This window comes from Buteo buteo, chromosome 8 (assembly GCF_964188355.1).
Source record: "Buteo buteo chromosome 8, bButBut1.hap1.1, whole genome shotgun sequence".
NCBI classification, from domain to species: Eukaryota; Metazoa; Chordata; class Aves; order Accipitriformes; family Accipitridae; genus Buteo; species Buteo buteo.
The window spans coordinates 12,256,446-12,373,869 of NC_134178.1; the positions used below are offsets into that span (position 1 = coordinate 12,256,446).

Sequence of the window (117,424 nt, forward strand, 5' to 3'; positions counted from 1 at the left end):
GGAATTCCTTCAATCTAGTATTATTTGCAGGCCTATAAAACATAACATAAAGTATGGTCTTTGTTATCATTAGAAAATTGTCTTGCCGTCAGTTCTGAAAATACAATCCTACTGTGTCCTTAGGGTAATCTACCCTGTAAGCATCACTGCTCATGTCATCCAGGATTGGACGCTTAACTAACTTGTAAAAGTTATGGCTGTTATCTTCGAACTGAGGTGACCAGTGCAGGCAATTTTGTTGCTGTGGTGGTCAGGAGGGGTGGCACAGCACAGCGATGTGTAGGCTTAAGTCCAGTACACAAACAGACAGCTTAGTAGCATGAAAAGCCACCCAGCCAAACAAAGTATATGGCAGAGTAAGGGACACCTACAATGCAACCCTTCTTGTGACACTGCTGTTCTTGGGGCCTTACACAGGTCAACTTTTCTGCCCGAGAGTTTCCCTGCCAGTGCAGTAGGAAGCAGCAGTCCCAATGTCTCATGGACTGTATTTTGGGAGACAATATGGATCTTCAGGAGAAACACGTGAAGAAGAATATTGGCTTTTTAAACTAGCTGAAGAGACCTTTCATGGTGACAGAAATGCGCAGAAGGCTGCAGAAGAACATTGCACGGGTGTTGTGGCTGAACAAGGGAGAACGATGTTTTGTAAAATGGAGAATGGACAGGTGTGACTGCCAGAATAAAACATGGTTTCTCTTTGGCTGGTATACCTTCCAGAGTGCCAAACAGGAGGTAAAGAGGGGAATGATCCTTTACTGCCTCCTGTAACGCAAGAGCATGGGGAACACCTGCTGACACTTGGAGGTAGCGTGGTCAAGATGAACAGCAGGTAAGCCTGTGGAAGAAAAATCCATCAAAGGCAAGAAAATACAACACTGGTTCATGAAGTCCTCAAATTGTGCAGGGTTTGTCAGGGAAGCACCCCCTGTGCACTCTTCCCTGTGCGGTGCTGTTGTTCACTGTCAGGTACTGCGCAATACAGACCTTTGCTCTGAGCCACTGTGACTGCAATTAATGTTTTAAAGAATTTTTACTGCATATTCTGTAACCTACCTGTACTGGGAGTTACCTGAAACCACCACAATGTACATCTGGAACAGGCAATTCGATGTCCTTGCTGGCTGCCAGAACCTAGGAGCAGGCAGTGAAAATGTATCACTATCAATGCACCTACCACTTCCCTTTGAGAGAGAAGAGGGACACAGGCATCTGTCTGAAAATAATAACACTTTATTTGAATTTTTTTTTGTTACATTATCATAAATGTTCTCTAGTCTCAGAAAACAAAGCCCTAGTTTGGAAAATAATGCACATACAAATCTCTTCTTTACGGGTATTAAGTATACAGAAATATACAAAGATTTGTCTATTATTGTAATATATCATCAGAATGCCCCACATCCCACATTTTTACTCAGGTCCACTGTACCGGTAAGCGTAAACTACAAAGGTAACAAGCAACCTGGAAAAGACATGGTTTATATAATATATTTATATATAAGTATATATATATATCTACAACAGTGCAAATATATCACAGCGTGCAGGCAGCAATAGTCTCTAGAGAAGCATAATAAAATTGATTCATAGTAATGCAAATGCATTACAGAAACAAGAGACAACAATGACATATTAGATATACAGAATATGCACACTTTAGCACGCTGATTTAAAATGATACCTTGCATTGACTCTTGCTTTAAAAACAAAAGAACAAATGTTAAATAATTCAGTAACAGATTCAAGGGCAGTTTCTGACAATAAGGTCAACTGACTCAGATAAGGTATTCCACAAATCTTTACTGACACAGGTAAAGGCTTGGCTACACTGCAGGACTTGTCTTTTTAGATATATCAATGTAATCTTTTCCTTAAATTTCATTTACTTTTACCGTAATTTAAGTGCATTTTTTCCATATTATTTTGAATTGCTCAACAACTAATTCACATTTGTAAAGGTTGGTACAATTATCACTGAGGCCAGGAAAGCTGGTTTTTGAAGTAATAGAAAGGAGTTTGTATAATGATTACCCTAAATGGGCTACTAAAATAAGCTACAGTGGGGTCAGAAAAAAAGACATCACAGATGCCACTGAAGTAAAACACCCTGTCAACCTTAAAAGTAAAGACTTCCATGTTGCCTTGCAATCTGCTTAAAAAGACATTTTAGATTTTTTTTTCTTCTTGAAAGAGTAAAGCACACCCATAGATCCAGCACATTAGGCATTTGGTAGCTCAAAAAAGTCTAAAAGTCATCCCTCCAACTCTACCTACCTCACACTGATCCCAAGCAGCTCATTTTTACACCCCACGTGGACAGCAACCATGAATATCTAGCAGTAAGAACACAAGCAATCGGTAAGCACGGGCTAGGCTGCACGGAGGACCCCAGAAAGAAAATGGGTCGACAAAATCTTGATGTATCTTGAAGGCATAAACAATGCAGAGAATGCAGGCTGGCAGGCTGAGCCACGGGGATTTCTTGTGCCAAAGGATACATATTTTGACTGGTCACCCTTTCTTTTACTGTGCTGGCAATGGGTCTCAACAGAAATCTAAATCTCTTAAAGGAAGGTCCTACAGTTGACAACTGCATAAAGTTATGGGTCATTGTAAGATTCCAAAGTAATAAAAACACTGAAGCTAGATTTCATTCTCTACAGTACCATTACTCCTTCACAAACTCTACATGAAATGTGTACGGAAAGAGAAATATGCTAACATATGCACAGAATTAAAAGGAAACTTGTTATGCTTGCAGGCTCAACCTGCAACTTTTGGACAGATCCAGAAAGATATCCACAGTTATAAAAAACACTCAGTGGGATATATTACAACAATCTCTTTATGTATTATGAAAACAGGTATTTAAGAACAGGACAGTAGGAGTTGATCCCTGAAAATGCTACTGACCCTGTCCATGAATAGCAGAGCTCATGATTAACTTCAGTGACACTCAGCACTTAATTTATGCACTCACTAGTGCTGTGTGGCAGTGTCACGGGCACAGCAATGATCAGCCTGTCACAAACTGTTACAGAGGACATGACACGGTATAATTTTCTGCCTACTTCTAGTTCCCAACAGCTTTTCAAATTATCGTACTTTATAAATGGCTTTCCATACAGAACTAAAGGAAAGAAATTCCTGAACAATTGCACCCTATCAGGCTGTTCTAGTAGGAAAATGGATCATTTTCTCAAAATAAAAAGAACAACATGTAGGACAGTATCTCTGCAGCTACCACTGAGATCCCCTCTGCAGGAATACAGACCGATTATCTACCACAGTCAAACTGCTCTGGAGGAGCCTACAGCTAGCTACCGCCAAAAACAACCTCAATGTTTTCCAATATTCCTGCTTTTGGCAGGGATCTTTGCTGCCCTGGTGAATGTTAAAGGAAACAACAATCCTAACACTCAGAGTTCAGGGTGAAGTCCAGACTTTTTCTAACTTACAGTAGGGCTACAGAAACAAGGTAACTTCAAACACCACATCTACTTGTTAAGTGTCTATGGTACCCACAATGCAAGATCAGTTTTAACAAGTTTCCATTTTAGCAAGGAACTGCTTGAACTTCCAGCTCCAAAGGTCTAAGCACCAAAGCTTTAAGCTCTGAAGTTGCAACGTACAGGGGCTCGTCTCCTCTAACTTGATGTGTCCAGAGCAGATAGGCAGACTATCTAAGGTACCTTCCTAGGCTCCCTCGATACTCAGTGCAAGAGGTATGTACCTCCCTGAGAGCAAACAATACTTTTTTTGTCACATTACCTAATTCCAAATCTTCTGCCAGTGCCCAAAACACATGCCTAGGAAAGACCACAAAGGAGATGCTAAGTTCAGTGTGAAGAATTGCCTCTGTAGCTGCCTAGCTAGTCCCCATTAACTAGAGAAGGAGCTTGCGAAACCAGAAGAAATGTGTAAACTACAGCTCAGTAAGTCCGGAAAGCTGAATTACACTGCTAACATTTCAATTTATTCACTTCACGGCTGTTGCAAAAACTGGAACCACACTGGCAAAAAGAGGATCCAGTCCTTCTCCAGCTGACATTGCCCTGAACCCTCCTGGGAACACGCATGACTTCAAATGTGGCAACTGCTATAATAAAACTCACTGTATGGGCCAGAATTCAAGTCACTAGGAAGAATACCTACCTCAAGGAATTATGGAAGTTCCTCAGGTCCATTTGTCCTGGAGATGGACATTTCTTTCCTTTTATTACAGAGAAAAGTAGGTGATTAACTTAGACTGGGCCTCTCATTTTTAGACAGCTATGGTTCTGTGAGATAAACCATCTCCAAAACCACTATCCAATTGATGAAAATTAAAAAGAATTTTAATTTCATTGGCCGAATCACAGTATCCATAGTTAAAAGCAGCATGCGTGTAATTTCCTCTTACTCCACACCTGGATCCCAAGAAGTAGGCCAATGCTGTGGTTGTCCACCTGCACCCTGAGCTCTACCCATGCATTCAGAAAGAAGCGCTGCCTCGCTGCTACTCCAGCAACTGATGTCCTTTTCAACCGTGTTCATACTAACTCACAAAGCTTGGCCCAAAACAAACACAGGCCAAGACAACTGTTCTGTTTGGGAAAGCATTCAAGCTTGTGCTTACATCCCACTCAACCCATGACAGCTGATGCACTTCAAAATCCTCCCTGAATGAGGACACACCAGAGCAGAGCCAGAGCCAGACTGGGCCAGAAAATGCTGTGCTCAACCCCTGTGAAGAAGACTCCAAGCCAGCTTCTGCTGCACTAAGATCAAGGAGCATCAGAGCAGATCCCACAGGTATCAAAAACTCCCCACAGAACTAACTTGACCCCAATGAAGGAGCTGATAACCAACCTGCAGAGCCGCGGGGCTCTCCTGCATTATACAGGACAAACACGCATGATCCTCTCTCCCACACAGCTACCAAAAGAGACTGGACCTGAAGCTCGGTGAGCAAAGGCAACGTGGAAGAAGGTGGAGCAGGCTGCAGAAAGGTACACGTGCCGTTTGCACCCTCCTCACACATATTTCTGAGGAGCTCTGTTTGGAAACATCATCATTGCACCTTAAGTTTTCTCTCTGCCCTTTGTTATCGTTCCTGAATATGATCATCACAGAGCAGGAGACAAAAGAATAAAATCATATTCCAATAAAAGTTATCACTGAAAAATAATTAATTAAAATCCCTTCCTGCTTACTTCAGAAAGTAAAAATAAATCCTGACATTCTTCAAATGCAAAGCAGTCCTCGATCGGCATTTCTGGTACAGAAAGAAAAAAAAAATAGAAAGTTCATTTTTCCTAACCAAAACTATGCAGATAACAAAAGCAATTATGCAAAGCAACAGTAAGTATACAGAAAAATATATGCTCATCTCCATGCTTGATTTTCATTCTCCTCTTCCCCACAAAGTATTTTGTGATTCACAAAGATTAATTCAAGATCACTGTAAAGGTGTAATCTCCTAGAGACTAACTCAAAGCAAATGGACTTTGCAGTGTAGTCTCCGATTCTGTTTAGACAGCCAACATCTCAGTCTTCCTGTGCCATACAGCCCTCACCCAGCAAAGCACTTAAGCCTGGACTTTATTTTAAAGACGTTAGTTGTTCCTTTGATTCACATGCGACAATGCAGATGTGAGAAGTTATTAAGATACTTAAGCACTTTGTTGGAAGAGGGCTTCAAAGGATCCCATTAAGAGTCAAAAACCTACATCTAGTCTTGAGTAATAAATAGGACAGGCAGGACCTCCTCTGTGAGGATCACTGGGATGGTACAGGTCAGTGTGTATCACCATTTTTTCCAGAAACAAATGTTTAATGAAAGGTTCATTTCTGTTGACAAGAGACTTTGTCAGAAGAGTAGATCGAAATGCCAGTCACCTGATACATCCAGTATTTGGACTCAAGTGTTCGTTATCTCCCACTTACATAACCAGCTCTCCCTATTATGTGTACATATATTCCTCTCCTTTAATGAAAAAAAGATATCTTGGGCTCCAAATATTAAGAAGTGAACAGGATTTCAGCACCAGCTATTCTTCTGTTACTGCCTTTGATCCATAAAGATTAAATTTTCTCAATTTCTTATGTGAGTAGAATCTGCTTTCCAAATCTTTTATTTAATTGTAAATAATAATGTTTCAAGTTCTTCTTAAAAACTTTCAGGGTTTTTCAGATTATATGCAAGTTTCCACAAAGAAAAACAAGAAAAAAACATCTGAAGCACCTAAAGTCTTAACTGATGCACATAGTAACCAAAGCAACATGTCAAAACAAGTTGAAATAAAACAAGAAGGCCAACAGAACACTAAAGTCTTCCTGCAATCCCAACAGAAATCATACATTCAGTCTTCAAGAGACCTTTAAAAAGCTTTAGCCTCTTATGCAACTTTTAGCCATATTGTGACTCGTTTAAATGGTAATAACGGCATTGACTTCATAATCAATTTATGGCTATATAAATTGAGGATTTGACGTCTTTAGAATCTTGCTGGCCTCGTTATTCTTCCACATGAAGCCTCCAGTGCTTCACAATGTGCTTGCTTAACACTAGAGCACATGCATGCTCAGTCCATTAACCTGGGAATGCATTTTATACTAGCCTGTTAGGATTTATTTCCACATAAATAGAAAAAAAGCCAAGCTGCGACTATGTTAAAAATCTTTGCAGTATATGAAAACATAATTGGGATGGACTTTAAACACTTCTGTCCCACAGTAATGACAAAGGAGATATCATTAGTTAATTTTAGAGCTAAGGAGGGAAAGAATGATTATCTCCTTTATGTGTAGGACTGAGTTTCAAGATAATGAATTTCTTTCCTTACTGGGATACTACAGTCTTAAAGTGTTCCTTAGAATAGTAGCTTTCAGCTGAATGCTGCCAGCAGATGGCTGGGAAAAAGTGTATCTAACAAAAAAAGGAGTGACAAAAAATATTCCAGAGCATGCATTTTCTTAGGAACACCCATGGAGGACCAGACTTTTGGCTACCTCAATACAATGCAAAGTTACAGTACAAGAGGACACATTACAGACTAGAGGTAAAATAAGAAAGTCTACAAACAGAGGAATGGGCACAGATAACAAGACAGTATCCAAGGAACTCATACTGCTAAACTGATGTAGACAGGAGAACACAGCATTGTCATCATGTAAGTTAACAGTGTTGGAATGTCAGCAAAGTTACTTCATTTGGTACACTGCAATGGATTTTCAATGTGGTATTTGGTAAATAGTGTTGGTAAACACAAAACAGGAACCCTGAAGGTATTTAATGCCATGGATGTCACACTCTTTCATACTCAGCTAGCCTACAGCTGGACCAGCAGTGTGCAACAGAAGAGTAATTTGGCAAATGTAGTCCTTTGTCTGCTTGCAAACAGCATTTGAACCGCCTGTAACATTCACAAATATTTTGAGAATCTTGAAATAATCAAGGCACATTGTGCCAAGGGATTTCAGCTTGTGACTCATTTAAAAACTGTTCACAGTTATGAGTATTATTTAGGATAGCCAAAATTCTTAATTTCTCATATGTGACAGCCATAGAGGTCCATACCTGCTTGTGATTATGCCTGGAAAAGCTGCAGAGCTGTATAAAAGCTTTTGGGGAAAAACCAGCAACAACTACGCAAAGAGGTTGTGTAAGGATTTTTTTTTTCTTCTACAGTAAAGATTGACCTTGCTTTCACAGGTCAATCTTATTTTCACGGAAAGTTGAGCTAACCTTCCTAAAACATGTGACTTCACTTAAAGTCTTCCAGAACATGGGCCTAACTCAAGCGTCCTGAGTTTAACAGATACACGCGGTCTATGTCTGTATTGGTAAATTAAGCAGAGCCTGCGCATGGGCCAGGAAAACTGGGAAACAATTGTCTTCACTGCTAAATGGCAGAGCTGCAGCCCAGCACAGCCAGAGCTTTTCCAGACAACGTTTGGGCTGTTTAGAAGTTAGTACAGTACAGGGACCATTTGTATTAGCCCCAGTTGCCTGAGGACTAACAGAGCTGGCCCTGGCACTATTTAGTTTACTAGTATAGTCGTAAGCATGGAGTATTAAAAAACAGTCTGTGAATTGTGACTCCTGATGGCTAGCAGATGTGCAAGGTCTCTCTTCATCTGCTCTACTGTCATAAGCTGCTGAGCTCCTGAACAGTTTGCTGACATTGAGCTGTTTCCAATCTACAATACTTCAGCATCCTGGTAGGAATAATGCATTTATAGAATTTGTGGGTCTGTGACACTAAGGTAAATGCACAGTAATGGCAGAAGGTAGTGGAATTCGCACAAAAGTTCACCAAGGTGTCCAACATGAGTGTGAGCCCCACAGCTTCATTTTGGGTTGAAAATCCAAACCCATGAAAATCAGTGACAAAATTCACATCAACTTGGAACCAGAATTCCCCCTGCCAGGTTTACAAAGGTGAGATACGCAAAATAAACACATGCTTCTTTCAACAGTTTCATTGGTGTTTAGATCAATTAGCTATTATTCCCATGTCATGCATGTAGACTTCAGGATGAGAACAAAACTGCTTGGCATAATTAGGCCTGCAGGATTACAAGGTCATTTTCATATTTTGAGGACAGTTCTACATGTAGCATGTTGCAGATATAATGAACACTGCCGCATGAGGCAGTTACAAGTGTTTTAACACAATCCCCCAAGCTTTGAGCTGTGGATAGCTCTGGCACTCCATCAGGCTTTAACAATCGCTCAGGCTTTAGGGATAGATTCTGCTTTCACATATTATCAAAAATGAGCCTCGGAGTGCTTCAATTTTTTCATTCGCAGGAGGTAGATCAAACAGATAATGAGCAGAGTTAGCATTTTAAATGTCACAAATATTGAGGATTTAAAAGAACGTTTTTTCAATCATTTAGCAACAGCTTGAACATGTCTGACTGCCCGTGCTATCTATTGATGCTTCCGAATATGGACCACAGGTTTAGTGCAGACTCAGAATCTGCCTTTTCCTGCTATCATTACAGTTTTCAGATATGAGACCAGCTCAACAAGTAAAGCACCAGAATTCTAAATTTAGACAGAAACAAAAATAATGACTTGAATCACTTTAGGTTTGTTTTAAAAAAGTATCCATATTAAAAAGATATCTTTACCTTATTAATTAATACATTTACAGACTTTTGGCCAGAAGGGGTAATTCTGTGGAAAAGAATTGCAAAATAATACATAGAAAACTGCAAAGATGAAACTCTGAATTTAAAAAGATGAGAGAATCCTATTTTCTTTGCATTTCCCATTTTCCCCATCTCATTACCTTGTCAACTATAGGTGACATTATACTATTCTGGCTACCAGGACTAGTATCCTAGTGACCTTATCACGAAATTGGTTTTCATAATGAAAGTTCCTGCAGCCACGTTTTTTGTTACAGTTACACTGCCTTGGTATTGATACTCTGTGGTGTAAAATTCCCTTCTATTTCTTCTTCCTAGTTAAAGCTAGAAAGTGTAATGAAAACATGACCCAACCCAACTGGACTGATTGGCTTAACACTATATGTCCACTATCCCATTGTGGTTCTCTATGGGCTAGGTCCTAACAGCATCTAGCTGGGCACTGAAGACCGGCCTGCCACAGTGAGACAATGTCAAGTGCCCTCTACTGCATGTCTAAAGATCTTCCTACTGCATCATTTTAGCCATTTTTCCTTTACCTCTCTGCTCGGATTTTGTATCTGAGAACAAAATAGGCAATTAGGCGCAGAGAGAAGAAGAAAATTCCAAGAACAATGAAGTCCAGGTAAAGTTTGGCATTTTCTACATCCAGTTCTCTCAGAATGGCCTCTGATTTTTGAAAATGGCAAGTGTCATCTTTGTCACAATGCAAATCTTCTCGATCCAGTCCATAGATTGAGAGAATAACTCCTTCGAACCCATATCTGGAAAGAAGAAAGATGGATTACAAGGGAAGTCCTGATGATCTGTTTGGAAGTACTCTACCAGCAATATAATCCCTATGAGAGCTCAGCTGAAACAGCGAGGGGTTCAATATCGTCCTAACACATGTGTCTTGGGGCAAGTTTTATCCCTGTTGCAATCAAGCAAATGACATGTCACTGACATTTTACGTAAGATTGAACAAGGACAGAAATTTTGCCTTTAACTGCTTCCTGTTAGTGTATAGTGCAATATCTCCAAAGAAAAATGTTAAAATAGAAAGCAGTCTAATTTCAGCTCATATCAGAAATTCCCCTTTTAAAAGTGACATCATTAATTCAGTTTTTAAAAAATAAGCAATGGGGATACAATTATGGTTTGAAGTCACAAATATATTAAAACCAGCCTCAATCTAGAACAACTCTTTGCTTCCATGTGCTACAGTTTCACTAACAATGCACAGTTCCCACGTCTCCCCCTGGCACTGGGTGCACTTAGCATTTGACTTTGCAAGCAGATACACCATCAAGGATCCCATGTGTACGATAGCTCCCTCCAGCTTCAGGAGACCCCACATGGGCTAGACAACAGCCTAAGGCCTCATCTTGAATTCTAGCTACTAAATCAGTGGGTGCGGTCTTTTAATCTTTGATAGGTCTCTGTGCAAGATCTCACTTGCCAAATGAGAGGGTATTTTAGCTTGGGATTTCTCAGTAATAGTGCAGCTTGGGCAGGGTGGGGAAAAGAGGGATGGGAAAATTCACCTCACCTAAGTTCAGCTATAAACATCTAAGTGTCTAGTCTAAACTATCCCTCTGTGCTAGCCTCCAGAGGTTTCCTGATGGCAATTATCCCACCTTAAGATAGCTGTCTCAGCCAGCAAGAGACAGACATAGATAGGATATAAGGTACCCATGGTTCTTAAAACACTGGTTTAGATTAGAGATGACACAAAACCCATGTCTCTTGTGGCAGTGCTACTGCAAAACTTAAATCTAGGTATTTATCCAACAAGTCTACGTAGGATACAGCAGTGATTTATATAACATTTTCTTCCAAAATGAGGTGCTGGCATCAATTTCTCAGTTGGGCATGCTGTCCCTATTATTTCAGAAATCCACTATTGCAAAATCCAGGAAGATTTGCATGCTGTGCAATCCCACTGAATTCAAGGGGACTGACATGAACTTGTGGCCGATAATCTGTACTGAATGTTCCTATTTATTTCACATCATATACAACATGAAATGCAGTGAGATAATGTGGTGTACATCATATGTACATTTATACTCTAAAAGAATGTGCTGTGAACTTAGTCTCTTTAGCACTCAAAATAACCAAACAAACAAGAAAAGACAAACAGCATTTCCAGATGGGAAGTTAACGGCCTCCCTAGCAGTACCTGACATAGGAAATGTAGGACATCCACTGGAGGTATGTTGGGATGGTATCAAAGCTGACAAAAAACCCAGAGAACAGAAGCACCGGGATGGCAGTAACTGGGCCCACGAAAGTGGCCACCTGTGAAGAGAATAGACAGTCTCTTGTCAAGACAGAGAAAAAAATATAATTCACTTGCTCTTTTATCTGATGTCCTGACCTCCAGTGAGGAAACCAGCCTTTAGAAGAGCAGACTTTCCTTATGGCAAATCCTCTGTTCTGTGCCAAACCTAAATAGGCAGTGCAAACTTACTCTTTAAGCAGTGGGGAGTGATGCCATTCAAGTCCTTCTTATAATGCTACTCCCCCAAATTATCACAGTTCCAAATACTAGGAAATTATTGATTTTTTTTGGATGAGATTTTTTGTGAGGGGGAGGTTAGAAGCTGCTAGTGGATGAAAAGAGGTACTTCTCCACTTCCTAAACCTTTCTGCTAGTTCATGACACTGCTGTGCTGGGATCTGTCCTTTGAAGGACTTGAACGCACCAAGAAATTTACAGCGCAAGAGGGGCACTGTGATTCCCTTGCTTCTCTGGGTATGAGACCCCTCTTTCTAATTATTATGCTTTCTCACTCACTCCCCACTGAGGACACACAGACCTCCCTCCTCATTAACCCCACATGAACAGTAGCTTCAACTGGTTCTAAAACATTGTGAAGAGGATAAGGAACATCTCCAGCTGGGTAGTTTTGGTGGGGAACAGATCTTGACCTAACTCCAGCCTGTCCTCTCTACATCCCCTCCAGGGCAAAGGTACCTCTGAAGAGAGGAGAAGCACAGGCATCATATAAAAGGGCTATGCTGGTCTCTACAGGGTGGCACAGAGAGGGAATCAAGTCTTCTACTACAGAAATCTTGATAGCATCAATGAATATTAATGTCAATATCAGTTATTATCACAAGCACCACAGAATAGTTCTGCTGTGGAATGGTCACCCCAGCACATCTCCTGCCAGGAAGCAGAATGGAGTTACATGGCCAGCTTCCAGTGTGACAGTCATGCCAACAGCTGCTTCTCTCCCTCCCTCTGCAGAAGTTTAGTTTCTGGGCACGCCTCTTCCTACCTTGCCTTCTGAAACCTTTTTGTCTAAGTATAGAAGAACCCTCTCCTGAGCTACTGATCCTCATGGCCTACCTCCACTTTATAGATGCACAGAAATGTATCAGTCCTGCAGTTTCTAGGACCTGCTCAGCCTGGGATGAATCGCAAGAGACACTCAAGCAGGGGCAGGCACAGCGCCATTCAGATGGGGAAGGAACTTCAAAGCCTCACATCCAGTATGTGTATATGCTGTTTTAAGTTGATGCTAGTGGGAAGTGTCAAGTAGCTATATCAGTCCAAGACAACTTTTTGCCTGTCGTCTCTCAACAAATGTCTTGGGGACACAGCAGCAGTCACAGTAAGCAGTCAGTGTTGGGAGACAGCAGGGTTCCTGTGACACCACAAAACACTATCAGTACCTGAAGGGATGTAGAGGCTGCACCTATGAGAAGACCCAGTGACTGAGCCACCAGGGATGTCATGGTTCCCAAGGCTGCGAAGAGGACAAATCGGAGTGCATCAGATGGCTGTGAAGTCATCCAGTACACAATGCTGCAGTAAGCCACAGGAAACATAATCTGCAAGGAGATACACTTGGAGTTAGTCCATTAAAGCCAAACATTCACCGTTACTCTGAATAAGATAAAAACATAGGGAGTTCTAGTTAATCCACAGCTCTCAGCCTTTCCATTACATGACAGGCATGGCTGAAGAGAGTAAATACATCTGCCACAGACTGTGATATCTATCTTACTACTTGGGCATTAGAAAACAGATCCCACTCACTTACAGCCCTTTTCAATTCCCCTTCTGCAAAAAAGCAAAGACAGTCATCTGTTTATTAAAAAAAATACATGGTCAGGTCTCAGCTTTTGTGAAGGTCTGCTGTTTACTCTTAGGGTGCTTCCGAGAAGCTTCAGCACACATATATGAACAGTTCAACTATTCGGATGGATAAAATACCAGTACTAACCTTCTTGGCAAGTGGACTTGCCACAAACTTAAATGGTTCTTATTTTATTGAAGAGTAGAGCATATACCTGAAAAGGAACATCAGCCATGGTTTTGGCGAGATAGTAGGCTTTCAGGCTGTACCAGTAGTTCAGATGCTCTCTGAGAAATACTCCCATCTCAAGAGGAACTACAGAGAACACAAATTAGTAAGTTAGGTTGTCAGTGTGCAATATTGTTGCACATAATAATATAGTTTATTCATATCTAATTCTGCACTGCTGCAGTCCCATAGTGGGACTGGAACTCTGAGGCCTTCAACAGACCAGCAAGTTTCAATGATTTGTAATGAAATGTAAGAAGCCAGCCCTGAGAGTTGCTCCCTGTTTAGACTATGTACCAGTCTACTCAGATGGTCTGAACCTCCCTTAAAGAAGCTTTTTGAATTAAAAGTGGTGTCAAAACTTAAAGAACATGGTTATTCCTTTTGGTCTAACAGGGAATCCAAAGTAACAGCGCTCCCAGAGGAAGCATGGAACAGTCCATACCGCAGGAGTTTGCTTCTGACACCACATGAATACGCTCATCTTATGTGGGAGTCATGACTCAGAAATCCTAGAGAAATTATTACACCCTCCCCAAGACCAACCACAAGCTCATGACATGGTTGAGATGCACTGGCACAAGGGGAAATTCCAGTTCGGGACTGTAACAGTGAACTGTCTGGGTTGAGAAACACTGGTGTAACTGGGGGGAGAGAGGTGCCACTGGGCAAGTCTACCTTTGCCTCTACACAGCAGTTTAGTGAGTGCAAGATTTATCCCTGCACCTGCCTTACAAGTAAAAGCAAAAGTCAAACATTATCTTATATGAAACAGATACATTACAACACCCTCCCAGCTTACTGCAATCTCCTTGTCCATTGATGTAATAGTAAGACTGATACTCACATGTAAGGACAGTTGGCATGAGCGCAGCAAACATAAGAAACAACATGGAAAAAAAGAGGAAGCCAGAGTTGCTGAGAACTTTCTTAGCTTCATTGCCAATGCCTAAGTAGAGCAAGCCGATGAGCAGTCCAATGCCAATGTGTGAGGTGATACGCAAGTGTGTCAGAACCTACAAACAAGGAAAGAGTATTTCAGTATTGATCAGTATTTCTGATCAAAAAGTCTGGGCTCAAAAACAATGGCTACATGACTGAAATCAGATATATAGATTGCAGAAAAGGAGTACTTATGTCCAGAAGAACTTATACAGAAATGTTAATTTCCTACTGGCAAACTGGGCTTCAGCTATGGAAAACTTACTGTAATGAGCTTCCCAGTGTCAATAAGACACACGGCTATTACAGTACAGAAAATTTCTTCCTGTAAACACAGGCAGAAGCTGCAAATGCTGCAACCTGAAATCTTACTGACAACGTTATGGAGCCATTGGCCCTCATTCATCAGGAGAAGGAAACTTTCTCTATGACTAAAAGATAGATTTCCAAGAGCAGAAGAGAGGCAGAAAAGGTATTTCAGGCTTGTATAGACCAAACTAACTTAATCAGGCATAAAATAGCCTTCTGTGCCTTCTCTGCAATAAAGTATTCCTACAAAAGTGCCGTGGTTTAACCCCAGCTGGTAACTAAGCACCATGCAGCTGCTTGCTCACTCCCCCACACCCAGTCGGATGGGGAGAGAATCAGAAAACAAGTAAAACTCGTGGGTTGAGATAAGAACAGTTTAACAGAACAGAAAGGAAGAAAATAATAATAACAATAATAAAATTACAATAATAATAAAAGGATTAGAATATACAAAACAAGTGATGCACAGTGCAATTGCTCACCACTTGCCAACCAATGCCCTGTTCCCAAGCAGTGATCCCCCCCAGCCAACTCCCCCCAGTTTATATACTGGGCATGACATCACATGGTGTGGAATACCCCTTTGGCCAGTTTGGGTCAGCTGTCCTGGCTGTGTCGCCTCCCAACTTCTTGTGCCCCTCCAGCCTTCTTGCTGGCTGGACATGAGAAGCTGAAAAAATCCTTGACTTAGTCTAAACACTACCCAGCAACAACTGAAAACATCAGTATGTTATCAACATTCTTCTCATACTGAACCCAAAACATAACACTATACCAGCTACTAGAAAGAAAATTAACTCTATCCCAGCCGAAACCAGGACAAAGAGGTATAGAAGAACAAAAGAAATAATAAAATTTGGAACAACAGCAAGCCTTTACAGCTGAGCAGGAAAAAAAATCTTAAAAACAACACTAGTCTTCAGTCTATGCATCAGAAAATAAGTTACAGTTTGCCGTTGGTGGAGATGAGAAGAGGACCATATGACCCATGGTTAGTGCTTGCACACATCTGAGATATGCTCTCCAAGTGTCCCAGAGACATTCTGATCAGCTAGTTGAGCAACATGGAGAATGTGAAGCTGTATTTACACTTTGGATTACAAGGGCCCTCCCACATGAACATGCCAATTTATTTTTGACCAAATCTTTGGTACTAGACCAAATGTGCAATATTCGAGATTGCAGGAAGGCAAAATTCAACATATTAATTGATCCTTGAATGACAAATGCACTACAATGTAAAACAGCAAGGAAGAAGAATAAGCTATGGCAAAGACATGTGCTGGCAAATCAACAAATGGGCATAATATATATGGTCTGGAAATAGGAAGATGCTTCTTAACCACTAGAGTTGCATGGTTCTGTCATATCTTCCCAACCACAGCAGTGGGGAAAACAGCTGATTGCTTTTACTATGGCATTCAATATATTGTTTCCCTTTCTGAAAGGGAAGGAATACTGTGGTTATCCGACAGCAGAGGCCTGGACACAATGGTGCAGTAGGTTTCCTGCAGGCCTGTAGTTCTGTGCAGACATGTCTACACTGGAAACAGTAGTGTCCTAAAGAGATACCTGCCTGGGTGCAGGGCAAAAGCAGTGTAGCTGCAGCACCTGGAGCTCAGTGAGGCTCAGCTTACCCTGTCACAAGGGTAACTTACTCATACTGAGCTCCACATGGCTCAACTGCTTTTGGTTTCCAAACTACCTCATCTGAATCCACCATGTGGCCACCAGTATAGATATATTTATTGTCTGGCTCTCCCCTTTCTTAAGGACAGGTATGTCAAATTAAAATATCAATATGTATTAATGTATATATTGTCTTTTCCCCCCATCATGTAAAGCACTGAAAACCTTCCAACTCGCAGAAAAAGCAGCGGACAACCCCTCCTCAGATTTATCAAATTGCAAATTTGCCACAGAGAAAAGGACTTGGCCAACCAGTACCAATTATACAGTACACGGGTGAGTTCCTTGGACAGGTGTGCATGTAAGGTCTAGTTAAAGAAGCTCATCTCCTTAACTTATGCCTGTTAATGAAAGGACAATCTTACCTAGAGGACATTTCAAAGCATCAATCAGACAATGTAAATAGTCCTATCTCTGAAATTCACGATCAACTCAGCTACTTAGAGATAAGAAAAACTTTCTTGAGTAAAAACTAAAAGCACCATTCCATTTTGTTAATGCAAACTAGGCACCCAAAACATTTAATGAACATACATGAAAACTGCAGAGTTTGGGATTTTGAAGGAGGTTGTTTATTTTTAAGAAAAAAGGTGAAAGATACATTTTTTTCCTTGGGAATGAAGAGTTTCATTATGATGCTTACTTCATCTTGGTATTAAATGTATGAAAACAGAAATGTTGCCTTTTCAGAGAAGGAAAATTTTTATTTACCAATTTTCTGTTTCAAAAATAAAGACCTTAAGTATTAACCTTACATCATACCGAAATTATTACCTCTGCCACCCTGAATTTTCTGGAAAAACTAATTTTGTGACATACCAGTACCACTTCTCACTCACTTTTCAGTAGGTTAAATATCTGTACAAGGGACCTGGCAGCACAGAAGGGATTTAAGCTTTAGGTTTTTAGGCTAGAGGCTTCTGAGTTCCTCCAAGAAAGCTGTTCTTCACAATGAAGATGGTACAGTTAATAGCAAGACTGAAAGATCAGTCACTTTCCTTTGAAATTCTGTGATGATCTTCATGCATGGGAAGCACAGGACCTTTAAGGCATATTACACTACCTCACAATCAACTGAATAGACCTTTTGGCTACAAAAGTTATTACAAAGGCAGTCTTACCGAATCCCTCATGATGGTGAGAAAAGTTCTTTTGAAGAGGATACAGAACTGGGTTAGGCAGCTGGCAGAGAAGCTGTGGCAGCCTTCTGTGGAGGAGGAATCCTGCGGAAACACATAAAAGAATAAACTTCTTTCTTTGCAGTATCTTGCTTAGTTTTCATTCACAAAACCCCACTCTCATCAGCTGAATGTGCCCAGAAACCTCCTCCATTGGCTGAGGATTTAAATTCTTTTCCTCCCCCCCCACTCCAGTCTCAAGCCATGCCCATTAGTTGGGATATACAAAATACCTCTTCAGAAGGCCGGTGCCAGAGGAAGGGATTCAACTCATTCTCACCACCAACATCCCTCTTGTAGTCTGTGTCACATATCCTCTCCCGTACCGCCCTTACTAGCCGGCCGTTCTGGTCTCCATATTCACCAGATGCTACTTCCATAACTACAAAAACAAGAAGGTAAGTTACTGGTTTACGCTACTGACTAGTTACAAGCCTTATTATTAGATCCCTTTGGTTCTGTAGCATTGACAGAAACAGGAGTTTTGTCTAGAACAGGGTCTAAAATGCCACATGCAAATTCATATGTATACACACTTAATTTAAATGTATCTTTCTATAAATCTTCAGAGATTTCTCTTCATCCTGGAAGTTAAATGAACCATTTTAGAAGAAAGGTAGTGAATATGGAATAATCTTGGTAGTAAAAAATTGCAAAAGTCTATTTTTGTGGTTCTTACTGCTTCTTTGGAATTCAGAAACGACAATGAAAAAAACCTTAATGCTATTAGCTGTACAATACCACAGTGGTATTGTTCAAGACACAGAAACAGAATACTGGAGCCACTTTGAAAAGCCACTAAGATTAATTACTATGAAACACTAAACAATATATTTTATCTTTCATTTCCTGGACCTGAACTTCCACCAGAGAGAAATATTCACTAAATTTTACCACTAGATGGCATTCAAATTACTTAGAAAAAATCTGAATAATTTTATTTTGAGTTTTGGTACATGCATATACACACGCACATACGTACATATGCACAGAAGTATAAAACACACCATGGTCCCCATCACCCTGAAGGTCCTAATCAAATGAAAAATAAATTAAATAAACTATTCAAATTGTCCTTACCAAAATCTGCTGGATTGTGGTAGGTTGGGCAATTCAAACCCAGATCTCTCAAGTAAGGGACTAGGTTTAATACCTTCCCACGGTAAATGCATTGTCCTTGACTTAAAACATAGAGCTGGAAAACAAGGCAAAGAGAAGAAAAAGAAAAAAGAAAAATGTGAAATAGTATCAAAATATTTGAACCTGCTACCTGTATAACAGCAATCCATGAACCTAATGACCTCTTCTTGTTCTCGTGGGACAAACACCTTGGGAAGATTTGTGACCTCTTGGAACTACCTTTGCATGGAATTACAACTAATGGAAAATGAAATGCTTAAGGTTTGAATTCTGCAAACATTCCCTCCAGGACTTAAAGCACATTAACACAGAAACAGACTAATTCCAGCCTTAGACACATGCTGAAAATAGGCAAGAAAGTATAGAGCCAAGCCATCTAATTTCCACACATTCTGGATATTTTGGGCTGGGAGACGAGGCTGGTGAATGCAGGAATGGAAGGAGAGGTGGAACAGCACAGCAATGGGAAACAGCTTGATAATTCTTACTTTTAGCTACACTATTGACTTTAAACAAACCTCCTTGCTAGACTGGCAACCTGCAAAAGCTTGTTCGCCTATGGTGCAGTAGATTTTCTCTTAGCTCTCACAGGTCTAATTTAAATCTCCTAACAAGATTGAAGTAAATTTAAATCTAACCTAAACAGGCATGGTCTACATCCTGTTGTTAGGTTGGAGAAAAGGTCTCCAACTGACTTCATTTCAATTATTATTATTTCACATGAATAAACTCTTCTGAATTTACACCTATGTAGCTAGGATGAGAATGTGTACTGGCAACATTGCCGACACTGGCACTAAAGCTCTCTTGCTCTTAAATTACTCTAATTTACTTTACTGACAGCCCTGTGCCCAGGAGCAGTGGTGAGTGAAGACATGAAAATCACAAGTGTGATAATCATGATTTCACAAACATACCAGCCAGATTCTTTTAAAACATTACTTGTAAATAATGGAAATGGGCAGAGAATAAAAAAACATAATCAAAAAGTATATTTTACTCTTATTTATTTAATTACTTTATTTGATTTGGAACCATAGACTAGAATTATTCATGTTTTTACCTAAAGAGTGTAGCCCTAAAAGTATAACCCACCTAAACCACACATAAAGAGAAAGTGTTTGAGAATAATACCTGATCAAACAACTCGAACAGTTTAGCACTGGGCTGGTGAATCGTGCAGATGATCGACCTGCCACCCTGGGCTAAAGCCTTCATCAGAGAGACAACCTGAAAACATGATGCACTATCCAAGCCACTGAATAAAAAGAAAGAAGTTTGTTATCCACAGGTCCATATGCACCACTCAAAACTAGCACACGTATTGTTACTTCGGTCTCTCACTATTATCCTTTTATAAATTTTCTCTGTAGCAGTTTAATTTTATCATATGCCAACCTTATGCTTGTATTTCTCCATTAGTCTTTTAATTAAGTTGGAAGCATGCCTGAGAATGAAAAATAGAGTATTCTCAAAGCTGCCTTAAGGGACTTCTACATTTTAGGACTGCAGATTTAAATGCTCCCAACTTTAATGAATAGATACATATTCATAGCTCTCCCAACTTCCTCCTAGTCTGATCACAGAATTTGATTTTAAATATGCTATATTATTAAAAGTCACACTTCAAAATGCTTATATTCAAGCTATCTTTGCTTGAAAAAAAAAAAACCCTCATGCCACAAACTGAAAATATTTTCCTCTCTCTCTTCCTTCCTGTTTAAGTTTGTGTCTCCCTTAAAAATTATTTATAGTTTCATGGTCCAGCGGTTACAGCAGTGACCCAAGGCAGTAAGTACCCAAATCAAATTACTTCTTGTGGCCTTATTCAGTATTTACAGGCAACACAAAATGAGCCTTTTCCAAGGACTTAGGGGCGAGTAACCTTTCTGCAGCACTGTTCTACCATATAAAGCAATATTTGTCTATCTTTAATTTATGGCCTTGAAGTACCTGGTTGGTTCATCAAAAAACATGACAGGAGGATTGTTCACCAGCTCCAAAGCAATGGCAAGACGCTTTCTCTGGCCTCCAGAAAGACTCCCAGTCCTCGTATTAGCACATGTCAGCAAACCAAGGGCTGTCAGTATTTCCTTTACCTAGAGGAAACAAAGCAATGCATCATTTAAATTTGTTAGCACAAAATAAAAGCCTCTTTACGGATTTTCATGGAGAATGTAAACTAGCTCATGACTTTGTTTCACCATCCATACACTGAAACCTTTTTCCATCTAATGTAGCATTTATTAGATGCAGTGGGGCTTAACAGTCTACCATTTACTATTTTGACTCAAATTCTACTTGTTTGTCCTACATGACCTGTCTCAATAAGGAAGCCTTTCCTGTGAAAATGGAGTGGAAATCAGTTCTTCTATAGCACCGCTTGGGTATGGCACTGATATCAACAGAGCTTTGCAGCATGTTTACACAGTAAAATCAAGAAGCTTTTTCCAACAGAACTTCTAGGCTGTATTTACAAGGGATTGGAGGACTGTATTAACAAAAATTAGTGGTTTCTATAGAGCAATGACCTGCTCTTATCTCGTCTGTACTTGTATTGGGTTTGTGTTGCAAGGTTTTGGTATTGGGGGGCTGCAGGGGTGGCTTCTGTGAGAAGCTGCTGGAAGCTTCCCCTGTGTCCGACAGAGCCAATGCCAGCTCGCTCCAAGATGGACCCGCTGCTGGCCAAGGCTGAGCCCATCAGCGATAGTGGTAGCGCCTCTGGAATAACATACTTAAGGAAAAAAATAAGTTGCTGGGACAGACAGAAACGGCAGCCAGAGAGAGGAGTGAGAACATGTAAGAGAAACAGCCCTGCAGACCCCCAGGTCAGTGAAGAAGGAGGGGGAGGAGATGCTCCAGGCGCCGGAGCAGAGATTCCCCTGTAGCCCGTGGGGAATACCCTGGTGAGGCAGGCTGTGTCCCTGCAGCCCAGGGAGGTCCACGGTGGAGCAGATCTCCACCTGCAGCCTGGGGAGGACCCCACACCGGAGCAGGTGGATGCTCTGAAGGAGGCTGTGACCCTGTGGGAAGCCTGTGCTGGAGCAGGCTCCTGGCAGGACCTGTGGAGAGGGGAGCCCACGGTGGAGCAGGTTTTCTGGCAGGACTTGTGACCCTGCAGGGGACCCACGCTGGAGCAGTCTGTTCCTGAAGGACTGCAGCCCTTGGGAGGGACCCATGCTGGAGCAGTTCATGAAGAACTGCAGCCTGTGGGAAGGACCCACATTGGAGAAGTTCATGGAGGACTATCTGCCATGGGAGGGACCCCACACTGGAGCAGGGGAAGAGTGTGATGAGTCCTGCCCCTGAGGAGGATGAAGCGGCAGAAAATAACGTGGGATGAACTGACCATAACCCCCACTCCCCGTCCCCCTGTGCCACTGGGGGGTGTGGTAGAGAATCCGGGAATGAAGTTGTGTCCAGGAAGAAGGGAGGAGTGGAGGTAAGGTGTTCTGAGATTTGGTTTTATTTCTCATTACCCTACTCTGGTTGACTGGTAATAAATTGAGCTAATTTTCCTCAAGCTGAGTCTGTTTTGCCCGTGACGGTAATTGGTGAGTGATCTCTCCTGTCCTTATCTCGACCCACAAGCCCGTTGTTATATTTTCTCTCTCCTGATCAGCTGAGGCGGGGGGAGTGATAGAACGGCTTTGGTGGGCACCTGGCGTCTAGCCAGGGTGAACCTGACACAGTTCTCCACTGTCTAGTTTTTAAAGTGCAGCCATTGATTTTAAGTGTTTTCATTCTCCTCAGAGCCAATTCAGTTGTCACACATACTCTCAGACGTTTGGGATTTCCTCAAGGCACAGCCTCAGGAAGAGCACAGCTTGTCCAGGGTCTTTGGAGCAAAAGGAGAACAATGCCAGCAGCTATGAATCAGTGATGGTAGATCTGGCCTGGTAGCCCTATATGAGGAAAATAGCTCTTTGGAATCAGTAAAAACATGGATATAAAAATGAATGAATCCAAGCTACATTGCTCATGCAATTAAAAACTCTACCTCCTAAAAGGTACAAAGAAAGCCCAGACATTTAATACTTCACTGAAGTATAGGAAAAAGAGCCTGTCTTTTTTTTTTAAGTAATAGTTGCTTGGATGGAGGGAGTTTTCCAGAAAGGGTGGCTAACATGGTAAAAATTGGTTAGACCAACCAGGGCCTGACCCTTGACTTGTCCTGACTTTAATTTCCCGGAGCTACCTCTCTCAGTGAGAGGGGGTGAAAAAAGAACAAAACCCACTAACCTTCGTTCTCAGAGAGAAGAGCCCAACGTCCTTCCCTTTATCTCTAGGAAGGATGTTACAGGACGTGGGCAGCACAAGCTAGGTCAGCTAGAAACATAAACTATGATTCGCTGGAGGATTTTTCACTTGTCTCTGGTTTAAACAAGCATCTGTAATCTTGCTAACGCAACTGCATAAATTCATAAAATTTATCTATGATAAACATTTACCTTACAATTTACAACAATAAAATGATCTAGTCCAGCACAGGCCAGCAACACTAAACCAAAAATGATGTGTTGAATAAATGCATACAGCACAGGTTTTTCCTCAAAGAGCTGTTTGTAATTACAGTGACAGTGTGAAGCAGTGAATTAACTTGCCCGGCCTAACTTACTAAAGTGTAAATGAATTAAGAGTTTCAAAGTACAAATAAAATTAACAGCTGTTTCTAAGCAAATGTATTTTCCAGTAAAAAAAAATTGTGTTTGGCTCATTAAAAAAAAAAAAAAAAAGGATTTGAGAGAATCAAAGCAATCTTAAGCTACCAAACATATGTTGATTCCTGTAGTTTCCCTCTCTGGAGCTCTTTATGATTTTCAAGGATTCTCTGAGATTAAAGAAATGCCAAATGGTCTAATTTGGAAATAAATACAGACAAAAGACAGCCACAAAAATGGCTGCTCTACCTTTGAAGTTGCCATAGTTTTCACACTTCAGGCAAAGGGTATACTTTTCACCAGGTGGGTCAGAAGCAGTTTCACCTTCTCCTTTATAAACCTCTGCTTAAGAATCACATGCTGGCTACTGTCAGAGGCGCCTTTTATTGGAGTAAGAGACTTCTCTGAAATGATTAAGTCCAACAAGTCAAGTTCAGGCCTCCATCAGATCAAAAAATGAATTAAACTGGCATCTGGGGAAGAGCAGGAAGCCTCTCATGTTACTGAGACAGCAGGCCACAACTTTCTCATGTCCAGGTTCCACTCCCACTCCTGTGTCCCCTCATCTCCTCCTTCCTCCTGCACAACTTCGTTTCAGCTGAGTCCTGCAAGGTGGCTTCTTCCAGCCACCTGCAAGACTTCCTAATTTGCCCAGAGAGGGTCTCATCAGTGCATGGTTTTGGGACCACAAAATGCACCAAAATGAAAATCTCAACTTTCTATTTATGAAAAAAAAACCCCACTGAAAAATCATGGAACGCCCAATTTTACAGGAGTAAGTATAGCAAAAACATTGGGAGCTTCCTATACCAATAGTAACTACCTTTTCATTCCTGGGGCAACTGAGTTGCTAAGCCACTAGAAGACTTGTCCAGAGTAACATACATGTCCCTAACAAAGGCAGAAGGAGCAGCCAGCTTTCTTGGAAGGTAAATCTTAATGTTAGCCATGGGGCCACATCATCACATTAGCACTCAGCATAACCCCCACATAAGAGAGGCTTCCTCCTCGAGGAGGCAGTGTATGAGAGATCATACTGTCTCCTTGTTGGTGCTGTCTTATGCTGGATTGAAACATAGCTTGAGGCCAGCCAAAACGCCTCTAAACACTTTCTGAGCTACCGTTTCACTTTTCACGACTGTCTCAACAACCTGAACCATCTCTGCTTTCACCAGTGCCATGATTTTTTGTTTATGTTTAGCTCCAGGCATTACCCTCCCTAGGCATATATGGTTTTGAAACATGCTGTGCAGCACCAAACTGTTCCTCTCCTACACTTCGGCATGCTCTGGTAACTCTAGCCAAGCACAGACACTTGAGCTCTGAGTGTCCTTAGGAATACACAGGCCCAGACATTTTAAGTGCAGAATAAATGTGTAGAAAGGGCACATTTCCAGCCCTTTAAAGTATAAGTGAGGTAACCAAATTCAGTTGAGAAAGCTGTCTCATGCACAAGCTAACGTGCCAGAAGCCATTTTGTCTGGTCACACACCTCCAAGGTATTTTCTTTAAAAGGACAGCCCTGTGTCAGAACAAATGACAGGGAGGAATCGTGGCAATCAGATGGGTGAGAGGAGCACACTTCCTAGTGCAGGTCCAGCTGGGTTATAGGTCTCCATGGACAAAACACACCAGGACTTCTCTCCCGCTCAGAAAAGTCACATCAGCCGTAGGCAGAAGCAGAACAATGCAGCAAATGTGCAAGAGTAAATCGTGCAACTCATTCCCAGTGTTTTAGAAAAGATACGTGCATGTTTTAGCCTGGTTTCCTACTTGTCCAAACCTCGGTCACCCAACACACCTTCAAAATACATTAGTCTGTATCTTAACTACAACTGCATTAACTTGTCCAGTGCAACGATATGCCCACCAGCACAGCCATAAAGATCAACCCTTTCAAACACGAGCACAGAAATTTCTGCAGCAGTTACAAGAACTGCTGAGTTTTTCATTAGTCCTTGGAAAAATTAAGCCCTACACTCATCATTGCCAGACATGACTGATTAATCTTGCCACACACAAGATGCCTGAGCCCTCAGACATGCCTGTAAGAGAATCTAAGGTGTTAAGGTACATTAAAAGGAATCCTACAAAACCTGTGAACTTATTTCAGTAGATCTTTTACAATTATCTACTCAGTCTCATACTGAAAGCAACTTCCACAGAGACTGTAGTAAACATTGCCTCATAATGATACCTGTCAACTTTGAGGTTATGATTTATTCTATCCTTACAAGTCCAACGCAATTCAATGTTAGATAAAAATGTCTGTTTTACAGAGCTCACTTCATGGACCTCTTTGGCATCCCCCAAAAATCTCAGTTTGATGGACAGTATACATACCATTTCTCTCCTGCCTTCATCTTTCTCTTGAAGTTTCAGATGAGCAGATACCTGGAATGCAATACAATGGAATTTGATTTTGAACTGGTCTGAAGCACAACAACCAGTTACAGTGGATGTCTCAGACACAACATCCCAACATACCATTTAAACAACTTCTTCCAACCCAGTCAGGAAAGTTTAAGTTGAACTATAATGTTCAAATCACAAGCATCACATATGCAAGTTCAGTAGGTAACTGAGTATAATCCGACTTAAGCAATCACTGAAGCATCTGACAAAAAGCATAGTAGGAAGGCCACTCTACAAGTCAAAGCGCTTGAGAGGAAGATGGGAGAGTCATGTTTTTTGCATAGCCACTAACTTCCCAGGCAATGCTAGAATCACAGTTTATTTGTGCTTCATCTGTATCATAAGGATAACCAAACTCTGCCATTCTCCAGGATGTGAACAAATGAGTACAGAAATAAATAATCTTGTGAAAGATGTCATTTGCTGTCTTAAGAGGCAGCTCCACAAAACATTATGATTAACCCTTATTAGAAGCAATTAAACTGTTAAGTAATTATTTTTGTCAGAGCCTTGATTGATTAATTTACACAGCAAGTATCATCTGGGCCCAATTCTACAAAAGTGGTCCTATGGGATTCTGACTACAATGTTCAAGTAAACAAAAGAGAAGAAAAACTTCCTCACAGAGAAGAGCCTTTGCAGAAAACTAGCCACATAAAAACTACAGTGATTTCTTCTGGCCTTAAAATTTGTGAACTGATGCTGGCATACAGTATGAGCAACCTTAGCCTGATTTTGCTAACACCCTCTGAGAAAAACTGGCTCGTTTCTCAAAGTGAGTAAGAGGCACTTCTAGACTGATTGGTCAGGCTGGCAATTAGTAAACTTCTTGATGCTATGAAAAACGGTAAGAAGAATTTACGTTGCCTGAAAGTCTTGGGATTATTCTGTTCCTGTTTTTTCCTGTGAAGAACAGGAAGAGATTTTATACAATGCCTTTATTGAAGAAAAGGCACAGAAGAGTAGGAGTAGAAGTAGCAGAGAGACCATGCTCAAGTCAAAATAGCACTTTGCAGTCAGAACATGGAAGACAGGGAGAGAGACAAGGTTACTCATCCACTACCCAAGAAAAAAGATGGTCCCTACAAAGGCTCATTCTGTGCAGAATTTCAGGTTCCATTCTCTAGGATGTCTAGGGAGTAGAGCCTTAGATCTTCTTCCAAATCATAATGTTGATTACAAATTAAAAATGATAAAACTAAAGAAGCTCAGATAACCCATAGAAGGATAAGCCTGAAATGGAATTCAAGGCACCATCAAAGTCCAAGCACTTCCACTAAGGGGAATCAAACAGAGATAACGGCTTGTGACATTACCAGGAGTAAGAACATGTGCACAATATACAGAGATTTTTTATATTTTCTCCCGAACAATTAGAGCAAGAAACAAAGCTCACCATCATAGCTTCTTGGACAGTCAGATGAGGAAGAAGCATGTCATCTTGCATGATGTAGCAGGAGACTTTGCGAAAAGAGCGCAGGTCACGAGGCTGTCCATTGATGAGAATTTCTCCTTTCATTCCCGTCTCTCTGAAACGAACCAACAAAATAACCAGGGGTGAATCTTGCCTTCAGTTGTGCTGCCAAAGGCCTCAGTATGTGGAATTCTTAGGTAATCACCATCCACCATGGAATAAAATTGATACAGTGGATAAAAATTAATTTCTTTCATGATTATGCTCTTTCGTAAAAGGCTTCATGGAATGTTGCTGAAAATTTCACTCAAAGTTAGTACAAAACGTGTGCTGTCTTATATGAATGTCTGAAAAAACATCAAGCCATTCAAGTGATTTTTTTTAGGTTTCTCTATCCTGTTCCTTGTGCCCTAAAGACAGCAACACACAGACTCTTTGTATTTGGCCATACAACAGGGGATTCGGGAAGATGAACCACAGTCACTTCATACACTGCAGTTTGGTCAAGACATCAACATTATGGAAGTGGCAACTAAAAAGGGTCATTTTTTTCAAGCGGTTATAAAATGTGATTTAAAAAATATCACAAACATAAGACACTGAGTCAGATTAGTTACACAGCTAGAAGGGAGACTTTTTTTGTGTGTTTTCGACTTTAAATTGCTTCCTATTTTTGGATCAGACTTGTTAACAGATAAATCCTAAGTGACCTGAACACGACAAACAGAAAAAATATAGGCAATAAGAATGTAACTCAACATCTGTGAAATACCTGTTTTCTACAAAACTGGGGTAAGATTTCTTCTGCTGTTGTCTCCAAGGAGCCATCAGGCTAGGTGATCTTATCTTACCTGGTATTTTCACTGTTACTGACCTGTATCCTGCCAGAATGTTCATGAGCGTTGACTTCCCAGCTCCTGAAGGACCCATAATTGCAACAAGTTCTCCACTGCTGAACTTCCCTGAAATTCCTTTCAAAAGGGTCTTATAACCTGAAAGAAGAAAGAGAAGTTCACTGAATCCTTCACAATCATGTCTGGGGGCAATGAAAGTTCATTTCCACTAAACAATGATGACAAATAGGCATTAGTGGGTACCTACTGAGAGGTTGATGCTAAGATCAGCACATTGCAATAACTATCAAAAGCCAAACTCTGAGTGGAAGCGGCAGCCTCCTCCTGCTACACAAGTAGTATGGTGGGATTACAGAATCACACACTCTTGATTCACTCTAGGAAAATTTTCAAATAGGGCTAGGAAGCCTTGCTGCCATTTTCTAAGTATCTTCTCAGAGTATTTTACTAGGATGCTGATGCCTCCATTAAAATATCTACTACTCCACAGCTAATGTAACTCCACAGCCTTGGAGCAGACTGCCCTCCAATTGCAGCTTCAATGCCGAAATTGTGCCCTCTCACCAAAACAACTTATTGGAGAGTAATAGCCATGATCTAAAAGGCAAAGCCCTATGCTTTTGTTGATTCCCTGCTAAAAAAAGGTATGACAAGAAACACAGCACAAGGAGACATACAGGGAGACAAACCTGCTTAGTTCTCTTACCATAAGAACTCTAAAGGCTTGTCTAAAAAGGGAGACTGATCACAATAACTCTGTAAAAATATTTCCATGGGAAATATTTATTCCAGATTAAGAACATGCAGGTTTTTTTCTCATTTAGATTAATCCACCTCAAAAGACCATGCCACAATAATAATGTCCTCAGGCAAAGCTGTTCTAGAATAACCACAATACCAACTTCAAATATCTCACCTTGTTCCTGAGTAAATTACCTTTGTCAAGAAATGTTAATTTAAACCCCAAACTCCATGTTACTCTGGGTGTAAGCAAACTGGACTCCAATGAGAATTCTAGATTCAGACTTAGTTGCATCCATCTTGTCTTGCATGATTCTCATTTTAAGGCATAAGGACTGGGTGGGGAGGGTGGAGAGAGCCCTGAGCAGCTTTTAAAGTTTTCAGGATCTCTTTCCCTTTTATTTTTTGCTTGCTTACTTCATTTTAATTACCAGTGCTTTTAGTTAAAAATCTTTATAATTAAAAAATGTTAAGTAAGGTGTCAAAAAAAGATTATCATATGTTGAAAATGTTACTGTCATTAAATTAAAACCAAAACAGAAGAGTGGAAGATCCATTTACATGCAGTGTTGGGATTTGACAATCCATTTTGCCATACTGGTGCATATGCAGGCAGCATTTATATTCCACATATAAACTATTCCAGTCCTGTGATTATCATTAGCATAGGTTGTAGCTGGAATGTTGAAATGCTGTAAAAAAATCACGTTGCCTGCAAGCTCCTAGAAAATGAATGGTGGATTACCTTCTTCTGATTTCTCTTTATTCCTAACTCCATAATTTCTTGTTTTCCTTTCAACCCCCCTTAGCATTCTCTTTAAATTTTCTTCTTTTCTCTAGTGCCAGTTCACACTCTTTCAACGCCACAGAGAGCAAACTTTGCACCAAAACCATTAATGTCATGCTGCCATGGGGTCTCCCAAATCCTCAGCAAATATTCTTCTCTGAGCACTCCCCGGCCCAAGAAGTAAGCAGTAGCCACAAAAACTCTCTCTAGAAATATCTGATCCTGCCATTTTCATGGCAAATGTCCTAGAGAATGTAATTGACCAAGTGAATCAAAACAGTTTTCTCGAGTGCTTTTTTTTAAACAGGCCAGTAATTTTCACTCTAAAATCTTGTCCTGGACCTGAAAGAAACAACTTGTTTGGAAGCTACAAGATATAATAGTACAAAAACAGCAGTGTATTCACACTGGCTGTTTATGGCACAAGACCTAAAAACAAAAGCAAAGACAATCATCTATCAAAAGGAACAGCTATTTCAAAGAGAGAAATCCTTGGCACTCCAACAAGGTCAACAAGTTTGTCCCTCACGCCCATGTCACCATCCAAATCACCATTTGAAGGAAAAGTACAAGGAAGAGAGCAGACCTTTGAAACATGACAATATTTACTAAATGGGATCTATAGAGACAAAGTCCTTCACACTATCCCTTAAGTGTAATGAGAACCAGCTACCTCCCAAGCCTATTAAATTTGTAAGGGACTCCAACGTTACTTTACCACTGACAATTTGCATTACGCACACACCCACCACACACACAAGCTATATGCAGCTCAGAACTCTTTCTCACACTGGTCAAATGCTGGCCAAGTTGGCCTGTCATTAACTTCCACTGGGACAGGATTTCTTTCAGCGGGTCCCACATGTAGTGCATGGGGTAAAATACTCATTGGTGTCTGTCTCTGTTCCCTGTCTGCCCCACAAGGCAGTTCAACATGACAGAACATCACGTGACAACTCCATTGCAACAATTTCTATTGTATTGTTCTGACCCAGATTTCCAGGGTAAAGGGTTCTTGTCAGAGTTTCGTAATAGTCAGCTCATCATGAGTTTCAAGATCAGGACAGTAAATATTGCACAAACTTATAGGGGAGCATAAAGAATGTGTACTGCCATGAATACTGAGGGAGGTACAACCTAAAATACATACTCATGGTCTGAAAACATGCATCAACATACATACCATTATCTAAAACTGAAGGCTCTCCTCTCACTACACTTGACTGTGAGATGTAACATTAGATCCATTGAAGTCACTTTTCCAAACATAATTTCACTAATTATAATCAGTTTAACTTCAATTGCAGTAACTTCTCCCTCATTACCTGCACTTGTTTCTGCCCCTCTGATGGGAGATTTCCATTTTAAGTATTCTGCACACAATGTTAAATCAGAGCGGGACACATCTCTGCAACTCATTTGCAAAACAGTAGAGGAACATGATTTAAGAAGAAATAGAAAAAACTATGCGTTTTAGATCAGGATCCCAATCACTGGCATTTTAAGTTGCTACCAGCTCAAAGCCATCTCTTCTTTTGACTGGAAGCACGTAAGAAGCCTTTCTATTACAAAGGTTAATTTAGCAAGCCCACAAAAAGATTTGACACTGTAGCAGTAGCATGGTGCCCAGTATAATCCTTTACAAGGAATTAAAGTCCCTAAGTAACTACAGTCTTCTCTTTCAGAATATTGAGGCTAATCTTTAACTGAATCAGTTGACCTAAAACTTCTATATGGGCCACATGTCTTTCACAAGAAACAGATTATGCATTTGGAGGGGATTGTATTCTTCTAGTACAGGGACTGTTTCATATCCATCTGCTATATATTAGGAATTTCTGAGCACCTTCAATCCTGGTTTACCTGGCCCACCTCATTTTCCTTACAGAAGTGGCCCTCTCCCTTCCTCCATGCAGCAAGGAGTTTTCGTACCCCAGAGTTCAATGAAAGGCTGAACCTCAAAGCAAACTCACCCCAAGATAGATGCATATTATGGGCCCTTCAGATTGAGCACCACAGCAGCTGTCTCCTTTTGGACTGGACTTACATCAAGGCCAAGCTTGGCATCATGACCTTCAGTTATTTCTCTTAAAACTGTTTTTGATTTCCAATGGAAAACAGCTTGGATCCTTTCAGTTTTCCAATCCTGGAAAATCTCCCCTCCTGGAGTTACTGTGACCTCACCCTTAATACATTTAGAGTTGACGCCCATGGGATTCCAAATACCAGTTTTCAAGAACTACTTAAAATACAAATTTGTCAACAGGACATTAATATACCATCACCAACCAGAACAAGCAGTCAGCAACCTTCTCAGTCCAACCCACTAAAAATAGAATACAAAAAGTAAGAAATCAAAATTGGAACAGAAAATTCAAGTGATGCAAAATTTTTTGGTCTTAATTTCACCTCACATTACATTCCAGAGTTCAACTGCTCCTCCCAAGAATCAAAATTTGTTTCATTTTCCCATGTTAGGATTTCCCACAGAAAGCAAACTCCAGGCACTGTGATACTAGACCAGATTCGCAGCCAGAAACACATGACTGGTCTGAACAGACCTCCATTCAAAAGGCAGACTTCCCTCACTGCCCGGCTGCAGCACAAAGCCCACAGCAGCCCCTTGTTTAATGAGCTGATAGAGGGTGACCTTTTGTCTTCGGTGAAGATGCTAGGGGAGCTCTTGTTGCTCAAGGCACCAAAACTTTTGCTAATGGATTCAGCAAGGGAGAAACCTGTTGATGGTTTTATCTGCTTCCTCATGGATTTTACAGGGATTTCTGGGGAGATTTGGTTTTACTATTCTCACAAAAATTATGACTGATCTGGAAAGAAGCAAGCCACCCCCTCCTCATACTTAGGGTAGGAGCGCATGCTTCAGAATGTGTCTGAATCAGCACAAAAAAACCCATAACCAAAACTCACCCCTATCCTTACAGTGAATTTCCTCAGGTAAATACCATCTCTAGGTTTTTAACTAAAATGCTTCATTCATTTGCATTTCATTGACGGTAATATACTCATTTGTTACTCAGAGAAATGTCACACAGACTCCTAGAAGTTTCTAGGCATTGTAGCCTAATTCTGCATCCATCAATAGCCACCAAGAGCCTGTCTCAGGTCCCGGGTGAGCACAGCAGGCCTTCCCTGCTTGCTGCAATTAGAGCAGGATTTGCCCTTCCCAATATATCTGAATTGTTTCTCTTTCATCACAAGCTCTTCTGAAGGTAGGAAACAGCTGTTGGTACCCTGCAAGTACCACTGGCCTGAAATTACTCAAAGGTTTTTCAGAAAATTCACTATAGGAAATAGGTAACATAGGAAATTTCAATTCAAAGAGCTCAAGTTTGGCAAAACTATAAATGACTGAAAACCAAGCCACAAAATAAGCAGTGTTCGGCACTTAAACGTCAAAACCAAAGACATCATAACCTGCTCTTCCCACACTCTCTACCTGCAGCCAGGCAGAAGTGCACCATTTCTTTAATTAAAAAAATGTTTACAAGGACTGTATTTCTATGTGGGTTTGGGTGCTTTTTTAGATGGGATGTGACATATTCCTGCTCAGAAACAGCCAGCTGGAAATACAGAAGACATCTCTGAAAGTACTATATTACTAACCTTATTTTAATACCTTCAACAAGCAACATACGTTTTAAACAGCAATTTAAATTTCAATACACAAATTTGTTCTTTTACAGTACCATCAGTAAATTGTTTGTTAAATCATGAAGAGAAACCACAGCAATTTCTTGGCACTGTATACTGACCCTGTTCCATTAACAAAACTCACTGCATTTTCTTATTCTAAAATTTATAGGCTTAACCTTCATCTCATTTCCTCTTGTTTCAATCAAAAAAACTATGCCAAAGTCCAGGGAATTCTCCACCACAAAATCCGAAAAAGTGAAAGTGGAATCAAGACGTCACATCCACACCTTTCCCCTTGAGGCAGGAGTAGGGAGTCCTCCTATTACAGAAAAATGCTCCTAACAAATTCATGACTTTGCTGCTACCCCTGAGATCCCCATACCCACACCTCGATGGCTAAAAACCATTCCCTGGATTACCTACTGCGCAACAACAGAAGTAAGGAAAAAACAGGCTAACCCAGTCACGTATCATATTAAAGGGAAAGTCAGTGACTTATGGGTGAGAGAAAGAGCTTACAGAAATCCATCCAGACATGGAAAACATCCTCATGATATCTGGCAGACATTTCATTTGTAGACTCTTTAGATTTATATCAGAAAACTTAACAGCTGGGGAATGCTGGCAGAAACTCTACAGAGAAGCACAAGATGAGAAACACACACAGAGAGATAACAGCCCAAGGCCAGATTTACACTAGAAACATTTGTAGATGTAATAAAACATTAGCAAGAAAACATATTTATCATTTTTACATCAGCAAAAAGTCTTTTCCATACACCTAGATGTAAATATGCCAACAAAAACTCCTCCTGTCTGATCCTTCTCAGTCTATTATTCACTTTCTGCAACTCAGCCCTTGTTCTCACTCCTGAGAAGAAGCCACTATCGTAACAAAACATCTACATGTTTACTGGTAGAGACTAGCCAATCTGCTTCACCTAACAGATTTTTAACCCTGCAGGCCAGGAGTAAGCAAGGAGTGGCAGCACAGATATGTGAAGTTCCTGGAGAAAGCTACTCCATACTGGCATCCCATGGAGCCTCTCTCGGTCTCCTTGTGCTTTACTTCCTCTGTCCCCGCCCTGCACTGAGTGAGCACCTTCCTAAACCCCAGAAGCAAGCATGCACTTACAGAAGACCAGCAGGTTGGCACTGCAGAGCATTGAAGGGGTAGTGACAGTAAATATCTTGCATTTATTATGCTACTTTTGGAGCACGCAGTCATGACCACATAGTCATGCACATGAAAAGAGGTGCAGGTTCCTCTTCTTTGCCCATAAATAACATAATTGTGCATGTAAATTAGTTTCTGATGAATTACAGTTCCATTTTACAACTCAGCAGTCACACAGCCATCCAGTTTGTGCATGTAAACATGATAGCTGTACATACGTCAGGAGATGTGCGGAGTGACTAGCAGCCATTGCAAGGTCGTGGCACAGTTTGTGGGTCTGTGCTAGTCGGAGCATACAGTTTCAGAAGCACCTTACAGCAAGAGAAGATGACGTTGTTACTGAAGTGGGCAGTGTCCTCCTGCCCTCTCTCCCCAGGACACCTTCCCATCACTTTCCCCTAGCTGGCTTTCAAATGCACCTACACATCCAGTGAGGACAGCAAGCCCATCCACCTGGAAATCGTTCCTGGAAAATTAATAACACAGAGGGTTTGTTTCCACCTGCATGGGCTGCAGGACTGTCACTGCCAGGACAAGACAGCACGGTTCGCTAGCAGAGTGGGGAGGTGGGAGAGCCCCTTCAGCAGCTGGGGACCTTCTAGCAGTTTGAGCCACCCAGGAATCCATCTCTTGAGATACCTTTTCTCTTCCATTCTGAAACACAAATAGGACTTACAGTTAAATGAAATTACCCCTTTTCACAATTCATGCTGGAGCATTCAAACCATTTCATTCCAAACTGGATTGCTTGTTTGCTTTATTTTAGTATAAAACAAAAATTAAATCACTTCCCAATGATAAGATGAAGGTATTTGGGGCTTTTCACAAAAATCAAAGTTAGTTCAAAGGCAGGGTGTTTCAATAAATTGGGATATCATCAGGGAGATGTTTTTCATATATTTCTAATTCTGCTATTAACCGGCCAGGGCACCATGTTCCCCACTCACTACATGAGTACAGAATGCTTTCCTCTCAGTGGTATGGACAGGGTTTGTTAATGTTCCAAGTAAGAGTTTGTAAATTCTCAGCTGAGAGGGATTATCTGTATCTGTTGATAATTATTTAAATAATTTGAATTTTAAAAACCTCTTGATAGGGATTATTTAAATAGACATTTATTTCCCAAGCTCCCCACTGAGTTCAAACAGACTTAAATTAAAGTGAATTACAGGTACCGATACTTGGGAAGAAAAAGAAGCATCTTTTAACTTCCAGAAAATGGGTGGGACATAAACAGCTTTCCTGAAAAACAGAGTGAAAAACTATACTGCTTTAATAATAGTAACTTTCCTGATTGTATATTGGCGTGAACTGTACCTCTATAAAGCCTGGGGGGCAAAGTCACGCTAGAAGTAATAAACATGTTTAAGGTAACTGTCTACCAAATAAAACCTGTATGTAAACTCACAGGTCATCAGTTCATGGCTTCCACCATCATTTGTGTATCACAAATTAATACACCTTTTTATGAATCATTTTTCCACTTTAGCTTTAGAATCCACAAATCCATATACTTCGATTCTATTCACACATCTCTCAGGGACATAGAACAATAGGATTTTCCATTGTCTAAGCTCTGAGCCCTGCTTCAGGACAATTAAGGGAATTTACAATTGTAATGTAGTCTTGTACCTTGCCTCAGAGAAACGACCTTCGTTATGCAAATGTCTATAAAACAGCATGCCAGGCACCAAAACATCAGGACAGAGAGGGCAGAAAAGCTAAGTGAGTGCTTGAAGTAACCAAATCAAATTCCTTTGCCTCAAAGTCCTTTACAACTCAGATATGAGGAATCCATTCATCTCAACCTAAAAATATGTCTTTCATGCTTTAAAAAAAAAAAAAAACCAACCCAAAAAAACATGAAATCCCCCTGGAGAGCAAAGCTCTTTCTTTGCAGTGGACTAAACTGCATTTCTTAATATAGCCCACAACCAGGCCTTCTTAAACATACTGTTCTTGATCCATGGCCAATTTCCAACCTAGTGATCATGGGACGGATTATTCATATCTCAGATGTAAAGCTTAGCCCATGCTCACAGTAAGCTTTGTAGTGTTCAATCTACCTAATTTTATACATCTACAAGTTTGACGGTTAACCTAAATTCATTATTTAGGACCCATAAATTACCAATAGAGAGAAACAGGCACACCTAACAGGTAATTAATTCTACCTATTTTGCATTCCTATTCTGGGAAGGGATAAATAACCTTCTGGAAGTGCATCTTTCTCTTAACTATAGTGGGAGTTCAGAACAATTAGCTTAGACTAGACACTAGATGCTGTGACAAATCTCATCCTTTGCCAACAAAATCATGGCTGATTTCAGCATCAGTCAAAAATAAAATGGGTATCAAAGCATTTTCTGTGTTTTTTTAAATGTCAGTTTGATCGTGGTCCCTCATTTGCTTGCACAATTGCAGTAATTAAGCAGATAAATTAAGCACACTCAAAATCTTCAAGTTGGATTGGTACTGCACATGTTCAGATGTTTCCTATGAACGTATCGAGAAGAGCATCCTGCCCATGTTCAGGATGTACAAATGTACCAGACGTTGTGTTTTCACTTTATCATTAGTATTTAGCACTTACTTCACACTCTGATAACTGGGGACAGCCCAAAACTCCACGAATTTTTGCTTCAATCTACCTAACTAGCGCGAGAACACAGCACTGTATTGGTAGCACTTGGTTCAAACTTAACCAGAACACCTCAAAGCCTGAAAAATCCAAATGTGCTTTGGAAGATTAGATGTTAATCAAAAGCTAAATGTTTGAGAACAAACTTTAAAGCAATTTTTTAATTTTATTTGTGTGAGTGCCTAAGATTTGACTTCTATCAGCGCACTTCCTTTGTGCTAAACATATCAGCTAACTTCCTTCTGTGGCAAGTCAGTAAAACATACAGTAAATTGCAGCCTAAAGAGAGATCATGAGCCCCTTGTGACATGAAATCCCTAGTTACTGTAGGCCATGTTGCATAATAAAAGAGAATGCATTGATGAGAAGATGGCAATCCAGATGAGAAACTGAGTTCTAGCAGAGGGAGAATCTTCAACCAAACTGTATATTATAAAGAATCTGAGAAATCCCTTTTAATTTCCTTGTTCTCTTAGATACCTGGACTAGATATTAAACTTATGCAAGACATTGGATCTGACAGTCCACATTGTGCAGTCAAACAAAAGTAACTGACTAAGTAAAGATTTCACTCTTCTGAAACTTTGAAATGAGAGTTGTGTGCACCATGCTCCTCTATTATGCAGGCTGCTCATCCCATTATTTTAGTATCTGAATACCACTTTTCTTCAGAATAACTAATTAGATATGACAGTCTGTTAGGCTGCAAGCTCTGCAACCCCCTAATTTTGAGTCTGAAGGTTTAACAGATTATGCAACCTCACTCACATTGTCTGGCTGTATCACATCTCCTGGCCAGGCCATGTTTGTCTATAAAAAAGATGGGTTTTACATACACAGAACCTAAACCACCAAGTAACAGGAGACTGAAGTGCTTGCAGGTGGACACAGAATTTACAGACTTTCTGGAAACATGCATTCGTCCAATAGTATGGAGGAGCAGAACAGGAGTCAGTAGCATCGTGGGCACACCTCCTTGCTTCTGCAACTATTGATTACACCTCCCCACCATGCTGTGAGATGAATGGATTTTGTACTAGTCCCCTTTAAGTCTATGCTCTTTAGTAACCTGTCGGTGCAAACTGAGCCAATAACAGGCCCAGGTAACTACTAGACACTCTTCTTATTAAAGGAACAGCTCATATTAGTTGATACTAGTCCCTCTGAACAGCTGCTCTGAGCCTTTCCTTTTATTTACCTTTTCTGTATACCTCCCTTTATCTGGTCCTACAGCAAGGTTACAGCCTTCTACTGAGGTTTACAGGATGATTACGATTATATATGGGTCCTGCCTACTAATTTTAATCAGATATGTCCACGGTAAGATTCGGTTCTTGTCAGTTTCTCTGTTGAATGCTTCTGCCTGACAGAGTTAAAGCTGTTCATCTTCCATACACAGGCACATGAAGCCATATGTCTGCAACTGAGGATAGAGAATCACAATTAAATGGGTCAATGAACGAAAGTAACCTTCAAACATGAATGCAAATAAATCTGTACTTGCAGTAAGACTTGATGGCTTCAGAAGCAGTATTTACATGTTGAAGCATTTGGAGATCTGGGGCATAGATTGTACTTAGCCCACACAGAAAATAGCTACCCTAATTTATCTTCAAACCTTAGGAAACATGAAAGGGAAAAAAAAACCACGTATGAATGATGCACCGCTTCATCCTTCTTCTGAATCTAGTGGAAATGTATTTCCAAAGCAATATCCATAGCCTAATCCTTGTTTGATAATTGCTTTTTGCTGTCTTTTTTTCAATTGCCTTTGTTTCTGTTACTTAGGCACGCAAGAAAGGTCTTTCCTGACAAAAGAAGAGCCAACACAATTTGAAATGAAAGCTGACACATTCCCCCGAATGACAAACTGAAGTCACGAGCCCAATACATGCATTTACAGATGAAAGCTGTTTACGTATGCCAGTCAGGCAAAAAGCAATTTCTCATAATTGCAGAACCTTTATACCTCAAAGTACAAATAGTATTATTCACAGTCTTACAAACAGATAAAAACAGAACCCTTCCCAACATCCCTTCCTTTTTGAAAAAAATCTTCAAGTAGGAGATATTCCAAAATAGCCCAGCAGCTGTTATGAACTGAACTGTCCCATCTGCCTTCATTTCGAAGTGCAGATCCAGCTGGGTCACTCTGCAACAAGGGATAAGAAACTCTTCCTCCCTCTGAGAAGACTACTTTGGGTCTTGTGTGTTGATGTTAAGAGTCACCATATATTTTACTGTTCTTCTCTCCCTTACTCCTCCCAGCCTCTTCCTAACCATGTGCACGCACAGAGCAAGAAAGCAGGAAGGGAAAAAAGCAAAAGTAAAACTCATCTCACTCCTCCTACCTACCTGTGTAAGGGCTTGGGAAGAAGGCCCTGGGGCTTTCCAGAACCACAGCAGAAGCAGCTTAAGTTATGTAGCACCTCCTTCCTTCAAGCACGACCTGATGGCAGTATTTAGTCTGAAGAGCTTGGGGTGTAAAGAAAAGCTTTCCCTAAAACTTCTGTGTACGCCTTTATCACAAACTCTAGGTTAAACTGGAAAGTGATGAAATGCCTCCTGCAAACTGCATAGGAGGAAAAAAACATACCTTTTCCCAGACTATTAGATACCAGAGTTGTTGTTCAAAATGCAGACTTCTGCGACGATTTACATGCTCAAAAGACAGAATTTTGTCTCTAGCCCTTACAGATATGAGGAGCCACATTTCTTGGATTTTGAAAAATGTTTCAGTCCTGGTCACTGCAATTTAAAAGCTGGCGCAGCATTTGACCTTTTAAAAAAATCACATTTCACAAGTCAGCCTCAGTAACTCAAAATATTACATTTGACTCCAAATAAAAAGTAGTTTTCACAGCAGTCTTATTGAACTGCACTAGTGATGACAGTTTATGGCAGGAACTTTCTCTGTAGAACAAGCAATCGCCGAGAACCTCGGCCATCCGACCTTCCAAACAACTCCTGCACATCCTTCTCCTGCCTCCTCCCACTCTCTCAAACCAATTCTGCACTGCAAATTGCAAGAAGCACGTCCACCTCCTCACATTCCCACTGCTCCCATCCCATTCCCTCCCACAAGCAGGCTGAGGAACACTTGGAGCCAGGAGGACCCTTTGAAACACATTCAGAAGCAAATATCAGAGGTGTTTTAAAAAGTAAATTTTAAATTCACGCATTGAGTCTTTAATTCTACTATATACACCCAGGAGCAGACACATGGATAGAAACTTCAGTGATTGGCCTCCAAAACTAGAAAAGTTCAGTGAATGAGAACAGGAGTCACATTCAGAAGAACCACTGAGGCTGAAGAAGCTCCTACAGCAGTGGGACATCCAGGTGGCTGGCCATATGGATGGCCAGAGCATGTGTCCTGGGAGACTTTTATTTTCAGAAATGGCCATACTGATTCTGCCCATTTCTCCTCAACACTCTCAAGACTTTCATGAAATAGAAACAGAGGATAACATATTTACTTTATTCTAGCACTGATCTAGTAACAGATATAACCTATGATCCTGAATGTAAAAATAAAGGAAAACCTGAAGTGTGTGCAGAAATAAACACTGGACTACCTCCAGTTCTTGCATTTCACTTAGAACAACTGTGTTTTTATCTCTCTTCTTGAATATTTACACTAATGAAGTTGCCCAAATTAAAATACTTTTCGTTGTCAGCAAACTAAATATAAAATCCTCTAAACACCACTGAACTAATTATCATCTTCAGTAGCATGTCAGTGCTGAATATGTTACAAACAAAACCCACTGTACAGGGCCTTGCTGCTTCTGGAATAAAAATGAGTTAGAATGAACGCCTTTCAGCAGTCTGATTTCTGCTTTTTTTCGGAATTCGGAACTGGAGAAGTTGGCAGCCTTGTGGGGACATACATCCACTGAACTACCATAAACTACTAAATTTCCATCTGTTTTAAAAAGCTCCAGCTGACCTACATTTTATGTTATGGATTAGCTGAAGCTTACAGAGTAGCACAAACAAAGCTTGACTCTTGCTGCTAACTATATATCCTAAGCAACTAAATGTTTTATCAATAATATGTCCAATGTAAAGATGACAGTTTTCAAGAGGAAAATTCTTTGACATTTCACACACAAAACAGAAATAATCATTTGACAGATGCACTTAGATTGCAGTGTAAATATCATCAAATTGATTAACTTTTATTTCACATACTAAAAAAATTCCAATGTACACATTAAAATTATTTGAAGTTTTAAAAAAAAGACTAATGAACTTTAGTTCATAATTTTACGACATGCTAAAATAAGGCATCAGAATCGTTCCGCATTTTGGAAATCCTGTCTTTTTTAAATTATCTACAAAATGATTAGTAAAGCAAGTTGGGCAACAATAACTCATTTCACAAAAGCATGATTTCCACCTCAAGTTTCTATTTTGTTCTTATTCGGAAGCAGAGAGAAAATTAAACTTTGAGGTTTGGTGGTAGATTTTTGGGGTTTGTTTTTTACAAACCAGTAACAAGTCAGTCCAGAGGCCAGTGGAACACACTGAGATGAGGGTGAACGAAGTCTAGGTCCTTGAGTCCGATCAAGAACTCCAGCTTGGGTCTCTTACATTGTCAAGTGCCCTGGCCATCAGCGCAACTGGGTTTTCTCTCTTCCTAACTAGAAAGTTCTTGACCTAAGAAATCTCCATGAAAATGTAGTCAGAAAATATAGTGAAGAAACAACACGTTTCTACTCTGATGCACTACCATTTTCCAACAAAAAGAGGATTTGATGATTTCCAGAGGGGTTTTCATTACAGGCTCATCAGGAGACCCTCTGTGTTAACAGTCCTTTCACTTACTCTTTTATCTCTTCATTGGTTCATTTCCCAGCAACACCTGTAACTTCTTTTGACTTTTTTGTCCTTCTTTACAATAAGGTTATTCAATTGTTCAATGAAAAGGCAAGGGGTAAGCTATGGACAGACTTAAGCTGGATGTTGACTGATCCAACTAGTCTATTGGGACAGGAAAAATTTGGTAGTGAAAGCAGTTGCTTCCTGACAAATAGGAAGTCCATCAAAAGAAATTAGCTATGTGAGTGGCCTGAAGACTCATATGTATCACTAGTAAGAGAGACTCACATAAAGAGTGTTAGTCTTCTCACATCCTCCTAATTAGGTGTCCCTGTAAACCATATTCCAAAATACATGTTTTCCAAAGTCAAGACAACATGTTTCCACTTTTTCCTGACCACCAACTAAACTAACAATGACATTTCAAAAAAATGCCGGTTGGATACATTACCAAAAAATGAAACTTGACTTGTTTCTTGAGGTTTCTTTATTCTCTTACTGTATGACTTCTACACGACTGGTCTACCTATCCTTAACATACTTCTGTAAGTCATTTATCTATGTTACCTATGAACACACCAGTACACACAGGAAAGAAAAAGGAGTCCTGGCTGTTTAAATGGTTTTCCTCACAAATACTTTAAATGAAATAATGAAGAGACATAGTTAGAAAAATAACCATGTCACCTCAAAACACATGCTTTGATCCTAAAAACCACAGGCACTCTCCAGACTCAGTTCCTGTAAAACAACACAGCACCACTAAAATCAATACAGCAGCACAGGTTTATGCTATTGCAGTAGCTGACACAGTCTAAGGGATCAAGAGCAGGGATTCATGACAATCTAGACACACAGCAATATTGCAAAATTCAAAGACTGGAAGGTAGAAATCTTCCATGTAGGAATACTGATATATCAGGAACTCAAAATCTCAAGATGGTGTTTATTTTAACCAGCTGCAAACATCTACAATGCAAATATTTGCATGTGAGCTATTCTCCTAGGTCTGGCTGGGATAGCGTTAATTTTCTTCAGAGCAGCACCTATGGTGCTGTGTTTTGGATTTGTGTCTAAAACTGTATTGATAACGCACTATCTTTTGGCTATTGCTGGGCAGCACTTGCACGAAGTCAAGGCTTTCTTTTTTTGGAGCACACTGAGTTGCGCAAGAAGCTGGGAGGAGACACAGCCAGGACAGCTGATCAAAGTGATATCCCACACCACACAACATTGTGCTCAGCAATAAAAGCTGGGGGAAAGGGGAAGGAAGGGGGGACATATGAGGTTACAGCATCTGTCTTCCCAAGTGACCCTTCAATGTGCTGAGGCCCTGCTTTTCAGAAAGGGGCTAAACATCTGCCTGCTCACAGGCAGCAGTGATAAACTCCTTATTTCACTTTGCTTGTGTACACAGCTTTGCTTCCCTTATTAAACTGATCTTGATCCACAAGTTTTCAGCTTTTGCTCTTCTGACTCTCTCCCCTATTCCAGGGGGGGACACTGAGAGAGCGGCTGTGTGGGTGCTCAGATGCTGGCTGGGGCCACCCCACTACAGCTATTCCTCCTAGTAAATGTGGAGAGTCATTTGTTCTGCTTATTTTGTATGAAATGATCCATTGACTGTCAGTGAACTCTTTGGTCTATGAAGAGAGCCTAGGCTGTTGTCTAGCTTGGACACAGCCTCTTACACAGTAGAAACCTACAGGGACTCAGATGAATCCAACTGTCAAGCCTGTCTCACTGCTATGAGATGCCAAAGGAAAAACATGGTCTACTATCTATTAGGTATAACCGCTCATGCAATCCATGTTTTTAAAAATATCTGATATACCTAAGTGTAATTTAAAATCTCATTGTAAGATGAGCAGCTTCATTACACACAGTAATAAAGCAATTGCAGTCTGCCGGGCTACAGACAGTCCTTCTACAGACAGTGCATTCAGTGCCACACAGGAGATGCAGAAGTTCAAAGTCTTCATGCAATTTTTTCTAAATGTATGTGACAGAACAAGGGAAAGTCATGAAAGTTGTAGCCTGTGTGCAAATGGAAAAATAAGCACATCTCTAATATTGCTAGTTTTCAGTCCAGTGCTAGCCAAATGCTTTTGATCATTATGTGCAAGTGGTGAATGTACCACCTGTGTCTTTTTTGTCTTTGTACCAACAGGTGAGATTACATTATGCTGATAGGGGCTGCAACAATCCGGGTAATGGCACAAGTACAGAACATTGCTCTGTCAACAAATCACAACATTTTCAAAATATTACCATTTTTAAAAATTTCTGTATGTACATGTTAAAACTGAGTCACCACTCTACTTCCAATGAAGACCTGAGCTTTTAAGCTCTGCTATCTGCCCCCAACAGATGAGTTTCCACTTCTGTATTTGTAGTATTTTTAAGAGTTCTTGTGTATTTTACAGTTGATATTACTGTTAGTGTCGAAACCAGGGCAGTTAGCACAGTAGCTTCCACATGCCCTGGTCAGACTCATGGTCCCATGTTCTTAGTCAACTGACATCAAATATTAAGATCAAGATCTTGGAGCAGGGACAGAATCTGATCTACTCTATCCTTCTCTCCCACACTCCATTTATTTGCTGTTAATAAATTGTTCCAATGCAATGAAAGGGTTTGCTATAGTATGTTTTCCCACGGGAACCCAAAGCACTGCTCCAAGACCCTTATATGCCAGTAAAGCAAAGGTCAAACCAGGATTAGTTTCACACAGAGTGGTAAATTCAAAACTTAATCAAACCCACAGTTTGGCTTTGCCCACAAAAATCCCACCATCTGTTAGGTTAGAAGAATGCTTGGGGAAACTGCACAAGACATGCTCTTCTAGAGCAATATTTGCTGAACCTAAACCAGAAAGTCATTTCAGAACTGATGCAGAATGAAAATCAGAGAATGAGGCATGAGTCCCAACGTATATAAACCCCAAGAATGGGACTATGAACTGTGTAGCAACAGCCCCAGCTGCAGTATCTCCATATATTTAAACTATCTTGGCCATTTTCTGCAGTAAGGCAGAGCAACTACTGGGTGACAAGAGTCCTTGTTCAGGTAAAAGACCTTTTCTGGCAACTGGGAAGAATTCCCCACTCCCTCCTATTCCCTCTCCATCCAGCTTATCTGAATCACAGCTCCAATTCCCTGATAAAGGCTACTTGTGCCTGTAATAAAATAGCATGGGTGATTCAAAACCAGCAGACCCTCTCATCAGGGTCTGACCCACTGAACTGCAGTTGAGCTGTTCTGTCTCTGCCCCGGCAGCCCAGGGGCAGTGAAGACAAGGGTCACCCATGGGGATCGGCCAAGAGTCAGTGATTTGGGGTGCAGAAGCCTCTTTAAAGGCAATGCGTGTAAGGAGAACATGCAACTGCCTTTGGGGAGGTTTACATCTGTTACTTTTTCCATCTTACAAAGCCGCAAAGAAAATGGTGTAGGTGGACGGCTGAAGATTGTTCTTCTCAAAGGCTTCCTCCTGAAATGGGTGCCTACGCTCTAATACTGACTAAGCCACAGGGCTTTGCTTCTGATCTAATTAGATAATGATACTGCGATACAAAAGGAGAGGTTAATCTTGACTGTATCTTCAATCTCCTTTCCTTGTGTACAGTTGTAAACACCCTGGAAGCATTTGGAGTCACTTCTTCCTATGTGTTTTAGTGTCAGCACTTGCACAGAATGACTACAAGTGTGGATAATTAGGGGAGCTGGAGAAGAAGAAACAGGAGAGACAATCTTTTAAAATGCACTGGGTAATTCACACAAATCCTGAGGTGTATTAGTGCCAGGGTGGCTAGCAAAAAAAGACGATGACAACAACGCAGCTGTTGCCACCCCTATCCCACTACCCTCATCCTTGTGAAGAAGCACTCCTGCTCCCACCTCTGAGGTATGTCAGGTGTAAGAGGTACACAGTGTGGATCCTCTCGAGGCTAACCACAACCAGACAATATCCTCACCAGCCCTTTCCCTTCCCCACATCAGAGGTGCTCAGGGAAGGCAAATGCAGCTACAAGGGAACATGGACCTCCACTGTGTGCACAGAGCTGTTTCTGGGAAGTGCCCTCCATCTGCGGATCTTGGGTACTATTTGCCTTCCCCAGTGCAGTCAAAGGACATTTCTAGCCTCCAAGAAAATCAGCCAGAAGAACATCTCTACCATATTCCCATTCTTTGCACCACTCTCTCAGTGGCTTTTGCAAATTGAAGCACATGTTCCCATTAGTTCACATAAAGTGTTGGTATTTTCCTTCTGCACCCCAAGATACACACTCCTTCCAGTTTTCTGTCACCAGCAAACCACTATTGAAACAAACAGAAGTAGCACACATTTATCTGGCATGTAAGCCTACTCTCTTTTACACCCAACAGGAAAGCGAGTTGCAATAATGCTCAGCTAATAAAGAAGGAAATTCAGACAATGATGCTGGCTGGCAGTTATAGACAGGCAAAATTCCCCAAACATGTATGAACTGAACCCACCACTGATACCCACAAGAGCTCCAACCGATTCTTTCTTACAGCTTCTAGAGAAAACAAGAACAAAGCACAAGCAATCTGATTATGAGAAAAATGACCAAGAGCAGAAAATTACTCAATTTATGTAATGCAATAAGTCCCTATTGAAAAGCATCAGCAAAATGCTGTCTTTTCTTTATACCATTCTTTACACCACTGGCATTCGGGTGGATAAACCAGCTTCCATTTTACAGTCATTTTTCCTGCTATTTTAGCTTTTTATGCTGTTAATCCAGTAGCAACAGACTTGAACTACTTCTAAGCAACCGATATTCTTTTGCTTTTCATTTTAAAGAAGATCGGGTTGTTACTGCTTTTCTATAATTGTATCATCTTGTCACTACAAAGGAGGAGGAATACACACCTCCATAAAAATTTTCTCTTCAAAATACTTGTTATAGTGATACACAGCCAGTTTTTGTACATAAATAAATATACCTGAGTGTATATATACACACAGGTATATGAAAACAGAAATAATATGTATGTGTATATATACTCATACTTACACATATCTAAATATATTAAAGATATCTATATATACATTATATTGAACGTATTTATCTATATATATAAAGACAATGCACATACAAGATACTCACAGATTACTAAAAAGAAAATTTAGAAGTCTTGGTAAGAAGCAATACATTACTCTTTGCACTCTGAAGGGGAGACCTCTGATGCTCTGAGACATGCCTATATTGGATGATGTCTGCTGACACACTTCCACCACCATATAAACATGCCTTGCACTCTCATTTGTAATGCTGAGTATCTATCTGGACAGGAGTTGGAATCCAAGTCAGGACAACTTTTCTTAGGTTAAAACTGTGGGTGATGGGAAGGAGTGGGAAAAAGAAGGCCTTTGCTTTATTACCCTGGTAGTCAAAAGTCTAGTTTGGCCCAAACAGCCTACTGGTTGACATTCAACACTGACATTTCACATGAACTGCATTAGCTTCTGTATTTTTTAGAATGCAGTTTTAGCAGTAAACCATACTAATGAGTGAAAAAGTGTCTTTTAGGTATTAGGCCATACTCTTCCTTCAGCAAGCTTTATTCATTTCAGTTAATTTCTATCAGGGATGAATGTGGTCCAAAATGTTCTATCGTAAGACAACACTCCTGGCAGACTGTCAATAACCTGTTCCTCCGGTAAACTACATCCATTATGCCACTGTGGTGATTTCAAGGTTCATTTGGCCCTGTACTTTTAAAGCTATATAGTATGAACATCTGAGATGAGTTGTAGGTTGGCTTGGCTTCCAAGTTAGTTTTATTTATTGCAGAATGTGTCACTTTTTGCCCCAACTCACTTTGCTTGGGGAGTTTATTTTTACTGCCTGTCAATACGAATCAAATGCTGAATGTTAAAATGCCACAGCTGTGCCCTGTATGGAAAGGCCTGCTTTATTTTGATTTATTTGGTTGGTTTTATAATGTGTACATGGCATATTTAGAGTACATGGGATTCAGGAGACTGATGCTAATAGTTCTGTTTGGAGGCTAAAGAGTAAGTATGTTAAGTGTTACTATTCATATTCTGAAGTTTCATCTTTCTTTTGGTGTTCCCAGTTGTCATACTATTACTGGACAAGACACAATCATTCTCTATGAACACCTAGTCTTAAGTAATCCCAGAGTTCATGGACTTGTGACTACTTCAGGTACTTCTCCTTGAGGTGTACATTGTCCTTCTCCTGGACAAGAAATCAAACAGTCAACCTTCTTCATGAATGTCTGTCAAGCTCCTCTGACTGTTTTTCATATAGCAACTCGCACATACAGTCATAACTCAGCCTTTAAGACAGAATAACCTGATTTATTATAATCACAAGTGGCAGCAACTTGATTCCCTATTTGCAGTTACTCACAACTCTCCTGAAACTTTCACATGTGAGGGTAAACACATGCCAGTGTAAGTTCCACTTCAATGATGATTTACATCACAAGGAAACATCCCATGGGCTTAAACAAGTGACTGGCCAGCCACATGATTTCATTTATTTTTAAATAGAAAGCTTAGAAAAAAACAAAGCAGCCAAGAAGGTCTAAAAAATGGTCTTTGCTCAGTTACGTGATAAAAGGCCAGTCACACTGAGCACAGGGACCGAGTCAAGGCTCAGAGGACCAGTCCTACTAACTACCCAGTGCAAATGCAGCCCCTGCAATCGGCCACTCTGAAGATGCTCAAAGGAAAAGGACACGACCACTGTTCCTGGAGAAAAGCCCACCAAGATGTGTCAACAAGGAAACTCTCTCCCTGGAATGCCATGCAAGTGAGAGGGGGCAATGGCCTGCTGGGGAATAGGACTTACCATGTCATGCAAGGGGAACAGAAGTTTGGGATGGCATAAAACCAGCATGGGGTGGCTATGGGAATTACTGAGAGTGAGAAATACTTATCACAGGATGTTTAGGGGAATTACCAAAGGCAGGGAAAGGGATGGATCAGAATGAGGAGGAACAAGTGTAAGAAAATATATGGAAAAGGGGATTAAAGGGGCCAGACGCATGTGAACAGGCAGCTGGCCAGTACACCTGTCTGATCAAGCCCTGTCCCTGATCACTGCAGTCCAACCTGTACTCCTGCTAAACACTATTTCCAACTATCTACTGTGTGAATACACTCTCTACTGTGAGCCAGTGTGCATGAACACTAGCAAATATCACGATGGACTCACCAGCGAGTAGCAGAAGTTTGTGCATCAGCTGCTGGAGTGAGAGGTTGCAGACCTCAGGGCTTGTGGGTCCAGGTACCAACAAACAGAGGAGACCAGATTCTGGGCCAGGGACTGGATTGACAGAGTGTCCAAAACCCATGGGTGGAGAGACCTGGCTTGTGTGCTTGTAAAACCCACAAGGAGCCAGCGAGGAGGAACAGCAGTGAGCCATCAGTGTAGGTGAGGTCTGCACAAGTGCCGTCTGTGTTTAGGTGGGTGCTGTAAAGGCACTTTTGTCCTTGTGCTGGTCTGTATGGCTGGCTGAGTGTACTGCATATATAGATGTGTGCATCTCCCTCTTGGAGATGCCCTGCCTTGTTACTAAATGGACCCATAAATACAGAACTGAGGCTGCTACATACCAATTGGGCTGCAGCAGGAGGAATCCCCTCGGGTCCTGAAGCTCCAACAAATTTGGCTACTGCCAATGGTCTTGTTTTACAGTCACCACAATTAAAAACTCCTGCAAACTTCTTGTGAGGAACTCACAGTTCTGATTACAAAACAGATCTGACCCAACTGGTTTTCAGAAAGGTCTCTGATCCAGCATTTGCACGCTTAATATTTATTTACTGTCAATTTGCTCCTCTGGGGCAAATTCTCCTTCAATTAATTCTCCAAGACTTAGGGTCAAAACCAAAACCCAAGAGAGTAATTTTTCATGGCTGACTGTGCAGAGATTGACCCCTCCACATTTGTCCTTGTCTTTCTGATACTCACATTTCTCTGGTGGCAGCATATGACCTTCACCTCTCTGAGTGGAGAAGGAAAAGGAACTCAGTCCCAGACAGCCATGCACAGGCTTCAGCTTTATGAGCCTCAAATAGTTATTTTAGATGGTCAGGCCTCAATATTCATATTCAATAAGCTGGCTGAAGTTTGTGGCTTTTTGACCCAAAAAAATAACTGCCCTTCCTCTAATAACAAATATTTACCTTCGATCCCCTTAATTGTGTACTCATTTACCAATTCTAGCCCTGTCATGCTGGTGCTATGAGAGTGTTTAATTTCTGAACCACTTGAGGTAATAGCTGGATCATGACTAAAAAAATGATACTAGACATGCTCTGTCAGTGCAACCTCATCCATTTGTCTGCTTCCACAAGCACAAAACAGATGCAACAGGGCAGAACTTAACTCTGTTGCTTAACAAGCATATTAAAACCTTCAGATTTTTTTTTTCTTCAAATTTCATATTAACTAAGTGCATCACTTCATTTGAAATTCCTTTCTTCTCTTGTCTGGCATAAAAGCCTACCCTCCGCAAGAGACAGAGCAGAGGTTTCATTCTCATTTACCCTGGAACCTGACCATTGCATGTTCCACCTTCTCCTCTATCCTGTAGATGTACTGCAATTATAAAAAACATTTGTTATTATTCTAAACATGCAAAGCAGAAAGAAATATGATTCTTACACAAAAGATGTAGGCTGTAGATACTAAATGAGAGGCAGATGGTAAATTATCTTGTAATGCCAAGGTCTCTGCCATTTATTTTTCTTTGGAACAGATACATAACAAAAAATGAACAAACAAACAAGCAGTTAACTCAGTTTAACTATTATGTAATTCCACATACTTCTGATAAGAATTTGGACGGCTTCATCCCTATCCTCTCTGAAGAGAATTAAGTCTTCAGAGTGCATCTGTTTCTCCCCCTGATATCAGCAAAGTCTAAATGAACTGTAAATGAGAACACAAGCTTAACAGCGACAAGGAAGTCCAATCGGGAAACGCAGTTACAAAGGTTCCCACAGGGTGACTCAAGACATACAGCAGCATGCATCTCCAGCCACACCATTTCCTAGACAGAATTATTTTGTCCTCATTCCAGAGACACTTACACAGCACTAGTCCTTCTGTATTTTATACTACCACTTACATTCTGTGTCAAATATTCATTCTAAAATCTTTTCTAAGAGATGAAGTATCCAAAGGCCAAATTAAACTCAAACATCTGCACTAAGGCACATAATTCACAAAGGAGCCATTTTCAAATATCTGAATCATCACCAATGGGATATTTCAACAGGCTTCCTGATAATTATTTCAGGAACAAATGAAATACAAAAGAACATCTACTTGTAGCAAGCTATTGAGATTCAAATAGTTACTGAAAACAACCAGAATTGCTTGGTCCTCTATGTATGTGCTGTGACTCTTTTCCACCATACTTAATATGTTGTTATGGGGATGAATAAATTAAAGAATTGGTTGAAAAGGGCAGTAATTCTTCCATACATCTTTTATTATACCATAACTACTTTCCATGTATTTGAAAGTTTGTGAAAAAGTGAATACATTTGGATGGATTTGGGGATCCTCAGTCTTTCAATTTCCTAATTACCACAGGCTTTGATATCAAGAAGAAGATGCCTCCTACAGTTTGGTCCTGGGCTTGATGAGGAGGACTCTGTCAGTGCTAGGCACTAAAGCTGTGCTTGTAAATTATCCTCATACTAGAGAACTAAATTTTCCACAGTCTAAGTAAGGGCTGGTGGTTTTGCTGTCCTCTGTACCAATGGTGTTAAAAATTGCTAGCTTCTAGGTTCAAAGCCGGCACAGTAGGCAGCTAATCTGAACCACTAACATCTCAGCTTCTTACTGTCCCAATGCCTTTGATAGAGAAAAAAGACAGATCTTGTGCAGAAGTCTCTGATACAAGATTTGGTAATATAAAATGCATGTGATGTCTTTTGGAAGTAATACCTAAAAAAAGAGGGCCATTTTGTCATCTTACATGGATGTCATGTTTCAGCAAGGTCTTTTATTAAAGTTCTTAAATAAATGAATCTGACAAGAAGGTAGATGGCCAGTTCTCAAATAAATGAGAAAGCAGATAAAGCAACAGGAAACAAAAGCGTAGAAGTCAGTGGTCAATCAATGATGAAAGCTTACCCCTGAGTCTCAGGGAATCTTTACTGGGCTATGTGCTGTTCACCTTCCTCCTGCATGGTTTGAAAAAGGATGCAAATAGTGAGGTGACACCAAAAGCCCGCTTAGGTTCAGAGAGCAAGTGAATGATTTTACAAAAGAAAAATCTATCAAGAGCTAGTAAACACAAAGATATTACACCTAGTTCAGGAAACCTGAGCTGCAAGCTGTGAGAACACAAAGAAACACTACTACACACTTGCCTGCACTTGAACTCTTCCCCAAGCATTCAGCTCTACCTGCTGTCAGAGAAGGGACACCGGGCCAGGTGGGCCTTCTCTGACTTCATATAATGGCAAGCTGACCTAAACTCCCAGCTTATTTTTGTCAAAACCTCAGTCTTATGTTAGACATAGATCCTTACACACCTCAAGAGTATGCAAGTCACAGAGGTTCTGGGGATAATGCATGGCATTTTTGGCATTTAGGTTTTGCCTCAGGGACTTTCATCTTGAGACCGAACACTCACCCTTCAGTTTGCAATGCTTTAATTTTAAATCCAAATCAGTTCATTCCCATGTGATAAACTACCATGTAAATTTTGCTGGGATTCTCCTTGCGTATTGTTTGGACTAAGTCTTGAGATGTTCTTTTTAATAGTAAGACCAAACACTGTTTTCTAATAGAGGACAAAAGTAGCCACCAGTTTAACAGGTACAGTTCTAAATTATAATGCAGTTGAGTATTCCTTGTGAGGGTCTGCCACATTTTGAGTAGTATCATGTTCCCTGAACTCTGTCTTCCTAAAGCCAGCCAGTTTACCTACAAGAACAATGCTGCAGGGAAGCGTGAAGTAATTAATTTCTTAGAGAATACAGAGCTGAACTCTGAGATATTAAATCCCCTGACAACAAAAGAGCTGCCTTAGTAATCAGGTAAGTTTAGAGCCCATGGGCTTCCAGAAGGCACTTTCCAAAATGGCATGTAAATACACCAGCAAAAATGGACTCCAACAGCATTTTTACTCTTGAGCCATCTTCTATTCTTGGTTACTTTTGTGATTTCTCTTTCCTTTTACCTTTATGGAGAACCCTGATCAACCATCTGATGTCTGAAACATTAAATTGCAAAATGACTCTTGCTTCATCTTCCTTCAGACTTCAGACTTATCTTCAGACTATGGACCAAATTCTACCTTGAAATGTGAAAAAAGTACACCCATAGGATGGTGCATGCTGTTTCTATCTCCTCAACACCTTGAGCAAGACATGACTGCGTATGGGCAGAGGACAGCAAAGCATTTCATCAAATCCTACTCAGTGTACAGAAAGTTGTAGTGGAGGGCTATCAGGGTGAGTTACAAGCAGCCCCCAAGACATGCTTACTGTGAGATGGAAACAGCGGAGACCATAGCTCAAACTGCTGACAACTCATCATCACCACTGCCATCACCACTTCCCTGGCATATAAACTCTGAAATGTTTTAACTGGTATCTCTCTAAAACTTCCTTTCTCAGCCACAAGTTTTCACAACAGCAACTAATAAAATTTACTGTATTAAAACATTAGCTAGAATGAAAACCAGTCAGGTCATTGTAATGTTTAGTTTTAATAAACAATACAGCAAAGAGAAAGAAGAAAAAGATTTTCTACTCACACAAAGACTCAGTGACCAAAACCCACTGAGTCAAACTCAGACGCATTTCCAAACAAAGCTCCACATAAAAAAAACCCAAACAAACCCACAACAATAACAATGGGTTCCGCATGGAGGAAAATAAGTAATGCTGAAGTAAGGTCATACTCAGCTGGGAAACAGTAGAAGGATCAGACAAAGGGGCTGACCAAGGCTTGTCTCCAATAACCTCTGGTTTATACAACCTATGCAAGAGGACGCTAGGAAGAGTTATATAGCACTTAATAAAACACTGTGAACTATTCCTGTAACAGTGACTACTCAGTATATTTTTACCATCTTGAGACAGCTTAAGTGTTAAAAGAAAAACTGCACAGATTTTATCAAGGTTGAAACATGCATTTAGAAATCCTCTGCTAAAAATCATGTTTCATTTTCATTAATTTTGCTAACATTTTAAGTCACTGAAAAAGAATCCACAAAATATTTGCTTAAACAGCTTTTTACTAGCATTGTAGTTCATTTCAACCAGCTTGTTTATTCTTTCTAACATATGGATCTTAATTTGCATACATCCCGCTCTCCAAGATGAAAACACGCTCTCAGACAAAGCAGGCAAAAAATGGACGAAAACAATACCACCCATCTGTCAGAGAAAGGAAAAAAAAAAAAAACACCAAACCCCAAACACCCAAACCCTCTCTCGCAAAGTGGGTTTCGCTCTTTACTGTTCTGCATCTTTTCCTTCCATCTTAGCAACAGCGCCTGGAGCAGCCAACCAGGGCCCGGGCGGCGGGCGAGAGCATCACCGCCGGGTTACTGCAGTGCATTGCCCGCCAGTAACCGCGCCGGGCGAGACCCAGACCGTGCATGCGGCACCTCTACCGCAGTGCACCTGCTGGGGATGAGGACAGGCTTGGCTTTTTTTTCCTCTTCTCCAGCAAGGATTAGCGAATAATTTAGGGCAAATCCTCCCCTCCTCACCCCCCCCTGCCCTTTTTCATTTGGGTCTTCAGATATCTCCGGAGGGGGGGTGTGTGTGAAATCTTTGAAATGAAGTCACAGAGAGGAAGCAGCAAAAAAAGCCTAGCTAAATAAAAAGGAACAGGTCTGTCCAAGCGCACGTACCAGAACTAATTTGTAACAGGGCACCAAAGCAAATCGGCAAAACCCAGCCTGTTTAAATCTCTGCTGACGACCTGACAGCGCGTTATGTTTCCATCTTACGCAGAGATCAGTATTAACATAATATACAGACCTCCTAGCTGAAATGTAGGTATCTAGCTGTTCTGATGACACTACCACAGACTGTCACGGCCACTTTTCACATTTCATGAATATCAAGCAACCTGTCAAAGACCCCGTGTTTCCCCATCGGACACAACAGAGCCAGCCAGAATAAGCACAGTCCTTCTCTCCTTCCACTCCTACCGTTTGATGTGCTGAATCTCAAAGCTGCGAAGCAACAACATTGTGAGAAAAGACAGCACCTCTCCGGCTGATTGTTTCCACACGGTCTGAGCCATTAGAAGAAACTGAAAATAACAGAAATACCACATTTTCTGCTGAGCATGAATTTCTGTATTGCTACTAAACCACTCCGTAAAAATACCCAGCCACATTTTGACCGGCTGGAGCCCGTTCTCTCAGAGGTTACTAAAGACCAAATCCTACCAGAACTTACACTCAAACGCAGCACAAATGAGTCATTACAGTTCTAAAAATAACAACAGAGAAATTTCCAACTAAAATGCTGCCTAATTAACCATGAATACTGACAAGTATGAGGAAAAAAAAGCAATCCCTGAGTTGTGGAGTTTTGAAAGCCAGTATCTTCCTGGATGCTCTCAAGCTATGTAGGAACAGTATTTCCATTTCCATCCTACATCATAACAAAACCACCTAGAAACAATAGAACAAATGTCCTTTGGTGGGTATATAGAATGCAAGCATCTTTTCAAAGTAAAGCTGAATGAATTTGACCAAGACAGAAGGCTCCGAAGTACTTTTCATGCCCTTTTCATATTTGGGACTGTCCATAATTTTATCCCCAAACCACTCATTCTCTTCAGATTACTTTATGGCGCTTTTAGCAAAAATGGCAGTAACCCAAGGCACTAACTTTTTTCCAAAATCCTCTTGCAAACAGTTTTCAGGCAGTCCTAGTATTAAAACCTATACATCTATAATTTTTCTATAAACTGGTAAAAACAATATGTCTCTGTGGTTTGCATTTCAAACTGCAGTTTAAACAAACAGTTCAGAAGCCAAGGTAAGATCCACTTTCAGATCTCTTTCTCAACCCTCAGATAAATGACTTTGTGACAAGACAGTGAAACTCTGGTTACATTCTGTTCTGAAGCTCTGCAGATCTTGCTTTTCCACATTTAAGGAGCCCACACTGGACCTAATGCAGGACTCCTCTTTCTCTTCCCCTCCAAGCCAGCTGGCTCCTTGTCCTAAATGAAAGGAGAAGGCATTCTTGGACTAAGTGGCCCTATTATTTCTCTGTGTGATGATGTTTCCTTCTTCTGCCTTTGCCAGTTCATCTTAATCTTACAACACAGTGTCTCTACTCCAGGAGTCCTGCAGCTTTCTTAAGCAAATCTTGAACCTTGCTGACCCGCAGGAGACCCCTGGGACATACCTGAAGATAGGCTGGATTCAAAGACTGAGACACATTTTCAGTTCTGGAAGATCCTTAATCTCACGTGATCTGGATCAAGTCACTTATCAATCTCTTTCCTTCAAAACTAAGATTTAAACTAAGTTGATTCTATCAGTTGACTAACTCCCTAAAAGCTTTATAGGGAAACGCCGAAGGCATACGAGACCTTCTGAAACTTTTACCTCAGTAACCTTTTACAAATTCCCATATAGGTGAGAACTCCTGCTGAAGGGAATGGGTCGGATACAGGTGCTTTGATCAAGGACTCACCTGCCAGATTCCTCCCCTGTTAATACCACTGACTTCAAGAGGAATTACACCATGAATCAGGTCCAGAGTCATACCAATCTTTGCTATGAATCTAATAAAACGTCATTAAAATGAGTAGAGCAGCATTTATCATACAAATCTGAGAATGAAAATGCCCTTCCTCATTTTTAAAGAGAAAATGAGATTTAATAGATAAATTAGGCACTTTAAGGCTAAGACGCAAATCAATGAAAAATTCTAATTTGGACTCTACTATGGCTTATTTAGCTTCTTTTCTGTTGACAAGCAATGCAAATTCACATTTCTTTGTGCTTTTAATAAAAAGTAAATGATGTTACATACCATGAGTTTCATTGTCTGAACAATAAAGCTAAGTACAGAACACAATGGCAGCATTACTAATTATTCCTTCTTTTGTTAGTTTAGAGCCTAACCTTAACACTACTTTGCAATACCATTTTTACTGAACAGAGTACATTTTTTTGTTGTTGCTCTTTAGCTGAATTCCTCTCCCAACTGGCTGGCACAAATTGTCTTTGCAAGGAAACTATATTTCTCCTTCTGTGATCCAACACTCATGAAAGTTTTAAGTAATTCATTATAGTCATGGAGAATGATGTAGAAATAGCAGAATTTTTTCCAAGCTCTGTTTCAGAATAGAAACACCATTAATTTAAAAGGCACATTTTCATAACAGCGTCCCTTATCGCTTATTGCCATGACCAGCACCCAAGAACAATGTGAACTAAGACACAATTCCCTTTTTTTTTTTTGTACTTTCAGGAGTGTGTTTTCTGCTACTTTTCTCATAAAAAAGTGAATTTAAACATTTCACATCACAGCATGAGAAATCATTTTAGCACAGGGAACCCACAATGGGTATAGAGCTACAACAACCACCAGTGTTTGGAGGTACAATATGGCCCTCCTGTTGAGCAGAGACAGATTAAAACCCACTGCAAAGTCCCAGTTTCCTATGGAGGAGAAACCAGTAAAAGGTATTCAGAATAGTTTTACGTGAAATGCAGTCATCTACAAGCCCATCGGTTTTAAACAGAGTTATTCCAAATTACACACAAACAATTCTACTTGCAGAACCACTAAAACATTTCAAGGAATCTGATAGTTTGGTCCTTACCTTCTTTTGAGACGATCTAGGCAATTTGGTTTTCTATTTCTCTGAAGGAAAACCTCTTCTATTAAAACCAATATATTGGCTCAGTCCCTGGAGTAGGGAACATGGCTGGGAGGAAAGTTTGTTTCTAGAAGGTTTCTATAACCTGACTAGCAATTCACTTAATCATAGAAGGAAGAGACCTCTGGAGACCACCTAGTCCAGCCTTCTACTCAAAGCAAGATGATCACCAACAACAGATCAAGCAGGCTGTGGCTCTGCCCAGCCAAGTCTTCTAAACCCCTCTGGCATGGAGAAAGCAAGCCATCTCTGGGTGACCTGTCCCAGTGCTGCACCAACCTCCTGGTGAACAGACACTTCCTAATGTCCACCATGAGCTACCCAAACTGCAATATGTGGCCACTGGCTCTTGTTATATATCATCTGCCACTACTGACAGAAGTTTGGCTCCACTGCCTTTGTAAGTGCCCTCTAGGTTGCTTACGCCAAAATGAGATCATCCCCCAGCTTCTCTTTCACTAGACCAAGCAAGCCCAGCTTCCTCAGTGTCTCTTCGTCGGTCCCCTGACCAAATTTTACCCCTCTGACAGACCTCTTCCAGCTGCCCAGTATCTCTGTTGATCTGGAGGGCCCAAAACTGGATACAGTATTCCAGTAGTGCTCTCACCAATGTTGAGAAGGGTAACAACTTGCCTCCATCTGGCCATGTCCTCCAAAGGTTTACCTTACTTGCAGTGAGAGTATACTTTGGCTCATAGTCAGCTTGGGATCAACTGTACACCTTCAAGTCTGTTTTAAATCCTTGGCTAGCAGAAGAATGCCAAGACTTGCTGGCATGCCTCACAGCCACTCAAAGGCTGTCCTTAGTGGTCCAAGGAAAGACATATGGTGCAAGACCAGGTGAGGAGGGGAGAATTTGAACTCCTTCTCATGGATAGCCAGGAAAGTTTAATCTCGTCTTTCAAATCTAAGTGTAGTGACACAGTCATAGCCATGCCCTAGAGCTATACACCTCAATAGGTCCTTTTCAGCAGCAGACCATTTTGCCAGGATGTGCCATTTTGTTCAAGCCAAGTCACTCAGGCATGTCAGCAAATGTGGACAGAGGTTTTTGGTATAGAACCCCTCAATCATTTCTGGCCAATGAGATCCAGTTAGAAAGCTCAAGTTTCTAAATCTTACATGAGACACTTCAGCATAGTTCCATTTCCTGAGGGAAAAAACTTCAATGTTTGAATTTGTTGTGGTAAGATAAAAAATAATTCTACATGTATAAAAGTTGCTGCCAAATCAAGCTGTTCTCCGATGGACAGTATGGCTACATGCAATTTTAATAAATAATTAAAAGAAGGCAGGTGTTGTGTACATACAGTTTTCATGTTGAAAAACCCATTAAAGCCTCAAGTCTGCACATCCTCCAGCAAATGAATAACTGTATGTACAGGCTGTCCACACACAGTAGCATTTCCATAGTCATAGCTCCAGTGTTTTTCATACCACACATTTTTAGACTATTAAAGCCTTGGTGGTGTGACAATGACACAATTTCCAGACAGCAGCAATGTACTTTGTGAAACAATTTCAAGTGGAACCTTTAAGCCAGTGCATTTATAGATTCAGAGCAAGTGCAGATACCAAGTATGGCTCAGGTGAGTGGTGCATTGGCAGGGGCTTATCTCTTAAAAGAACTAAAGCACACAACCATACCTATTTACCTTACTAAGAGAGAATTCCTTGAGGAAGAGCAACTATGTCATTTAGTACACAAATTCTCCTGAAGATTTCAGTATTTTCTAGCTTACTTTTTTTGCTAGCAGGAATTTACCACACGATCTAGTTTTCCTTTCAGAGATGACTAGTCACACACACACAAAAAAACCCAAAACTCTCTAGGAAACACATGGCTACACAAAGCAGATGAAGGTATAAAAGGAACGAATGCAAAGGAGGTGAAAAAGGACAGAGCCACCTTACACTCACCTTTCAGAACTGGAATAGACCAAAAGCATATAAAGAAGAGAGCTGAATATGCCCTCTTCATTCCCATCAGTAAATCAGCACCAGAAGAACTGTCTCAGAGCCAGTTATAAGTGAAACTGGATTGTGAGAGGAAAGTGGTTAACACTTCACTTCCTTGAGATGCATCCAATATCTGTATAATTTTGGTGTACCCTGTGTTGTAGGCTGTAAACTCTTTGCTGTGTATTATTAGCAAAGTAGCTAGCAAAAGAGCATTCTGGTCTGACTAAACCTCAGGATTCAGTCCTAGCAGTAGGCAGTGATTTAATCAGTTAAAAGAAATGGTAAGCTCAGACAGACCCATCATAGAACACCAAGATATGGATGGACTGACGCTCCTATAGCTCACATCATTTACTTCCAAACACAGCATTTTAAGAGAATAATTTTTATCCTGGTTTCAAATGCCTTCTGAAATTCTGAGATGCTTGCTGTTCTGAAAGAGTACTGAAAAAATAACCATTTCACAAAGCAGCCAATCGCAAAAGTAAAAAAAAGCATCTTCTTCCCCCCCACCACCTTTAAGCTACTGCATGCTCTACCAACCTCAACAATAAATTGTAGACATGCAAGATCATAGGACAGATATTTGGCAGCACAGCAGTACTATATTTACTTCAGATACTTTAGAATTGGGAGGCAAAAATAAGCAGTTGTATGAACTACTGTATCTACAGTTTCTTGCTGTGCAAAGGGCCATACACCCCACTGCATCAGGCTCTGGGAAAGCTCCCCGGTGTCAGCTGGGTGGCAGTGGGTCTATCAAGAAGCCAAATAAAAAGCAACTGTGAAAACCCGCTCCCTTTACTCGCTTTGCTTCGCCATCTGCAACAGACTCTTTCCACCTGTCATGACTACCCACATGGGCAATAATGTTTGTATGCTAGCCAAAACATTAAGATTTCCTTACCTTTCTTCCTCCACCACGGCCCTTCTTGGATAGAGTATGACAGTTCTTTAAACTCAATATTCACAGCTGGTCTGCGGGGTAGGTAGGAGAAACGATGAGCTTCTGTCAGAGTATTGTCCACTTTTTTTAAATGTCCATTCATCAGTCGAACATCTTGGTTATCTGTGCCATTTGAGACCACTTCATCCACCGAAACACACACTGACTTTGGCTCAGCCATGGTACAAGCAGAATTGCTGCCGTTCTAGAGGAAGGAAGTTGGAGAATGGACAAAGTTCACAGACTTTTGTTTAGGAACACGTTTCAAAACCTCCTGCATCAGAAAAATTATTATTTAAATAACACAAGAATCCAGCACAGTAATGTGCTGAAAGGGGAAAGGGGAAAAAAATAAAACGATTTTTTGTTTGTTCTGCCAGTGTCTTGACAGAAGAGATAAAAGAGCTCTTGGACTTGCAGCACACAAAGGACAGTTCATTTAGCACCAGTTTCCCCTCAAAGGGTATATACACAGCAAACTAGTATCTTCAGAACAGAGTAGCTCTTGCACCAGATTAATACATTTATAAGTTCAGTCCCCATTGTATTTGGTTTCTCATGCACTCAAAGAATTTGGTTCTATTTACTCTGATTCCACTTAGCTCTTATTCCTTTGGATCAGCATATACTTCCGTAAACGTGAAACTGCACAAGTTATATTTCTGTGAATTTTAAAATGTACTATTTTGTGCCTTAGTTGCTGCCGCACTGATAGTTCTAGGGACTCTGCAACCTGGAACAGTACAACTTCTTTCTTAGAGGCCCGTTAGGAAATCACAGCACCTTCCACCCAAATTCCTTGCACACTTTCCTTGCTTGGCAGTGATCCCTAATGGAAATCTTATCAGCTACATAAACATATTAAACCCAGATCCAGTACTGCACCATTGACACTGTAAGGTCAAAGCTTTATGCTTACAGCCATACCTCCTACTACACTTTGCCAGTCATAGCACTCAGTGCAATTCCACTTGGCAATATTTGGACTGAATCTCTTTCCCCTCCTCTCCTGACTATGACAATGGCCTGCTACCTGCCTTTCTCTTCTTTTTCATTATGTACACAAAATCTGAACTTTTTCCGTTCCTTTTACCTGCATGAGCACCTTGTACTGATATCAACAGGCTGTGTGTAAGGCCAAAAGTAAAACAGTCATGAATTTTCTTCAGCTAAACAGAATTTTAAACAGTTCAGAGGCTGTTCATTGTCATCTGTTGTTTGGAGTATGTCATAAGCAGGGCCTAACATCTGCAAAGTTGTCTATTAGAAAAATCAGTACTTTTAATGTAGATCTGTATTGGAAAAGACTTCTGTAGCTGGCTTATGTGCTGTCCCATCTACCTAACAATCTACATGCCCCCAAAGGTATCTCTTGGAAGGCGTACATGCTGCACTACTTTTCAAGACATCAGTTGTTGAACACCCCCAAACAGAGAGCTATAGGTCATGCCAGTGTCTCCCCCTACTTGTCCTCCAATACAACTAAGAAGTCACACTCCATCCTTTTCACTGTGCCATTTTCAGCCTTTCTGTCATGGTTACTGGTCTTCCCATTTATGTTGTAAAAGCAGTGCTCCTCAGATCAGTCACTTGTCATGAGTGTTGATGAAAAACATTAAAAAACCAGCCCTACATAACCACTGATGAAAAATATCTTAAAAAATCGTCCTACATAACCACTATATAGCTAGCGTCTTCATGTTCTTCATGCATATGCCCCAATTCTAGACGTAAAAATCAGCTCTGCTTGCCACATTTTCTCACGAAAGAGATTTTAATTGTGCTCTCAACTTACTCAGAGGTCAGGTATCCAGTAACACTTACTCCCAATTTCTTAAATAGTTGATCGTAATGGTATGTAATTTGAACATAATAAAAGTAATGTGAAACATCTTAGAACTGAACAATTAAAGTAGTGGAACCTCCCTCCCCCCTAAAATATAAGAGGAGTTAACAATATTCTTTCCTCAACGTTTTCTGTGGCACTCATAAGCTGTTTGGTTCAGAGAAACCACTAAGCACCTTCACACGTCAGAGGGAATATCCGAAAACTAACTCTCAATGAGCAGGTAGGTCACCTTGAGTATTCAGGTGACAGTCGGAGCTTCTCCAGTTCAGATCAATACAAAAAAGAAATCCTTTGGACAAGGTCCGTGTGTCTGCCTACTTAATCATCTGTGAGTACAAAGCCAGAGACTTTTGTTGCTGAGACATTAAACAAACCGTTCCAAGCACGCAGCGGACCCAAACGCCTGTTTTCAGCAGAGGGTGACGGAGTCCTGCCAGCCCTGGGTCCAAACCCACCTCCTGCAGGGACCCCCTGCTACGGGCGAGGATTCCCCCGAGAGACTGGGGCGGCACAAACGGCTCCCAGTCGCGGGATGGTCTTCGCTCGCCAAGAGGTGGGCAACTCCCGGGGTTACCACAGCCACAGACTGACGCGAGCCCCGCGTAACGGCTCCTCGAACACACCTGAACCCCCCTCGTGTATCCGCGAACACCAACGGACCGTTCGTTTCTCCACCGACATACCGATGTGTCTACAGCCGCGCACGTCAAACTGGTGTCCGTTCCAAACCCCCTGCCCACCAGGCATGAAGAGCACACGTTCTCAGATCTTCCTCGGCTCCGTACAGTTTTATTTCTCACACAGTTTTATCCCCCCCCCCCCCCCCGCAAGGAGCTGGGCCGCTTCCCGGCAGCAAACAAAACCCGCAAACACAGCGGCAGGACGGTCCCTCAGGCTCTGCCCGCTCCTTCCCCAGCCGCCTCCCCGCCGAGCCTCTGCGTGTCCCCCCCCCCCGCTCCGCTCCGCTCCCGCCCATGTGCCGCTCGCCCCGGGTGTTATGCAAAGGTTACGGTCCCTCCGCAAATCTGTTTGGAAAAACGGCGGGGCGCAGCGGCGCAGGGAGCATGCTCGGAGCAGCCGCTAATCCCCGTCTTAGCTACAGCCCGGAGGTAACCAGCGGTCAAGCCCCCGCCAATGCGCCGCCGTCCCCTCGCACACCCCGGCCGCCGATCGGGGGCTGCCCCGCGCCCCGTACCTGCCACCCCGCGGCGGGACGCAGCCCCGGGCCCGCTGACCGGCCCCGGTTTTCCCTCAGGCAACGCGGGAAGGCGCCCCGCGGAGCCCTCCCTCCGTCCCCCCACCGCCCCGCGCCTCGCCCGCCCCATCCCGCCCGCCGCTCGCCGCGGCCCCGCGGAGGGAGGCAGGGAGGTGCACGGTGCAACCTTACCAAAGCGGTGCCCAAGGAGAAAGCCGCCATCAGACATGCCATGTGCCCCGCTGCCCGCCCGGCTGCTGGCGGCGGCTCCCGCTCCGCCGGCGCCGCGCCGAGCCCTCGAGTGCCGCCTCTCCGCCCGGACTGGCTGCGGGAGGCAGGCGGGCAGGGAAGGAACGGCCTCCAGCCGCGCTGGGGCCGCCTCCGCCCCGGCCCGCCGCGGCAGGTACGGCCCCCGCCCGCCCCCGCGGCCCCCGCCGCAGGGCTGGCAAGGGCCGGCGGGGCCCCAGCCCGCGGGGGGCCGCTCCGCCGGGGGAGGCGTGGGCAGCGTGACCCCCGCCGTGGGCAGCAGCCCGTCCCGCGGGTGGGTTTCCCCTCTATGGAGACACCCGGCAGACGCTTCTCCAGGGGCCTGGGGGCCGAAGACAGACCACTCTCTGGGACATCGCTGAGGAGGGCTGCCGAGCCTTGCCTCCACGCTCTTAATTGGCACAGCTCGCCGCCCGGCTTCCTAATGAGCTCCCGGAGGGGACGCGGGATGGCGTTCCCTGAGGAAACGGGGAATCGAAGGGCCGTCTAATTGCGCCTTGTGCCATCCCGCTCACGTGAGGACGAGATGGCTCTTCTGGCCCTGGGACTCGCACGCCATTGATTTATAAGCTGAGCAAGCTGTTGTGGTTCAGAAATGGAGAGAGAGGAGGGTTGTCACGGAATTTCCGTCTTTGTTCTTTTTTTCCTCAAATCGAAGACCTACATTTCAGGCAGGTCTTGCAAAGACGGGGGCCCGAACCGCACACTTGCCCTTGAAGTGCAATGGGTGGTGTTCACGTGCGTTAGGCTTGTGTTGGCGCTGCTGACTTGAATCTAGATCCGTGACTAGGTTTTGAGTTAGATTCATTAGCCACGCTACCCAGAAAGCTCTGCCCAACCAGTTCACCGAGAAGCCAGATAGTGGAAGACCCACCACCCATCTGAAGTGCCTCTGAAGTTACGTACCCGCTGGGCCTGTTTTTGGCGTGTGCTGAGGCTCCCTCTCTATTCCTCTGGAAGCAGCAGGAAGAGGGGATAAATTACAGCAGGGGTCTGAGAATTGGATTCAAAGCGTCTACCAAACATTACATACACGAGTTCATAATCTGTGAGGAATCTCCTCACCAGGGAGCTTGCCATAACGCTTGGTGCTCACGTAGCGTTGTGCAGACGTGGAGGTAATCTTCACAAAGCCCCTGGAAGGTAGGTAAGTATTTTATCCTTGCTGAGCTGCGGAGGGGTGTTTAGTCTAGGTGGCACAGCACTGCGGGGAGGGAACCACTGCACAGAGCATCTGTGATGGGTCAGACAGGGGCCCCTCTCCTGCAGTACCCTCCCTCCTGGCAGTGGCTGGGAGATGGATACTCAAAGAAGAGCTTAAGGACAGGGCTGGCTTGTATCAGACATCTCCCTAATACTCTCCCAGCCTACAGCCATTTTAAGCTCAAGGACTTCCTGACATAGTTGTCACTCCTGAATGTGCTGATAACCCTCAGTAGATACCTCTTCCATGAGAGAAGACCCCCCCTTGGAAACATAGAAACTTTTACCATCCACTACATCCTATTGCCAAGGAATATAGTGTGGAGACTCACTGGGCTTGACCTTGGATTCAGTCTGTAGATGTTGCAGAAAACCATTTAGTTGTAACTCATGTATTGAGGAAGAAATGCCTACCTGTTACGGAATACCAGACCAAACATGGATGGACCCATCCAGAACTCCTCCCTGAAGGCTTGAACTGTGTTTGAGAAGAAATTTGAACTACAATTATCTCCTAATATTAGAAATAAAGAGAAATTATGAAGCATTCTTCAGTGAGGGTCCAGGGTTTTAATTAACTTGATTTGAAGCACGTGTCTGTAGCACCTGAAATATATTCAAGCTTGTCTCTTTTATTTTCCCTTAGAAACATTGAAAAGGCTGTATTAACTCCCTACAGGACCTGGAAAGGGCCGTGAAATACTGCTGTGTATGTTTAAGGCATTTACAGGGTAAAACTGCTGAAAGACATCATGTATTTTAACTGTGAGGTGGAACAAGATACAGAGAGAGAGCAAGAGATACTCTATTCTTAGTGAATGTGTGATACAGACCCAGCACGATGCTTACTATCCTCTGTTTTAACTTCTTAAAGGCTCAGGAAGAAGCAAGGAAAACAACATAAAGGCTGTAACGAAACTTAAATGTACAGTACTGAAATCTGCTGCACAAACAAAAGTTTTAGCCCTGTAAGCAGCTTACGGTACTAAGGGCTGGACTGTGCCTTTCACAAACCAGTCCTTGGCAGGAAGGCATGCGCTGCCTGTTGGCTGCAGGACTGTCGGTGCTGCCCACCTAGGCTCGCCCGCAGCACCAGCTAGGTTGTGTTACTGCCCCTCGTTCACAGGCCAGCAGTGTGCAAGGAGGACCATTGCACTGAGTTCATGCAACATTGTATGTCACTGATCAATAAAGTGATGGCTTCTCTATCAATATTATGGCTGAAGTAGTATGGGCTCAACTGTGTATTTGCCATACTGCTTTTCATGGTGTAGGTGAAAACTACCATTCACTGTATGAAGCGGCACAGGGGCACAGACGTTAGTCATGGTAACGAAGACAAGTGGTGGCTCGACCCTGCAGCCTCAAGCGCTGCTCCTGTCACCTTCCACCAGAGTCTTTCCTGAGCAAGAGTACATGATCAGATTCTGAGAACTTATTTTTTCCATGGTGGCCACAATATCAGTATCTAAGGGAGCTTCTTGTAAAACGTTGAGACATAAAACAGGTTTTTCAGAAACCATGTTCTATTTGGTGTCTATTTTGATACCACACAGGAAAAAAATGATTACATAAGACGAAGCATGCTAAAAATAGCAGTCTCCTGCATTCCTACATTCCCTCATTAACTCTTCCATTAACTTTACAGGTGATCCTCTGGTCCCTGCAGACAAAAAAGATCAAGAACACAACTGTGGGGAAAAAAAAAAAAAAGAAGAGGAGAGGTATAAAACTGTGTTAAAAAAAATCCAGGACAAAAAAAAGGGAAGCTACAAATGAAGGTGAGGACAAGCAGGCAGGGACAAAACTCTTGACTCCTAAAATAGATGAGGAAATAGTAGTAGCTTCCAGGCTTTACGGCAGGGTAAGCATTACAGATAGTACACTGGTGCAGCCCACAGGAAAGAAAAAGGACATCACAAGCAGAAATACAGTGGGAAGGGCAGGGCAAAGTGGAAATGGCACCAACAGAAGGAGAGGGCAGATTTAGAGCACAGCCACGGGAGGCATTTTAGTGCAGTACTGATAGCTCTGGTGTCTCTGTACAAGAACTAGTTCATGCATAGAAGCAGGTAGCCTGGGGAAATGCAGAGGCCAGCGTGGACTTAACTCCTGAGCTAAAACAGTAAAAGTTTAACTGAGAAGTGTAGAAGAGGCAGATGAGAAAAAGAAAGGCTTAACTGTAGAAAGCAAAACATTTTAGATGGACTTTTCATTAAAAAAATACCTCAGCTTTAACTATTTGCAACTTACTGTTAATTTAAGCTGGTCTGGACAGAGTTTAAGGAATTCTATGGGAAAGACTTAAAGAGCTTTTGAGAAAAATGTCCTTTAAAAAAAAAAGTTTATGAAAGAAAATCATTTGGGGTTTTCATTTCAGTTATGTTTCTAAATCTACCTAAAAAGTTAAAGGAGCTGAGAGCACAAAGAAACTATCCCACTGTGAAACACTAATGCAATTACTGACCTAAATAAAACCCCGACAACAATAGTTTATCCCAGATGGAGTGTCAGTTTGCCATTTGAAAATATACAGTTTTGGATGGTTTCTGAAGTATGTTTTCTCTCTTCTTATGCCCTACCCCAATTATTTCCATAAGTTTAGTGAAGTAAGAGTGGAAAGAATATCAGTAGGTTTGAACAGCCTAAGATGAAGTTAAAAAAAAATTACGGTCTGATCCTGAGAAAGGCTGAGAGCCTGGGTTTCTGACAGCTAGTAGCCATGAGTCTGCATTGTGCTTTAAAAAAAAAAAGGACAGGGGAAAGGAAAGGATAGTGGGGAAAAAAATTAGTATCTTACTGGAAGAGAATTATTTTATCTAAAGAGAGATTATTCTCTGTTTAAGTTCCCATTAGGACTTGAAAGACATCAACATACATACTACTTTCAGGTGATACATCAGACAAAACACCAGTGACATATCAGACTTTGATTTACTACTAGGAAGTTATTAGCAGCTTTGCACCTAGTCTCCAACTAAAAAGACTATTCCAGTACTTTCTGGCAGTAGGCTGGAAATTTGAAGAAGCATCTCACTAAGATACAATAAATCCCCGACATTTTTCTTCTCCCTTCCTGTTGTTCCCCTTCCCTGTTGGAACAACAGTCATAACCCATCTCAATTTTGTGATGTCTTTTTATACATGATATTAACACTTTCCTATCTATACAGGAAATATTCACATAATGCTATTTGAGAAGAATGTGATCAGTCAGTTTAAACAGATCTGCCCTCAGAACTATTTAATATTGAATAACATAATCAGTCATTCCTTTCAGGTTAGGTATACTCTGTATAATGGGTGGGTTTCGTCTCTTATTTTAGCTGCTTAGAAAATTGGTATCTAAGCTAGTCACGCAGACTCTTTTTCAGTCAGTGGAGAGAAATGGGCATCCCCAAAAGAAAATTCAGTCTTCTTAAATACTTACCTTGATTTGTGATGGATTCTGGATCCATCTTGGCTTCTCTATCAACTGGGGTTCCAGTTGGAATAGCCATGGCCAGTGTTACAGAGACAGATACCACCTAAGCTGTGTTCTTACACCACTTTTGCCTTCAACTAACATTTCCAGGAATGACACAAGAGGTTTCACATGTTTATATTACAAGAGATTTTATCAGTATTTTTACATCTGAGTACTCAAATGTCCCTCTTCTGAGATCTAAAGGCAAGAAATTCACAAGCAAAACACCAACCTGTTTCTGACCAGTTTTAGCTGCAATTCTTTTCTATGGCTGTTCTCTATTATACTCATGGGAATCAGTAGGGTGTACAGTGCTCACTTTGATGCAAAGGGGTTATTTGTCTGAGCACTTTGGCTCAAGCAAACTGAGGGGGATAACGCTGGAAAGAAGTAATAGTAGGTACAATGGATTAGCTCAGCTCTGCAAGAGATGGTGGTCCATTAGTCTGTATCTAAGTAGCCCTCAGTTGCCATAGCTGATCCCAAGACATGCTAGGAGAGAGCAAGAAAACACATCATCAGTCTTCCTGCTTGAACAAATAGAGTTATTTTGTCAGAGATTGAGCATAATTTATATGAACTCACTACTTTCAGTTGATGTCAACATGGCACGCTTACAGCAAATTTACTTTCCTTCCGTTATTATGAGAGGAGAAATAGCAAATTTTTCTGTCACCTATATATCATGCTGGAAGCAGACAAGGTCTCTAGGGAAAAGGTGCCCAGCACAGAGGCTATTTCAGACATATTTCTGCATTTGTACAGTGCAGTCCCCCTCAAATCATACTGCCCTCATTATAACCAGACTTGGGGACACATTGCTCAGACTAATGGCTGGAAATCACAGCTAAGAGCAGCTGAATTTTAGGCATCATGTCTTCCTAGACTGCACCTTCCCAGACTGTAGCTTCAGGGTCTGGGCACAAGGGAGCAAGTGGTAGCACTCGTGCAGTGATAACCAAGGGGAAAAACTTAAGCGACCCTGTCATGAGCAGATTAGCTGAAGAAAATATTCTCACAGTCTGATGAAAAGACTGCAGTCTCAGTTCATAAGGCAGCTTGAAAATTAGACATGGCACCAATCTTCTGAAATTCTTTGCCAGATTAGGCTCCCTGTACAGTGCCAAGGAAGAGAGTCAAGCACCTGGGTAAAGGATACACAGACATCAGCAAGAAAAGTTAGGCAGAAGGAAATGCCAAAGAAAGACGCATGCCTGGAGGACTTGGACTTAGTCCCTGAAAGCTGTTTCCAAAGGGGATTCTCAGTCATGACAACTCACGTTTTTCTCACAGAAAGCTGCAAACAGCACCTATCCTGTTACACCCAATAGCCCTGCCACTGAGCACTCATCCTGGTGCTGAAAAGTAAATTTCAAATTCAGTCTCTGCTCAGTTTCAGGAAAGGTTTTGCACATGCCTGTTGGGACAGGACAAGGTCTGAGTCACCAAAATTAAATATTCTATGGGGGAAAGCATTGGGTGTCTCTTCCCTCACAGTCGTTCTGCTTTGAAAATGCAACTAAACACCAACTGGGGAAGGGATGTGAATGCCACTCTCCTCTTTGTTTCTGTGTGAAGTGGAACAACTTCAGGAAGTCCGGAGTTTCACCCCAGGATACACAGCTCTTCTACAAAGGACAGGAGACTCCGAATAAAACCCCCTGCTCCAGGTTAGGCAGAGCAGTTGCTATGCCTGCCAGAAAAGCACTCTTAACCATCCACATTCAGAAGGAAGAACAGTCCTTTTCCCAACCCTGTCTGCCTCAGGTGGTTTTGTACATGACTGGCAGCAGAAGCGCAGATGATTTGGGATTTGAGAGTCTTTCTGAGAGATGTGAGACTCAGCAGAGAAACCCCGATTATTCTGCACGGCCATGCTTTCTGGCACATCTCAAAGATCATTTTATAAGTGACATGAACCTCCCTTGGTGCTCTCTGCAGTTGTATACATTTATTTCCTGCAGCACTGAAATCCCTGGGAGATAATGACTATGATTCCCAGGCAACAAAACTAGTCTTTTGGAGTGTCAGTCTCATAGAGAAGTTGCATGTTCTGCTTTAGCTCAAGGGAAGAAAGCTACAAAACCCCTCAGAACTCTATAGTTACCAACAAGGCATTGGAAAAGTTGTCCCCCTCACTCCTTCCAGTAGCCCACATGAGAGTGATGGAAGAGCAAAGCACCAACACACTTGTATCAGCCAACTTCCAGGACTATGTGCAGAAAGGAGCGTAGCAGGAGCTGGTAAGCTTAGTACATGCTTGTTTGCTTGTTACATGTACTTGGTAATACTTTTGTCCAAAATTACATCTAGAAACAAGAAATGAGCGTGATGCACTCTGAAAAAGGTGCCTGGTCACCAGGAAGCCTCCCAAGGAAGCAAAGCTGTCATTACCCATGAGGGAGCCAAACTGCAGGCCCTGAACTACACTCAAATTTGTCATGGTTATCAGAGTGACAGTCTGTCAATTTGGAGATATGAGCTCCTTGGAGTCCCTGGCACAGCTAATAGAGGCTTCAGAGTGGTGCACTTGGAACCCTGCAAATAATTTGGCACTGTCACAGATCTCACAGCCATAGCATTCAGTAGTGCGCAACTTCCTTGGTCAGGCCACAGGCCTGACGTGAAAGCCTTTCACGATGAGCCTTTCCTAATTCATACATATTTGACCACTGATAGGCTGATACATGTCAGACTAAGAAGCCATATCTGCTAGTCTGGTCACTTGTATGTCACTGGTCCTTCAGTCATGCTCAGTTACCCTGTATGGAAGTCAGTAATGTTCAGCTCGCTTCTGGACAGGTATTTTGGCTGTATTTGAAGGTACCAAATCAAAGGTACCTTTCAAGGTCACCTTTGATAGTTTAGTTCACCAGCTTGTCATTTTCTGTAAAATAATTTGTAGAGTATTTACGTGTCTACTCCAGTTTTCAACTATTTACATGTATAATTAACCAGGTTAAAAAGCCCTTTACAGTTTGGTACTTTCCCCGCCCCCCATCCCAAGCAGGTAGATAGTTAGACATAATAATCAAATTGTATCCAGTCTTCTTTTTGAGAAGCTAAACACACTGAACCCTTTAGGACTCTCTATAAGGCAGTTCCTCCTGCCATCTAGTCATTTGTGGCTCTTTATACCTTTTTAGCATCTCTTTAGAGCAGTTGATGCCAAAACTTGATGTAGCATTCCAGCGTTGATCCCACTAATGCCATGTTCAGAGTTAACATTACCTTACTTCTGCCCTGCTTATGCGTTGTTAATCCAAGCATCCCATTAACCTTTTTTGGCCACAGCATAACTGGGGGAGCTCATGCTGATTTACTTATCCTTTGATTGCAAAATCCTTTTCTTAGTCCATTCCTGCTGGGATACAGCATCCTGTTCTGTACGCATGACTTTCATTCCGTATTCCTAAAAGTATATCTGTGCAGTTGACTACTTACATACATTTCACTTCAGTGGGTCAAGCTTATCAAGAAGTCAAGATCATTGCATGCAACAGTTCTAACCTCTTTGTTTACCATTCTGCATAAGTCACACCTTAATCAGCAGAGGAGTTATATTTACTTCCAAATCACTGATGCAAATATTTAATTACTTCATGTCTAACACTATCTCCAGTGCAATCTTAATCAAAACATGCCCATTAGAAGCTTCCCCAGTGATAACTACTGGGTATGTTAGTTTACCAGTTGCTAAATTATTTATCTTATTCTATGGTATTGTACAATATTGGACAGATTGTCACAGGATACTAAGTCAAACCTCACAAGAATGTAGCTATATCACATGTGAGCATGCATATATTTTCATAAATCAGGCTCGTACCTGGCTAGGACAGACTCAGAAAAGGACAGTCTTCTCAGCACATGGCATTACACATCTTGTTTGATACTATAGTTCATTATTAAAGCCATTCTGTTGTTTTGCCTTGAGCTGGTGTCACAGACCCCAACCTAATCCAGCCATTGCTCTGGACTTTTCTGAATTCTAGTGCAACATTTTTAGGAGTAATGACATTTCCTCAGGACTCCAACTTTTATTCAATGTGATCAAAGTTCTCTGTAGAGATATTTTTAGCAATCATGACTGTAAACTATCCAGGCCAATAATTTACAAGTTTAGTACCAGCAAGTGCTATGTAGCATCATCTTCCATCCTGAGGGCCTGAGAAATACTTCGTCTTCATTGATTTACTCATGCCATGCAGCTCCTTTCCAAATTTTATTAAATTACTCTGCTATTTTCTGCAGTGCTGTGAGTCATGTTAGGCTCATAGTGGATCTGTCCTATACACAGAACACTACTGGGACTGTCATCTTATTGCCTTGCTTGTAAACAGGCAGACTGGTATCAATGGTCCCTCAGCAACCACTGGCTTCCAGTCCAGTGAGACAGAAAGTACCTAGCTATTCTGTGTTGGGCACAATGCTTTTATATGTTACCAAATCAGTACTTTTAAAAATTAGAGCATTGGTTCACTACTGGCAGCTGCAGAATCTCCCATGTTAAAATCTTTCTACTTTTATTTCCACCAGGGTGCACTCTGTGTGGTGCATGACAGTAAGCATCCCTCTGTTTTCTTTTCCTATTTTGAACCATTCAGATCTACTTCCCACATCATCTGGGCATGCATTGTGGACATCTGGAGTTTCCAGATGTAGAGCACCCTTGGTCAGAAGCTCCTTGCAACCATGCATGCATATGCCCATGGTATAATGTATGCTCAGTGGTAGTAGGCTGTATCGTTGAAGGCAAGACCACACACCTGGGCATCCTGAACTAACATAGCAATTCCTCAAACTCGGCTCAGATAACTTTTCTGAGTAGAAGAGGACAGGCCTGATGGCCATGACAATGTAATGCCGCAGGGGATGGAAATGTCATAGCGTCATTTTATTCAAGATATACTTCCAGTTTTGTAGTAGCCTACTAGCTTTTTGTTTGGAAAGGAGGGTGAAGAGGAGAAGAGGGTTAGGGAAAGAAAGAGCCTTTAGGCAAGTCGTTATGGATGGAAGTTTTCACTGCCCAACTCCCCGCCAGCCTAGCTGGTGTGGTGGATTGAAGGCCAGAGTCTGAGCAAGCTGACAGGAAAACAAGCAGGATCCTGCAGAGCCATTTGACTTTGGCATTTTTCCAGTGTAATGCTTTTGGTCTGAAAAAATGACAACTAGTTGTGTACTCTGAGTCTGTGTCAGAGGTAATTCCAAAACTGAATAGCCATTTCACTCTCTTTCAAGCCCCTCAACACTCCCAGCTCTTTTAAGAGCTGAGTAGTCAACTAAAAAATAAATAAATCACTAAATGTGGTGCTTGTAACCTTAACGAAAGAAAGACTAATTAAAGTCATCATGAAATAATTACAAACTGCATTGTACAATGTAGAGAATGAAAAGGGAGACTGTTCCCAGCTACCCATGGAGAGATCATTTAATAAAAGAGAATGAGACAGAGGCAATTGCAATACAAGCTATAGGACGAAGCAAGAAACTCCATTTCCTCTTATTTAAGATATCAGTCACTTCTGACATTGCACAAGCAGAATAAAAACAGATTACCCTTTACAGTGACCTAAAAGCTTCCTTTGCTAGGTTTTTGGGGGCAGTGATAGCCTAGACCATATTTTCCTGGAAGTGAACTGTAAATACACTTTGCACACATTTGCACCATGGTGTTGCAAAAGGCATTAAGGACAACCCAGCAAATCCAGAGTTGTTATAGTGAAGCAGGAACTAGTTACTAGCAAGAGACTGAACAACTCAATGATAAGGGAGTTTTGAAGCATGGCATAAACTGCAAATTTACTCTCTTCTAAGTTTTTCAGCACTTTTTGCTAGAATTGGGGAATTTTTCACAGAGCAGTGTGACCACACTCATTACTAATAACAGGCCAACCACAAGGCTTTGTGGCCCTACAAAATATGAAAGGTGGAAGGGTTTATCTGGTTTCCATTACGCTATCATCAGATGAGACATCCGCGGCTAGCAGCCTGCTTGTCTGAGGCAGGCAGGTTGCTAGCAGTGAGAATCAGAACAGACATCTTCTGTCAGGCTTGCACAATAATAACACGTCCCTGCTTCCTCGCTGCTCTGAGGGCCCCATGCAGTAAGCACAGTGAATTTGCAAGTCTGGGCAGTGATCTGTCATGAAGGAGTGAAGCAGTCACAACTCTCCTTAACTAGTTTCCTTAGCTCTACCAGTATGCACTGACAAGTTAGCATTGAAGGAATTTTCAGCTTGTCCTTGCTTTAGTCCTTTTTTTCTGTCTTCCTCCTACATAATCTGCACACACCCATACCTTTGTTACATCGTGGGTTGTCCAGTCTTTGCTGGTACACGTGATTTGGCTGCAGCTCTACATGCAGGCTGCATAGGATGGGAGGCAGCGGCACTGTGATGGAGGCAAGGGCACGTGCAATAGTGCGCTGGTGCCACTGCACATCTTCTCTAACGTGTGCATGCTGGGGTCAAGATGCATTCTGACAGGCATGGTGAGAGGGATATGGGATGGAAACACACAAGTGATGTGTGTCCTAACCCACATGTCTTCCTCCAAAGCCAAAGTCCTGTTAGTGAGACCTCCATTCTGGTTATAGTTGAAGTGACAAAGGGAGGAAAGGCACCAGTCATGAAAGGCTCTGTGGTAAGTAGACCCTATGGGCCATTACTGGCAAAATCCTGGAAAAGAGAAAAAAATTCTTGTGCCAGCTGTATGCCTGCAGAGCCACAGGCTCCCAGTTAGGTGCTGCTGCTGCTGAACTCCTCATGTTTGGAAAAACTGCTGCTCTTTCTCCATGACCCAATAAAATGCCTTGCCCAGGTCTATAACACCACAGATCTGCTGACCCACCTCACCAGGTGTTGGGATGATGGACGAAGCTGGTACCTTCTTCCAAGGCATGAAAGTTGAGGAGGGTTTTTTTTTCTGAGCACCTATAGCTGTCTTATAATGTAGGTGTCTGTGAGTTAGTGTTGCTTTCAGTTCCCTTCAGAGTCAGTGGAGAGAAACAGACATTTCTGGGTGATTTCATCTCATCTGAAGTAGACACCTAAAACAGGGCAGATGAATCATGTCCTGAAGGTGCTCATTTTTCTCTGTTGACAACAGAGGCCAGCCCGAGGCAAGACAAATGGCCTCATCCCTGTCACAGCATTACGCAGCAAATACAGCTGCGTCTCTGGGAAGGGACAAAGCCATGGTCCCTGCAGGGAGGGCTCCCTCCTCCCAGACAGCCCTGCTAGGTGGCAGCCCCCCATCCCCACCCCTGGCCAAGGGTGAGCTGCTCTTCCCGAGTCCACTTCTTCTGGAAAGACAGAAAGGAGAGCTGAGAGATTATACAGCCCATCCCTTTGGCCCCACAGGGCTGTTCACTAGCGCATGGCTATAGGGTTATAGCATATTACTTGCCCTATAGGCTGAGTGACACAGCAGTGACAAACCTGAGGCAAGCAGATAGCCTCCTGTTGCCCTATATTACCAGTCATGCATTCTTATTTCCTTGCTCCAGGGGTGACTTCAGTGAGTACCACTCATGGATTTAGGCACCATTCAGCAGAAGTGAAGGAAAAGGATCTCTTCCTTAAACACTGATTAGGATTTAAAAACTAATGGTGCAATATTCAGGCTCTTGTATGTGATACTCAAGAGCAAGCAAGCTCACTGATAGCTGGCACTCTGCAGCTATCCATTTCCTTAGACAAGAGGAATGATTAGACATATGAAATGACCTTACTGATAGTTAAGGAAAATGACAGTTGGAATATCACATTTTTTAATTAGCTGAGAGCCTATATTTAATTACATTTTTGATTCATAGAGTGTTTTTTACACAGATAATTTGGCCATGCTTCTAAAATTATATATTTTTAATATTATTTTACTTAAGTTGCTGATTCGATGAATCCAGTGTAAAAATCTCCACGAGGAACAGCTGAAAAAAATGAAGAGTCCATACACTGCATAAGCCTTCTGAATATGAGAAGTCAAATTAAGGTTTTGAATGTGCTTCATGTACAATTAACCTTTTAATCGGAAGAACAGGATGCTTATTGTTGCAATGAGATGAATAAAAGTTTAGGAGCTGCTATCAATACCAGACCACAGTGACAAATTAGTGATTTGCATTGCCACGACAGCAGTGGCAAAGCCCAACAAACACATCAGTCCCTTGCCTCAGGCTGCAAGTGACTGCTCCTTGCTCCCTGACTGCTGCCCTGCCTTCATGGGTTGCCGACATGCTGCCCTCCGTTCTCACTTCACCTTGCACCAACCCAGAAGATACAAAAGCAAGCAGAAGAGGAGTGCGTGGCGGAAACAGATCAAAACCTTTTTCTTGGAGTGTTTTCACAGAGTTCAGAACTGTGCTTTAAGCTGGTATTTAGGTGCTCAAAGAGACAGGTAGGAGCACACTGAGATTCCCACAGACACCTTTATCCTTTCTCTTTTTTACTGTAGTTCCCCCATGAGCTTAACTGCACGTGTAGAGAGCTGCATGGCTCTTCCTGCCTGTGACAGCATGGCCACAGAGTCTGCTGCCAGGGCACAGCCAAGGTGACCTGCAAGCAGCAGAAGCTCCCGTTGCCTGTCCAGCATCTCTGCTCCGTGTCGCCTCTTCAGAGTGATGAAATTTATTCATTTCCCAACCTTTATGCCATCTCACGTGCTGGAAAAGAAGACACTTGGATGGCTTAAGGCAAGACTGAAGTGGAATTAAGCATTGCAAAGGCCACTGAAAGGGATGTGAGTTTCCAGGCTGCACTGTCCCGCAGACTGAGCCAAAAATTCAGGAATTATTGAAGATTTTAGTGCAAACAGGTCTTGGAGCAGCTGATACAGGTACAGGGAGCACCATCTGGTGGCTACTGCTGCACAGTGCAGCATTTTCTTCACCTGATACTTTCATGAATGGATAGTTTTCCCTTCATGTCTAATCAAGGTATTAACAAGATTTTTGGAAGCTCAGGTGTAGTGTTATACTCATGCAGTCTCATAATTTAAAAAAAGCCCTTTCTTTATGACATTGGAAGTGTAGCAGAAAGAATAATTGCCGCAAAAGTAGCTTTGAAGTCCACCCCCCCCACACACCCTTTTCTAATTAACCCTGTAGATTTTTTTTGCTTGACTCTGCACATCTGCTGTGGGATCACACAGCTACACTGACTCACTGCAACAACTGGAACCGAACTGGAAGAGCACAGAACTGCAGAAAAGTAAGCTGAGCTTGTCTTCAGTGACTTGAGTGGTCATATACTCAATGTCTTGAACCCCTGGCAGGACCAAGTCTTCCTAAAAGCATCCCGAGTTGTTTATAATCCTGCCTAACCTGCATTAACGTTGCTGTCAACACAGGATCATGGTGAACTCAGAACAGGGCATTTACAACACCAGTAACAAAAGCTTATATTTCTCTGAATTAAAACATCTATTATTGCTACAATTCCTAGTACAATTTCACATATATTCGACCATGCAAAGATCAGGTGTCCCCCAGAGAGCAAGAATAATGGAAAAAAAGATGTGACCTACAGTACAAAAGAGCTTCAGTTGCTCAGAGCAAACTTTTAACTGGGGCCATGAGACAGCCAAGTAGACATGAGATGGCCAAATCCCATTTTCTCACTGCAAGCTTTCTGACCACAAATTGAGCACAGCCCTAAATTTCTCAAATGTTTGGAAACTGAGTGCTTAAAAGAACTACTTAACACTGGAAACAATTGACAGATGGGCATGTTTGTACAGCTAAAATGTTTAAACCCAACCCCTTTTCAGCAGCAGTGCTGTCTGGCTCTGCTCATAAAATGGAAACTGAGTTCCCAGCAGGCAGATGCACCAGCTTGATCCAGTTAATGGTAGCTAAACAGGTATGTTATTGATTTGGGTCCCCAGAATGCAATGTCCTAGGACAGCCCTGCTCTCGTAAAGATGAGTAAAAATGACGCAGGTCTGCTTGGATTACCAGTGGTAATATTTCTATTGGTAGATTATTTCCACACTATTACACTTTAAAGCAGATGTCAGCAGGTTTTTTATTACAAAGTCAATCATAAGGACTAGCTGCAGTCCCTAGTCAAGCCAGGCAATATCGTGTGCAGGTAATGTGAGGGGCTGGCTGGCTGATATCTCTGCGGCTTGTGCATGCTTCCTGGCACCAGCTGCCAAGGTCCTACCCAGACCCAAATCCTGCAGTTCATTTTTCCAGGCCATGCTGAGTGCATACATGCATTCCTTAGTCTATAGGTCAATATATGCTTAGGATATCCTAAAGTCCTACAGCATTTTCTTGCTGTTTGGGAAGAGGTAGACAAGCAGGTAAGCTTGGGTAAGGCACATCACTATGCTAGTGGCTTAGATCGTCTCCAACTTTGACCCCTCTTGTTAGTATTTTGAGTGTCTTTAGATCCTTTAGTGTCTCACTTCACTGTCTATTTCAGTACACAGTAGAGCCAGCTCCCTACAGTGGAAACTTCTGGCCTGGTGGCTTCCCTGTGTTGATCAACTAGTTCCTTCTGTTCCTCTGGCACCTGGCTCACCAGCTGGAGGACAGCAGGAGAGAGAGGACATTCCTGGTGTTTCCCACGCATCTTTTGTTCAGTCTGAGAGCATGTCTTATTGCTTTGCTCCTCCCTTTTAAAGAAGGTGTAGTTCCCACTCTCCATCACAAGTCTACAATGACAAGGGCATTAAGGGAAATTCCTAGCATAGCCCACATAATCCCAATTGGACAGAAGATGGTGACTGCACAACCTGCTCTTCCACAGCATGGCTAGATCCAGTCCCAAACTGCCTGTGCCCATGGGAATGCAGTGCAACAGCTGAGTGTGGTCCTGGTTTCATAGCACCATCATTTTCATCACAATGCCTAATAACTTACTCATGAAGCTGGAGCAAAGCTTTTGGTTATTTTCAGGAACTGGAATAATAAATTGTGGAAAAGGGAAATTACTTAAAAATTAACAGAAGACTTGAGTCTCATCTCATCAGTTATTTCATCCTTGCAAATAATGTTATCAGAAAGCTTTACTAACAATGAGAGTTTGCTATTCAAAGTAGACCCCCCAAAAAAGAAAGAAAACAGTATTAACATAAGCAAGAGCACTTGTTTGTATTTTCAACACATAGCTCACTGGAGAACTTGTATTTACTGGCAGAATACGTTGTCAAGAGACTGCTCAGCTCAGTGAATATAGCACCAGAGCTAGCTATGTTTAAAACCCACGTAAAATAAGTTTAACAAATATTAATCACACTGACTTTCCATCAGTGAGGTGGGCTGTGACTCCGTACCCCAGACCAGAGCAGGACAGCCAAGCTGACACTACATGGAAGGAAAGGGATAGCAAGTCATGCAAGACTGCTCTTTCATAGGTCCCTGAAAAAAAAAAAAAATAAATTCCAGACAGGAACATAAACCACCAACACAACTCTGTGTGCAAAGACGCCCTAGATACTCACAGAGCCTTCCTTTCTCAACCAGCACAGCCCATTGGCCTCACACAGTGACACTACTGCTGCTAAGCCAAGGACAGAGGAACAAGGCTGGATGTGACTTCCCTCATCAGGGTGATGATACCGCCTGAACTAAATCAGCCTTTCTGCAGGAAGGCCAGAGCATAAGATGGCTTCACCCTTCTGCTTAACCGGGGTCCTCGGCAAGGTTCCTTCAGGACCCATACTGTAGCGCAGGAAAGGGGGTATAGAAAAAATTAACACTGGCTGCAGCCAGAGGACAGCAGAGTTGCTTATGCACCACCACTCTGCTGAGGTCCTCTGTGGGCTGATGTCCCACAACATGCTACAGTTCTGGACACCTCCTGTGCCAACTAACCATAATGCAATCCACAAATACAAAGGGCCTGAACTGTTTGGGGGGCATGAGCCAGGGCCTCAGCATCACAGGATATTCAGTGCCTCAACATGAATGCTGAGCATAGGCATACAGACAAATTACACAAGCACAGGGAGAACTGGTTTGAGCTGAAATACATAAATCCTACTGAAAATATGCACAGCAATATATTGCCCTTTATCACTTGTTCAACACCATGTTCCAAGCAGAAAAAATACACCACAGGAGAAACAGACTGTAACTTCACCAGGACTGCAGCTAGAAGTGGTGAAAAGAGATAAAGACCATTTCTCTTCATTGCTCTGAAGCACAAGGTCTGGTCCAATGCTACAGGATCCTTCAGGTTGCTTTTAGCAGACTCTACTCTGGGATTATCAAGAGCAAGGCAAAATGGCACTATATGACACACCCATGCCCCACTGTGGTGGGTTGACCCTGGCTAGACACCAGTTGCCCACCAAAGCCAATCTCACTCCGCTCCTCAGCTGGACAGAGGAGAGAAAATATAACAAAAAGCTTGTGGGTCGAGATAAAGACAGGGAGAGATCACTTGCCAATTACCATCACAGGAAAAACAGACTCGACTTGGGGAAATTAGTTTCCTTTATTACCAATCAAATCAGAGTAGTATAACCAGAAATAAAACTAAATGTTAAAACACCTTCCCCCCACCCCTCCCTTCTTCCTGGGCACAACTCCACTCCCGAATTCTCTACCTCCTACCCCCCCAGCAGTGCAGGGGGACGGGGAATGGGGGTTACAGTCAGTTCATCCCACGTTGTCTCTGCCGCTCCTTCCTCCTCAGGGGCAGGACTCCTCACACTCTTCCTCTGCTCCAGCGTGGGGTTCCTCCCACAGGAGACAGTCCTCCATGAACTGCTCCAGCGTGGGTCCTTTCCACGGTGTGCGGTCCTTCAGGAGCACACTGCTCCAACGTGGGTCCCCCACGGGGTCACAAGTCCTGCCAGAAAACCTGCTCCACCGTGGGCTCCTCTCTCCATGGGACCACAGCTCCTGCCAGGACCCTGCTCCAGCATGGGCTTCCCACAGGGTCACAGCCTCCTTCGGGCATCCACTTGCTCTGGTGTGGGGTCCTCCCCAGGCTGCAGGTGGAGATCTGCTCCACCATGGAACTCCCTGGGCTGCAGGGGGACAGCCTGCCTCACCATGGTCTTCACCACGGGCTGCAGGGGAATCTCTGCTCCGGCGCCTGGAGCATCTCCTCCCCCTCCTTCTTCACTGACCTGGGGGTCTGCAGGGTTGTTTCTCTCACATATTCTCACTCCTCTTTTCTCTGGCTGCAGTTGCTGTTGCGCAGCAACTTTTTCCCCTTCTTAAATCTGTTATCCCAGAGGCACTACCACCATCGCTGATGGACTTGGCCTTGGCCGGCAGCAGGTCGGTCTTGGAGCCAGCTGGCATTGGCTCTGTTGGACACAGGGGAAGCTTCCAGCAGCTTCTCACAGAAGCCACTCCTGTAACCTCCCCCTGCTACCAAAACCTTGCCATGCAAACCCCATACACAAACCAATCATTTTTCACAGGCAAAAATAGATGAGTAAAATACTTTGGCCCAAATTTACCTTTTGTCTCCCTTCCCCCATCTAGCAATATGTTACGGCTATGCAATTACTGATTTCCTATTAAACCACACCTGTATTTAGCATGCTATACATTTGTCACATAAAGGCATAAAGGTTTCTTCATAGCCCAACAATTAAAGAAACTAACCTTGAATTCAAAGCCTCCAGATCAAATTTTTGCTCCACCAGAGACTCCTACAGCAAGTCCATATAGCCCAGATCTATCCCACTTCCCTTCAGACTCCTAACCAACCCACATATGCTAGAATACTAATTGCCCTATGCTCATTCTGCAGTCACTGGAGAGAAAGAAGCATCTTCATGTGGTGATAAAAATCTCAGGTGAGGTGAAGCACCCTTGGCCAAGTGCATAAAGCCCAACAGGATGACCCTGGGCTCAGCTGTGTATGCAGGTGACCTGCCATAGGTACTAAGATCAGTCACTCCGTTGGCTTTGTCATCTAAATATGAGAGAGTATTGAGCAGTTTGGAACCTGTCTCTCTTTATAGGCAATGGTTAGGAATCATTGCACTACCTATAGTGGATAGTCTGAACAGAAGTTTCTCTGTGCCTCACTCTACCACATGTACAATGGGGAAAATTCCCCACTCCATACCTGAGACCAGGGTTAAATGGATGATTCATTGGAGGTTGTTAGGAGCTCAGGAATTTAGTGATGGAGATTGGGAAGGAGAATGTAGAGTTATCTTAGGTTAATATAAACAATTAACATAAAGTTTTAAGACAAATATATTAATTTTTCCCCTTACCCAAAATATGTAAATGAAACTGATGGCTTATAAGTCCCTGTAGACAAAATTTTCCAGGAGTGCTTTAGGTTCAACCAAATATTCATCCCTTCTTTTCTTCATATAGATATAAAACAACATTATCAGAAGAATCAGCATAAATGCAACTCCAAGTAAAACTCCAAGGACAATCACTGCCACTTTCCAGCCGGAATTTTTTCCAGTTGATGACTGAGCAGGCAGAGCTGGAAATATAAAACACATTTTAGAAATATTAGCTAGAAACAGTAAAAAGTAGGTGTAAGAAAGCTTGGAGCCCTAAGTGACAGCTGCATTTTACTGTTTGGCAGCTTTGAAACTTTTGAATATTATTAAAAATATTTTTGTATGTAGTAAAGATCTGTGAACTAGAAAATTTTATGGACCACTCTCTCTCTGAAGGTCCTTGTGATCTATTGGTGACATCCATAATCAGCAGCTCTGAGGATTTGCTTGGTGGAAAGTATCTAGAAGGTTCTGGGAGGAGAGAACTCCAGTCTGTACCTCAACAAAGAATCACTCCAAGGTGTGAAAAAGGGCCATGAAATGGAGGCGTACGTAATTTAACCCTCACAGTCCTCCTTATACTTCCTCAAGCAACTTTGTGAAGTTAACCAGGACCTGGTCTGTCAGCTCTACTCACACCTACCCATGTCTTGCTCCATGAGACAGTCTACTGAAACCAAAATCTCTAAACTGATATGCCAAAACCAGGAGGCTTCCTGATTGACAGATAAGGCAATGAAAGGCCTGTAGCACATGTAAGCATATATCTCATCTCTGTGGTAAAGATGCATGTATTAATGGTAGCAAGGCACATATACTAAATTATGGTGCTAGCCAGCATTTTACAAAGAAAGGGTATTAACTGGGGAATAAGGAGCATCTGTGTTGCATGAAGAGCCCCCAACTCATAGCAGTTCAAGGCAATAAGCACATTATCACTACCATGAGCATGACAGATACTGTATTTTGGATTAATATCCTTCTGTACTATTTCTACTTCCCCTCTCAGCCTCTCTGCAGTACTTTATGTTGCTAAATCCACACCACCTCTGGCCACGGAAGCAAGGGCCAAAGGTTTTCAGGGTTTGTCCAACAGAAGACGTGAACCCTTCCATCACACCTCTATCCAGAGAGAAGTATTGCAAATGCCACTACAGAGGAAACCACCTTATCCCCTTCTCCACTGAAAGCCAATTTTTTAGGATCAGCATGGAGTGTACAAAGGTGATACACACTGCAACAAGAAGCTCACCTAGCCCTCCTTCTATGTGAAGAGAACCCATCTTTTGAGTCTGGCACTGGGTATGTGTTGTGGGTCTTTAAAATAGGTCCATAATCTACATGATATCTGGGCTATCTGTTCTGTGAGTGTTTAAATAGGTTATCTGAAATACTTGAATCTCTTGAAAGAAAGAAGTTGATTTATTAGCTTTTGTGAAGAGCAGGAGATCTGAGCCTTTAATCCTCACACCATCACAAAGAAGCTGTTTCAATATCACTTACTTTGTACAGTTACTTCAGTTTTGTCGCCAAACTTGCTCTTTAATATTTGACTTAAGTATGCCTGCATAACATCCACATCGATGGGCTCTTGTTTTTGCAGTAGAGAAGTAAAATAAGCAATCACACTCCCAGGTCTGAATCCAAGCATAACGATATCAAAGTCGTTATCTTGCAGTTTAATGCGCATTTCTCTAACAACCTGTGTGAATTGAAATTGATACTTGTTCCATGTGTCAGTCAATTGAGGCAGAGCAGGAATGCACTCATCATACACACATCAGCATGCACACATCAGGATATTCATGTTCTGCACTTCTCATTCTTTCAGGGTAATTGCTTTGGAATAACAAATAAATTAATAATGACAGTAATTTTTGTCTATACCACTAAAAAAACTTACTGAAGGAGGATTCTGGAACAATGCATGGTCTGTGATTGAAAATATGACATCAAAGTTTGACTTCCCAAGCAGTAATCTGTTTAACTAGTTATCAGTGAATAATGCATTGAAACTAGTTATTCTCTTCCACTGGCTACAAACCCATATGGGACCCCGACTGTGCAAAATTTGGAATCTACAGAGCGCACCTAACATTTCTAAAGTTATCTTCAGTGTCCCCTAGCTTTTTTAACATGTACAACTACACTTCAAGCATGGTCATGCACACACTACCAGTGCAGAACTTGGCATTAGAGGTTTAGAACAGATAAAATGTTTTTGTCACCGGATTATCAAAATCATGATGTTACAGAATAACTATGCAAAGAGACGAGGGTCTGACTTGACTCTCAATCATTCTGGCATAAATTAAGTGTAATCTCATTACACCAATTGGAATGATTTCAGGTTTACACTGATGTCTCCACAAGTACAGTCTTGCCTGGCGCTTTCATGTGGATATAGAGCAAGAACAAGCAGTCCTCCCTTCTAAGTAAAACTGGTTGAAACATTTCTGTCAGGACTAATCTTTACAGCAAATTAGGTCTTTGATTCAACCCACTAAGAAAAAGGTATCTTCTTGCTGTGGATAAATACGATATTTTACCTGAAATGTCTGAAAGATTACTATTTTTCATAGATGATAATGTACCTTGTTCTGAGTCACTGCTCAGTTGTCTACCTCCATCCTTCTCTGTGGGATAAACCCCCACCCCAAACCACAGGCTGCCTTAAGTTCTCTGGCCATAAACTCCAAAAATGCTTTTCTTTTCCTCACCACAATGAGCAGTCTAGATCAGAAACTTGGCCTATGCAGGCAAAAGTGTAAAATTTGAAAACTACGACTACAGTGTGGTAGTACTGTGGAATTTAAAAGAGATAGCTCAACATTCAAATTGTAAAAAAAAATCCAACACAGAAATAGACTACGTTTTCAGTCATGTTAGTACAGCCTTTCTTTGATTGTGCCATTTTTTAAAGAAAAGTATGATAACAGTCATGCTGACATGTTGCACAAGGCCTGAGTAAAAGCTTATTAAAAGACAGTAAAGGGATTCCTGTTGCATTCAGTCAGGTTGGAGGAAGCCTTTTAAATTCACTAAAGTAAATTTTCTCTCCATGAAATAGAGATGATAGCAGGCATAAGACAAGGTTACCTCTGCGTTGGCATTGTGAGAACAAATTAATTACTACTTATGAAAGCTGTGGAGATTCTTAGCTAAAAAGTATGATAATCACACTAAAAATAATTTTCTATGTTAGCTATTTAAAAGCGGTCTACCCCAATCTTGCAGTAGTTTTACCTTTCCAACAGGCTTATATATATCAGGATTCCTGAGAGGTGTGTAAATTATCAGTCCTTTTCTTTAACTACCTGATAAAGACAGCTGAGCAGCAGGCTGCTGCTTCTGCATTCCAGCCTTACTAGGCTCACCCACTGTCTCTAAGTTTCCACTTTCCCTCTTCAGCTCCACCCTGATATAGACCCCTCAATACTTTCTCCAGTCCTGCAACCACTGCTGTGGAGCAAATTGGCAATGATCTGGACTAACAGTACACACTTGTAAAGGTCCCGTATTTCCAAATGTGTGTTGAAATGTTATTTTTGAGTACTATTCTTTTTCCATCTCCACAGGCATCTGTTTAGCAAGGTGGGAGAAAATAAACAGAATGGGATGTTCCTTGTGCTTATAAAAAGAGAATTTTAAAGTGCCTTCCACTAAATACCTTACATTTGAGGACAACTCAGCGAACATACCCCCCCTTGTTGGACAACATGCTTTCTGTCCTTCGGTCAAGACAGTTCTCGTGCTTCCTATACTGTTTTATTGAGGAGGGATTATCTTCTTCTCCTGTCACAATCTTGATTAAATAATGAATCTAGGAGATTAATGTTGCTAATCACAAAACTTTTCTTAGTTCATTCATGATGACAAAGAAGATTGCAGCAACTTACTTCTGTTTTGATACTTTCTGACATTGTTTTGTAGCCTTCACTATCAGAGTTATAAAGCGTCTGATTAAATGTCTGGCTTTTTAACGAAACATTGCAGGCAAATGCTTGGTAATCTGGAAAAAAAAAAAAAAGAAACAATTAGGTGAATTCCAGGATGTCACTCCACAATTTCTTTCTGGACTTTATTATCTCATGTATTTATAATATGCACTGATAAAAACAGAAACTAATCAAATAATAAGAAAGTGTATCATGTGTCTAATGCACTGGCTTCTGAACCTTCAGAGTTGAATCTCTTCCTTTTCAAATTTGTCAGCCATCACAATCCTCACAACTTGTTAGTCATTCCTAGATTATTCAGGGTGCATCTTGCTCCCTAATTCAACAGCCACTCTCCCATGGATTTCAGCAGAAGCAAGATCAGTCTATTGGATTTTGCAAGGCACTATGTTTAAACTCTCCTGAGTAGGTGGATGAGCCTGGAGCCAAAAGTATATTTTGCACAGAAAAGTCCAGACTAAAAACAGAGCTGGAAGCTGACGCTGAAGTTTGATGAAGGCAGCTTCCTTATCAAAGTGTGAACTTCAGATGTTATGTGAATTGACATAATAAAGTAGATGGCAAAATACTCATGAAAGACACTCTATTGTAAAATAATACCCCATAGTTATGAATAAACAAATTTTAAAATTCTATAAAACTTACATGAGCATACAATATATTTTAAGTCAGGACAGCCAGTATTTTGTGGCAAGCAAAACTCAGTTCTGTTGAAACAGGAAACAGGATCTGTAAAATAAATTTAAAAAATCAAAATAATTGTGTCTGTGCATGCATGATTGTTGCTAGTAAGAAAATGATGACATAGGTGAAAGTATTTAATCATGGACAAGGAATCACCTAAGCAGCAGTTCCTTTTGCCAGTGAGAATTTAGAACTGCAGATTATAAAAATGAAGCGTATCAAAAGAGAGGCAGGTGGTGGGTGTGTAGGTGGTATTTGAGAACTTTACTGAAATAATGTTGAGAATTCTAATTTCTTATGAGAGTTAAAGATATAGGTTGTGCTGTTACGTGCTTGTACAACTCAGGTAAACTAGATAGAGTTTTCAGAAGTAAAAGTCACCTGCAATTTTATTTGAAAACAATATGCATCATGGAGTCTCAAAACCTCAGTATGCTTGTCTGGACTGGCTAATCTGAATAATTTATAATGGGTTGGAACAGTAGTAAAGGGTGGTACTGAATTTTTATACAGGAAGCTTATTGGGTATAGCTCTAGTTCTCACAGAATTGAATGTAATCTTTAACTCCACATAAAATCTGGATGACTTGGTCTTTATAGCTCCTTTTAATTAGCTCACAAACACTTTTCTGGTAGGGCAGATGACTTCAGATTACAAAAGGAAACAAAACATCTTTTTTTTTTTTAAATACGGAAACTAATAAATGAAAGCCAGTGGACTGAAGTATCAAAAGATTTAAATGGAAGTTATGATGAGAATTCCTTGGCTCTGTGGTCCTAAAGCCTAAGATAGAGGGTAAGTCCATAAGAAGGAACCCCACATTTAACTTCTAGAATAATTGCCGTACAAGGATTTTGAGAATAATCAGGCAATCCACTAGAGAACTGAAAAAAGGGTTACAACAAAGACGGTTCTATTTTAGAGGTCAAGAAATTCTGGAAGAAAGTAACAATTGCCAAAAGTCAAGTTACATCCTTCAAAGGTTATTAAAAGAAATCATGAAAATTTTCTCAGCCACTGAGAAAGTATGATAAAGGACAATACAGTTTTATCAGAAGTGGATCACACCAAAATAACCTAGTAACTTCCTTCAACAAACTGACTTTCAGACCTCTTCCAATAATAGAAAAGCAACATTATACACTGCCAAGTAGTAAATTTTTAGTGGAAAAAGATTTGTCTAAAGGAATTGGCTAATGGGGAGATGGCAATGGGTAGCTTTAGAAGAAGAAACCTTGCTTTAGAGGGATATTACCTGTAGTGTTCCTTGAGAATCAGTCCAGGTGTAGAACTTGTTCAACATTTCCATTATAGATCTTGTCAGAAAACACAGGAGTTTGCTCATAAAATTTGTTGATGGCACAAAGTTAGTAGGTGTCATTAACACAGGGGAGAATTGAGATATCTTCCAGAAAGAATTGGATGAAACTAAGGCTGGAGCAGCAGCGCTGGGATGACATTCCCTGAAAGTTGTGCCTTTGGGGTTTAATAATAAAAATGTCCTCTCTAACCTGGCAGCACAAGCATTGAAGAAAAAAAGACTTCAGTGCCTGAGCTGATCACAGCTGTGATGCAGCTATGAAAAAAGCATGTGTTGTCATGGCGCATAGTTCAATACGTTTCCAGTAGAGATGGGAATACTAGTATTACAGTAAGCGCACTGGTACAACCTTGACTGGATGGCTGTGTGTAATCCCAGTTACCCACATTCAAGAAGGGTGACTTCTATTTCAAAGAAACGAAGAGAAGAGTCATGGGGGCCTTCAAAGCAGGGAAGAATTCTTCTTAGGAAAGAAAACTAGGAAAGAATGGCTTGTCCAGTCTAGCAAACAAAGGGTGAGAGCACTGTCTGCAGAAAAGTTTATAATTATATCAGGGAGGGAGAGCACAATATGAGAAAAGGAAGAAAGGGGAGTATTTAAGCTAGAGGGCAATGTTAGCACATGCGCTGGTTTTGACTGGGATAGAGTTAATTTTCTTCATAGTAGCTAGTATGAGGCTATGTTTTGGATCTGTGCTGAAAACAGTGTTGATAACACAGGGATGTTTTAGTTATTGCTAAGCAATGCTTACACAGAGTCAAGGCCTTTTCTGCTCCGCTCCTCACCCCACCCCACCAGCGAGGAGGCTGGGGGAGCACAAGAAGTTGGGTGGGGACACAGCTGGGACAGCTGACCCAAGGGATATTCCAGACCATAGGATGTCATGCTCAGCATATAACACTGGGGGAAGAAGAAGGAAGGGAGGGACATTCAGAGTGATGGTGTTTGTCTTCCCAAGTAACTGTTACACATGATGGAGCCCTGCTTTCCTGGAGATGGCTGAACACCCGCCTGCGGATGGGAAGTGGGGAATTAATTCCTTGTTTTGCTTTGCTTGTGTGCACGGCTTTTGCTTTACCTATTAAACTGTACCTCAACCAACCAGTTTTCTCACCTTTACCCTTCTGATTCTCTCCCCCAACCCACTGTGAGGGAGGTGAGTAAGCAGCTGTGTGGTGCTTAGTTGCTGGCTGGGGTTAAACCATGACAGCACAAAAAGCAAATGAATATGGATTTTCCATGGATACTTTTAGGCTGGCAATCTGATATATGTTTTTAGAACATCAGAGCATCGCAGTTCCGGAACTGCTTTTTATTTGGAATAGCAGAGGGAAAATGCACCTAAGGACTCTCAAGACGGCTTAGAAATGAGTTGATGAGAACCCTCTATATTTTTTACCTCATAACTATATAGCTGTACTTAACAGACCACTTGTGGTAAACCTTGTTAAGAGGCAGGTATGGATCTCAGGTTCAGCCCTGCTCTAAGGGCACTATATAACTTTTGAGTGGGCAGAGGTGGGCAGAGGAAGATTTCTCAAGAAAAGCAAGTTCCTGTCTGCCTGCAACAATTTTGCAGAGGTACCAATAACATTATGACTATCAGTGCACAGACATTTAAACTAAGAAGGTCCTGTTGAATGCCCTGGATGCTAAAATGTTTGATCTAGGTTATATGTACAGACCCTAAATGGCTCATAAGGAAGACGTCACCTGGGAGGCCCTGTACATGATATGAAAAGTTTAGTCAAAAGCATTTGGCTGAGGGAAAGTATGTAAGCATCCAGGAGTATATACTTCACAAAAGATACTTTGCAGGTGTATCTGAAATTTTGAGAAAAAATATAGCATTTGTTCTACTTTTTACGCTTTAGTACAGTGATACAATTAAACAGTCTGTCTTAATGTCTATACGCTAGGATGAAATTAAAAAGATAACAGTGACAATTAAGGACTGCCTGCATTCACAAAAGCATGTACAACTTAAACTTCACATTACCAGAATATTTCCTGTTAAATTTACAACCAAAATACCCTGACTTTTGTATAGAATTATCTGGTTCAACAATACATCAAGGTCCTGTTTAATCCAAGTAGTCCTATCCAAGTAAGGGGATGAGTCAGATAAATAAAGACAACTTACAGGAATAATGGTCTATGAAATCAAATCCAAATCATATTGTAAAAAGATATTCTGAGAGTATATTCATTAAAAAGAAATGACAGGATGATCGAGGAAATACCTGTTCGGACACTAGCTGAAGTCCAGCCATTCTCAGCACAAGGTAATACTGCCACAGATATTGTGTATAAATGACTGGGAAGTAAATGTTTAAACACAGTTTTTGTCTCTTTCGTAGTTGTTCTATTTATCTCCCGGTTTCCATCCACGAGGGAGACTGTGTAGAGGCTGCCTCTCCTGCCACCAGTCCAGCTGAACTGTATTGCTTCCCTAGTCACATTCTGAACTTTGATGGACACTGGCACTGCAAAGTAAAAAAGTTTCATACAGCTAAAAGCAGTTCATTTCACTTCTGCAATTCTACGCATTTAATATTGAAGCAAAAAAACCCAAATTAAACCAATATAATTTTTTTTTTACTTTTCTTAGGGCTGATTTCAGCCTTTCACCTCATTCTCCCACAAAAGCAGAAATAAACTGTTTGCTCTATAGATGTTAATCATACATTAATGTACTTTATTTGGTGGCTCCAAAACACAAATGGGTGACATTCTACTTGCTTCTAGTCTTTCTCACCACAGGCAAGGCAGCCGCTCTGATGAGTGTTCTGAGGTGGACTGCTATTTGACCCATACTGATATCATCAGGAAGATGGATTACTAAATGCCACCAGGAAACCATAAGTTCAGAGCAGTAGATAGGAGTTTAATAAATGTGCTTCTTAATAACATTAAGAAAAATCACCTATCACAGTGGTTTATCACTGGAGGCAGGCACCCAGTGGAACTGTATGGGGTCCAGGAGGGCTTTACTGAGGTGTAGAACATGCCTTGATTGATATTTGTATAATTATGTATTTTCAGTGGTTCTCTCAGGCTTGCCTTTCTGGAATTCTGTCCAGAGATTCTTGTAGGCCCCCTTTAGGTACTGGAAGGCTGCTATAAGGTCTCCCCGGAGCCTTCTCTTCTCCAGGCTGAACAACCCCAACTCTCTCAGCCTGTCCTCACAGGAGAGGTGCTCCAGCCCTCTGATCATCTTTGTGGCCCTCCTCTGGACTTGCTCCCACAGGTCCATGTCCGTCTTATATTGGGGGCCCCAGAGCTGAATGCAGTACTTCAGGTGGGGTCTCACCAGAGTGAAGTAGAAGGGCAGAATCACCTCCCTTGACCACTCCTGGTCACGCTTATTTAGATGCAGCCCAGGATACGGTTGGCTTTCTGGGCTGCAGATGCACATTACTAGGTCATGTTCAGCTTCTTGTCAACCAACGCCCCCAAGTCTTTCTCCTCAGGGCTGCTCTCAATCCACTCATCGCCCAGCCTGTATTTGTGCTTGGGATTGCCCTGACCCATGTGCAGGACCTTACAGTTGGCCTTGTTGAACTTCATGAGGTTTGCACGGGCCTGTCATCCCTCTGGATGGCATCCCTTCCCTCCAGCATGTCTACTGCACCACACAGCTTGGTGTCATCGGCAGTCTTGCTGAGGGTGCACTCAGTCCCACTGTCCACGTCGCTGACAAAGATTTTAAAGAGCGCCAGCCCCAATACTGACCCCTGCCTGAGGAATGCCACTCCTCACTGGTCTCCACTTGGACATCGAGCCATTGTGAAAGACCAAGTTACACCTTATCATGCATATGCATATCTCCTATTGAATTCCATGAGAGCACTATGACTCCAAATCAGGGTAGGATTAACCCCTTAGATTTGCATTCAAACTAGGAGAATACTATTATGCTCTAAAAATGGAAATCATATCCCCAATTTATTTTTTTTTTTGGTGCAGAATAGAAAACAGCTGCATTCTCTTCTTTTCCATCTTTGCTTTTCTTTTTTATCCATTAAAAAATGATGAAAGATTCATTAGTGCATATTCTTTGAAGTTGGCAGATAGCCACTTGGCCAAAACTGAAGACAGGCTAGAAGAGAATTACAATTGAAACAAGCAAGAACTGAGTTAGCACAAATAAATTCGATGGAATTCTTCCAAGGAAGGAACTGCCTCTAATATTTCATAAAAGGGTATTTTGAAATTCAAATAAACAGCAACAATTAAAGTTCCCACTAACATAACTTTAAGCATGCAACTTAACTACACAGCATTTTGCCTGTGACACACCACAGTGCATAACCACAAGGTGTGTCATTTCAAATACAGCTGCAGATGGGAGCTGCAGCGTTTGAGGAATGTACGTAGATGCAGTGATTCATATTCTTGGATTAAATTCCCAGCTTAAAAGACATATTGTAAAAAGTTAAAATTCTGACTGAAAATAGCAAAAGTAAATTATACTGAATTCTTCCAACAATAGGGAAAATGAAATTCAGTATCATGTATTAAAATACTCACAGCAAGTTCCGGTAAAAGAGGAATTAACAGATGTCGATTTCCTAAAATTTGTTATGGATTGGGTCACCAACAACGTGGCAGGGTGGAAAAGGGACGTCTTGGCATTGGGCTCAGCCGTCGTGTCGCTCCCCCGGTTCGCGGTGGGACTTTCGCCTTTGCCGGGAGGAGTCGTGGCACGGCCAGCCCCAGAGGCTGTGTCTGCGGCAGGCGAGGGGCTCCCCGTGGAATTCAAAGCGGTCCCCACCACCGTGAGCTGCCCCTGCGTGCGGGGTCTGGAGGGGAGCCACGCCGCCTGCGTCTCCACGCTGCCAGCCAGTGCCGACGAAAGCCTGGCCTCGGTGGTATCTGAGGCGGGGGACACGCTGGAGGCAGAAGCCGACGGGTCGGGGCTGGGAGCTGGGCCGCGCGTCACGGCCTCTGCCGTCACAGCGCCCGACCCGACGCTCGTAACGCCGGGAGCGGAGGATGCAGGAGTCGTAGGTGAGTGGGATGTGGAGGCCAACCCCGCCTCAGCGGTGCCGCTGGTGCTGCTTGGCGGGGGGCCGGCAGCAGCAGCTGAGGAGGCCACAGGAGAGGAGGAGGAGGAGGAGGAGGAGGAGGAGGAGGAGGAGGAGGAGGAGGAGGAGGAGGAGGAGGAGCGGCTCGTCGCTGCCCAGCTGGGCCTGAGAGACAGGGATTCAGCACTGACACGCGCTGTGCCCACATCGGTGGCAGTGGCGTCGAGACTCATCGTTGGGATGGCGGGTCTCGTCGCCTCGCTCCCGGCAGACACACCGACTGAGCTGCCTTCCCAAGTTGGTGTGGTGGTGGGCGCGGTATCCGTCCTCCCTTCTCCGCCCGCCATCCCCATCGTGGAGCGAGTCTCCAGTGATGTGGCAGGGAGGGAAAGGGACCTCGTCGCCTCACTCCCAGCAGACACACTGGTTGAGCTGCCTTCCCAAGTTGGTGTGGTGGTGGGTGCGGTATCCGTCCTCCCTTCTTCACCCGCCATCCCCATCGTGGAGCGGGTCTCTGGTGACGTGGCAGGGAGGGAAAGGGACCTCGTCGCCTCACTCCCAGCAGACACACCGACTGAGCTGCCTTCCCAAGTTGGTGTGGTGGTGGGCGCGGTACCCATCCTCCCTTCTCCGCCCGCCATCCCCATCGTGGAGCGGGTCTCTGGTGATGTGGCAGGGAGGGAAATGGACGTCTTGGTGTTGGGCTCAGTCATAAAAGTATTTGAGCTGTGTGCAGCCAGGCCAGTTCTGGTGTCTTGCTCTCTGCTCGTAGACCCTTTTATGGGGTTCTGAGTGTTGGTACTCAGCGTGCTTGTTCTTTCTGTCAATGCCGTTACAGGCTCTGCACCAGTTACCATTTTAGAAACATGGGTTGTGGATATTTGCCCTGTAATTATATGAAGTACTTTAATACTCTACTAAGTATAATTTTGTTCTTGTGTGAACACTTCATTTATCTTTCTCCTCTTATTTTTTCTTCCTTTCCTTCCTCATTTTCAGTTACATACTTTCTTTGCTATTCCTTAACTGCCACAAGATTTCTATGCTATTTCCTCTTTCATTTGCATAGATTTAAGGAGCTATTTACCTTACTGATTTCCTGATAATAAATTTTTTTCTGTGTCATTTTAGAGATCTAAATTACCTTATTATGTGCTTTGCTGTTGCTAGTCCACATAGTCTTCAATTTCCTATGTTCTTTTCTTCCTCTAAATATGATTTCTTGTACACTTAAGGACATGGTTTAGCAGTGGACTTGGTAGTGTTAGGTTTATGGTTGGACTTGATGATCTTAAAGGTTGTTTCCAACCTAAATAATTCTATGATTCTAGGATGTCTCTAAACTAAAATGTCTAGAGAATTAAAAAGGAAAATTAATAATTTTTTCAGCATCATTTTCTCCTCAGGTGTTTATGTATATTTTATTGTTTCCATTTCTTTATTTTGCAAGGCAGTTATGTCTTTCTTATTTACTGGCTGTCAGGCAGGAGAGAAAGTCTGTTCTGTGCATGTCTTTATGTCTGTGATGTCCTACATCATAATAACCATGGGAGAAAATACATTGCTTTCCTGCGTTTACCTGTATCTCCAAGAATAAATAAATCATAACTACTTTAGTTCACAAGTATGAAGATGAAAACATTTCTAACACTCCTGAAATTTCTTTAAAGGGAAAATCAAATCCTTTTTCCATTGTGATTAAATACTCAGGCTAATTTGGGCTGATTTACTTGCTCAAGTAATTTAACCCTGATTTTGAGGAGTGGTCTTGTTCTGACTAAAACCACAGACGTAGTCTTCTGCCTCATGTTAATATTACTCCTTAGCAACACATAGTTATTTTCCTTTGGTTTTGGCTGTATAAAACTTAAAGGATTCTCAGAGAGGGTATACTGGAGTAGCTCTATCAAATTCTTAAGAACCACGTTAATTAGATTCTTTTGACTCTACTTACCTGTAAAACCAAGGTGGTATTTTCATATCATTCAGTGTATACATAAAAGCTTGTAATGTAACAATACATATTTTACAAAATTCCTCCTACAGACTGATACGTTTTCTGCATCCCAATACAGCTTGAATTGTAAGATGCTGTGCTTATATCCTTCGGATTATTAACAGCAAGCACTGATCACTCAAGAAACTTATACTCATCTGCATTGAATGACATGAAACTAGACAGTAAGAATAAAATAATGCAGCCCTCTGAATTTCTAGCTGTTATTTCAAAAAACTTGCAGTACAGTGAGAACACAGCATAATTAATACAACCTAGTCCATGCTTTCTTATGAGTCTTTTCCTAAAGAGTCTCTCAGGGGAGAAAAATTGGCAAAATAGATCATTCATTGGTCTCATAACTAAGCTTAAGGCTAAAAAAAGTCATAAAATCCGGTCAGACACTGCACATTTCATCTTTTAGATAAGAGTTTTCCAAGTACTTTTATCCCCTTACAGCTTTATGTCCCTAATAAAATACCTGCTAAAATACTACACATTCAAGAGTAATAAAAAAAAATAATAACTGTAAATATTGCATGTTACTGCTTTTTATATTGGTTTTTAGCCATTCAGCCCCCCTCTTCCCCCTGCCCCAGATTATAATTTCAAATGTATCTCAAGGACATCCTTTAAATATATAGCAATGGTAAATAATCAAATAGAGTTTAACTTACATAGAAAAAAAAAGAAAATAAAACGCCAAAGATAATTCCACGTCCCCATGTTGAGTTTTCACCTCCTTGCAATACTCTTCCCCTTTGTGAAACTGACATTTTGAATCGAAGACTTCAGTAATTTAAACAGAGGTGGGGCTGCATTGTTACATCTCAGCCTCAGCTAATCCCTCACACAGGTGGGATCACAGCCAATGTAACTAAATTCTCACACCTGACCTGTACTATAATAAATTCCAAAGTTTTCTGTTGAAGTATGCTTGCTTTTGTGAATGGAACAAAGTCTGAATGTGATCCAAAGGCTAGTGAGTCAAGAGGAAAGACAGACAGAATTCAGTGAGCAGTGCATCACACCCGAACATCTTTTTGTTCAGGTTATTCAATAATCAGAATAATTTAACAACCTTAGGCCTGGATAATGCATGGCTAAGATACAGAACTGAGGAGCCTTGAGTCCAAAAGTCTTGCCCTAATCAGGAGATACAACTTTTTTCCTCCACATTTTCCTGTATTTTTAATTATTTAAAAGTAAATGTTTAAGTATTCAGTTCTAACTTGTATTTTTATTGTATTAGAATTGCAAATTGCTAGAAATTTGCCAAACAGACATCAGCCTTTGGTTCTCCAATACTGTAAACAGGCTGGAGTGGTTGTAAATCTCTGCCACTTCACCTCTTTGAACTAGCTGGTAAATACTGGATAACCAGGCCTTTCATTCTTCCTTGAGTTTATCCACATTTTCTTTAGCAGGTAAGCTCCTCCTAACTATAGGCAGTTGACACGGACAGTCACTGCTGGTGGCCTGCCTTGGGTCACAGTTTTACCCCAATGATACCATACCCACCTATCTTCTTTTCAGTGACGAATCATTATAGAAATCCCAGGCTTCTGTGTGCCTGTGGGCTCATCAATGACTTAAACATTTACATTATGTCATATTTCTAACAACCTTTCCTGCCTGTGGTTTATGCTGATAAAAGTCTTTATTAAATCATTTTCAGTGAGATTTTTTTCAGCCACACTGTGTGCAGAGGAATGCTGCTAAACAGACAGAGCACTTTTGGTCCTTTGCAAAGGGAAAGGGCTCCCTCGTACTCTGCAGCACACTGGGAGTTAATACCTGCCTCGCTGGAGGATGCTACTAGTGCTGGCACAGTAAAGCAGTGAATGTACTTAAATTTCCTGCAGTCCCTGTCTGGAGTGGAGTGGGGAAGAGTGGAGCAGAGTAAGGCCGGAAAAAGGAAGACCATTATTTATCTGAACTTTTTTCAAGTTTTTTATAGGTATGCCAAGACCTGGCATATCTATAACTACATAAATTCCAGATTTTGCTCCAGCAGTTATGTCTTCTAAAATAGGTTTCATTTTGGTTTTATTTTGACAGGGAAGTAAGATGAAGGCAAATAGTCCTTGAAATGAACCCAGGAAAGGGTATTGCTGTTCTCTGGTGTGAGGTAGCAGGTTTCACTTTGTGCCTTGTTTGATGTAGGAACTCCTGATGCAGTCAGATGTTTTCTTTGTAATCACTCGTTTACAGCTTTAACTGAAATGCTTGAAGAATGTATATGAGCTATTTCCTCTTGCATAAACCATTGGAAATTCCATCTTCCTTTTACTTAGGAGGCCAATGTCTTCAGGCTCCTCTCTCTCTTGGACTCCCGTTAGCCTAACACCAGTCTTTAACTCATACTTAGCTTGGGCACTTATGGTGGTACCGTTCCACACAGGAGGGTAGTGTTTGGACCTAATCCCCTCCCATGACCTCTGCGGGTCCTACTTATCTGCGAACAATGTATGAGCATCAATGCTCTTGCAAACTAGAGCATTCTGCCCCTATCAAGGAAAAGGCAGGATATGCCACTCCCTGCCTTTCTTAACCAGGATCATCTTCTATGGAATGACAGCCATAGAAAATTGGCTGCAAAGTCTATTAAGTCAGGTCAACTACCTGAGAAGAAGCACCACTGGTTTTTAGTGTACAATGACACTTAACTTGTATGAAAGAAGTCCTTTATGAACGAAAAGAACAAACCAAGTTCAGATTTAGTAGTATAAGCCCATTTTTACTAACATACAGCAAATGACATATTAACTTTAAAAAAAAAACAAACTTCTCTTTTTTCATGGGAATAGATACAGCAGGGTGGCTGCTTAAGTTACAGCCTGTTGCTAGAGCTGAGGTTCAGGTAAGCAGCTTTTAGGCAGCCTCAATTCCACAGTGCCTCTTTTTACACCTTTGACAGTTTATGCCCCAAAAGCAAATGAACTTCTAATTCAGCTTGCCATATGTTTTACCATAAAAGTTGTTTTCTAGCAAATGCAGAACAAGTTTTACCACAAGCCTTAAAGATATGAGAGCTCACAGCATGAAACTGGTGACCCTTCCCAAATTTTTTAAATGCCTTTTGACTCATCTCACCAACCTATAAACTCAAGATTTGACTGACTACCCACTTCTTGCATATGTCTTTCACAACTTGTGAGGAAACTCAGGTTACACCTAGAGGTAGGAGGTGAAGATACACAAGGAAATAAGAAGACTGAAATGCCATATAGTTCACTTGTTAAAACCTTGGCATTCCTTTGGGTTGCTCAAAGACCCTGGACTTTATATTGAAAAAAAATCCTTTAAGATACTAAATTCTATCTGCTTAAGAATATGTTGGTAGAAACCTATATTTAGCAAGGCCTTAGCTTCTCAAAAAAAAAGGCAAAGCTTAAAGAAATACAGAGGGCAGCTGAATTGGCAAAGGGAGTATCTTTTATTAAGTCAAAGAATACAATGGGGAGGAAAACAAAACTCTTGTGGGCATCTAAGGCCCTCAGCCAAATTGAATCACAAGCACCAGATATTGGGGAAAAATGCTAGTTACTTCACAGCTGAAAGATAAACAACGCATTTTGAGGGACTCAATTTTCTAATGCTCCCTTCTGCCACCCATCACCAAACACTTCCAGGCTCTCACTTTCCCATTTATTAGTCAAAGACAGAATTTCTTGGGGAAATCACAGTTCAGGGGAAGAGGATAATACTGTTTTTAACTTCTTTTATTGTGTTGTAGTACCAAACTAACATATCTAAGAACCTCCAAAAACATAGAAGTACTGTCAGTAAGATGTGTATTGCTCTGTGGGTGTTGGGAGTGAAAGAAAAAGGATTTTTTAGGTAGGAACTGTACTTTCAACATATATAAGAATGTCTGTGAGGCCACATAGCTGTCATTGTTAAAAATAAAAATCTGTTCCACCATCTTCTCAGAATAACACAAAAGGAGCTCTGTAATCTACCTGTTGCCATACAGTAATGCCTGTAAATGAAACAGCCTTAGTTAGAAGCAGGATGTACCTGCACTGTCACAAAGTGCAGCCACAATATGGATTTCAGACATTCAAACCCTCCTGTTTTTTACAGTCACAAAAGGTTTTTGCTGGAGGGATAGATTTATTATTATTTTTTTTTTTTAATACTAGCTGTGGATCAGTGACATTTCCAGCTGACATTCTGTATCATTTACAACTACACTTGTGTAAGAAGTACCCTATCATTGCATTTTCTCTTCAGTTACTTAATGTGTGAACCTCATTTTAGAGAGTTCAGCCCACCTGAACAATGTAAAGCTGCATTATTCAGTGGAAATCTCTGGGTTTGTTCCAATATAAGCCTATCATATATTAACTTAGGACTGCCTCTTAGGTTTTTATTTTATGTTTGTTTTCTCATTAATCATGAACAGAAGTGAGGTTCTTCCTTCTCCAAAACTGCTTCTAGAAGAACTACCTTCTCATTTTGTAATTTCATTGTCAGAGAGAATTTTTTTTTTTAAACAACTCTCCTGTTTGCAACTGCTTCATGCATTTTTGATTCAGTATGATTCCAAAGAGCACAGATATGATATGTATTTTCTACTGGTCACTAAAGTCCAAAAACATTCAAAGCATGTGGGTTTAAATGTGCACTCAAAACTTACTGGCCATAAGGCTTTAAAGTGTTCCAGAGAAAAAATAATGCTGAGGAGCATGAAAAGTTAATCAGATATAAGCAAATTAGATGGTATTAGCACTAGGCATTCAAAGAGGATAAGTTGTCTTGGCCAGAGACCTAAACACTACACCATGTTCCAACAGGGTCCCTGCTCCCACATCATCCATACTGAAGACCTGATTGACACAAGCTGAATTTCCCCCTTGCCTCTTCACATTTGGTGAGAAAGCAATCTGAGGGAGTGTCCTGGTTTCGGCTGGGATAGAGTTAATTTTCTTTCTAGTAGCTGGTATAGTGTTATGTTTTGGGTTCAGTATGAGAAGAATGTTGATAACACACTGATGTTTTTAGTTGTTGCTAAGTAGTGTTTATACTAAGAAGTCAAGGATTTTTCAGCTTCTCATGTCCAGCCAGCAAGAAGGCTGGAGGGGCACAAGAAGTTGGGAGGCGACACAGCCAGGGCAGCTGACCCAAACTGGCCAAAGGGGTATTCCAGACCATGTGACGTCATGCCCGGTATATAAACTGGGGGGAGCTAGCTGGGGCGGGGGCGGGGAGTGGATCGCTGCTCAGGAACTGACTGGGCATCTGTCGGTGGGTGGTGAGAAATTGCATTGTGCATCATTTGTTTTGTATATTCCAACTCTTTTATTATTATTATTATTGTCATTTTTTTATTATTGTAATTTTCTTATTGTTATTATTATCATTATTGTTTTCCTCCTTTCTGTCCTATTAAACTGTTCTTATCTCAGGCCACGAGTTTTACTTTTTTTTCCGATTCTCTCCCCTATCCCACCGGGTGGGGGGGAAGTGAGCGAGTGGCTGCGTGGTGCTTAGTTGCTGGCTGGGGTTAAACCATGACAGGGAGGTACAGGAGTATTCCTGTCCCTCACCCCGATAGGAAACCAGTGTACAGGGGGCATTTCATGGCGTATGGGAACCATGTAGCTCCCCCACTATAGATATCATGCACATAGGTACTGTGAGAAGCTACTTGCTTTTTAGCACACCATGTGAGCTAAACCAAAGTGTTCTGAAAAAAATTTTCAGTCTTAAGGAAACTTTTGATTGCATTAAGGCTGAATGGTCTGGTTTTGACTTTTATCTGAGTTCAAACACTTTGATTTCCTGACTGTATTAAATAGCAATGTTATCTAAAATGCAAAATTATAAAGGTAAAATAAAGCCTATTTGCTAGTATTTTGGAAGGAAGTGTTCTAATAATTTGTCCCTGGTTATTTCAGTTAAATCAGTGTACATCTCAGGGAGAGTTTCTTTTCACATAAACAGATATTTTTTTTCAACAGTTCTGTTCTCAAGCCAGCAAAAAAAAGTTAAAGACTTTTCAATGAAGCAGGTTTTTGCCAGGGACTCTTCTATGTTGATTGTTTTCTTTTACATAATTTAGGTAATGACTATGCAAGGAAACCTTGCTCCATCTTAGGTTACCCTTTTTGATACCTACACACCTTTCATTAGAAAGCATTAGCTTTGCTACAAAACAATCAAGAGAATACCACCACAGCCAGGGTCAGGATTCCAGCCTTCCATCGCCTTTTTCCTAAAGAGCTGTGATTAGCTTCATGTGGCTGTAGAGAAGGCACAAGGCCAAGGTTTTACAGAAAAGCAGTCTGTTTTTCTAGAAATGGGAAGTGTAAAAGAAAAGGAAGTGCCAAAAGATCACCATTAACACAAATATTGCTAAATAAAAGCTATGGACTGCTCCTGGATGCTAGCTCAAAATTACACTGCTTAGAGGTCATCCCTCTAAAGCAGGTTTGTCTTGGAGACAACCGGGGAGTGAACTAACAGAGTACTGTGAAAGATCAGAGGTTTGGTGAGTTGACTCTCTCTGTGGTCCACTTTTATTTAGAAGCATAGATGTCACTGGTAAGAATGTGCTCTCTCTTTTTGTTCAGAGAAGACATTTGCGGAAGCTTTTCTCTGATTTTTGCAGGGAGAGGCTCCAATTATGCCTTTTCCATTGTCTCACTGACATGTGCAAGATCTAGAAGATTTCAGGACCAGAATCAGAAGGTGAGACTCTCATGAATAAACGTACTTGTGCAAAGGGTATGTGGGGATTTCTTTTGGCTGAGGACTAAATGCTGAACATTGATTAGCTGCTGTGTTAAATAAGTGATTTCTTTCCAAGAATTCACTCTATACCTTTGGCTTAACCAACTGTGTGTAGCAGCTGAATATTCACTATTTGAACACCCTTGGAATTCAGCTGAGTTCTTACAGTCTGGGTTGGATTCCCCTGTACAAATAGTACAAGGGCAATGGAGCTGCTCCCTGCTAAACATTCAGGTGGAGTGACTGACACTGTATTTCTCACTAGTCCAGCCTGTAGAGGAACACACAGGCTGTTAAGTTTAAATTTCCTTTCACTAGTTTAATTCTTTTGCAAAGAATTATTAATTACTTTTGCTCAGTAGCAACAAGACAGCTACAGCCTTTTTTTCTAGACAGGTAGCCCTTATATAGAATCATCCCAGATAAAGTCTGTGCTGCTCTTTCCTCCTTAAATACAGTAGGTAAATGAAGGCATAGATCAGGTAAACAAGCACATAATGAACATCTTCAAAGGAGTAAGCATATACAAAAATGAGATAATAAGTGATTCATATATATATTATAAATATTATATGCATTATAACATGCATTGCCCTGAAGGTGTGCACAATGTCTATATAAATATGCAATATGACTCTCCCACCCCTCTGCCTATCCTCAGCACCACAACAGAATATCAATGCCAATTACTACAATTAGTGACAAAGTCAATTCCTTGAGTACGTGGATTATTGAATGCTTCCAGTGCTTTTTTACTCCCTATGAAATAACAGTCCCAAGCTTTGTGGATTTTTAAAAAAATTAATTACCTGTAATGACTGCTCAATGTACCTGGCACGGCAGCACAATCCCTTTTTGTACTCCAGAGCTACACAAAAAATGACCCTATGCAACACAGGTGTGGGAAGAAGTCGTCGATGACATTTGTGAATAGGGTGCAGATAGCTTAGAGCCTTGGCTTGCTACCATCCCAATCAGGATAGCCAATTTTTTAGTGCTTGCATAAGTTTGTGAAGGATGATTTAGCTTAAGGAATGACTTTTGATTTGCCTGTGATGTTGCTCTGGGGCAACTCAAAGCCATCAAATTCCTTTCTAGGTTAATATAACTGCAAAGCAAGGGCAGCTAGGCTTTAGCTATTCACACCTGTTCCAACATTATTTGGGAGGAACCATTTTGCAAATCAGATATGGCAACAACAAGGTCTTAGCTGGAATGCAAATTACTCTACAGGGGCCTGCCAGAATTAATGGGAGGAGGATGGGACCCATATTCTTGTTTTGTTCAGTTTCAGGATTGAATATAATGGAAGGCTCTGTTTCCTTGTTATTATCTTCCTCTGTAGACCCCAGCAGGAGATCAATGACTAAGATTTATCCCCTGCTGTTATTTCTTTGTGTCTCAGTTCTTTAGAATTTCCTTTTCTTTCTTCACTTTCTTTAATTTGGTCTGATTTGCTCTCCAGAGATATATTAATTTAATAAATTTCTAGCCTACCTTCTGACTTTGGAGACCTTCTCCTTCACCAGCCTTATCTGTCCATAGCTTTCAAAATACATATGTAATAAGCTGGCATCTTTATCTAGCAAGGATATTCCCAGAAACGAAGGAATCTTATTCTAAGCAAATTTAGCTAATGATCCTTCTTTAAAGCATCAATTCTTTAAAAAAAAAAAAAAAAAAAAATCTTCAAATTCCTATATAAGCCTTGCAAAGGAAATAAGCCTGAGAAAGTGCAAACCAAGCATCAGACACAATATCTGAAACTTTTCTTCAGATTGCATATTTGAATCTAGTTATGTCTACAGACCTCCTCTTGAATCCCTATTTAAGCGTTTTGCTGCTTTTTGAAACATTGGTAGTTTAGCAGAAATACTGAATGCCCTGTGCTCACTGTTATTGCTATGACTTTGAAAAGTCATACCAGTTTACTGATAATGCTATAGCCACTTCAGGGATCTAGATAACCTGCATGGCAACACATAGCTGAAAGTGAGGATCACAGCTTAGCAAGGCCCTGGAGTGGTTAAGTACAGAGGAAAGGCCATAAGCACATGTTTACAATCAAACAGGTACTGCTGGATTACAGTTTAACACAGGCATGAGTGAGGAAAACATTTCAAGCGCAGAGTGCACAGGATAACAAGAGTATCTATGATCACTAGCAAATAAAAAAAAAAAAACATTGGCAAAGTCATTTGACTTCAATGCCTAAGGATTGTGAAACACAGCCTTAACGTTTGCATCTCTGTATCACCTGCCATTTGAGATTTTCAGAACATTTTACAAACACGATTTGGCTACATTTCATAATGCATCTGCCCCAAGCGTTTCTCTAAGCTTCATTTCCCTGATTTTATTAATAAAGAAACTGAGTGGTTAGACATCTGGCTCAAAGTACTTACACAAAAGAGCTCCTGAAGGCTATGAATACTGCTACTTAGAGGCTAGAAATCTGTCCATTTCTGCTGGGGATAGCTTTCAAGTGAATGAGTGCAGCAGAGCAATTGGTACTGTGAGAGGTGAGGACCTGGTATGTTGAAATTTCAAACACTTGGAAAACTTTCTATTTCCCTGAAGAAAGCTTAAAAGCCAAATAGATTTAAGTGATTAACCAATGTGAGGATATGTTTATTTACTTCTACAATAGGAATGCAAGTTGGGGAGACCTGTAGGTAGAAATTCTTACTATGTGGTAGGTGAATGGAAATAGAGAAGCTTTAGGAATAATGCTATATTCCTATATTAAGAGAGTCCTCTGTTTAGGTTTGAGAAAAAAGCCGTACCACTTCCTTACGATGTATGTTACAGTCATGGTGTGAAACCAGCCATTCCACTGAATGCATTCAAATTTTGGACATTTCATTAAATGACTGACAACACAGGAATTGTGTTACAGTATGTACTAGAATCTGCCTTTCTCAGGCATTTTATGTAAGATGAGGGTGGCATTCCTGTTAGTCCTGGTATGAACCTTGGCTTTATAGGCATCCTGTTGCACTAAGAGTGGACAGAGGAATTCTTTGCAGGACATTGCCTGACATACAAATTTCATTCAAGACCCCATAATTTCTGATCAGATATGGGTAGAGACAAGCCCCTAGTTTCACATTATCAGATTACAATGGATGATACCATAACAAAGCTAGCAGTATGTGAGCTTTGCCCCTGTGCAGGAAGACTGATTACTGAAGTGTCTGACTTCAGTTCACCCTCAGCAAAGTCTTCCCAAAGGGTAGTGGTATGGTGGGATTAAAATAAGAGCTCCTAGCTTTCAGAGAGCACTTAGCCACTATTCAATTATTTTTTCTCTTCATGAAGCAGCTTTTCTGGCATTTATTTCTCCAGCAAGGAAAGTAGGGAAAATTCAGGTATTGATGGCAGATCCCTCTAACAGTCATCTTTCAAGACAAGGTTTCCTTCAGGATCCCCTTCAAGTTCCAAAAGTTGCACCTGAGCCAGACAGTTCACTGGTTTGTGCATCCAGAGCCAGGATATCACTGCAGGCCCTGGATGTTAGAAGAGCACTGTCCTTTGGTCACTCGACAGAAACCTGCCTGAGGATCTTCATGGCTGGTTGTGTCCATGCTGATACTGATCTCTATATTCAGACCGTCAAACTGGATGATAGACTCACTTGCTATGAAATCACTGAGCTGAATCAATAATCAGCAGTCATGGCACATTGCAGAAGAGGTCAGGATACTTTTGTGGCCTCGTTGTAGAAGCTCGCAACCATGTACAAGTGTAGCACAGACAGTTAAACTTTTAGTTCATCTTACCCAGTAGTGCACCATTTCAGAGCTATATCAATGTGACTTCATATTTAATAGAAAGTTCTCGCAATTCCCTTTCACTAAAGACTCTGAGATGCACTCCTTCTCTCCAGATGGATTAAAAAGGGAGTGCTGTACCTATAGTGTGAATGAATCAGAAATGCTCCCTCAAGCCCAGAAGTTGCTGAAATAAAAAAGCCTCAGTGCTAAGGTCTTCATGGCGTATGTGTCCTTACAGTATACAAGTACATAGGAAATATATAAATATATGCACACGTGAAATATAAACCACAAAGAACACTAGCTGTGGATAAGTAACTTCCTTTTCTATGATATAACACATATTACTGTATAAGACATATTACTGTATGTCTTAAAAATAAACATAAATAATTTTTAGATCAGCGATTGGGTATTTTGCCTAATTCTTATTTCTTCCACTGTCACTTTTTACACTGAAATCTCTTTGGAGAAGGGGCAGTCATGTCCTACAAAGTCTCAGCACCAAGCACAATGATTCCACAGCCAATCTGGCCTCCCTGCTCTGCTGTAACACAGATTATTAAAAACATTTGTTTAGCATTTCTATCAACCTTTTTTCTAGTTACTGTTGAAGACGCAAAAAAACCTGTGAACTCATTCTCAAGAAGTGAAAACTGGCTGCACAAACCAGATGATTCTGAATTAGTCTTGCAACAAGCTGCTGACAGCTCTCTGTTCAGCTCTGCTAAGGCGGGTGGGGAAAATTACACTGGTGGGCGAGGTAAAACGGAAGGGTGAGAAAAGACCAGGAAGGAGCCTTTCCTTCATTGTATAATCCTGAGTGCACACCTCACTTTGCAGTGCTAACAGTGAGGTCAAAACTGCCTTCTAACCTCTGCTTATCCTGTTAGTGACTCAAAGCATGTGAAAAAAATTTACAGGGAAAGATTTACATACAAGTGTAAAAGAAAATTACACACCCAGGGTATTTAAAGAAATACAATAATATCATTGCAGATCAGTGTTTGTTTTTTCTTCAGTACATTCTTTTCTCCTTGCTTCTGGAGCTGAGATATGTGTGTCTCATGGCATAGCTTGACAGCAGGATTGTTGAGGGCTTTTCCCATCATCCATTTACTATGGTGGCATATTGTGGCTGACTCCACTTCACGGGCACGAGGTACACATGAGGGAGGAAGGAGAGAACCAGGACTACGCTACCTGAGAGGAAGTTTGAGAAGAAACCACGGCTCAGTCACAGCCCAACTCCTCCAAGCACAAGAGGGTAGATCTCAACTAAGGACAAAACATGCCCCACTGGCATGTTCAGATGACATGTGTTTTCTAGAAAGTGATAGACAGCAAGAAAAAGTCATTCTCTATCTCCTCCCTCCAAGTGTTAAGATCTTGAGACCAGTCACCAGGATAAAAGGTCTCACAGCACCATACGAGGACAAAGCCCTGGAGCTATGCCTGAGTGCTAAAATTTGTCTTGGCTCTAGTCACATTATAAGCACTTTGTTTTGTACTCTGATGTGCAGACACTTAAAAGCATCGTTTCCCTCTCCAAAATGTTGCTCTTGTAAAACCCCTTCTCATGGCAGCACGTGCAGGAAGTTGTGCTTCGAGTCACTGTCCCAGCGTGTTGCAGGGGACCAGATCAGTTCCCAGGACTAGCAGATCTCTTGGTAGGCAGGCAAAACAATCCCCAGGCTTAGGTAAGCAGCACAGGAGGCCTCCACAAGGTCAGGCTGGCAAAAAGATTCAGTCGACCAAGCATTTAGGAATGAGCTCTGCAACTCTCTGGAACAGAAGTCTGCACACTAGACATACTGTGGTCTGGGCTGACATACTCACACACAGACTTCAGCACTTGTCTCAGAAGTCTCAGACCTGTATGGCCACCTCTCCTAGTGAGCAGAAACCTCACTGGAGACAGTGAAGGAGTCACAAGTGCGCTGGAGTATGCTACGGGTTTGCACGAACCTTTGTTGAATGCTCATCCCAGGCCCAGCTTCAGTGTCCTGGACCAACTTCAGCAATATTTTATCTCCCTGCCCGCCTGCATCACCAGTCCTTTAGATGTGTGTTCTTTGGGAGAGGAGTTACCTGATATTTTGTACCTACACTGTGCCTCTACCTTCCATAATAGAATACTCCTTTGGGAGTGGTGGATTGCAGTGTGCTATTGTCACTGTCCTAGCCCATGCAATTAATTACATAAAGAGGGCAGGTGAAGGGGGAGTTTGTGCAGTCCCAGGTAAGCAGTTTGAACTGCCAAGACTTAAAAACACAAATGTGAGGCTCCTCTTCAAAAAACAGCAATGAAGAGGATCCAGAGAACTTCAGGCTGGTGGGCTGCATTTCAGTTTCTGGGAAGTATATGGAGCAAATCCCCCTGAAAATCTTTCATTCCAGACATATGAAAGAAAAGAAAGTGTTTGGGAACAGCCAGTGTGGATTTACTGGTCACAAACTGTGATCAGACCTAGCAGCCTGACCATGCCTTCTATGATGAAATATCTGTCTCTGCAGACAGGGAGAGAAGAGCAAATGTCATTAACCTGAGCCTCAGCAAGGATTTTGACAATTTCTTCCACAGCATCATTGTATCCAGCCTGGGGACAGATGGACTAGATGGGTCAAGATAAGCAACTGTTTACTCTAATTGGAAGTTGTGAGGCCATGGTAGGAGTCTTGTGTTCAGTTTTGGAACTCGCAAAAAGAGATATTGTGAGACTGAAGCAAGACCAGCAAAGGGTTACCAAGAGAGTTAAAAGGCTGTGCACGTGACATTTTAGGGCTTGAGAGTGTCCCTGGTCAATAGGCACAACAGAGTCCTCTCAACAGTCTGCCAATAAGTTAGTTCTGAGTATAATATGTTCACACACTGTCCCAGGGTGCTTTCCCCACAGCTCTGTAGACAGTGCTTTGGTTTGGGTGCTTCAAACAGGGCAAGGGAGATGGAAACTCATCTTGTGCTGCTGGAAGACATTGGCCTGGTCCATGCTTTATTCTTGTACTGGCAAATGATGTTATCTCAAGGTGTCCCTTTTTTAACCAAAAGAGATGTACCTGGATAGCCTACAGTGAAAGTGTGGTTAGATGAACATGAAGGTGGCTTAAGCTGGAAAAACTTACTGTCCTTTCCCATACAGATCACTAATTCCAGTTTGAGTGCATCCTGGACAGGGGACTTCTGCTTTCACTACTCCAATACAAAGAAAGATGACAGTACTATTATATAGAAAAAGGGCATTTTTGTGTTTAGGGAAGCCTTAGTGGGTGTCTTCACTGACCATCAAAAGTTCTGGGAACTGGGTGATTGCTATTCAGAAACAACTATGTGGCTTCTACTGTTTCACAGACACCATACTCTCCAACTGGACATGTTTTTGTGAGATCCACTCTCCCTTCCTTCCTCCCTGTTCCCCCAGGTTCACCTGTGACTGACATCAGAGTGGAAGTCATGCCGACCCACACAAAGAGCCTATGAGAAGAGATGTCAACAGCACAAAGATCAGGTATGACCTAGCAAAAAAATTGTCTGTTTTTCTGGATCAGTCAGTGCATGCATGAGTTGAACTTATAAATGTGTACTCATATTTCTTCTTTATTTGTACAGTAATTGTCTGTTTGATTTGGTGTGTTAAAACAGATAGTTTTAATCCACAGTGACACTGCTTAATCCACGCTGATTTGTGTTCCTGTTTACATACAAATTTATTCTTTACAGGACAGTTGGCTGTCTATATCTACAGACACGTTCCTGGTTTTTCTTGTTTGCTGTGTAATAGCACTAGGAAGCAACACTTTCCCAAACCCTATTTGACTCACGTCACTTGAAATTAAGAGTTATCAATATTGCTGCCAATCCAGAAATAGAGGAGGGTGGGAGGGGATGGGGTGATTAGAGGTTCATTTTCTGACTGGAAAAGCATGTTTTCTTTCTTAGGCTGGTCTTCCTTCTGCTAAGTTATTCATGCAAAGACATCCTCTCATAGGATCCCAGAAAGGACCCACTTTTATGCCATGAAGCCTGAGATTTGACTCATTTTGGTTAGCTCCCCAAACTCCCTTAACATCCCAAAGCTTTCCCCCCTTCCTCCAAGTAAGTAAAATCTTCAATTCTCCAAGTGTCTCTCTGTGGATAAAAGAACAAAACCATGGAGAGTTTTGGTAAGATTTACCATCCAAACTGTGGTTTCTTGTCACCATGGGTGGGTTCATTTGGCTGGTGTAGTGATTTTACCTGCTACACTCCAGCCTTGCTAGAAGCTCAGTATTCTAGTTTTTCAAAGTATTTTCAGCCAAACTATTGCTGGCTGAAGGGAGAGAGGAGTTTGTCCACCCCCAGAGAAAGGGGGGAAGAAAGGAAAGGGGAGAGCTTTGAATGAGGAATTAAAAAGCACTTTTCAATAGTGATGCAATAACACAGCAAGATACCTCAAAAAGGTAGAACTATAAATGCATTCCAGTTTTAATTAAGAAAGTTCCTGCTCACCTTCTAGCTGCTCAAAACTGGAAAAAAATGAACAGGTGTAGGACAGAACTAACAACACACCTAATCTTGATGTTGGCTCACTCATACCTCTCCTTGGCTTGTTCTCCTAACCTGGGGAAATTCCCTGTTACAATGTGAGTAGACAGTTAACAGCTTTGCCAGATGGTTATCAACAGAGAAGTGGAACTATAAAATGAGTCATTTCATCATCTCTAAAGATCAGTGATGAATAAATGTTTTATTGCATATAAATATGGGAACATGCAAAGTACATGCTCAACCACATACACCAATGCAGTAGTTTGAAGAGCTAAAATATTGCATATATGCATCAGGCCTCAAACCCTCTTTAGGCCATGAGATGCTTTCCAGAGAGGTCACAGCCAGATAAGCAGGAAATACATTCAAGAGCATGGCAGAGGCAAAGCTATATGAAGGAAGGCTCACACTACCCCTGCCCTCCAAAATTTGGGCCTTCATTTCTACTAGAGGTCATACTGTGTGCTACAGAGGGCTGCATTTCCTCTTTGATTTCAACCCATCTGACCATAAATGCTCAAATTGTGCCACTGGCTGCAGTAAGAGAAGAATTATTTTAGTGACTTAAAGCTATAGAATAGGATCTGTATTATGGAAGCCATTTCCACTTGAAGCATAGAAATGATTCTGTATCCAGTTCTGTAAAGAAGTGGTACGGCCTTTGATCTGAATGGCATTGTATAGAATGTGTTATTTGCCACAGGACAAAAAAAGAGAAAGCCATAATAGGCATTGTGCATTTATCAGGTGAAAGTACACAGCTAGCAGTAACAAACTGCAAACAACTAAATTATGATATCTGTTGCTATTTTAACAGGAGAGGTTGAGAAACATGAGTGAGAAAATTCTTTCCTGAGGTCAGAACCACCAGCACAGACTTAAGAGGAAGTTACAGGTCAGGCAGCTAGGGAAAAAGCTCTTTACATGTTTTGTGTGTGAGCTCTGTATCACACATGGATTATCAATAACGAGTTTCTTGTGCATGGCTCTGCAAATTTCTTTGACAGCTAAAACCACACATTGAGAATTTACATATATCTGTAGTACAAACAAATATGACATATATTATGCAGTAATAAATGCACCCTGCCAAGACATGCTAAGTCACTAAGTTTTAAAGTATTATATTTTCTGGCAGATTTTAAGTAGTTTGTATTGAAAATATTAAACATGTTCACAACAGAAAAAACAATTTTTTGTTCACCTGTAAAGAATGTCGTAACCTGTGGTATTCTTAGCATCTATGTTTAGCACCTGTTCAGCAATACAGGAATATATATGTAGGGGCTAAGCACCTCCTGGGTTCTGAGTTAATGTAAAGTTTGTCAGAACACTCACAGTTTCCCTGTCAGCAATTACCAAGTGAGTTTTAGAGGCAACTGGCACTGGTTTTGACAGTCTTCTTCCATGTTTTTTTAGGATTAATTAGCAAACATCTCATTAAGAGTGTGCCCCATTTTTCCAGGCCATACAAAGGCAGAGCAGGTATTGCCTTTCTAATAAGTATACATGTATCTAGCAGACAGAGATTTTAGTAGGTGTGCGGCTTTCTCACAAGTAGAAATTTGATGATCTTTAAGGTCCCTTCCAACCCAAGCCATTCTATGATTCTATAAAGCACAATTCTTCCATACTCAGCCTTGGTGACTGTTAAGTTTAACGCAAAAAGTGGCTCAGTTAGAAATGGGAAGATCAACTTCTCCAACAAAGGTCTGCTTTGCTTAGTATTAAATGTTACAATATTTATATTAATTAATTTATCCTCCATCCATATCCTATAGTCAGGAAATAAAATTAAAACATGCATTGATTAATATATTTGGGGCATGGCTTCAAACTACTTAGAACAGTTAGTTAGATTTTGTCTTCTGCTTAGCAGATAAACAGGAATAAAGCACCAGATCACTAGAAAGTTCTCACTACAGAATGACTACTGCAGTGAGAATGAAACAATACTTTCATTTCAGATACTGAACAGCTTCCACCTTCTGCTGGGAAGGAAAATTTATCAGTGCAAAATCACATGACAAGGAAGTAATGTGACAAAAACACTTTCTCGACACATAACTCATCGCTGGCTTAGCTTAGCCTGTGTAGTACAGTTGTCTCCCCCTTAGTTTTGTAATTATGAAATCTGGAAGAGAAAAGGAAGCAAATGACTTTGCAATGTTACACAGTAGGGCAAGAATTAAATGTAAGTGTAAGAAAGATATGAGCTTTAGAGCTTGTTTATGCTCCTGCTGATATAAAGGGGAAATTTAAATGCTTTCCACACCAACCTTTCTCAGCTGAAGAGATTTATGTTGGTAATGCAAGGTTACTACTTTAACAGCCCTCCCAGTCTTTAACTACAACTTTGGATCAATGCAGGCTCAGAGATGTCCCCTTACTAACTTCTTTTAAACATGGTTGTTAGTGTGCCCTGCAAGTGGGATTAGTCACAGTGATTAGAACCATAATCACTGTCTCCTCCTCCTTGTCTGGCCACTTTCTATGAAAACCAGCACAATCAGCTGCAATTAGAGACCCCAGGGTCTGCATGCTGAGTGGATGCGGGACCCTCACACTAAGCGCTAACGCAGATAATCAAACTGCAAAGAAGGGCAGGACCTCATACCAGTTTGTTCATACTACTTGGCTGCAGGCTCTCAGCCCTGCTCAGCATATCAGCTCCTCGCATTTTCCTCTGAAGGGACTGCAGAGGGTACTTAAGACCTGCCAGAGGTAGTACGGTGAGACTTATCCTGTCAGCGATGCATACGTATATTTTAGGACTTGTGGCTATAATGCCAAACAGCTGGGCAGTCTACATCTGCTACTTCATAATGAGCACTGGTAAGATCTGTCCCTGGAATGAAGAAGTTGTTGTCGAAGTAAGGGGACGTAAGATACAAAATCCCACGTAGAATCCCACACCGTAAATGTCACGTTTCTGTGGGCAAGGCCCTGACAAGGTGCAGCATTCCTGGTGGAGCAGATGGTTGAAAAGAGAAACGCTTGAGTCCAGGGGGAACCTCACAGACCTCCAAGGCTGCCCCTGCCCTGCCTGCGGTCTCGGGCCTCTCCCCACCCCTGCCTCTCCACGAGCTGGGCGATTCCTGCTACAAAACCCTCACTACGCTTCTCCTCCATTGGCCCTGCTTCCTGCAAGGGGGGAGGTCCCCAAAAACATCTCCCAGGTCCTCAGAGGGGAGACAAAAAAGACCCTTTTGAGTCCGTCCTGCCCCAGGCCAGCAGCCCCTCGCATCTCGTACTCTGGACCTCCACAGGCACTTCCCATCCACCTCCCCACCCCGGGGAGCAGACACCCTCCAAGCAGGCTGGCAGAGCCACCCGGCCGGGCCTCGGCCTCCCCAGCCGCTCGCCCACCCTGTCCGCCCACCTTGGGTGCTCCCCCACCACTGGCACCAGCGCAGGGTAAAGCGGTGGCAGGACTCTGGCGAAAAAAACCAAACCCCAACACCGCTGGTGGGAGGAAAACCAACATCCGTGTGGGAAGGCAGAGGAGGGGGTGCTCTCTCCCTTCAGCAGGAGGAGCCGCTCGCCGCCGGCTGAGCGTGGGCAGGGGTCAGGGACTGAACGCGGGACCCTCGGCGGGGGGATCTCCAGGAGGGCTGGAGGGGCCCCTGGGTCCTGGGCTAGGAAGGAGACAACAGTCCCAGCCCCTGCAGCAGGCCCTGCTCGGCAGGGACACCAACCCCTGCTGCTGTCCTGAGGGCCCCTCGTCGGGGTGAGGCACCTCCGGCACCATCTTAGGAGGACAGGCCACCCTGGGCTCAGGGCTTGGACCCCAAGGCCATCGACAGCCATCAGCGCTCAGGGCAGGGCTGGAAGGCAGGTGGGGGGGCCGAGAAGGCAGGAGGGCAGCTGTGCCACTGCTGGGGTTGGCTTTGGGGTGGGCAGCAGGTTGGGGTAGGGCCACGGGCAGGGACGCCGGCGTGGTGTGAATCATCTGCCAGCGCCAGTCCCTGGCTTTCATCCAGACACAGGGGCGAGCGGGAGCAGCTGCCTGGCTGGCCTGGCCAAAGTACGGCCCACATCAGGCAAGCTCCCGTCAGCCGGTGTCCCTGTCCTTCTGCTACGCGCCCGGTGATTCGTAGCAAACCACAGGCACTGCTCTGTAAAGCGAATGGAGGGTTTCTCCCTCTATTTTCAGAGCAAGATGTCGTATCATCTGCCCGACACTTCGTCTATGCCCATTCAAATCCGTCTGTGTATCTTATATTCGAAACAGGTGCATACAACTGTACAGCTGTGAGGAGCTGCTTCTCTCAACTGTGAAATTGTCCCCCAGCAAAGCAGAGGCCAAAGGCACCACCATGCGTCCCCAGGAGAGAGCACAGAGAAAGGGGAAACAGGTACAAAACATTAACTCACCTGGCACTGCGGAGTGTATTAGTCAAGGCTGCATTTGCAGGGAAAATGCAGTAAAACTTTCCATGAGATTTTACTTAGACATTTCATTAATGTAAGGTTCGTTTCCAAGGGCACCACGAAGCGCTTCTTAACTACAGCAGCTGTAATCACGGATTTTGTGTGTAACTAGACACATGCAAGTAACTAAACCTGTGTCACTAAATGTGCAGAGCGTGGCTAAGTGATTCTGTCAGAAGTAGGTTAGCAGGGTCCATCTTACTCCCTGAGGAAGCTCTAAAAGAAAAGGCAGTTCTCTTTGTATCTTTATGGGCACTGGGGAATAAAACAACCTCCTAGCAAGTGTGCTTAGAGCACAGATGATACATTTTGTTCAGCTGACAGTCACTAACAGGGGTTGTTTAACAAAGGAAAATTAAGCCATACAATCACAGAAAGAATTTAAGGGCTTGTTCCATCCTTTATCAGATCTCCTGCTTCATCCATCATCTGAAAATGCAACAGGAACACCACTAAGAAGCTGACATGCAGGCTTACCTCAAATATCGGGAACTTGCACAAAGGGAGGTTGTATTTTTACTCAGCATCTCACTTTCAAAAAGCCCAGGCACCATCACATTAAGTTCAACTGCATTTCTTACTCTTAATTTTAAATTTCATTTGCCCCCATGAAATAATTAAGCAGATGCCTGCATAGGCCTGAATGAAGGCTTCAGTGAGGCAATGTATGTCACATTTTGCTCTCAGTGACAACTGGCTGAGGTAGTCACAGGAGTTGAATGAATATGAATGGCACGGGTGCTTTGCTTGGGAGTTGAAAGCAGTAAAAGCAAAGATGCACTATACCAAGACATGGTACAAATACCAGTTGCTCATATCAATGGGAAGACACTATCATTTGTGGTTACAACAAAGGAAGGCAGTAAGTCAATAGCATAGGCCAACTCAGGTGTTCCTTTCTCTGACATGCATGGCTTTACTCCATGAAAACACCAATATCAGTTTAAGAAACAAATTCTGGGGGAAGTGTTAGAAATAACAAACCTGGAAGTTACTAAACACGTATCTTTCCAGGGAGGCCATGCAGCTTCCAACGGTGTGTATTAGGGAGTACCAGAAGAGGGATTGTATGTTATCTTCAGTAGTACTGTCTCATAAGAGAAGTCCGGGATATAAGACATCCAGGTTATTAAACAAGGACTGCGGCCTGGACATCCTGGCATACTGACTTAGGCTTTCATATAAGTCAGGTGAGAGTTAGATGTCATTTCAGGGGAGAGACTTAACTTTACAAGATGGTGCTTCTCATACACCTGTAAGACAACAACAGTGCCTTCCTCCTGTTTAAGAATCAGATGTCACAGCTGTAGCCAAACAAGTGAAAAGGAGGAGAACAGGTAGTCAAATAAACACTGAGAAACTCAGGAAATTGGCAGCAGTATTTGGCATCTCCTGAGAATAAGTCAGCTGATCTTTAAATGGACTGCAAAATGTAGCTTCAAACAACCTATCAGCTGAAAATCTTTCTGGAACATAAAGAAAATACCTCCAGAAGCCAATAGTGTCTTGTTCAACTGTTACTCCTGACATGCCTTACTGACATAGGCAAGAGCTGTGGCATTCAGTTTGGTCCTGTGCTCTGCAAAAGCTGTTCTGTAAAATTCAAGTTGGATTCAATAAACATCCCATTCCAATTTCCAGTTCAGCCATATTTTCACATTCTTTGCTGAGTAACTCAGTGGACAACATTACATTCTCACTGAGCAGGTGTGATACAGTCCATAATTAAATATGCTAGACTAAGCTTAAGAAACCTATTCATATATAACACTCAGTAATTAGTCTCTCAAGGTTGGCACTAGAACAAACACAAGACCCTTCTATCTCCACATACTAATAATAGCCATATTTGTTCAAAATATTGATGTGAAGCACTTCCTTCTCCTTTCAAATTGCCAGATGCTGAAGGAGCTAATAAATGGGAACATTGTTTGTGTCCGACATTTCACATCAAAGCTCTAGGCAGCACAAGAGGCAAAGCCAGACATTTCCTGAGTGGATTTTAAGAGTTTAAGTATTACTGAATATAAGCCATGAAGAACCCAGGCTGTCAGTAGTGTTATTAACTG

At 41.9% G+C, this 117,424-nt stretch overlaps 1 protein-coding gene across 1 annotated transcript; it reads right to left on the reverse strand.

Annotated features, from left to right (window-relative positions):
- Positions 1-1,219: 1,219 nt before the first annotated feature.
- ABCG1 (ATP binding cassette subfamily G member 1) lies at positions 1,220-63,959 on the reverse strand. The gene is made up of 15 exons (XM_075033651.1): positions 63,918-63,959; positions 60,643-60,886; positions 28,071-28,188; positions 27,179-27,311; positions 25,711-25,761; positions 20,660-20,805; positions 19,841-19,964; positions 18,647-18,761; positions 17,800-17,948; positions 17,510-17,611; positions 14,296-14,464; positions 13,435-13,535; positions 12,814-12,972; positions 11,312-11,430; positions 1,220-9,911 (listed from the first exon to the last, which is right to left on the reverse strand). The coding sequence occupies exons 1-15, from the start codon at positions 63,957-63,959 to the stop codon at positions 9,683-9,685; spliced, it is 2,001 nt and encodes a 666-aa protein (XP_074889752.1). The 3' UTR covers positions 1,220-9,682.
- Positions 63,960-117,424: the final 53,465 nt, after the last annotated feature.

Excerpts from the sequence above, each read along its gene's own strand:
- ABCG1 (XM_075033651.1), bottom strand. The coding sequence starts at position 63,959 with ATGGCATGTCTGATGGCGGCTTTCTCCTTGGGCACCGCTTTG. Across the intron at positions 28,189-60,642 it reads GCCGTGGTGGAGGAAGAAAG|GTTATAAGACCCTTTTGAAA; the intron begins GTAAGGAAATCT and ends TTCTTCTTTCAG. Across the intron at positions 27,312-28,070 it reads AACATTCTGGCAGGATACAG|AGAGACGGGAATGAAAGGAG; the intron begins GTCAGTAACAGT and ends GGTTCGTTTCAG.